Below are 144,179 nucleotides of genomic sequence, written 5' to 3' on the forward strand. Positions count from 1 at the left end.
ATCCTAGCCTCTGTCTCTGAACAGAGAGATCGTAGTTCTCTCTCCACTGAGCTCTCTTGACCACTTTAACTCTGTTACTATCGGTGCTGCTAAAAACCCTGCAGTGACCCGGGATGTGCACCCCACAGCCTGTGTCCCAGCCCTCACTTCCAGGGCCCGCGCGTCTCTGTCCTTTGTGTTTCTAACACCGCCAGCCGCCCCCCGGTTCCCACATGCGCGCTCCCGAGCTCCCTGTTTCGGTATGGTTCGCATGCGCTCTGGAGTACCAGTTTTCAGTCTGGTCACGCGCACTTCCAAGCTCTCAGTTTCAGTCTAGTTTGAGTGTGCGGTCTGGAGCTCCTGTTTTCAGTTTGGACACGTGCATGCTCCCGAGCTCCTGGATTTAATCCAGTTCCAGTGAGCGCTCCGGAGCTCCGGTTTTCAGTCTGGTCGCGTGCATTCGCGGGCTCACGGTCTCAGTCTTCTCTCTCGCGGGTGCCAGTCCACGAGTTCGGCCCGCTTCCCAGCACAAGTGGCTATTGCTTCCCAGCGCCCGAGCGTGGAGGCTCCCCCCCCTTCCGTTTATCTTCCTATATCTGTGGGCAGATTCACAGCTCCCCGTTTCGTACCTCAGTATTCAGCGCTGGAGATGTTCGTTTGTAGAAATCCAGGTGTATCTTCCTGCGTCTCAGGCTGATTCTGTGGGTGTTCAGGATGGTCTGGTAGGTATCCAGCTTGACTCGGGACCAGCTGAGAAAGGATCTCCTACTCCTCTGCCATCTTTTCTCCTCCTTGCAGAAAGTGGTCGCTTTTCTGTTCATAGAGTTTCTGCTACTGTTTTCTTCGTTCTCCAGTTGCATTCATAGGTATTCAGAATGGTTTGGTAGCTCTCTCGCTGAATTCCTGGGACCAGACGAAGTTTAGGTCTCCTGCTCCTCCACCATCTTGGAATGCCGAGCTGGAGCTCAACTCCTGTTTTAAACTGAGTTCCTTGCAGAAAGTGGTCGCTTTTCTGTTCTTAGAGTTGCTGCTATTCTTTTCTTCATTCTCCAGTTGAGTTTGTAGGTGTTCAGAATGGTCTGATAGCTATCTAGCTGAATTCCTAGGACCAGATGAAATTTAAGCCTCCTGTGCCTCTGCCATCTTGGACTCCTTCCTCCAAGATATTTCTTTCAGGAAAAAAAAAACAAAACAAAACAAACAAACAAAAAATCTAATATTAAGAGCACCCCTGAGAACATTAATCTTGTGTCAAATTTTATTCCATAATCTTTTAAATAGTTATTGTGATGTTAAAAAGACTTGTGATGTCCAATCGATGAAGGAAAAAAAAAAAAACCCAAAATGTAATGCTCTGAAAGTCTGTGTCCAATTATTTCCCTAACTCTTCTTCCTACACCATTTCTGCCACGTTATTCACCTCTAGTCCCCACTGTTTCTATGGTAAAGCAGCTTTTCAGGTTCTCATAAAAAATGATCTATAATCTCATTGAAATTGATAAATTAGTGACTTAACATGTAAATCACCACCTTGGAAGAAGAGCAGGAAGAAGCCTAGGTAGTTCTCCATAAGAATTAAATGCTAATGCTGAACTTTTTTGGCATCAATAAGATCAGTTGGTATATTAGTTAGTCTCTTGTTTGCAAGTGGCATAAAATTCAAACCAAACAAGCTTAAAGGGAGAATTATTGGTTGATGTAACTGTAATATTAAGTGCAAGGTTCACTTAAGGAGCAATTAGATGGAAGCACTCCAACAGTGTCTCATTACCACAATATTTTCTTTTTTATTTTTTTTCCTACTCACAGCCTCTCCTTTTTCCTGTTTCACTCCGTATTCAGGGGGATTTTCTATCTTTCCAAGACACTCATAACAGCTTTGGATCTGATATACCTCAGCTTGAATCTGGTGGTAGAATGTAGGTTTCTTTCCCAGAAATTCCATTAACAGTATTAGTATTACCTTGTTTCATTGGTTCTGATTAACTCATAAGTGCCTGTTGTGATGAACAGTGAATGGGATGCTCAGATGAGCCTGGGCCCAGGACATCAGCTGCATTTACCACCTGTGGGTAGAAGTGCCTACAAGTGAGAGAAAATGTGTTTCTGGGGGGAGGAAGGGCTGGTGGTACAACTATCAGGAGAAGAGAACAAATGCCAAGTAAAAACCAAACAACCAAACATACCTAAATTTTAATTGATCCCAGTATGACAGGTGAAAATTATTTTTTTCTATAGAAATTTCATTGTTTTTGCAACAAAATTTGAATGGTGTTTTGTCAAAATCTAAAGTTGATTTTGATTAAAATTTCATGAGTTGTGAATTGTTTGTGCTTTCAATAATAGTGTCAGGTGTGGGCAATTTATGTGGCAATATGAAATATTCCTGAGACTTTTCTCTCAACTAGAAAACTCATATTTTTTTCAGTGTCAAGTGTTAGATTTTACAAAAGACTATACCTGCTGTCCCACTTTATAATTCAGGCTGAGTCACTTTTAATTTATCTTTCCCTTTCACCGTTCCTCTTCAACGGTACTATCAAATGAGGCCAGTTGACTCTGGGTACAAATTCTGGACCCAGATACATCTTTATATATATATATGTCTTTACAAATAGATATATATTAATAATGCACATATTTATATTTGGAAAAATATATATATACAAACAGTTGTACTTTTTGTCCATCTCCTATCTTTCTTCTCCATAACATGAAAAATTTGGTAATTATGTTGAACTCATAAAACATTGTCCCAAATTGATTACTGGCTATAGTCTTCAAAGCTGAAAAAAAGTAAAAAGCATTTCATTTATAAGGGAAATTTCCATTTGTAAGGGCATCTTCCTCTCTGTACCAGGAAGAAGATGACCAACTCTCTATAAACACATATCAGTGGAGAAGGCCCCAACTTGAATCTATATAACGAACAGATCCTTGTTTACTGTGCTTTTCCTGATAACTTCCCATAACTCTCCTTGCCCCACCCCCAACATCTTTCTTTCCTCTTTAGCTGTGTGGTGGTATTTAAGGTGGTGTCTTGGGCCATTTCAGGAAGTTACTCAGTTCTTCTGGCTATCTCATATGTATAACAGGAGGTATGCATGTTATTACATTTCTGTGTTTTTTGTTTTTTTTTTCCTCCTGTTAATCTTTTATTACCAGCAGTGGTACAGGGTAGAAATGGGGAGGTCTCAGCCAAGAACCTAGAAGGGTAAAGGGAAAATTATTTTTCCTCCCTTACACAATCCAACCAGGGACTGAGCTAATTTCAGATGGTGTTTCAGAATTTGTTAGAAGAATTGATCTATGTCTGGATTGTCCATGGTATTTATCAACCACCTCCTTTTTTTTGTGATGTGTTCCAATTGGATGGGGGATGGTGGCTCAGATGATGAAAGAATTCACTCAAGGCAGAACAACAAAGATACAAGTTTTTTGAATACACTGCAAGGGAGCAGTGGGCAGGACAGCAAAGGAGAGATGCTACCACGAGGAGGTGGTGAGAGGCTATAGTAACAGGGTGGAGTGAAGAAGTATGGGAACATATGGAATTTTCCCTTTTGTTGTTGTGAGTAATCCATTGGTTAGGGTTATGTAGGGTGAGTAACCCATTGGTTATGGCCATTTTGAGGTGGGTTAGGAATGTGTTTGTATTCCGCTGGGTGGTCACTGTGCAACCTTTAGCTTTCTCAAGTTTCCATTGCTCAAGCCTATTTCCTAAAAGCAGCCTCTACATTTTTTATAAATATTAAATCCCCTTTTTTTCTTATCTTGACACTGTGTATCTACTGAAATGCATAGTCAGCTTTTTAGCATGATATGTGGGCTTCTCATTCCCCTGTTTGGAGTATTTTATGAATAACAAACAGTTTCAGAAGAAAACTGGTCCAGTGTCAGGTTTATTTACTTAAGCCTTCCTTCTTTTGGGATTTGGGTGTCCTGCTCAATTCCTGGTTTCTTTAGCAGGCTGGAACTCCCCCCCCCCCCAACCTGGTCCCATAAAATTGCCTAAAATTCTGGTGGTTACTTTTCTCTTGGCAGCTACCCTATGGTGATCATCTTAGACTCCCACTGCATATGGCATAAAAATTTGCAAATGCCCTGAAAGGAAAAGGGGCAAATGGAATACTGGATTTGGGTCAGTGACCTTTTCTTCCCAGGATTTTGTCCTCTGCAATTTGACTGGCTTTGAAGCTCATTAATGCTTATACATAGATTTTTTTCTTTCCTATTTCATTCCACTTTGCTAGGTCTTCTCAGCCAGGTATTAGTCTACTAAAATTGATCCCATTATAGCAAGAAGAAGCCCCTTACTCTAAAGTATGTGTTTTTGTTAAATGCGTGTGGTATGTGTACATATGTACCCACTTGTGGTATTAAACCTGTATATTTGTCTTTTTACCATTTCTAATTCAATCTGCTTAGTAAAGGCATCCATAATTTTGGGAAGAAATGCATCTTTTGGATTGCATGGATAAATGAACATTTATCTTTGGAAACATGGGTATATAGATACAAAGTTTAAAAATGTGTTGCAGAGAATATAGTTTGTACCCAACGTGGCACAGACATCCAAATAAATAGTACTTTTCTTTTTCTCTTGGGGGGGAAGGAGAGTGTACAGCTGTAATGATGTAGTAAACATCTTTGCTGCACACCCAATAGCTACCTCCTCCCCCCACCTTCCACCTCCAGTTTGTGTCAGTAGAAGCACAAAACCCCAATTTTGGTCAGTTACTGAGTATCCATGTGTTTCAGCTGGCAGCTCAGAGGGGTGAAGTTTCATGTTTTGTCAATGCACAGTAATGCTATTTCCCTTGCCAATGACTGGATTAGAAATAAGCCTGTAACGCAATCCTGGCTGAGGAGATGCCCTGGAAAGCCTTTGTTGCTTCAGGATAAGTTTATCTTTTAAAGAGTATATGAAGATTAAATGCTATTCTAACCCTCTTCTTGTCTTTGGGTAGTTTTGTTGGGAAATGTAATTTCTGGAGATTTCAGTAGAACTTAAAAGCAGGACCCTCAGGGGCGCGGAAGAAACCAGCACACTGTAGAAGTCAGAATGGTAAATTGGAGAGAAACTACATCCATCAAAATTTAGTTGAGTTACTGAAGTAACTTGCCCTGGAAAGAGTCCATCATTGGGCATCACAGTAAGATAGTGTGGCCAAGTTGCATAAGTCACTTTATGTCAGAGTCAGAAAGTATCCTAACTTCAACAGGGGCATCTAGAGATACCATATTACTATTCTCATATTTAATTTTATTAATTCATTAAAAACCAAAAGCAGTGTCACAAAATGAGACTTTTGCCTTCAGCTGGATTCTCAGCTGCGAATTTCAAACTAATTTCTAAAACTAATTTCTAATCTCAAACTAATTTCTTAGTTTGGGTGTCCATATTGTCTTTCAGCAGGCTTCTATTTCCTTTAACCCTTGGAAGCTGTATCTGTTTCGATTTCTCTGTTGCTTTCTTTCTAGATCCATGACTTACATCCCTGCTAATGCTTCTCTCTCACCTGTAGTTCTCTAACCCTCCCTGTCCCCTCAACCTGCAAAAATGTCACCTTCATTCAGTGTCTTCTCTGAAATGAAACCTTTTTTTTTTTTTTTAACCTCTGCCAATACAAGTACTTTTTCTTCTCCTGGATTTTTCTAGCACATTTCTTTGTATACCTTTCTTATGTCCACTCTTATATTTTGCTTTGTATTTTACTCTGCGTTTACAATATGTAAAGTCAAAGACTACCTCAAGTATCAGGAGATCCTTGAAAGAGGTGGTTTTTCATTCATTGTTTTAGGTATCTAGGTGGTAAGTATCTGATAAGTATTGATATTAGATAGTAATGATATTAGAATACTGCTTTGGAAATAAACAAATTTCTATCTAAGACTCTCAGCTCCTTACCTAGGAATATTCACATTGCAGGTGTCTCTGAGAATAGTTACCCCTTTGGATCCAATTAATGTTTAGCTTTTGCTTGCAAGAACAATTCAGTCCTGAAAGTAGTATCAGCCATAAAAATGAGATACAAAAATTAACTTTTTTTTTTAAACAATTCATTTCCCCCATGGGAAACAAACAGGTAGAAAAGTAAATGAAATTAGCATTCTTATCTTCTCTCGCAGCATAGATCTTAAGGCAGCCTGGATGAGTTTGTAAGATTAACATGCTAGAATTTCACATAAGAATTGTTCACAGCTTCATAGATGAGTTTGAATGTAATTCAGAAATATCATGAAGGAATTTATTTTCCTAAAAATGAGCACAGACATTGCAAGGATTAGAATGCAAAACACCACCAATTTTCAGTAACCATTTGCTGGAATTTACCTTGCCGCATACAAATATTCTGTAATTCAGCATGTACTGGTTATTTTTCTATCAGAGGTAGTACCTAGTTTAATTTTTTGTCTACACACTGAGAATTTGTGGTCTTTTAATTTAGAGAAGAGCGTGCTGCTGGGACCTCCCTCTTTGAATAGCTTTATTCCAAAGGGAACATATTTCCCTTGCTTTGAGATTCACAGTCTTACTTCTACTTGTCAGAAACAGATGAAATCCAAGTCCAGTAAAATCTAAAAGGAAACAAATTTGGGGACTTTGTAGGTTGTTCAGTTTAGTTTTCTAATTCCTTTAATAATCATGATATAGATATGAATAACTAACATTGCTGAGTGCTTGGTATTTCTCAGGTATCATGCTTGGTACTTAGCCTGCGTTATTTCACTGAAGATCAGTAGACATCACCATGTAAAGTAAGCTTTTGTCATTCTTGAAAATGAATAAGAAGAAAAGATCTAGGATCACTCACTCTGCCTCAGGTCATCCTCTAGCTTACACCCTTTACTACTAATTGTTTTGTAACTATAAAAATTAGGGAAAATTAGTCCACAGCATTAATTTTACATTATATTTTAATCAGTGTGCCTAACTGATAGTATTGTCATAAGGACTTGAAATGTGGGTAGAATTTTTGATGGAAGTGCTTTTTTTTCTGATTTATTGTATTCCATATCCCCATATCCATACTAGGTATTTTCATTTATGTTAACCACAGGGTTAGCTAAATTGCTAGCTTTAGGAAAGAAAAGTAGATAAAAGATGAGGGAAATAAGAATAAAACAAGTGAAGACGTTTTCATGAATGACATTATGGGAGTGTAATAAAATGAGTTGAACAGTTTGGTTTAGTCTTTGTGATGAGCTGCATACATAAGTGTGGGTGGCTCTGAGCTTCATCTTCCTCATCTATAAAATGAAGAGGATTGAATTCCATTTTCTTCAATATTCATTAATTTAAAGTATTATGTTGTACTAGGGAACAAAAAAAAGGAGATAATTTTTCCTAAGACTTGAACAAAGTTGAACAAGTCAGTTTGATGTTTCCTAAATATTTTGACACAGGAAAGGGAAAGTAATTTATTTTTGGCTTTTTCCTTCCAGTGTAATATTGATATTTTATACTCTAATCAAAGAAAGTTAGTATACTTGATCTCAGAAATATATTTAAAGTATAAATCCAGAAATATTAAAGAAGCAAACCATTGAATGATATGTAGACTTATGTTGATTCCTGCTACCTATAATTCAAGGTTGATGCTGTAATAAACATTAAAAAGGAAATTCACTGGAGTTTTTGCAGGATTGAGAAAACTTGGCTTTCTGCACAAAACAAGTAAAGTAGACTACTCAGTCACTAAATATTTGAATGTCGGCATCTTGTGAGACTCAAAACCAATACAAGAACCATTCAATTCAAGTATTGGGATATGACAGTGGGGCAGTCTGCTCTTGACTTTCTCTTCTTTCACGGACTTGGCAGAAAATTTCTACTTTCTACAACAACTAAGGGTGTGAAGTTATGCACTGAAAGGAGATGCAAGCCATTCTTTCTTTTGGTTTTGTAAATTCTTTAGTTTAAAAAAAATAAATGAGGGACACCTGGGTGATACAGTCAGTTAAGCGTCTGCTTTCAGCTCAGGTCATGATCCCAGTGTCCTGGGACCAGTCTTGCATTGGGCTCCTTGCTCATGAGGGGAGTTTGTTTCTCCCTCTCCCTCTGCCCCTCCCCTCGCCCCCGCGTTCTCTCTCTCTTTCTCTCTTGCAAATAAATAAAATCTTTTAAAAAATAATGTAAAATAAAATAATAAAATAAAATAATAAAATAGGAGGGGTGCCTGGGTCACTCACTGGGGTAAGTGCCCAAGTCTTGATTTTGGCTCAGATCATGATCTCAGGGTCATGAGATTGAGCCTCACATCAGGTTTTGCACTGGCTGTGGAGGCTGCTTAAGATTTTCTCTCTCTCCCTCTCTGACCCTCCTACCTCCCCTTTAAAAAAATAACAATAAAAAAATAAAAACTATTTCAAAATAAAATGGTATTTTTAAAGACAAAATTCACAAAATATAATGACTTTATAGACTCTGAGCTCACAAATTTGTCATTTTCAGTTACTGAAACACTGTTGGAAAAAAAAAAAAAAACAGCAATAAGCAAAATGTTTTTGAGCCACAAAGAGATAGCATGCAAAATGCATACATTAATACCCAGTCTAACAAAAAAACATGGGTTTTCAGTTCAGACAACATTAAAAATAATAACAGAAATGGCTGCTGGAGACAGGTCGTTTTATAACATCAGTATATAAACACTTATTGAGCGCTTCCTATTTGGCATTTATTACCCCAGGTGTTATATCACCATAATGCAGTAGAATTATTTCATAAACTATTACCATGAATTACTACTTATTTCCACTTCATAGATGATGAACCTCAGGCTCAGAAAGATGATGTAACTTACCCCAAGTCACACAGCTATAAATGATATTGTCAGCATTTAATTTCAGGCAATTATAGTATAGAACTCATACATGAAGTCATGACATTTTATCACTTTTCTAACAATGGAGAAGTGATAATATGTAGCTAAAAAAATAGCTAAAAAAATGTCTGACATAAGGAAATTAAAAAAAAAAAACATTAATTACGGAAGGGACAAATATAAGTATAAACAACGACTCATCTAGGGGCGCCCGGGGGGCTCAGTCCATTAACCATCTGCCTTCCACTCAGGTCATGCTCCCAGGGTTCTGGGATCGAGCCCCATCTCAGGCTCCCTGCTCAGTGGGGAGTCTGCTTCTCCCTCTGCCCCTCCCCCATCTCATGCTCTCTCTGACTTTCTATCAAATAAATAAAATCTTAAAAATAGACTTATCTATTAATATATTTACTACAGTTAGGTGTTAATTGTTCCAGCAAATTATTTTACCCTTAATTTTCTATCATGTGTGTGTGGCAGGACAAATGTACTTAATTTACTGACTGTAATTTTTCTCATACATAAAATTAGGTTGTTCCCATTGTGGGAGATGCTGTGATAATTATATGTTTGTAAAGGGTCTAGTACAATGATCTGGAATATTTTGAACCCTCAATATATGGTCGTCATTAATGACAGTGTCACACAGCATGTGCTCACATTCTGGTATTTAGATTCAGGTGGGTCATACCACATTTTTTTTTTTTTTGCCTGATGCTTATGTCAGTCAAAATGTTTATCATGTATTTTGCAATTGTTTTCTAGATGAAGTACACCAATAGCAATACAAGAAAAAGATGAAAACACTAATCTTTTAGAAAAAGTTTGCAGAAGGTATTTTTAAATTTCCCAATATATTTGAGGATTTAGAAAAATCATAATCTGTTTCCAACACTAAATGATTATTTAAATTCATCAGAAATACAGTCAGTTGTTTAAAGGTCATATTCTAAAATGCTGATGCATTGTAAATGCTCACATTAAACATAAATTGCCCATGTCAGCGACAAACCATGTGTATGGCACATAATCACAGATAGCATTGGTTATTTTACAACCCCTTGGTAAAATGTTATAAATATTGAATCTATCTAGAAAAAGATACTTTTTTTCTATGTCATTTCAACCTGAAAAAATGCCCTTTCTTTAATCTTAAAAGTCTGGACCCTATTAATAAAGGGATAAGCAATTTTTTTTTTCAATAATGGCTGATATTCATCATGGCTACATTTATTTTCATCTATTTGAGAGAAACACCTAAAATGCCGGATAAATATAAAAGCATTTATTTTAACATATGGTTGATCTGTTGAATAGTAAGGAAAATTTGGGGGGACAAGAACAGAAAGAAGTAAGCATCATAGCTGGAGTTTGCCCTAAAAGTATTTGGTGATAGCTTTAGTGGGTTAGGACCTGAATATATTTAACAGTGTTTCTACATAACAGGGACAAAACAGAACCTGGAACTATATCAGAATGGCCTATTAAAAAACAATGTACTTATGTGTAATGTCAGGACCTAAGACTTCCAAGAGACAACACAGTCAGTAAGAGAAATACAAAGACACACCCCCCTGTGAAATCTATAAAGAGAGACTATAAAGATACATAGTCGTCTTAGTCAAGGCTTGCTCTGACAATTTTACCCAGAATATTGCACAAATGAGGGTTAAAGTTACTTACAAGCTCTTCCCAGAATGGTAGTGTTTCCAAGAGTTTGGCAAAGGAATCACAAGCCTCGTATAGAGGAGCTCACTGTAAATCCATATCTCAAAAGCTTTCCACAGAGAAAGTTCCAAAGAACACAGCTTAGATTCAAAACTTACTAGAATCATAAGAAAAACAAGTCATCATGAGTCAGTAGGAAAACGCAGTTTAAAAATCAGGACTGTCAAGCTCATAAATGTTGGAATATCAGGAACAAAGAATACAAAGATTATATGTAAGATATAATTTAGCATCAGAGAAGAAGGTTGAATTAATCAAGCTCCTCAGTTCATGGTATCCCAACATTGGTCTCTGTGAAGTCCTTTTCTTGTTTGATTTATTTCCCTTTAACCACATCCTTGACTCCTTTTTATATTCTTGTAGGCAGTGGTTGAGGTATGTGGATATGTATGCTTGAATTGGTATGTATTATTGTCAATATGTAGGAAGGTTTGGGAATCTGTATTTTTTTTTAATTTACATACATGCTACTTTTGTTTGACATAATTTACTCTGTGCTGTGTTTTTAAAATCTATGTTGCTTGTTTCCATGTAGTTTGTTTTAAGCTTTCCATATTGGAGTTCAAGCTTATAGAACTATTCTCTCTGTTCACACAAGCACTTCATGATGAACATCCTACGTGATCCCTTATAGGACTTTATGAAAATTTGAAAGAGAGAATGAGGGAGAGGGGGAGAATATGAGTCAGGAGAGAAATGCTTCCTCATAGGTACTTACTGAATCTGAGTAAGTTACTATTAAGAATGGCTGCTTATGTCTTCCCTTTCCTCCGTCTGACTTTATTCTAGTAATTGGGATTCTACAGTTCATTGTGTTTGAACAATAAAGGCCAGCTCCCAACTTATTGTTGAAAGTTTGGGGTTTGTTTAAAAGCCTTTAATCAGTTGCCAAAAAGGAAGTTCCATGTTGTCATTATTACACAGTGTTGAGGGAATTGTTCTGTGGCTTTTAAGTGTATAATACTTAAATACTTAATACCTTTCTGGTATTATATACTTAAGAGCCTCAGAATTTGGTTTCTGACCTGAACCTAATCTCTAAGTCTACACCTTTGTAGCTCTGTGACATTGGACAGATACCGTAACTTAGGAGCTTTGATTTTATGATCTGTAGTGGGGATAAATACTTGTTTTTATATAATTATTGTTATGACTAGTAAAAATAACATACATAAAACATCTACCAGAGTAATCCTGAAATGTAAATTCCATTCCCCCTTTCCTCCTTCCATAATGCTCAGGGTGGTGGCTCTTCATAGTTTTGGAGCATTAAGTACTTTGAAAAGTAAATGGAAGTAATCCACCATATTTGTTTAAAAAAATGTATATTAAATACAAAATATTATGCAAAATATCAAGGTGATCATGGACCTCTTTTGGAGACCAAATACGTTTTTAAAAATATTTTCAAAGTTTTACCAGAGCTTCTGGCACTTACCTCTTCCCACGGAGTATAGTCCCAAAATATGAATTAGATTCACAGCCCCCATGATTGGGATGAAGAATTGTTTATTGGGAACTGATACAACTATCCCAGTAGCAGCACTCCAGCCCAGCAGAACTCTTGCTTCTTCATTTCTGTGTCAGGAGATAAGGAATGAGAGCTTTCTGCATACCTTTTACAAATTACCATTTGCTTTATTTAGAACCTTCATTAATGGCTTTTGTTTTCTTGTCCTGAGGCGCACGTCTTTGTCTATGCCTTTGGTTAATGGTTTCATTTTCTGGTGATATTTATTACTTGTACTTGTCAGATTTTTAATTGTATAATTAAGACACCATTGGTCTTTACTAATAAAGAATATCACCAAAGTGTTGTGACAGGGTTGTACCCAATAAATTCTAAGGTCACAGAATATAAAAGGAAATTTAAAGATTCCAAGCAACAAAGTTATGTAACGTATTTCTCTCAGGGGCAAGCTTAATATAGGCATTTACCAGTTTTGCTAATAACAGTTGTAACATGGATAATTATCAGACTCTGTATTAGTCAACGGAATAATTTAGACAACTGACCCAGGTTTGAAATGGAGAATTTTAGGAAAATAAAATTAGGGGCAAGCAAGTAGACATTTTTTTTTTCCCAGTTGCTTTCTGTGAAAACAACAATATTGAAAAATATATAAAACCAATTTAGAACTATGAGGAGCTTTCCTTGAGATAACAAAACTGAAGCCTAGAAAGTTTATGACGTTTGCGCAAGGTCAGGTACTGTTTGGGTTTTCTCCAGCCCATTCTTGTCCCAGTCAACTTTGCAAATAAGTTTTTGTTTTTGTTTTTGGTTTTTTTTCTTTCTTTTTTATTTTCTCTTTTCCCTACACTTCGGGCATGCTACTTCTTGGCCCCACTAGCAACGTTAATAGTTTACAGACATCCATGCTTCTAGGATATGGCGGTTTGGGGAATGTAGATGAAAATATTTATAGCAAATTCCATAGGGCTATATACCTTTTTTAGTGAGGTAGATTTTCTTTCAAATGAATATTGATTTATACAAATTCAAACTGCTTAATTATTTTTAAAAAGAAAATGCATATAGATTATTATCGTCAGTTAAAACATATGCTCATTGGTACTTATACAGATGGAACAATGTACGCTATTTGGCCATGCATTATTTTTATCTTAAAGATAATATTTTTTTCTTTGGGGGAAATTATTTCTGAGTCTTGTCTTTCTTATTCTCATGGTTATGAAATGAGTCTTTTAAAAAAATGCTTTTCTATTTTTTTCTTATACTTGTATTGTACAACCAGCTTTTTGGCCTTTTTCTTCTTTTAATGTGAATAACTCTGAGACAGATGAGTACTGGAACAAAGCACTCCCAATTCTCTCTGTGAGAAATCTGCTGACACCTGAACTGGCTTCTATTGGAATTTGTTTTTGGCTGATCTTTACATGACCTTTGAAATCCTGGCATCTGACCTACCTCAGGCTTGGACTTCCATGGCTCTAAGCCTAGCTGCTCCAGGGACTTTGTCTTCCCAATCTCTAATTTTCTGGACCTCTCCATCTGTCTTAACCCTATGGAAGCCAACATATGAGGAGCTAGCATTTTCTGGACCTCTTTGCCAGCCTTTATCCTATGAAAAATCAGCTATGTAAAGCAAAATACCACACACCATGTTTTTAAAAAGATTTTTATTTATTTGTCAGAAAGAGAGAAAGAGCAAGAGTGAGAGAAAGAGAGAGGGCATAAGCAAGGGGAGCAGCAGGCAGAGGGAGAAGCAGGCTCCCCACTGAGCAAGGAGCTCAATATGGGACTTGATTCCAGGACCCCAGGATCATGATCTGAGCCAAAGGCAGACGCTTAACCCACTGAGCCACCCAGGAGTCCCACCACACACCATTTCTTAGTGGCTGTTATATCCTCAATGAATGTACCAGTGCTGAAAGATATGCTCATTGAGGGGAAACCATGAGCAAAACTGGAAATTGCAAGATACTGAGAAACCTTTGGTATTTTGTAAAAAAATTTTTAAAAAGAGCCTCAGCCAGATAATTCAATATTTTACTTCAAGAGTTCTTCTAGATGAGAGATGGCTAAAGTTAACAGATAGCTAGATTGAAATTTTAGAAAATGTCCAAGACCATGAATCCAAAAATAATATTTTTAATAATACATTCTTTCACACTCTGATGCACTTCTTGGTCCTGGCTTGGGCTATTGACAGATGTGCCAACATTCTCCCGGGGAAAAAATGGAGTCCTCGCAGGGCTTCTGCCCAACTGGAAAAGGGAAATTCCAGCCATCTCTTAATAAAGCATGTGCTCCAGAGATTTGCAACTCAATTTTGTAGACCTAATGAGTTTGAAGATGATTGGAATAAACACTGAAACCTTGGTAGCAGCTTCGCCGAATTCTGGCTAATCTCTACATCCTCTGTGGTTTGCCCTTCACAGATGCAAACTCCTCGCAGCTATTGCTAACCAAGATTATTAGTGCCATACAAAGCCAATTGAAAACAAGTCGAGTGACAATCCTTGTTGTGTATCTTTAATTTACGAAGGGAAATTCTCTGGGCAGTTTTCATTAGCTTCTAGCAAGTTTAATTGGATGAAAACATTGCTTTCATGATCTTTGATACCATGTGTTGGTACAAATTAAAGCATAGCAGCTTCTAGTCACGGAATTTTGCTTCTCAAATGCCTCCAGAGGGTTAGGCTAGACAAAGGAGGGTCCTTAACAGAATTATTACAAACCTCCAAGGGTGCAAATTGATACTTGTGAATATCAAGATTCAGTACCAAACAAAAGAACAAAAGTTCAGATAAACATATGCATAATCAAACATTCATGAGAAACAAATAATGTGTTCAAAACAGATATTACATTTTGGGGTTCTGTAGTACATGAAATGGTGACAGGTACTTTTATGGAAAGATTTATTTTAATATATCACAGTATATGAATCTTGTGTATGTGGTATCATAACACATTGACGATTTTCTGACTGATTTGAATTTGTATAATCACTGATGGGCTATTAACTGAATTTGGTCAATAGGAAGCCTTCAGCCCTGGTTATTTTGTTTATGATTACATTGATTATCCCAATGAAGTAATCTTTTGGCCTGAAAAATTAATTAATCTTCTGCAGTTAGGAAAAGGTAAAGAGAGAAGGCAGCAGACTAAGATTTATTGTATTTGTCTAATAAGATAATCATGGAAATAGTCATGTACAGATCTTCTGGTTGAAAAACACCATTATGTTGATACTTTAAGGTGGTCAGTCCCTGGAAGGCAGACCCTCACTAACCAAAATCACAACTTCCTAAAGCAATGCCAATTACTGACTATGCCTGCTTCACAGACCAGAATACTTCGATTGACTTTTAATGGCATTCACTCCCCCAAAGGAACTCATGCATCTCTTTGTGAATTCCTTAAAAAAGAGCAAAGGGAAATCCTGAGGGAAGTGTCACAGTCATGATAGTATACATTATCCACTTGCCCTAGCTGGGACTATGTCTGCCAGACAGAATGAATGTTGATGTCATCTACTAACTCTTCTTGGTATTGATATATTCAGACTGGTTGTATCTTCCATTGACTAGACTCCAGGGGGTTGGCCTCAGAACATGCCTTCATGGTCTGGAAAAGGTTATCACCTAAAACAAAAACAAACAAACAAAAAAACCCAAAACAAACAAACAAACAAACAAAAAACTCCTTAATGAATTGAGTCCATGGATATATTTTTTAAACCATAATAAATATGTATCATGGATGTCTCCACTCCCTATTCCAGTGGTGATGGCAGACATGACAACGTTGTGATCCAGGCATGTGGAAACCTTCATGAGAATGATTCAGGTGACCACTACCAGCCCATGAGGATGAATACATGAGTAGAAAAATTAGGTTCTACTCTATGTCATGAGTTTGGGAAAGCATTCTGGTCTTATTAGGAAAAACAAATAATCTCTATGGGAAAAATCTCCTTATCAGTGACAAGCCCCTGTCATAATTCTTAGTAATTTGAGATTCTGATGGCAATACTTCCAGGCTTGTGTCTAATTCCAGTGTATGTGTTCTGTTTAGATAATGCAGTTTTGTATTTTATAATAATAGGTTCAACCAGATAATCGTCAAGTTAGCAAAAAAGTTTAAAAGTTTGGAAGCATACAAGTTGATGTCTAGAAATATTTTAACCTTTTTTAATATAAATTATGCATGCAATTAAAATATTACTAATAATTCATTTGCTTGAATAGTCAGAAACTTTAAATATGATATGTAGCTATTTGATTCTACTCCATTTTTTAATTAGAAAAAAATGAAATCATTTTTAGCATTAAAAATCTTTAATAATGTTTTAAACGAAAGATCATGCCAGTGGTTGTAAAGAACTAATTCTAATTTCCGGAATAAATCAGCAAAACACATTTTCGCTGTTTAGAAAATGTTTCCTAAAAGAAAAAAAAAGGAGCATTTGTATGCGAGCACATGCTTCCCCTTCTTATGCAAATCTCAAAAATGTTTTAATTTTCCTGAACACTTAATTGACATTATACATAGCAGCGAAGGATTCATACAGAATCACGTTTATGTGAAAGGCAAGGTGCCTGTTGAGCAGTGCAGACTTGAAAGCCAAACCAGGAAATTACAATAAGCAACTAAGTAAACATTTAAGTAAAACGTGTGCTACAGTGATGGTGGTGTATTGGGGTGATTCTTAACGGATGTGTAGGAGACAGAGGTCAAGAAAAAATGCTGCTTGTACCCTGTGGCTGCGCTGAGTTTCTCTCTCTTATTGTCCCCAGACGTTCACAGGAGATGAAGGAATATTTCTTCCATCTCCTCCTACTCTATGTCTGCCCAAGGGAAGAGAACAATTCTTTATCTCTGATAATGCTTCAGACAACTTGCAGAATGCTCCCCGGATACCTGGGGACCTCAGTGGGCAGAGAATGGGAGGGCAGGCCCCGAGGGGCTCTCGGCTTACGGTGAGCCACACCCGTGGCTCTTCCTCTTCCTGCTTACTGACACTCCTCCACTGAATGACTAGATGCCGCTTCTCCCTCTGAACCAAATGGGTGCAAGCTTAATAGAGTTCAGATTTTGCTCCTATGTGGTTTTAATTCTTTTAACTCACAAAAGGCAAGATTGAATTCTCCCTTTAACTGTAAAATTAAACTGGATTCCCTAGGATCCAGCCAAAAAGCCATTCTAATTATCACACTTTGTGCAGAACCATTAACCTTTCTAATTTATCCTAATCTCATGTTCTCAAATTGGACTCAAAACTCCACAATTCACCTCTGCCTCATAGCCCTTCCTCTCTAGAACACTATCTTCTTCACGGTTCTGGGCAGGCCTATTTGAAGGCCTGAAATCCTTGAGTCTTTTGTAATAGTGCCTGCATCTTCTTTATTGAGACTTCCCGTTATGAGACGGCTCAGACACATAAAAGGTACGGAGGGATCCAGTGAGCATATTTTTACATCACCTTGGTCCCAAGAAGCACAGACTGAGGCAGCAGGTGCAGCAAGGGAAGCTAGATCTAGAACTGGATCCTCTGGGTTTGAATCCTGACTGCCACATACTGGCTAAGCGGCCTTGGCAAATTACTTAACTTCTCTGGGCCTCTAAACTCTCCTCTGCAAAATAAGGGTTAACATTGTAGGGTTACTGGGAGGAATAAATGTATTAATATTTGTAAAACACTTGGCCATGTATGTGCCTGGCATTTAGTAAAACACCGTGTGGGTATTTCCTACTCTTACTTAAAAACTAAAACTTAATGGAAAGCTTAATAGATTTCAGATCTGGCTCCTTTGTGGTTTTAATTCTTTTAATTCACAAAAGGCAAGATTTAATTCTCAACATGAATACAGTTAAATCACCCAATGCTCACTCTATCTGTAGAGAGAAGAATATATGTATTTATATATATTATATATGATACACACACACAGGAAAGGTATGTTATATATATATATACACACATATATATGTGTGTGTAAATTTATATGTATTTAGATACATACATATATATATATATATAAATTTAAGTAGTGCATAATATTGCACAAATTTAAAATCTAACTAAATGTCACCATACTACATATATTCTTTGGTTACTCACTGTTACCCTCAGCATTATACTATAAGATTTACTTATATTGATACTGGTAGCTACAATTAATTCATTTGTAATTAATGCATTCAAGTATGCTAGTATATGAATATGCCACAGTTTTATTATCAATTCTCTTGTTAATAAACATTTATGTTACTTTTAATTTTTCCTGTGGAAACACAGCTGCCATGAATGTTCTTTAGATGTCCCTTTCTTTCCATGCCTCCTGCTTTCTGTCGTGTACATACACAAAGGAATGGAAATGCTGAGTCTTAGAATATGTAGCTGTTTTACTCTCTTAGGTAACAGCAAACTGTTCTTTGAAGTTGTTAAGCTAAATTGCTCTTTGGATACCTATGTTTGAGACTTTCCGTTGCATCACAGATTCACCAAAAAATAATATTTAGTATTTTCAGAATTCAATATTTTGGTGAATGTCATAGTGTGAGTGATTCCTCATTGTGTATGTTTTGAAATACTTTTATTCTTGTCCAGTTCAGCATTTTTTCTTAGGTTTACTGACTATTCAGATTTTCTCTTTTTTGTGAATGTTATTTGCCCACATTCCATGTTCTTTGCCCACATTCCATGTTCTTTTTCTTGATTATGTAGAATATTCCTTATACCAGTAACTTGTTGTTTATATGTTTCAAATAGCTTAAACAATCGCTTATGTTTTCATTAATTTTTTAGTGATAGGACACACACAACTTGACCATTTTAATATAATCACCAATTTCAGTATTTTTTAATAATTTAGGATTTTGGAATTTTGCCTAATAAATACTCAGTTTATGCTAAAGTGAAATAAAATACAGCATGTACATATAACATGATGTTATTTATCTTGAAATTATGCATGGAAAAGGCTTGAAGTAGAAATCTGATATAAATGTTGAAAGTGCTGCTATAGAATGAATGTCTGGGTCTCCCCAAAATTCATATGTTGAAATCCTAACACCTAAGGTGATTTTCTTAGAAGGTAAGGCCTTTGGTAGGTGATTAGACCATGAGGGTGAAACCGTCAGGAGTGGACTAACATTCTTGTAAATGAGACCTCAGGTAGCAAACCTGCCCATTTGAGGACATAGAGAAGGCAGCCATCTATGAATCAGGAAGTGAGCTCTCAGCAGGTGCCTAATCTGCTGGCACCTTGATCTTGTAACTACCAGCCCCCCAGGACTGTGAGAAGTAAATGTTCACTGTTTATAAGCCACCAGTCTCTGGTGCTTTGCTTTTAAATAGACGAAGTCAAGCGGTTTCTACCAAGTCATGTTGTTTTAGGCAACTTTTTTCATCCTTTTTACTTTGCTCTTCACAAACATTCTGTTATTTTATAACTCTTCTGCCAAGAATTCCCTAAGTAATAATAAAAGTTTAAGAGACTGTGAGTTGTTCTACAGGCACAAACACCCATACACACTCACATGGACTCAAGGCAGCAGTCTAATTGTCAAGATGGAAGGCACTGGGAAGAAAACACAATCCATGGAGTGTGACTTCCTCTTCACTTGGAATCCCGTGGGGATCAGACTTACTGAAGATCCTCTGCTGATTAAAATGGCAATCTCTTTAGAATCAGCATGCAAAACACACCCTACAGCCTTCATCCAGATTCTTCAAGTGTTTTGATAAATAACATCCTCTGATTGAGTGTGTTTTGAAAGGGGAGCTAACTGGGGAATGAGAGCAGAATGGTGACTAACCTGGAAAGAAGAGGACAATTATCAAACAGCAAGCAGCCTCCATATAAATACTGTGTGTCTCTCCATGACCCATGCTTTGGCAGCTGGTTGCTGCTTCACTCCAGCAAGCTGAGGTCTCTCCTCCTGATTAGGTCACCTCCCTTGATGATCATAATTCTTAGTGTCACAACAACACAGAAACAACAATAAAGCAATGATAACAACAAAGCCTTCTGGGCATTGACATCGCTCTCATCTCTGCAACTTGCATGGTTTTGTAAATTGTCTCCACTTTGTAAATGTGCAGAGGCAGACTACTGGGTTTCTTTTTAAACTGAAGCTTTTATCTAACAAATGATGCCATCAGAATCAGACAGTAGTAGGGAATCCTTTACCCCTCTCCTGGCAAAGCACTTTTATCATTATTCTCCAACTGAAAAGTTTGAACCCTTTGCTCCCGAGGGATTAGACAGGATATAGTTCATTTTTAAGGATGCTCTGTTGGTGCATTGTGGGGTGTGGAAATTCTCTAGTGAGTCTGGACAGGTAAGTAGTTCATAATGATCATTCAAAGCCTCTCCTTCCTGAAATGAATATGCATTTATCTCAGTTACTCAGTTTGGGATAAAACATGGATGCAATTGCTATGGAGCCTTACAGTGTCCTAAACTTTCCTGCAAGCTCTAACATCCCACCTGCCAACATATTCCTTGTAGGTTCTTCTCCGTATCTAGCTGTGTATGGAGAGCATCTCTCCCGTCCTTCCTTTGATACCTGTGGGAAGCAAACACTCAGTCCATTTCTTTTGCAGGGAAACAGATAGATATATAGGAAATTACAAACTTGGGGATGTTAAAAAATGTTCCAGACATGCTCCTTGGTTAACAGTCCCTGACTCCCTTCTGAGAGGGTAACTAGACACCGTATTGTTTTTATGGCTCCAAGAAGACCAATTCTTCCCCAGTGTAGACTGAGGAGACAATCCAAGGGAGAAATATAAATGTCTATTTTTCTCATTTGGGCAGTTTCCATGTCTAGGGATTTACACTGAGTAATACTCATTTTCTTAAGCCTCTACACTCACTGAAAAACCCTTTGAACATTTCTTACCTATCCAGAGAATCAAGTAGGTTCTTTATGTTTCCCATCTGTTACCTAAATGTTTTACGTGGGGTGAAGTGTGTTATTGGTATCTTGGAAAACTCTTCATTGTTTTTATTTAGGACAAAATAGAATTTGTAACTTAACAAAAACAGGTGCTCCTCTACACTCTACCTCCCCCACACACGCCAGTTCTCTGTGAATGTAGACTTAAACATAGTGCACTATAAAAGCAACAAAAATCTATAGATATCATATCATCATTGTTATAGCTGCTATATACCTCACAATTATTTTTACACAACTTTTGTTTCAAATATTTGAAGTGTATGGAAACAGCTTCTAATTTTATTAATTTCAGTTTAAATATTTCAGGTAACATTTTTTGTTCATCATAAGTTTAGTACATTATCTCTGGTAAGATCTGCTATCATTTATGATAATATTAAAATTAAGTATCATTTTTGAACTATTTAATTATGAAGTTGAAAATTAATCCAGTAACATGCAGGTAGTACATTCATCCTACTCACTCATGTTTGCTTTCTGTTACGCATTAAAATTATTTATTCAGATTGCATGGTGTGTGTTCAAAAGCAAACCTAAGTAAGTACAGAACGTTATGTGTATTGTTTAAATATTGATTTTCCTGAATTCAGAGCCTATTCAGCTTAAACTGGGTCTTAGAGAATTAATGTTCACATTATATGTGAGAAAAACAAGACTTCAAAAGTTTAATGACTTTGTAAAGACCTCTGACAAACACCCTGGTTTCTGAATTGCTAGTCACCAGAACTATAAATCTAGGAATTGATGGTAGCACCATCTCTGTCACTAACAAGTTGGCCAAGTCTTAGAAAATTTTCTACCTTCTCTTGCTATATCTGAATTACAAAATATAGAGGCCAGCTAGGTACTTTCTAAAGTAATACTTGTCTAATATATTGATCCTAGTATTCTGTGATTGCATTAATACCTATTCTACCAGGACTAATTGCCTTCTTAGTTCAGATTTGCATATTAAAATTAAGGGCTTTCACCCCCACCCCAGAAGGAATAGTTTTACAATTAGAATTGGGGATTCTTTAACATTAATGTAGAATAGTTACCATATGAGCTTTCAGATGAAAAATAGTATTCTGACTTATCTGTTTGTACTGCATACGGCACAGATTTCAGGTATAGAAATATAATTCCTCCAGTTTCCTTTCCAGAGTTGAGGAGTAAGCAGTCTTTCTGTGGAATATTAAAAATGCAATATTGATTTTTGGCTAAGTAATTTGATCATTTAGACACATTAATCAATGCAGTTTTCAGTGTGCATTGAATAACTGGTGATCAGTGATATGGCAAGCGTATTCAGTCAATGGTCATGACATGCAGCAAGATGGCAGGCAGAAAGAGTGTCTAGAAATCTTAAAGTGGTTTGATATCCCTAAGATATTCTATTGCCATTGAACCAATATAAGAAATGACCGAGGTGAAAATGGTATACAGGGTGAATGTTCAAACTTTTATACTTTAGGGAAGATAGATCCATATGTGAATACTTAAGAGTTTCAGGAAAGGCGTTCAGAAACTAGTTTATTCCTGTAGTTGACACATATGATAATGACATCAAACAAACCTTTTGTGATGGGCAAAATGAGAGTATTCAGTTGCTACATCCTTTCTACCTAAAGTGAGCTACATTGTAACGCATAAGTATTTGTTAGAAATGCAGAATCCCAAGCACCCCCTTTTCTCCAAAGTACTAAACAAGAATCTGCTTTTAACAAGATGTGTATACAGTTTAAAGTTTGTGAGGCACTTGTTTGGAAACTTTTGAACTTTAAAAATCATATTCCCCAAAGTCAGGCCGTAATAGCTAATAATTAATATCTGTTGGCGGGGGGAGGGGGGAAGGTTATGACAAACTTCTTTAGCATAGAGGACACCTTTCTCCAGAAGAGGTGTTTCTCTCCATCTCATTTCCCCTGGAGGCCACAGGCCAGAGGCCCGCAAGCAAGGTGATGTTGCCACCAAGAGCTGCTGCTCTGATCCCCCTTATCTGGCCTGTTTCCTACTCTGAGGTTTGCATTTGGGAGTTTCTTTTGGGACAGTAACAAAGCTACCAGCTTCATTATTCTTCACCCCAAGAATTTTTATGTCAAGTCCTATCAATAGGCAGCCCCTCCACCACTGAAAATTTCAAATTTTTAAGGAAATAAAAAGTGGTTATTTTCCATGAAGATGGAAACTTGGGGCATTTTGTTTTTGTTTTGTTTTTCTCTTGATTAGGGAAAAAAAAAAAAGATTCTTTACTTCTTGTCAGCATCACTCAATCACAGAGAAGCCTCACTCAATCACAGAAGCTTCTCTTTCCCTGGCCAAAATGCCTTTTTATTTCTGGACTTTAGACAAATTCGTGTCCCTTTGTAAAACACACTAGACCAGATTCATTTTCATTGTTTTTGTTGAATCTCAGAGAACCATGATCCTTTTTATAGCACTCATCTGAATGTATGATACACCCTCACTAGTGACACTGGCTCTTACTGTCTTGCCCCTAGAAAGCAGCAAGTGTGTCTCATTGCTGTGTATTCCTTTTGCTTAGTATAATGCCTGACCCACAAGAAGGATTTAATAGTATTTGCTGATTAAATGAACAAAGGAATATGAGACTCAAAGAAGTTAAGTAATTGCTCAAAATGTCACACAGACATGAGATGTTTCTAACTATAAATTCCGTGCTGCTACTTCTACACCAATGTTTTTTTTTTCCAATCTGGCTGCATCCCAAACCAATTAAATCAGGATCTCTGGATATGGAATCTTTGTATTGGTATTGTTAAGGTTCTCCAAATATTCTAAGTGCAGCTGGGGCTGAGAGCCACATTCTATACTTTGCACTCTTGTCTAATATAATGGTATAAAGTCTTCTAGTATAATAAAGCCCAGTAATTGAGGAAGTCAAAATAAACTCACAAACTGGGAGGGAAACACAAGGAATGAGCAATGTTTAGTTTCAAGTAATGAAATCTCAAAAGGAACTTGCTCCCTGTCTTTAACTATTTGAAAGTTCTGTTTTGTTCTTTTTTAAGTGGGATTATACTTATTCTGTGTATTCTCACGAGGCACAACTCAATCGTATGTGAGCAAATTGCAGGATTGGGGCTCAGTATGAGGAAACCACTTTTTAGAATTGAACGCTGAAAATATATTGGACCACGTTTGGAGGTGATGAGGAATACGTTGTTAGAGATGTTTTGGTAAATCTTGCTGGGTGAGCTGGTAAGGTACAAATGCTGAATTAGGTTAGTTAGAAGCCAGCTGCACGAGACCCTGTGATTGTGTTGTCTCAGAATATCTGTAAGTTTTATTTAAGAAATTCAGTAATAATAATACTAAAAATGATGATAGTGAATATTTGTTGAAAGTTTATTGTGGGCCAAGCACTATCTTAAAGAATTTATATTATCATATTAACTTTGATAAGCCTAAAAACAACTTAATGCTGCTGGTATAATTAATAACCCCATTTTAATGGGGAGGAAACACAGACACAGATTAGTAAACCTGCACAAGGTAATTAGCCAGAAATTATTGAAACAGGAATTCAGACTCAAGCAGTCTAACCTTGAAGCCTGAATTCTAGGTCATTTGGTTCCAATCATCTATACAGATTGTCGGTATTTATCAAACAACTGGATACTACCTACTGTTACTTTTATAGACACGTATAAATTCATTCCACGTGCTTTCAGAAACAAAAAATCATTAGGAAAGAAGAGATTAAATTTAGTACTTGTCTTAAAAATTGAGGGACTATGACTGTATATTTGAAACAGCAAAGAATGAAACTGTTTTGTTGGCTTAAGATATTAAAGAGATGTGCTTGATCTTTCCATGGGATGACTGAAAGACCAGCTCAGGTGCAACTTCTCAAAACCTCAACTCAGAAATTTTGGTAAAATAAAAATGTATTATATTCTTCTAAATAACATCACCAATAATTTTTTAAGGATAATAAAATACTTCCTTTGTCTGGATCTTCCTAGATTTTTTTATTAGATCTGTACTAACCCCACAGTTGAATTACTTTTGGTTCTTAGAAGCTAGTATGGGTTTTCTTATACGTATCATCATATGGTTAAACATGCTGGACGTGTATGTCTCCATGGGAAACGGGTGCTCTGGGGTTCGTATTATGTAATGACCATCCCAAAACCTGTATCCTCCAAGGGTAAATAGTAAGGTAAATATCTTTGCTTTTAGGTTGGAAAAAAAATAGAGTACCTTCCTGATTAACTTTGTGAACTTTTGTAGCTTATCCTTAATACCTCAGTTTACTCCTCTCTGAAGTGGAGAAAATTATGCCAACCTCAACAAATTTGATGAGGGTGAAATGCAGTAATTATCTGAAATCCTTGGCATAGTTCCTTGTTCTCAGCATATGTTAAGCAAGTTTTGATTGCCTTTCTGTTTCCCTCTTTTATTCTTTGTTTCATCATCTTTAAAATGGGGTCAGTATAACTCCACAACTTAATCCATGGTAGGGTCATGAAGATAAAAGTGAATTAATGTATGTTCAAATGCCATGCAAACTATCATTTACTATTTGCACTGACCACTGTTAGTCATGTCCCTTTTAATTATTTAGTTGCCTATCACTTTTGAGTTGCTCTTACATTTTGAGTTGCCAGAAATAAGTAAAAAACATGTCTTGGGGCGGCTAGGTGGCACAGTCCGTTATGCATCTGACTCGTGATTTGGGCTCAGGTCATGATCTCAGGGTTGTGAGACCGAGCCCCACGTCCTGGCTCATTGCTCAGTGGGGAGTCTTCTGGGGATGCTTTCCCTCTCCTTCTGCCCCTCCCCCCCACTTTCTCTCTCTCCCATGTACTCTCTCTCTCAAATAAATAAATAAATGAAAACTAAAATATGTGTCTACTCTGTTGAAGGCACTGTAGAAATATTACTAAAAAAAAACTTGATAAAGTTTAATACATACCAAAGTTTTCTCAGGGAGACAAAATATTAGAAAGTGCTAAAGAATATTGCTGTAGTACTTGTCATCAGTATCCCGTTCAGATCTGTTCTTTCCCGCACAGTTCCAGTAGTAAGTAGCAACAGAGGTCACTGTACAGCCAAAGGAAGTCTGTCTTCTCCTCTGCTTAGTCCTACTTAGGTTTAAGTTGCTGTTGCCGTTGTCTACAGAAGGTGAATATTTCTACTAGTATCAGGGAAATTGACCCATTTCTCCTCTTATTCAAGCTCATTAAGGCCAGGCTCTTTCCATTCTTTTTCTTCATAAACATCCGCTCCTTCTCCAAGCATACATTATTTTGATTCCATTTGAAACTTTTTCTACAACGATGAACTGCTTGTGTTTGCATTTTTCTTTCCTAGAAACACATAAAGAGAAAGGATGCAACTTTGGTGTGAAGTTAGGCCATTGGCTCTTCAGAATAAAAGCATTCCCCCCCCCAAATAAATCATATTTGCATTCACCTGATAGTGACAAAGAGACAGAAGAACTATGGTCGACAAAGCATATTTATTATTATGGAGTTCTCAATAAATAAGACAAAGAACAGACTGTGATGAATAGTTTTATTTAGGAGTACATTTACAAAATTGTTAATAAAAGGAATATTGACTTCAAATAAAAGGCATACTACCTAGTTATTTTTTATATACATCATCAGTAACTACAAACAGGTTTCACCCCGATAGTTTAGGCTAACAAAAATAATAGGCTTAACTTTCCCAGGGAGTAAGAGTGAATTCTCATGTAACCAATTTAATGAAACTGAATAATGCATCATCTCAGATCAAAATAATAGTTTGGCGAATATGTCCTTCCATACATAGAAAAAGTTTTTAAACTTTAAAAAAAAAATCAGCTGGAATATGCAGTTTATAGGAACAAAGGTATCTTTTGTTTACCTGAGAGAAAAAAAGTAGCTACATATTTTCTGGTGGCAAAAATCACTCCCTTGGCTTTAGGAGCAGGAAGAAAGGGGTTTTGTTCTGCAAATTTGGACGGCACACTGTAGAAGTGTAAAACTTCTGCTGAGTGTCCATTTTATATTTTCAACTATCCGGATCCTCATATTGGGAGCCCATTTATACACAGACTGATTTGTTTAGGCCAGAGGAGCCGGCTTACCCGCCAAAAATCATTCAAAATCATCAGGAATTTTAAATCTAGGTAAGAGGAGTAAACTTCAGTTCCACAATATCCACAGTTTAAAACTGATACGGGCTTCTTCAGAAATACTCAGGGATATTTAGGAACAGATTTCATCCAGAAATCATCATGATAATTATATCCCATAAGCAGAATATAAATTGGTGGTGATTTTCTATCTTCCTGATGCTATTTCAAAGGTAGTATTTTTACATCTTTGTTGTAACAGTTGGTGGTTTATACTGAGATTGATCTATGTTTGTTTAGGGGTTTGTTTTATTGTTTTACATTTTTTTTTCCTTTTTCTCTCTCTCTCTTTTTTTTTCTCCAAGTTTTGTTTGTTTTGTAGCAAAGCGATGACATATTGAAAAGGTCAGGGCCTTTTTGCTCAGGTAGAAGTGAGTTCCAGTTATTTTACCAGCTGTGTGATTTTGAACAAGCTTTATAGACTTTCTGAATCTCAACATTCTCATTTATGAAACCAGGGAAAAAAATATATATCTTGCAATACTATAGGTAAAAGTCAGCATAATACCTGACACTTAGCCAGTGCTTTATTATTATTCTCTGAGCAAATGAAGACCAACCCTGATGAGAATCCATCAAGATGTGCTCTTCTGAGGCATAAGGGATGACCGATGAGATGTCTATGTATTGTTCAAATTCAAAAAAATGTTTTCCAGATCCCTAAAATATCTATTGGTGTTTTGGATTAGTACAATAATAGAATAATAGATTTGCAAAAAAAAAAAAAAATGTTTATTCCATGGACTCATACACTTTTCCTTAAGAATTTCGCAAACTGTTCTATTTAAACTTCTCTGAAACTTTTATTCCTTGTCCCACTTTTTTTTTCCCCTTCCGAGCACCCTTATATCAAGCAAGTGAAAGACAATTTATCCAGAATCGTTCTAGCATGTCACAGTTCTGTTTAGCGTTGTGGTGACATAAAATGACAACTCACAAATCCCTGCCCTGTTTTTGGTCAGGATCCTCGGTCCACAGTTCAAATGAAATTTCAGCATTTTCCTTAATGTCCAAAGTAATTTGGCAAACAGAATTTGGAAGAAGAACATTTCTGCTGTTGCTATGCAAGGCCCATATGCTCCATAAATATTATTACCAGCTCCGTGGTGCATTCTCTGTGCACTCTGCTTTATAATCATTGCTATGGCCATTAGCATAAAAATGCTTTTCTCCAGTCTTTTTCTCCATGCTTTAGCTTTGAAATTTTATCCTTATTCATAGTTCAAGAACTTTGCAAACAAATAAGGTGCTGCACGGAATACTTTCGGCAGCTTCGATCACAGGACTAATCTGTACTTTTGTAGCATGAAACGAAAGTTAAGCGAGCATATGGCCCAAGACTGTAGCAAAAAAAATATTATGCCACAAGACATAAGAACAGAAATGTTTATTAAGGTCACTAACTCAAAAATTACTGTTTTCTCTTCTTACAAAATTTAAATCCAATCATAAAAATAAACATATTTGTCCTATTTATGTATCTTATATATAGTAAAATAATATGTATATTGTATTATATATGTCTATATGTGTATATATGCATACTACACATTTGCCTCATTATATATATTTTACTATATATGAATTTAGTTATGTGTATGTATAGATATATATTTAAATATATACACATTATATATATTTACACATTATATACTTGTGTTTCTTTTTTTTACTTTTATATTGATCATCTGTTTTATATAAAATGTTAATAGAAATATCTGAAGGAAACTGCAAAGTAAAGGCAGGGATAGGATTAGTAAGGAGAAATGTAAACAGAGAGTCTTTTGTAGTTTATAAATGTGAGATACACAATTGTTGGGAAACAAAGCAAAGAGGGGTGCCCAGTCCGTCACAGGTACCACAGTGCTCATGGGAGAAAACCAAGTAAATTGCCCAGCCCGGAGTTTTCTGATTCTGAGACTTGAAGGCAGCTTTTTCTGCGAAGTATAAAAAAAAAAGATAAATGATGAAGCAGACACAGAGAATAAGTTTTTTTTTTTAAATAGATTTTGACCATTGAGATTATGCGCAAAATATATAACTCCTAATGTGTAGGCTGCTTTTTCTCCTATGGATCTCTTAGACAATGCAATTCTTTGGTCAAGTTCTCCTCTATAGAGTATTACCACACTCGGAAGTGGCATATATCTTAATAGAGGCATGCTTATTTTACATAACAGACATAATTTTAAAGATTTGAGTTAGAATCAAATTTTGGTAAGAGAGGGTCTCTATTTTAAGGTGTTTTTCTTTGTAATCTCACAATTGGGTCCTTTGATAAACAGAATTTCTCAGTTTTAATGAAGTTTACAGAAAGGAAGCAGGGGAAAAAGACAACCAACCCATTAAAAAAAGAAAAAGAAAAAGAAAAATTTTTACTTTATAAAAAGTGGCAACCACATAACCCATAAACCTGTCAATATGCTCTCAATCTCATCAGTCATCAGGAAATACAAATTATGATAACTATCAGATATAACTACACATCCTTCATAATGACTAAAACAAACAAGAGCTCACATGCATTTATTAAAAGAAATATATACAAGAATATTAATAGCAGCATCTATCATACTGGCTGCAAAATAGAAACCATCCAAATGTCCATCCACAATCTAATAGATAAATGTGTTGTGGTATATTCATTCCATGAAATCCGATACCACAGTCAAATTGCACAAACTCAAGATACCTAAGACAGCCTGGGTTTCCCTCACAAACATGATGTTAAAGAAGACAGACCTACAAAAGGATATACTACATGATTCTTTTTATATGAAGTTCAAAAATAGGTATCACTAAGCAATGGGGAGAAAAGACAGAACAACACTTACATTTAGGTGATGATCGGGACATACTTACGGAGGAAGCGTGAGGGAGGTTTCCAGGGTGCTGGCAGTGTTTGACTCATGGCTGTGCTGATGGGAAATTTCGTCTACTTGTACACTTATTATTTGTGCATTTTTTGGTAATTCAACGGTAGGCTCTTGAAAATTTCAAAATTAAGGGGACTTCCTATATAGGATAAATCAAATTCATTAATAAAGCAAAAATGAAACCTAGAGAATAAAGCCTCAAAAGCGTGTGCATCTTTGCTGTGTGATGCAATTTCTCACAGCTACTCTGATGGCTGTCCTTGATAATCACCTCTCTTATAGCATTGACTCCACTGGGTTGCATTTATCTGTTACATCTTTGTCACTTGGATTAGCCTGGAAATTTCTTTTGGGAAAGGAAAACAAATAAAGGAAACTTAGTTTTCTGTGCTGTGCTCTTTAGAAATGGGAAACCTCCAGGCAATGCCTCTTTCCTGTGATGTGTGCTAGAATGTCTCCACAGCTCCAGCCTCATGGTACGGAGCAGCTCTCACTGAGCCCACACCAGCAAGCAGGTCTGGACTCCATGACTCTGCCTTCAAACCTACCCACTCCTACCACCATCAAGACTGGGCAAGGTGTGGACCTTAAAGCCAATCAGATTATCTCTCTTGGAATTTTGTGCAGTGGGTTCAAGACTAGAAATTAGTGATCTGTTGGTTTGTTTTTTTCTGATAATGAGAAAAATATGTATTTTCTAAGCTAATACAACTTTTCTTCTGCCAGGTGCACAGTGGAACAGAAGGGCTAGTAAGCATATAGAATTAAAAATGAAACAGAGAAATAAAGATGAGACTGTGATACCTTGAGAGCTAGAGAAAAGTAGCTTCCCTTGTTTAGAACTTTCTTTTTTTCCTTCTGGTTCCATGTAAAGCCAAACTACACTTCCTTATCTTACCAATAGATGCATCATTTTAATTTAATGCAGCTCACCATCTTCTATTACTTGCAAAACCGAGCAAACAAACCCCAAATCTTCACCTTAAAAAATATATATGTGTATATATATACACACACATATATATATATGTTGTTTTACATATATATACATATATATATATGTTTTACATATATACACATATACATGTATATATGTTGTTTCAATACTTTTCTGAGGTTTGGAAATTTGATCTGTATATACAAATTTATTTTTAAAATTCATACAGCATTGATTTAGTTCTTCTGAATTTAAGTTAAGTCACATCATGATGTCTCACCTCCTTCAGAGTAACCACAGAATAAAATCTGGTTTACTAAAAGGTGAGGTTCTTTAAAGCAAGGGAATCTTATTTCATCTTTTATTCCCAATATTTAGTGGGCTTGATGGAAGGAAAACTTCCAATAATGTTGACTAGATAAATGAATAAATAATCTTGACATACAGAAAGTCTACCCAACTGGTGTGATGGTGGCATTGGCTCTTATAAGGGAAAAATTTTGGATAAAACCTTGGGGATTTGTTAAAGGGTAAAGTAAACTCTTAACAGGAATGAAGAGGGAGCAGCCTGGGTGATTTTCTTCTGCTGAGAAAATTGCTCCATAGTTTCAAAACTAATGTCTATTTTGCAAAGTTTATTTGATGTCCAAATAGTAGCCAACTTAAAAAAAAAAGAAAAAGAAAAAACTTTTGTGGACTCAGAGAACAAAATGTGTCCGTTAAAGGAGGCTGTTTGGAAGTTTACATTTGAAAAACAAATTTCCTCTCTTATTTCTGCTTACGTTTGTTCCAGAATGCCTAATTTGAAGTCTCATGATTTGCTGAGGTAATGCGGCAGACCGAGCTGTACGTACAGCTGCGTGTTTATGTCTGAACTACAGACAGGAGGATGTGTCCATAAAACATGAGAATATGATTAGCAAAACTTTGGAATGAGCAACACTCTGTAAGCAGGCTCAAGATTGGCTATGCTGGACCTCCCATGGGCCCTGGATATCAAAAATAGTGCAAAGCACTCAATTTCAATTTTAATTTCCAGAGGGCTTAAATGATTTAAAACTAATAAACAGCTGCTATTTATTATTTACTGCACCTTTATGGAGTCCATCATCTTTCACTTAAACCCCATGGTTTCCTTAAGATAAGGAAAGCCTGTGCCCCCCCAAATAAATAAAGGAGACATACACTCTTACATGGCCAAAAAGAGTATCTCCCCTCTATTCTAATCACTTTGTTGTTGTTGTTCTTGTCATTGTATATTGGAAGGAAAAATATAGATGGGTTAAGAGACAGGGAATGAAGGTGATAGAATGGAATAAGACATGGCTCTAAACTGTAGGATCCAAAGTGCACTGAGGCATCATGGTCATTCCTGAGGGACATGATAATGACAGTATTTGAGATAATATTCAACCTCGTGAAAATTTTATATCGTTTCCTTTTTAAAATGAATTCTGTACTTTGTGTGAAGTTGTATTTATGTGATGCTCTTCTAATTAATTTGCATTTTTGAAACCGTCTTTGAGAGAAGCTGAAATTGTGGTTAGGTTACCAGGGAGGGGTCAGGTGCGGGAGCAGTCACATCGTACTGAAAGTGAACTTCATCCTTCATTTATCTGACAAAAGGTAAAACGTTTTAAATAACTGAAATGAAAGGTTTTAGGATATCATTAGTGTCATTCTTCATGGTCAACAAATCCTGGAAGTCCGTTTCAGGTGTCTCTCATTTGCTCTCAAAGGACTTTTGGCTACCTGAAATCAAGTTGACATGTCTAGTGTTTGGGAGAAAAGTAGAATTTGGGAATGACGGGGTTATATACAAATTTCTGATGTAATTTTTTATTAAACTTAGATCCTCTGACAAAATTGCCAAGAGTCTTCAGGAGGGACGCCTGGGTGGCTCAGTCGGCTGGGCAACTGACTTCAGCTCAGGTCATGATCTTAGGGTACTGGGATCCACCCCAACATCCGGCTCTCTGCTCAGTGAGGAGTCTGCTTGTCCCTCTGACCCTCCCCCTGCTCATACTTGTGCGCGCTCTCTCTCTCTCTCTCTCTCTCAAATAAATAAATGAAATATTTAGTTAAAAAGAAAAGGTCTTCAGGAAATGTAGGAACTTCGGAATTTGAAGACATTGCCACTTCAGGATGGGGAATAAGAATGATGAGAATAGAAAGAAGGCTAAAGTTGCCTTTATGAAACTTTATGAATTAGATATAGGTATATATGGCTTATATGGCAGAAGTGATAGGGATATGACACTGTGAAAGTTTTGTGGTCATTTTTGCCTTTATCTTCTGAGTATTCCAAAAATGGTTCATCCCAGTGAAAATGGTTGGTCTTAAGTGATGTCTCTTTCTTCTAGGAGGAGCTATGTATACAGCACAGAGATACTGTAACCCAGAACATGGGTATATAATCTGATAAGAGATTATTGCTGTTCTACTATTGTAGTTCTTTTGCTATATCTTAGTGCAAGAGACAGTTTATGTTAGAAGATAATGTTTAGAAGTTTAGATAATGTTTAGAAGTTCAGATAATGTTTAGAAGTTTAGATGAATTTTCCATTGTTCATGATTTTTGAGGCCAGTACAAAGGAATGGTTTATATTAAAACTGTTCCCCAAATTCAGAACCTCTGGTGTTTAGTAACTACTTTAAATATAGGTATTGCTCAGAAGATGTCAAATTCTTTAAGTGGATGTGGTTAGATTTAAGTGGACTCCCTTTTCTACAGCTAAACATGATGATTGTGTAATTTAACAGTTTTGTTTTTGAATAGAGGTTGCAGTGATTTGTTTTTGGAAGTAAAATGGTATAATGATTATGGAGTCTAGAGTAGATTTTAATCCTATTTACTAAATGGGTCAGGAAATCTTTTAATATTTCAATATCTTGGCCTAAATAAGGATACTATATCTAATTCATAAAGTTTATGATGATAAATAAGCTCTATATAGTGTTTAAATTCCCTGACATATAGTAAGTGATCAATAAATGTTTATTTATATTTTCCTCACAATTAGAAAGATAATACTTACATAATTTCACATATAAATGTGAATGAATGTGCTAATATTAGGTAATAAGTAGTAATAGTAAATAATTATTAACAATTTTTACCCTGAGAAAAGCATTTAGTGGAGACTTCTTATGTGATCCTTATCATAACCTTATGAGAAAAATTCTATTTTTGTCCCCACCTTACAGAAGATTATAATGAGGAAAAATTCATTGTGTACATACCATTTTTTAAAACCATTCCTGGTGTTTTTTTTTTTAATTGTTCCTTTAATATAGTATCATTTTACTTCAGCCAAAATAATATCCTTTAACATTCATTATAGTTCAGCTCTGTTCGTGGCAAATGTGCTCAGGTTTGTTTATCTATAATGTTGTAATAGGATGAATTGTGTCCCCCTACAATTCATAGGTTGGAGTCTTAACCCCTAACACCTCAAAATGTGATCTCATTTGGAAATAGGGCTGTCACAGATGTAATTAGCTGAGATGAAGTCATACTGGAATTGGGTGGGCCTCTGATCCACTAGACGACTTGTGTCCGTATGAAAGAATGACATGTGAAGAGACATACACACATGCAAGAGGAACACCATAGAATCATGAAGGCAGAGATTTGGGTGACTCTTCTATAAGCCAAGAAAGCTGAAAATTGCCAGCAAACCACCAGACCTAAGGTGGCAGGGGGGAGAGGCATAGGACAAAATTTCTTTCATAACACTCAGAAGGAAGTAACCCCACTGACCCCTTGATCTCAAACTTCTAGCCTCCAGAACCATGAGACAGTTAATTCCCGATGCTTAAGTCACCCACTTGGCGGTGTTATGTGATGGCAGCCCTAGCGAGCTAATACACATGGTTTTATTTTGTGGTGTATTCAAGGCTGTCTTCACTGGATGAAGAATTCAGGGGTGACAGTTTTTGTTTTTGTTGTCAGTGCAAGCACTTAAAAGAGGTTCTTCCAGTGTTTTCTGATACAACATTAGTGGCTACTCTCAATTAGTTTCCAGGTATAAGTTATGTGTCCTTTATATCTGTCTGCTTTCAAAATTTTCTCTTTTTATTTGGTATTTGGTAGTTTGGCTATCATGTGTCTGGGTCTGTTCTTCTTGTATTTTGCTTACTTGAGGTTTGCTAATCATGATGAATCTGAAAGTAGATGCTTTTCAGCAAATTTAGAAAAATTTCACCCATTTTTTAGCAAATAATTTTCTGCTAGATTCTTTTTCTTCTCTTTTTGGGACTCCTATTACATATATATATATATATATATCAGGTTATTTGATATTGTCTCACATGTATCTGAATATCTTCATTCTTTTTTCTTGGCATTTTTCAAATTGAATGCTTTGTGTTGATCTTTTTCAAGCTCACTGAAACATCTACCTTTTCACATAGGTCATTAAACCCATTTGGTAAATTTCTCATTGCATTTTCTGTTTTAAAATTTCTATCTTCTTGTAATTCTCTCTCCTCTGCTTAACTTCCCTATCTGATTAGTCAGGAAGACTGTATTTACTTTATTTTTAAAAATATTTTTGGAGTTTACTCAGAACACCTTTATTAAGACAGACTTTATATGCCTTTTAAAGTATATAATGTAATTATATTTTTTAGTAAATTCAGGGTTATACAATCATCACCACAATTTAAATTTAAAACATTTCAAACTCCATCAAAGGAACACCGTATCCATTATCATTCCCTCCCCATTTCCCAACACTATCCCATAGACAACCACAAATTTACTCTTTCTATGGGTTTGCCTGTCATGGGTACTTAATGTAAATGGAATCATATAATATGTGATCTCTTGTGACTGTTTTCGTTCACTTTGTGTAATGTTTTCAAGTTTCATCAGTATTGTCACAATTATCAGTATTTCTTTATTTTTATTGATAGTAGTACTCCCTCGTATGCATGGTTCATATATATCCATTTTTCAGGTAATAGCCAAAAAATAGAACTACTCAAATGCCTATTATAAATAATGTTACTATGAACATTTGTATGCAAGCTTGTGTGTGGAGATATATATATTTCTCTTTTCTTGTGTATATACATAGGGGTGGAATTAGTCATAGTCACCTATTGCTGCAGTAACAAGTTACCACACACATTGGCTTAAGTCAATGCAAATTTATTATCCTACTGTTCTGGGAGTCCTGGGTGTCACCGGAAAAAATTCTAAGTGCCCACAGGGCTGTGTTCCTTTTGGAGGCTCTAAGAGAGAATCTTACCTTTTTTCTGGTTTTGGAGACCATCTGTATTCCTGAGTTCCTGTGCCCTTTTCCCATCTTCAAATCCAGCAAGGTCTCATGGTTAAGTTTCCCTTTGAGTCTTTTGCTTCCGTGCCTCACTTTATAAGTTCCTTTATAAGGTCCTGCCTTTCTAAGGTCCTTATGATTACGTGGGGCCTACCCAGGTAGCCCAGAATAACCATCCCGTCTCAGATCCCTTATCTTCATCACATCTGTGGAGTCCTTTTGCCGTGTAAGATAACATATTCACAGGGTCTGGAGATTGGGACATGTATATGTCTGGAGGACGGGGTATTACGCTGCCTACCACACCATGTCATATGGTAACTCCACGTTTAACTGCATAGGACCTGCCTATTTTCCAAAGTGGTTGTTCCATTTAACATCCGTACCGGCAATATAACGGCTTTAATTTCTCAACATTCTTATCAACGCTTGTTTATTGTCCATCTTTTTGAGAATAGCCATCCTTGTGGGTGTGGAGTCTTATCGTTTTGTGATTTTAATTTACATTTTCCTAATGTCTAATGATGTTGATGATCTATTAATGTGATTTTATGGGCTTTTATTTTTTTTATAGAGAAATGTCTGTTTGTTACTCTCTTCATGTTTTAATCGTGTTGTCTTATTTTTCAACTATGAGAGTGATTCCTAGGGATGCCTGGGTGGCTCAGTCGGTTAAGAGTGATTCATATATTTGGATATAAGGCCCTTATCAGATATATAATTTGCAAACATATCTCCCATTATGCAGTTTGTATTTTCACTTACTTGATTGTATTGTTTGCAGCACTATTTTTTTTAATTTTGATCAAGTGAAATTTTTTTGATTTTCTTTTGTCATATGTTCTTGTAATGTTCTATTTAAGAAACCACAGGGTAACACATACCAACACAAATTTACTCCTGTATTTCCTGCAGTTCTTTGAACATATTTTTCTTTAGTTACTTGAATATATTTCTTATAATTTCTTTAAAATCTTTGTCTTTCCAACCCAACATTTTGCCATCTTGGATCAATTGACCTTTTTTTTTTTTTTTTTTCCTTCTGGAGTATAGGTCACATTTTTCTGTTTGTGTTTTTCTTAAGTTTTGATCGTGCACTAATCCTGCTGATAATTACATTATGGAGGCTCTTGGTTCTGTTATCATCCTGGGAAGATGTTAATTTTAGCTAGTTGCCCTTTTACTGGCTGATCACTTTTTATTTGTGTAGACTGGATGTTTTACTTTAATAAAGTTGTTTCTGAAAAGCCCAAAGAGTTTTTAGGACCTTCTAACTTGGAGGTGCTAAATACCCAAACTTTGGTTTCTATTTGGTAGTTGAGGTTGATTTTAGGTTTTATTTGGGCAGGTCCAAAAGGAGACTTTTTCTACAATATAGTTTTTATTCCCAAAGCCTGGCCTTTCTGTTTTCTCAGATAAATACCCAAGGCCTAACGAAGGTCTAAGTAAAATTTTCCACTTTAACGGAACTGAACCTCTGATGCTGGCCTCTGCTGCTCAAGACCTTGTGTGTCTATTCTATTTTCAATCCTGTAGCAGCTACTTTTGGAAAACTTTGTGTAATCTTATCCTGCATGTGTGTAGCCTAGGTATAATCTGGGGGGATTGCAGGGGACCCGCACATAAACTTCTGGCACCTCTCCATCTACATATCTTTGAGTTCTGCTCAGTCCCTTCAGCTATGTCAAATTCAGAATGCTTCTTCCCCAGCTCAGTAGGAATTCTGGGTTCTGCTTAGATTTGAACTCTCTGGACCATAGTTGGAAAATCATCCCCAAGTAGAGAAAAAATGCAATTATAGAGATCGGTCAAAATTCCTTTCCACTCAGGAATTATATTATTCTAGTCCCTCTTGTTCAACGTTGGAAAACTTTTCGCCTCATGTATTTAACCCAGGTCTAGGGTTATTTACAACTAGAGGACTGGTCCACTATCAGTTACTTTGTCGTAACTGGAAATAAGACAGAAGCTTTTGATAAGTATTTTAAGCGATAGTCATCCCAACATTTTTGAACATTGGAAGTACTATAACATTTTCTAAGATATATAGTATTTTCTGTTGATATAATTTTATTGTCTGATGTGTTTTAGGGAGACGATTTCATGGCAATGCTCATAGTGAATGTAGTGGAACATTTTAAGCACTTTTAAGGGGCAAGTAGGCCTAGATCCAAATCTAAATTAAAATAACCAGGTGTGCTTTTAACAGTGCAAATACAGTATATAATATGGCAAAATCTGTGTGTGTGTGTGTGTGTGTGTGTGAAATTAAATAACAGTTCCCACTGAGCTACAGTCATCATGCAGTTGTACGAAGTCTGGATTTTTTTTTCTTTTTAGCTTTTTTTTTTTTTTTCTCTTCTTGTACCCATACACAATATATCTTTAATTACTCTAATTTTAAAACATATGTTAATATTTGATACAACTACTTCCCCCATTGCTCTTTAGTTTAGAATTTTACTATTATCATGTGTATTTTTTTTCCAGAGAGGATTTAAATAATTTCCTCAAGCTCCAAAAAATATTTTAGAATTTTGTTGAAGCTGCATTTAGTTTATAGATTTGAGGGAAATAATATATTTATGCTATTGAGTTATATGATCTGAGAAAAGGTTTTATCTTTCACTTTTTAGTAGGTTTTTGTTTAGTATTTAATATCCTCTTACTATACATAATAAATATTGCTTCTACATTTCCTCCCAAGTTTTTCACTATTTTTTGCTTGTCAACAAAATTATTATGATATTTTTAAATTATAGCAATAAACTCACTACCATTTTTTCATTAGAAAAAGTATTGTTTTATGTAACTTTCACAGCCAGCCACAATACCCACTTTTTTTACATTGCTTATAATTATCTTTCTTACGGTTTCCAAGTATACAGTCAAATCTTCTATCAGTCACTCTACGTCCTAGTATCCTTTCTTATAAAAATAATATATGGGGGCGCCTGGATGGCTCAGTCATTGAGTCTGCCTTTGGCTCAGGTCATGATCCCAGTGTCCTGGGATCGAGCCCCGCATCAGACTCCCTGCTCAGCGGGAAGCCTACTTCTCCCTCTGCCTGCGGCTCCCCCTGTGTTCCCTCTTTCACTGTATCTCTCTCTGTCAAATAAATAAAAATCTTAATATATATATATATATGTATTTACTTGCAGTTTACTAAGATATTAATAAGGTATAGATGCTTGATTTTATCAAGTAACATGTCAACATTAAACCTATGACCATACATTCCTTTGACCTATTAATTTGATGTATTTTATTAATATATTTCCCAAAATTGGCATAGTTTTAGTCTTTTAAAGGAAACCTGTTTTTCATGTCATTGCTAGATATTGACATAGATATTTCTTGATTCTGTGGTTGATAATACATAGGGACATTCATACCTAATGTGTTTTCTCTCTGGAAATTTGGAGACATTCCGAACCATTTTAATCAACAGTACTTTGAATGTAGAGTCCTTATTCTTCATGTGTATCTCTTCACCTTTCCTTTCTTTTTGGTAGTGACCAGGCAAGGCAGTTGTGCTTTCTTTCTGTTTGTTACTCCTCCTTCAAAGTCCATTCTTTCTATTTCCTTTAGAATTCTCTTTTTTGCTCTGCTCTCCATCTAGCTATGCAGTGTTTCCATTGGACCTTAGTTGAAAAACTGGATTTTGATTGTTCCAAACACCTTTTTCTTGGAGGTTGAGGAATGAGAGGGAATGAACTGGAGTACCCAGAGTCTCCATTTAGATATGTTGTCTCAAGACACCTTTCTGCAAAATACAATGAATTATTTGTTTGTACCTCCCACAGTATTTAATAGTTTCTTCTTGGTTGAAGACAAGTACTAAAGCTTGAAATGAACACCTGTGTCACATAGATCTGTTGTTTGGTTATTTGCTGTTTATTTAAGTCTGCTTTTTATCTCTGCAAAATGGAGTGAAATATGTACTTCTCTCTTTATCCCATATGTTTTGACAAGACTCTAAAATGCTGCCTTAGGTAGCCAGTTGTGGTGGCATAGGGGAAAAGGAGGGAAGGAAAAGAAACAGAAAGGTGAGTTTGCCCCCTCTGGGGTAAGAAAAGAAGGTAGATGACCTAACTTAATCTACTTGTCAACTGGATCTCTTTATATAGTGGGATTTTTAAAAAGTTTTTATTTAAATTCCAGTTAGTTAACATACAGTGTAATATTTTTTTTAAAAGATTTTATTTATTTATTCGACAGAGATAGAGACAGCCAGCGAGAGAGGGAACACAAGCAGGGGGAGTGGGAGAGGAAGAAGCAGGCTCATAGCGGAAGAGCCTGATGTGGGGCTCGATTCCGGATCGCCAGGATCACGCCCTGAGCCGAAGGCAGACGCTTAACCACTGTGCCACCCAGGCGCCCCACATACAGTGTAATATTAGTTTCAGGCATATAATATAGTGATTCAATACTTCCATATATCACCCTGTGGTCATCACAAGTGTACTCCTTAGTCCCCATCATCTATTTAACCCAGCCCCTCTACCCACCTCCCCTTTGGTTACCATCAGTTTGTTCTCTGCAGTTAATAGTCTCTTTCTTGATTTGCTTCTCTCTCTCTTTTTTCCCTATGCTCATTTGTTTTGTTTCTTAAATTCCACATATGAGTGAAATCATACGGCATTTGTCTTTCTCTGACTTATTTTGCTTAGCATAATACTCTCGAGCTTCATCCATGTTGTTGCAAATAGCAGGATTCCATTCTTTTTTATGGCTGAGTAATATTCTGTTGTGTATGTATATACTACATCTTCTTTATCCATTCATCAGTCGGTGGACACAGGCTGGTTCCATAATTTGACTATTGCAGTTAATGCTGCTATGAACATTGCGGTGCATGTATCCCTTTGAATTAGTATTTTTGTATCCTTTGGGTAAATACCTAGAAGTGCAATTGCTGAATTTTAGGGTAGTTCTGTTTTTAACTTTTTGAGGAACCTCCATACTGTTCTCCAGAGTAGATGCACCAGTTTACATTCCAACCAACAGTACAGGAGAGTTCCCCTTTCTCCACTGAGAATTATTTAGTAAACCTGATACTACTTAGAGGATCACTGGTTGTGAAAGTCTAATTTAACAATTGGGTCCTATATGTTAGCTTATCTTCATTTTACTCCTTCCTGGAATCTATAGAAATCTCAAAGATCTCTGGTTCTGTTCAGTGCATGATGATATATGCCTTTCTAAAAATAAAACAAAAATTATCTAGTGCAAATCTGCTATTCTTCATTGGTAATGAGATGGAGCTTAGATTTCTGCTCTTGTCTCCAAATCCCTTTCCTCTCTCTATTACATTCCTAACAAGAGCCATGTTATAATGGAAATGTAATAGACGAAGAAATTAATATGGCATGATTGGCACTTGAGGTATCTGCAGGATACAACAAAAATGTAAATAAGAGAAATGGGAAACCAGAGAGTGAGAGAAAAACTTAGCACTTCAGAAATGTGTAGGGGAATTGCCTGGCAAATAACTTGGACTTGTATTTGAAGTGAAAATACTTATTAAGTGCTTATTCGGTGCCAGAAATTGTGCCAAAGTCACATTTCATAATATCCTTGCGAAGAGAACTTCAGAATATATAATGAAGTAGGCTGACTGAAAGATGTAGGTTAGCTGAGCCAAGCCTTTTCTAATGGCCCAAATTTCTTTTGATGCCAATAAACAATATAACTAAACCAACGCAAGCTAGAATATTCATCCAACTATCCACTCTTTTAGTAATCAAATATTTATTGAGCATCTCTTAAGTGGCAACATGAGATTTATGTATATTGGAGAATCAATAGACATTGCTTATACCTTAAAAAGTTTATACTCTACGAAAAGTTAATGAAACCGAAGCATACAAATAAGTGTATAATTATAAATTGTCATAAATACTCTGAAGAAAGAAAGTGTGGGATTTCAGTTGTTTCTGATGACAGTAGAAGAAAGACATCATTCAAGATGAAACTATGCCTTTATAGTCATACACTGATGAACAGAAAGGACAAGAGCCTCAGGCTTTCAGTAAAAACCAGAGAGAAGGATTCAGTCATGAAAACATCCCTCAATCAAGTTCATCACCAAAAATCATAAAAAGAGAAACTTTCTCACAATATGTTAAAATATTTGGCTATGCTTAGTCAAACTGCTTTTGTGCTTAGGAACTTAGCATTCTATCTCATAGTTCCTTTATACTGGAACTCCTCTGAGAAGTTATAATGCTGATGCAATTCAAAATATTATAACAAATTCAAGTACTGAACAATAGTGCAACATATTCTTTATGACTTTAAAAGAAAGCACTGAGGAGAAATAAAAGAGCTCCATGAATAACCCAAATGTGTGGCAGAGAGAAGGAGCTAACCCCTTCCAATACTTTAGGTGATAGAATGTCCTTGTAACACCAGTTGAAAAAGGAATCAATGAATGCCACAAGATTTAAGTGGCAGGTGCAAGAGTATATATTTTTATTTATTATTTCAACAATGGCAGAAAAACCATATTAAGCTGATGGATATCTTTTCTTTACCAGATATTTGCCAAGGGCCCACAAGTGACATTTCCTGCTCTTTAGTGAAAAAGAAAACTGTGATACTACCTTCCCAATTAGTATATTTAGCTAAGGCAATATTTTTCTAGTTGTATTGATATATAATTGACATATAACATTGTATTAAAGTATACAACATAATGATTTAATGTATGTACATACTGCAAAATGATTACCACAATGACTTTAGAAAACATCCATCACCTTACATAGGTATAAGTTTTTCTTGTGATAAGAACTTCATTAATTTACTCTTAGCATCTCTCAAATATACAATACAGTATTGTTAACTGTCATCACCATCCTGTGCATTACATCTCCAGAACATTTCCCTCACCTCCGACCCCCCCACCTCTGATAACCATCAGTCTGTTCTCTGTTTCTATGAGGTTTGTTTGTTTATTTATTTATTTATTTATTTATTTATTTATTTTTAGATTCCGTATGTAAGTGAGGTCATATAGAATTTGTATTTCTCTGTCTGACATTATTGTTTTTAAATGGCAAAGATATGATTGTGGCACCGAGGGAAGAAAGGAAGGGAAATATCCTGGGAGCCAACTACATGTCCTCAGTAAACATATTAAGAAATAACCAAAGCAATCTTAAGTTTGGTGGCATGTAACTGATGCATTATGCTAATGGGATTAAAAACAAAATAAGACATATTTCAAGGATGCATACAACTTTGGCAACAAAAATGCTGGAAAAGGAATAACCTAAGTATATAATCAAAATGAAAGCAGATACAGCTATATGACACATTGACAGTCTTCCAAGGAATCTTCAGCCTCCCCCCTCAACTCTCTCTCCTGTAGACTTTGAAGCCTATTATGAAATTATTCATGCAAGATAAAGAATGTCTTTATTTTTTCTTACTTTCGAACAGCAGTGAAGGTGTGGCAGGGACACCCATGGAAACATAGCATGACTAGATGTCTTAGTGAAGTTTGTGAATGTTTAAACATTTAAGATTTGAGACCTCCTTGGTATGAGAGTCTAATTCATTTTGGCAGTTGACAGTTTGTTGGCAGTTTATACTCGGTAAGTGCACCTGACTCTGTCAGTCTGTTTTCACGAGCTACCTACCTGTCACATTGTGAGTGGCCTTCCTTCCACTTTCACAAAGGCTGTCTTTTTTATATGCTTCTCCTCATGGAGATTTAAAGTGACTCTGTGGTGAAAGGCCACATAATCAGTCTTTGTGATGACACCGTGCCTGCACTCTAGATATCAAAATATCATAAATATAATAGTAAAAAAACATACTGGTTCAGAAATTGTTGTTTAAGTTACAGTCTGGTACTGAATGGACATAGAATCGAAGGCATATGTTACCAATTTGTGATTTTATGTTTGTTCGTTTTTTAACCTAGAATCTATTATTCAATGATAAAGTAACAAAGCACCATGGAAGAAATAAAAAGATGAAAAGATATAAGGAGAAACAATAATTTATAATCTTAGAAGTAGATATATTATTAACTCCCATCTCAAGCACTCTGTGAAAGGGCATCTGTATGATCCTGAGATCTGTTATGTGATAAAGAGTGATGCACAAGGGGAATCTTGATGTCCTTGTGATGACATTGCTAGCAAAACTGCATGTAGCTTCAGTGACTCCAGATGCAGGCTAGATTATGAAGGCTGATACAACACCATGAAAGAAAAGGTTCAGAGAAGAAAGGCAAAGAGTTAGAAAGCTCTTGGATCATTATAGAAGACTTTTTTTTCCTTGACAATATAGCCTGCAAATCTCTAGAATAATGCTGTAGAGGGCAGCCAGACTGTTTGGGGAGTGGAAGTAAGTACAGGCATGAAAATGGTCAGTATGCGTTACACCCATAAGAGCTGAGAGGTGTAGCAAGAGTGAAGGAGGGAGGTCTCACCTCAGAATTCACCTCAAACAGAATTAATTTTATCTGAACAGAACTTCTCAGCCTTGGTAAATCTAATAAGTCTTCTCTGAAAGCTTTTAAAATGCCTAGCCTAGCATATAATCAAAGAAGTAGGATTGGAAATATGATTTTCATATCACTAGCAAGTACAATTCCTAAGGTTTTTTTTTTTTTTAGTAGAAGTTAAGGTTGTTAGTAGAGAACTTAGAAGCGTAGTGCATTCATATTTTCAGTATTTTCAAAATCATTCAAAATGAAAATTAAAATAAGATGTTTGATGGCTAAAAATTGATGCTCAAACAAGCCATTGTATACAAAATAAATTTGCAATGCTGTAGATCAGAAGTTAATATTAAAATTAGAGAAATATTTAAGTGTTCAACAGACCAGGTCACAGTTACCTGGTAATATCAAGTGACTTCCATGCTATCAACTATATGCCAGGCATGAGAAGAGTTACTTTTAGAGAGACTATTAAAACAAACAAACAAAACTGAAACACATTCAGTATTAATCACATCAGAAATTATTAGGATTAGAAATGTTGAACCTGAGAAGAGAACAGAAAGATAGAGATTTTAGTGTTTTAACAACTGAATTATTAGTCCACAGTTAAGTATTAAAAATAACACTGACATTGACTCTATCAATAAATAATTCATTACTGCCAAGAGAAATTTTATTAAAATTGAAATTGAGGATTATCCAAAGAACAATGATAAGGACTACATATGAAGAAGTGTTTTATTGTAAAGATTAAAAGCCATGGTAAGAGAAGAAATAATTTAGTTTGTTTCAACACACAAAAAAAGGTATTAGAAACAAAAAGCCACTCTCGTTTGAAAAATAAAAGCCTGAAAATTACTTCAAGCAGGCAATAAAAACTGCCAGCAAATTTTTATTAAAAATAAGTAAGAAGATGAAAGGAAAATTAAGAATGCAAACATAAATCACAATACATCAGTTATTTGAATGTGAAGGCTGGCAAGGAGATTGAAGTCTTTCTAGACCCCTATTATTAACAAGATATTAGATATATTCATTTGAAAAGCCTATATCAGAGAGGGTGAAATAAGTCAGAGAGAGAAAGACAAATGCCATGATTTCTCTTATATGTGTAATCTAGGGGAAAAAGAAAAAGTTCACACATACAGATGGGTGGTTGCCAGAGGTGGGATGGGAGAGGGCGGTAAGAGAAATAGGTGAACTGTTTCTTTTATTTATTAGTTTGTTCGTTTAGTTTAATTTCATTTAAATAAACTAATTTTCTTTAAGTGAGCCAAAGGTTGAGTTGCATTTTATGTGAATTATATTTGCTAAAGTCATTTTTTAAAAAGTGAGAAAAAACTTGAAAGACTTCACGAAAGAGAATAATTGGCTAATAAATATATGAAAATGTGCTCAATGTCACTAATCATCAGGGAAATGCAAATTATAACTATAATGAGATACTACCCACCAGAAGGGCTAAAATTAAAAAAAAAAAAAAAAACACACACTGATAATACCAAGTGTTAGTGATATGTAAAACAATTAGATTTCTCATGCTATGCTAGCAGGAGTAGAAAACTGCGAATATTTACCAAAGCTGAGTATACACATCCTATGACCTACCTGTTCCTCTCGTATGAGTAAGTATATACGGTGACCATATAATAAGAATGAGAATACTTATAGCAGTTTTATCAATAACAGCTTCAAATTTAAATAATCTAAATACCTATCATTAGTAGAACAGAGAAACTGTGATATATTCTGTGGTGGGATACTATATAGTATTAAAAAAGAACTAAAAACTGATATACATAGCAACATAGATGAATCAAAATAGTAATGAGCTGAAAAGGCCAAACACAAAAGGGTACATACTATAAGATGTCATTGTTACGAAGTATAAGAACAGGCAAAACCAGGGGCGCCTGGGTGGCACAGCGGTTAAGCGTCTGCCTTCGGCTCAGGGCGTGATCCCGGAGTTATGGGATCGAGCCCCACATCAGGCTCTTCCGCTATGAGCCTGCTTCTTCCTCTCCCACTCCCCCTGCTTGTGTTCCCTCTCTTGCTGGCTGTCTCTATCTCTGTCAAATAAATAAATAAAATCTTAAAAAAAAAAAAAAAAAAAAGAACAGGCAAAACCGATCTAGTAAGGTAGATGTCAGACTAATGGTTACTGTGGGGGAGTACAAATTGGGAAGGGTCATGAGGGTGCTTTTGGGGGTAACATTTAGAGATATATAGTGACTTGAGTGGCCATTACATGAGTAAATCAATCTATTTAAAATTTATATACTTACTGAATGTATGTTCTACCTCAAAAATTTTAGATGTGCAAGTAAATAAAATTATCTCATTGTGCTCCATGATGGCACAAATCATGTCTTATTTACCTATTTGCATCTTGCAGGGCCTAATACAATGCCTGCTCAGTGTTCGTTGAATTCAATTAGATTGGCCAAGTAGTTCCACCTATATGATCTTAACTAGATGATTTTAGTACAGTAGGTCAGAGCTATCAACAGAACAATAGCTGTGCAATTCCTACAGACTCCTTTTAAATTCCTAATGCTTTCATATTTAAAATATCTGCCTTTTTTTTTCCAAAAAGGGAAATAGGAACATTTGCATATTGAAAAATAACTCTATTTTCAGGGTTTAACAAGATTCATATTTTTTAAAAAAGGTAATTTGCATATGCTTTGAAGATTCTGATAGATTGTTTTGTAATATGATAGAGAAAGTCGGAAGTTTCACCCTTGTTTTGTTCTTTCAGATATCCATTTTCTTAAGAACTCCTTAATGGTACATACAGAGTACAAATAGTTATTTGCACATACTGCATCTGCAAACCATGTTGGAATTACAGTAATTCACATCACATATCTTACAGTAGGTAATGGAAAATTAGAGTTACGGAGTATAGAAGAGAAAAGGACAAAGGACCATTTAGGAAAGGAAAATTTAATGGAGAGAGGGAAATTTAAATTTTCTGTAGCCAGGGACATTGGCAGGTCTTTTAAGGAATCTATGTAGTAAACCACCACAATGTCCGGGGCTGTACAGATATTTGGCAAATACTTTAATGAAGGAGAACTTGATACTTTAATGAAGGAGAACAAAATACCTTATATTGAATGGTTAGAGGGGACTGGATCTAAGAAACTTATGATTGGAAGATCCCTTGGTCCCTAAATAACTTCTAATTTCATGTCCAACTTCCTTAATTTCTTATCTTCTCTGATTTCATATCTGACATCTAATAAAAGTAGCAACCCTTCTCATGAGCTTCATAGATGATTGTTCAGTTTCTGGTTAAGCTAATGGTCTTGTCAGCTATTTATGACAAGATTTGAAAATTTTAGCTACTGGCACTTTTAGAAAATTAAGCCTTAATTTGGCTAAAATATATATCTTTTTGGGATGCCTGGGTGGCTCAGTTGGTTAAGCATCTGCCTTCAGCTCAGGTCATGATCTCAGGGTGCTGGGATTGAATCCTGTGTTGGGCTCTTTGCTCAGCGGGGAGCCTGCTTCTCCCTCTGCCTGCCGCTCCCCCTGCTTGTGTTCCCTCTCCCTCTCTGACAAATAAATAAATAAAATCTTAGACGATATATATGTATATGTATCTTCATGTAACTTTTCACACATGCTTTTCTTTTGAGCTGCAAAAATCTGATTGTTCTCACATGCATGCTTTAAAATATTTGAAGGACATTTGTCCTTTTTGCAAATTGATATCTTTGGTTATTTTCTGGAGTTTCTTCAGTAGTTTCTTTATAATTCAGCTTGGATAATACTGAATTACCATATGCAAAGGACATCACATTTTGAATTATATACATTATTTGTATAAACTAAAAATGAAACTATAACAAAAATTTCAAACTGATATTCTACTTCTCCAGCTATTATGAACTAGTTTTATTAGACTAATCCTCGTCCTAAGAGCAAGTAGAAATCTGAATCAATCTCTCTGTCTTTTTTTTCTACACACACATAAGGGTACTAATTCAGGCCAATTATAGTAGTACCCAGAACTTCTTTAATGGACAACTTTGTTTTGAGAACTCCACACCAGATTGGGTGAAATATTCTTGTAACTGTGGTGTAGTCACATCTTTCCTACAAATACTGATCCTTCTCTCTCTCCTTCATAGGAGTTAGACTTAAAAGACTCTCCCCACCTTCTCTAAGACCGCTTTTTTTTCCCACAAGCATTCCAGCAAATAGATGTGTTTTATTTATTTGTTACCTAATCTTGTCGTGTGTCTAATTCTTGGAGGACTCAAACTAAGAGCCTAACGTACTATGTGACATTTCTCCTCTACTTGTAACTGGTGGTCAGAGACTAAGTACAGCTTTCACCAATCCCATAGGGCTAGAAAGGGAAAAAAATTGAGTTAAGTGATTGGATAGGAGAAGCTTCTGAAAACATCCTGGGCTCTTAGTGGGAACCTCTAAAATCCATACACTTCTATACACAGCCCGAAATGAATTTTTCAATCAGCTCAATCTCATGTATTTTTTAAGATAATTTACTCATAGCTCAACTTCTTATCGGAATCAAAGTAAATGCTTTCTTGAGCAGCAAAACATTACTCAGATACTAGGTTTTATTATGGTTTTTCAAGTATAATGCACAGTGCTTAATCAATAAATATCCAGGCATATAACAAAACCCCCGGAGAACAAGAAAAAGGGAAGAAACCCATAGGCAATACATTTGATGGCATTATTAGAGGCAAAATTTAAAATTGTTATGATTGATATGTTAAAGAAATTAAACATTAAGATGAATTATTTTGGCTGAGAAAATGTAAAAAGATCAAATGGATATTATATAAAATAAAATGTAAGAATTAAAATCAAGAAATAAATGGATGGGTTTAATAGCCAGTTAGATAAAGTTAAAGAGAAAATTAATTAGCTTGAAGTTACATTAGTAGAAAATATCCAAATGGAAGCATAATGAGTCAAAAAGGAAAAATAGAGAAATGACTGATCTATAGAACATGGTGAAGAAATCTAACTTATGTGTAATTGGAGTTATTGAACTTTAAGGGAAAGAAATGCAGCAGATACATTACTTAAAAGGATAATAGTTGATATTTTCTAAAAATGATTGACAACATCTAGAAAAGAGTAAAAAAATGTCACAATACTTCTGCTTCTGGTTATAACCAACAGGAACTAGATATATCCCCACATATTAAGTGACTTTTAAAAATAGAATACTAGGGGGCTCAGTGGGTTAATCATCTGCCTTTAGCTCAGGTCATGATCCTGGGGTCCTGGGATGGAGCCCTGCATGGTTAACTACCTGCTCAGCCGAGAGTCTGCTTCTCCCTCTCGCTCTGACCCTCCCCCCTGACTTGTGCTCTCTCTTGCTCTTTGTCTCTCCCAAATAAATAAATAAAATCTTTTTAAAAATTAAAAAAAAAATAGAAATACAGAATGGAAAGAAATCAAAGAGCAAGACAAACCATGAGAGACTCTCAACTATAGGAAACAAACAGGGTTGCTGGAGGGGAGATAAGGGGTATGGGGAAATTGGATGATGGGCATTAAGGAAGGCATGTAATGTGATGAGCACTGAGTATGATATGCAACTGATTAATTATTGAACACTACATCTGAAACTAATAATGTATATATGTTGGCTAATTGAATTTTTTAAAAATATGCTTGTCAAAAAAATATAAAAGACTTTTTGTTATATTTTAAAAAATAGAAATAGAAAACTAGGGATACATGTGGCTCCGCCATTAAACGTCTGCGTGCACCTCAGTTAATGATCCCAGGGTCCTGGGATCAAGCCCCACTTTGGGCTCCCTTCTCCACGGGAAACCTGCTTCTCCCTCTCACACTCCCCTTGCTTGTGCTCCCTCTCTCACTGTCTCTCTCTGTCAAATAAATAAATAAAAATCTTTAAAAAAAGAAAAAGAAATAGAAAAACTATATAAAACAAGTATTTGCAGGCATTGAACCCCAGGCAGCATAAGACAGTGTTTCCTGAAGGAAGGGAAATGAACACCGCGAGTCCAATGATTGCCAAACTGGCTGGATAGAGTTTCCAGAGTGCAGTGCAGGAGGAAACCCAAATGCAGACCAATACTCTTGACTTGAGCAGAGCAGTTTATAATTGGAAAAGCCCAAGAGAGCTAGAATTTGTGAGACAAAGTGCCAGAGAATAGCATTTTATCTTGTTAGGAAATTGAAATTGTTATTACATGTCTCCTTAAGCAACAAAATACACATAAAAAAATAAATAAAACAAAAAAATACAACTATAGGCCCAGATGGCTACACTGGCAAATTGAACCAAAAATTTAAGAAGGAAATAATACCAAATCTATATAAATTCTTCCAGAAAATAGAAGCTGAAGAAATGCTTCTCAGCTCATTCTCATTGGTATGCATTACTCTACACAGTAGCACAAAGACATTAGTGGAGGAGAAAACCAGGGAATAATATTTTTCATGAATACAACTATACACATTTTCATCAAAATGGATCAAGTGGAATCCAGAAATATATAAAAACTGTGATAGTTTGTGACTAAGCAAGGTTTATTCCAAATTCAAGATTATTTTAACATTCTAAAATCAATTTTTTTTAAATGAACCTCAATGGGAGACAGAAAGAAAATTTTTATACTGGATGTGAAGATATATTATTCACTGCATCTTCGAATAGCTACATAGTAGTCTCTCAATATATGCCTATTGCACTGAGTTGAGAATTTAGTCTATGATCCTATTTGCAGGAAAAGAATTCGATATGATGTTCATTTTGGAGCTAGAAAGGTATTACTATTGTATTCTCTGTGGATTGTCCTAAGATTGAAGAGGCAAGGATTTAAGAATAATCCAGAGACTAGCTGAAAGTAGAAAAAGCAAGAAATTGCATGGTCTGGCTAAAAGTTGTAAGAGAAACAAACAAACAAACAAACAAAAACATGCTGAAAACATGGTCAAGATACCGATAGGTAGATTGAAAATGGAGGAGTAGAGAAACTGAAAACACATCTGACTTTGAGTATAGAGTCTAAGCGATGGAAATGAAATTGAATACCAGACAGAGGCCTTTGAAGTAAACTCAGGATAACTGGACAAAACAAGAGAAAAGAAGACTTACCACAGCCACGTGACAAGAATAACAGGAGATAAAAGGCAGAAACAATAATTCCAATAGTGAAGAAATATGCCAGTTTCTGACAGATACTGCTTGTTGCCTCAGAACAATATGTTTATTGCTCTTCCGACAATGAAATGGGGGATGGGGGAACGAAGTGAAACATTGGCTGAAAAGGGCCAGTAAATGCTGTTGTTTGGGCCCAGAACAAAACCGAAAAGAAAAGTAACAATTACATTTTAAATTAGACACACATTATTGTTTCAAGGTTAATATTATTTGAAATGTATAGCTTAAAAATACCTATTCAATTGTCAACATTAGTACATACGATAATTTCTACCAGGAACAGGTAAGAAGTAGTGATCATTAAATATGACAAGTCAATTAATAGGTAGATAGTTTATATTGTGTAAAGAAACAACTATATAATATATAATCTAGAATGTTTATTGTTTTCTGTATTACTGAGCTGTAATTTTTTTAAGGACAGAATCTTAATTTAGTCATCTTTGCTTTCCCTATAGAGCATAGTACAGTGACTTGCACCTGTTACTTTAGTAAAGATCTTTACATACATGCAAATGAAAAGGGAGAGTAATGAACCGCAACCCTTATTTCACACCATATGCAGAAATTAACTTGAAATGGATTATAAACTTGAGAGCCAAAGCTACAAAACTTCCAGGGAAAATATTACCGAAAATCTTAGTTACCTTTAGTTAAACAGAAACAAACAAACAAACAAAAACATGCAACATACCAAAATGAAGACCTGTTGTTCTTCAAAAGACTCAATTAAGAAAACAAAAAGACAAACCACAGACTGGGAGATAATATTTGCAAAATACCTAAGTCACGCAAAAAAATCTTGTATATAAATTGTATAAAGAACTCTTATAACCTAATGAATTTAAAATGTAATAGAACCAAAACACCAACAAACCAATCTTTTAAAATGGTAAGATTTTGACAGACATTTCACCAAAGATATGCAGTTAGCAAATAGGCACATGGAAATATTCTCAGTGTCATTAGTCATTAGGGAATCACAATGGGATACCACTAGAATGATTAAAATTAGCAAGTTTGAGTATATCAAGTGATGCAAGAGGGTGGGGCTAGAATCCTCATCCACTGCTGCTGGATTTTATAAAGAATACAACCACTTCGCTAAAAAAATATTTGGCAGTATTGTGAAAAGCTAAATATGAAGCTAACTTAGGGGTTTTGACGTATAGATACATTCAGCTATTGCTCAAGAGTAATGAAAGAGTATTAAAAGCATCATCCACACAAAAAACTGTATACAGTTGTTCCCAGGACCTTTAATTATAACGTCCTCAACTAGAAACAACTCAATCTCAAATCTCAAAAAAACAGGGGAAGGAATAAACACATTTCAATATATCCATTCAATGCAATATTATTCATTGGCAAAAAGGGACAAATTATCAATGCACATGAAAACAAGGGTGAATTTCAAAATAACTATGCTGAGTAAAAGAAACAGGCAAGAGAGAACTTTATATAGTTCAATTTGATGGAACTTTATAAAATGCAAACTTATCAATAGTGATAGAAAGCAGATCAGTGTTTGCCTGGAGATTGAGGTGGAGGGAGTGGTGAATTACCAAGAGGTTAGGAGACCCTTGTTGGGGAAAGAAATGTCTTTTATTTTGATTGTTACAATGGATGTATCTACATGTCAAAACTCATGAAATTATGCACTCAAATATGTTCAGTTTGTTGTATGCCAATTTTATAACTCTGTAAAGTTATAAAAAAAGAATTGTGAAATTCAAGGGGAATAAGTGCTAGGAAAACCACAACTGGCACATGATAACTAAAATGTAAAAATCAAAGACAAAGAGAAAATTTTCTGTAAAGCACTTCCCCCAGAAAAAGGACATCTTATCTTCAGAGAAGCAACAACAAAACTGCCAACTCATTTCTCAATAAAGACAATGGAAGCAAAAGAACCCCCCCCCCAAAAAAAGCATTTTGAAAGCCATTTTGAGTGGGAATAACTGCCTAGAATAAGTAACCTAGAATTGTATAACCAAAGAAAATGTTCTCAAAAATGAAGACATTTTCAATAATCGAAATCTGAGAAAATTTTACTAGCAGACCTACACTAATGGGATTCTTAAAAGGAGCTTTTCAGGCAGGGGAAAACTGACCCTAGATCCCAGGACAAATATGAAGGAGAAATGATGAGCTATTGAAATAGTAATTATATGGGCAAATGAAAAGTATCTGTATAAAACAAATGTTTGTGGTTATAAATATTATACATTTATGTATACACACAATTAAATATAAAACAATATTCCATCAGTTCAAAGGGAGTTGAATGTGAATAGCATATTGTACCATTTTTCCGTTAAGTACAAGATAAAATTACTTATATTTATTAAATTTTAATGTCATGAATGCATGTCATAATGCCTAGAGTAACCCTTTAGAAAATAGAAAGAGAATGTCTACTTAATAAGCTAATAGATGAGTAAATATAAAATTTAAACAATTGATTAATTATGGGTAAATATAAAATTTAAACAATTGGTTAATTACAAAAGAAGAAAAGAGGAGAAATGTAGAACAAGCAGCACAAAGAGAAAACTAATAGTAATATGGCAATTTGAAACATAGCAGTGAGTACTCCAATTAAAGCAACAACAATCAGATTCAACTTAGCAAAAGAAACAAAACAAAACAAAAACTTCATTTATATGTTGCTTAAAAGATTATACACCTTAAATCATATTTAAAATGGTTTTGTACTTCAGGGTTTAAAATTTCAACCTTTGAATACAATAAAGATCTTTTGAGGATCCAACTCGGGTCAGACCCACAGGTTTCTAACATACAAGGCTAATAAAGACAAGTTATTCCCCAAGAAGCTAAGTTTCTTTTGTGTAAATATATTTAAGATGAAACTATCAGAAAAGAAATATTGATACATGCTTTTAATAATATCAACAAATTAAATGGAGTCTATATCTTTTCAATTTTATTTGCATTTAAACTTATTTGGGAGGTCAATACATATGCCTCAAAATATATTGCTGTGATTCTATTTTTGAGCTCGGCAGGTAAGCGTATTTATGCAGAATTAGCATGAATGAACCAGTTTGTAGCATCTGTTCAGTGCAATGTGGCTTTCCTCCAGGGTGAAAATGTCAACATAGCATAGCAACTTTTTGGAAAAGGGAAAGTGAACTTTTATTGTTTCTAGGCAGACATAAATATCATAGGCAGTGTCATGACAGACTGATTAATGGACTCAGAAAAGAGGGGAAAAAATGGATCACTTGCATCATTTGACCAGTCTTGCACATTCTTTCCTCCTTTTCTGGTTGTGCCAAAACATGTTGGTTTTTTTTTGTTTGTTTGTTTGTTTGTTTGTTTTGTTTGTTTGTTTTTTAGATTGAAGGGTTAATCCAGTTACTCTTTGAGAGCACTGTGCATTAAGAAATGTCATGTTAGGGGCGCCTGGGTAGCGCAGTCCTTAAGCGTCTGCCTTCGGCCCAGGGCGTGATCCTGGCGTTCTGGGATCGAGTCCCACATCGGGCTCCTTGGCTGGGAGCCTGCTTCTTCCTCTCCCACTCCCCTGCTGTGTTCCCTCTCTCGCAGGCTGTCTCTCTGTCACATAAATAAATAAAATCTTTAAAAAAAAAAAAAAAAATGTCATGTTATTATATGGAACTCTAGAGTAGAGGATGCTGAAATGCTTAAGGTATAGGTCAGATATGGTTCCATGTTCAAGAAATAGGTTTCTTATGTAGTTTATATATGTGCTTATAATATTTCATATAAATTCATATATATTATATATTGATATGGAAATAAATGTGTATATATAATCATATATACACATACATAAACACATATGTATGTATATGAATGCACATATAATTAAGCATATAAATGTTAAATATATATAGATATATTAATATATATGAATTTATTAATAGATATATACAAATATAAATACATATACATGCACACACACCTTCACACAATTCCTATCTAACCAGATTTCTGTCACAATACAAAAATCTCTTCTAAATATCAATAGAAATTCAAATCACCATTTATGATAAATGATTGATTACTCTCTGTTTTGGTGTATGGAGATTGAAAGAAACAGTCTTGAATACAGCTTGCCCTTCAATTAACTTAGTTTTTCTTAAAGTCAGTATGAGCTTTATTCAATTCTAATTGTTTTTAGTCTATCTTCTTAAATGTACCTTGCTCGAGTACTATTGTCTGTTTGATGATGTTTTCTTTCCTAATATAAAAATTTGTCTTCTAGAGAAACGTACTTTTAAAAAGTAGAACTTTCAAACCAACTTCCTCAACTCTATCACTTTGCAAATGAAGTATACTTCCGAAACTTAAAAACAACATGATTAGTCATTGAGATTTGGATTTGATAGGCAGAAAAATTACCATCAGTTTAAAACTTTGAGAGACTAACATGAAGGAAAGCAGTCTTTACTACTGCCAAAAAGGAAATGTATTTTTCTGTTTACAACAATATAAATTATTTTCTGCCTGAATTTATTCTGATCTTAATTTCTTATCTAAGCACCTTGTCATCTCAATCTGCTTAACTCCACTGGTAATTACACCTTATTTCAAATGTTGTGAACATTTGTGCGGTGTAGGGCAAAAAAATATATCAACTTTTCAATAGCTTCAACCTGATTGAATGCCTGAAAATTATACATTTTAAGTTGTAACTTGGACTGTAACCTTCTGATGAAATCTTAAAGTGACTTACTGGGGAAAAAAATGCTTCTTAGTTTTGTCAAGTAGAGCAAAAATGAATTTAATTTAAATTAGTTGTAAATAGAAGTTTATGGGTTAAACACAGGTAATTATGTTTTTAATGTCAGGGAAAATTAGAGGGTAACTGAGTTTCAGCTTATTAAAACTCTAACATACTTTGTTATGTTTTGAGATGATAGCCAAACATGAAGTGCTTTTCAGTTCATTTATCAAAATGGAGATAATGAGAAATAAACTAGTTTGAGTCATCAGCATGGATGTTATTTTACTATCATTATCCTCATTTCTGTCACATAATAATGTTATATTGGAGACTACACAGGTCAACATGGCTTTATACCCATAGACTTATTGTGAGAAATGAAAAGGAGAGAGAAAAAATGCTCTTAAGAGAAAGAAAAGTATCAGTGGAGGTGACATAATGAAAAAAAGTTTTGTTATAGGGATCATTCAAGTAAGAGGAAGTCCCTTCAGCCTTCCCTCCCTCCCTCCCCCTTCCTTCCTTCCTTCCTTCCTTCCTTCCTTCCTTCCTTCCTTCTTAAAATTTCCATCCTGATGCTTTGGTACAATGTGGAACATATGGCCTCCATTCCCTTATAATGATTTATTCTTATCCTTACAAGTTAAACTATGTTTGCTTTTCTCTGTATTGTCAATAGAAAAGAAGATACTGTGCTCCTAGTTACTGGTCCTAAGATAGCAGTTGTTGTTCAACAAACTCATAGGAAAAAAAATACTCTCTGCTAAATACTAATAGCAATATTAATGATTATTAACTAATCCCTCAAAAGTCATGTGCCAGTATGCGTTCTTCCCCATTCACAAGTAACATCTGCTCTGCAGTGACTTACGTAAAACAGGAAATTGCACATTAGAGCTGGGCTTCAAGAGTTCTGAGAATCTCATAAAGGCAAGAGTTGGGGGAATAGAGAGCAGACTTAAAGAAGAGCAGAGAGGGATGAATCTTCTTGCCAGAATAAGAAAAACACTTAAAACACAACTACTGATTATGATTCTGAAATTCAAATGTGTCTTCCTTGGCATAGAACCAGAGATGAATGAAGAAAGCAAAATCTTTTGTTTGGCACAATTTCAAAGTGCGCTTCCAAAAAACCAGACATTTGGCAGAAAGAGACCCCAGACATACAAATGAATGTCTGAATTTTTCTCTTTTCACCTGAACTGAGGAATGCCATTTCAGCCTCTGTGTACCTGAAATAATTTATCCATCTGCATCATGTTTCAATCCCCAGGATTGCCACTCTTCCCTCCCTATTTTGATCAGATGGATCAATAGCTTCCATATTTGTTGACAGTTGACAATGTGTGTATGTGTGTGTGTGTTTCCAGAGTCCTAGCCTGGGTAATCACATGATAAAGCACGTAACATGTTGTACTGTCAAATTGTGAAGAAGTGTCAAAGAAAGACCTTTGAAGGAGTTTCCACTGGCCAAATTTGAAACAATTTGAACATTAAAAAAATCATTGTTACCTAGATAGTATATTTTGAAAATTTTCATTACAAGAAAGAAACATTTGTAACTATGTATAGTGATGGATATTAACTAGACTTACTTAATTATTTTGTAATATACACAAATACTAAATCATTATGTTATATAACTGAAACTAATATAATGTAAAAATGATTGTAAACTTTTATAACTTTTTTATTAAAATGCAAATCTATGAGACCGTAGTGAAGTGAAAAAATTAAAAAGTAGGGAAGAATAAAAATTTTCTTAAGATGGAATGATAGTAGATGCAAAAAGATTGATAAAATTAGAAAATCTCCATTTAAAAAACACAATGGTAATAATTCAGGCAAAACTAACCAATAGATATTAAACTTATGGGGTAAGAAGATATTTATTAATGACAAAAGTAAAAGAAATAGTAACTTAACATTTGTAGAAACTAGGCAAATACCACCTTAAGCACGTGACCAAAAGTAAGATCATCAGTAATGAGACAAATTGATATGACATTCTGACATGAAGTACTGAGAATAACATGATATCACTTAAAACAAGAGGGAATATTAGACATCCAAACTGAGATATATCCCACAGAAAACTGCCCTATACTCTTAAAAACTAGCAAGGACATAAAAGACAAAGGAAGAGGGACAAATTGTTCTAAATTAAAAAGGACTAAAAATGTATAACAGCTAAACCTTACATATAATCCTGGGCCAGGCACATTTTATTTTGTTTTTGTTTGACTCAAAGACATGATTAAATTTCTATAAATTTAAATAATGGATTTACTTGCCCCCATTCAGTCTACTTTCAACAAAGCAATCAGTTATTCAGGTGAAGCATAAGACAGATCATATAATTCACCTGTTCAAACCATCCAATGGCAGATTCTATCAGGGTAAAATCCAAACTCCTTCCTATAACTACGCTGACTTATTATTCAAACTGAAACACTTTTGAGAGTGAAAACTGTGTTATTAATAATTACAGTAGAATAGCAGGCATAAACTGGAGTGTACAGTCATGGCGATTACAAATTCTTGTGTGGCCCTTGTTACTTCTCTGATCTTTTCTCATTGCCCTCCCTTAATTAGGCTATCATAGTTACACTGGCCCTTCTACTCTTTTGAGGAAATCGATAAATCCCCCATCACAACAGGGTGTTTGCAAGGATTGTTTCCCCTGCCTGGAATGCTCTTGTCACAAATTTGCTTACGGTGCACTCTTGTATATCTCTGAAATCTGTTCTCCAAAGCCACTTACTTAATGATGCATTCTCTGGCCATCATATCTAAAATTTCATTATCCCCTCCCAACATTTCATGTTTCCCTTCTATGTCTTATCATAGGCATATATATATATATATATATATATATATATATATATATATATATAAAACAGAATATATATTTCAGTGATTTATCTTGTTTGTTTTCTGTACTCCATATTAGATAAGATAACTGAGGACAACTATTTTTGTTTCTTGGATATAGTCATGTAAATCCTACAGCAACCTTCAGCACTTGGTAAGAATCAACCAATATTTATTGAAAGGGTTAAAGAGTGTATTTTATCATTTCAGTGAAAAATATTCAATTTACTGAATTTTATGAAAAATACATGAATTATATGAAGAGTCAGCTCTTTACTACCATGCATACCTTTATCTGTAGCAATAAAAAGAAAGCATTTATCTGAGCATTTGTTAAAAATAATCATTTATTTACTCATGTAAGAATCTTCATAAAATATAAAGAGTGAACTCTGGGCACAATTCAGCAATCTTCATCCTTGGATTGGGTGAAACAGATGCTACTTTATTTTTTGCTTACATTTCACGGATTAATGGTTAAATCAAATATTATATTTTCATTGATTGAATTGAGATATAATCAACATATAACATTATATTACTTTCAGGTGTGCAACACAATAATTCAGTATTTGTATACACTGTGAAATGATCACCACAATAAGTCTAATTATCATCTTTCACCATATAAATTTATAATTTTTTTCTTCTGATGAGAAATTTTAGAAATTACACTCTTGACAACATTCGAGTAAGCACTACAATATTATTGAGTATAGTCTCCATCTCATATGTTGTATCCCCATGACTTACTTATCTTATAATTGTAAATTTGTACCTCTTGACCCCTTCACCTGTTTTACTCAGTCTCCAAACCTCTCCCCTTCTAGCAACCACTGTTCTGTTCTTTGTATCTATGAGTTCTGTTTTGCTTTGTTCCTTCATTTTTTTTTTATTCCACATGTAAGAGAAATCTTATGGTATTTGTCTTTCTCTGTTTTTCATGTTTTCCTACTCAGAGTACTATAAGAATACTGTCTTATAGGTTCTTTTTTTATTTGGTTCTTAGTGGTTAACTTGTTTTCTAAAAAATCATACCTTATTCATTATGGTTTCTCTTAAATCTAACACTTTACTATAAAGAATAGGCAGCAGCATTTTATAAAGTTTAGGAAACAGAAATGTTTAAGGGATTCAGATGCAAGCTTACTATCCTTTTTTTTTTCAATTTTAATTTTTTAAAGGATTTTATTTATTTGAGAGAGGGAGAGAGAGAAGGAGAGAGACCACGAACAGGGGGAGGGCCAAAGGGAGAAGCAGACTCCCCGCTGCGCCTGATGTGGGGCTTGATCCCAGGACCCAGGGATCATGACCTGAGCCGAGGCAGACCCTTAATTGACTGAGCCACCTAGGTGCCCCTAAGCTTACTATCCTAATTTCAATTTGGATTGAAGCGAACAACTTGGGTTTGAATTTCAGAACCATGCTGACATCCTGTATGACTATTAGACATTTGTATAAAGGTTTCAAGCTTTAGGACTTCCTTCACATTGTTATTATAAAATGGAATGAAGTAATGAATTTTAAGCACTTCAAGGTATACTGTTGTTTATTAATTACATAGTAAGCTGTCAGTTACTAGGGTACTCTATTATTATTAGGTTTTATTTTTATTGGTCATCATCTTTGTCTAATAATTTCCATATGCATGCATATTTGCATATTTGCAATGATGGAGTATATTCAATTTTATATCATGTGTTTTACTTATTAGCATATCATCAATAAGTTTAATGTTGCAACATAATATGCATAATTTTAGCTTTAATGAAATGCATATTATTTCATCTAGTGATAGTATCATAACTTATTCAAATCTTAGACTAGTATTGGGCAATTAATTAAAATACAAATCTGGTAGGGAATAGTGAAAGAGGCATGGTCATAAACTCATGATAGGTATACAAATATGTTTATAAAGCCTTTTAGGAAAGCAAGTTTGGAAAGATATCAAAAACTTTAAATATATTCATTCTCTTTGACCCAGCAATTCCATTTCTGGGAATCTCTTCTAAAGAAATTATCAGAAATGAGGACAAAGATTTATGTACAGAGATTTTATCATGCCATTATTTATGGCAGCAACCATCTGGAAGCAATCCAAATGTCCTGCAATAAATGATTAACTATATCATGGTGCAGCCATAAGAATAAAGAGTAGGCAGCTATTGTAAAATATACTTACAAAGAATTTTAAAGATATGGAAAATGCTCATAATATAATGTCAAAAGAAAAACAGAGCAGATTTTATATTTATGAAATCATAGCATGTACATAAAAGTACACATATGTTCAAGGAAATATTAGTATTATCTCTGTGCAGAGGAATTATGGCTGATTTTTTATTTTCATCAATTTTTCACATCTTCTATGATTAGCATATATCACTTTAAAGCTAATTTTTAAAAGAAAGTAAAGCTACTGTTAAATTACTAATGGTGACATGTATGTTTAGGTAGGAAATTACGAATGATTTGGCACGCTGTATTACAGTTCAACACTAATGGCATGACACCTTTGTTGATCAGCATGATACTGCATCCCAAAGGTAATGTAAGGCCATATCCAACTATTTTCAGCTACTCTCAGCTCTATGGAAAGTTTCCAAATTGCAGTGTTGTAAAAGGAGAATAGAGTTAAAGTCTTATGAAGTTACAGACTAATGAACAGTAGCAGCGGGTTCATCCACAATCCAATTACTTGGAAAGTAAATGTACCATATCTAGTTAGTGATATTGTTTAATATTTAATCTTGTGAAACCAAAGCACGGACATTAAAGTTCTATAGCAAACCCTAGAAGCATGAAAATAAAGTATAAAAGTAGCAGATCTTAATATTTCTACAAAAAAGAAAAATCCTATAAAATTGTCTTTATATAGATTGCACATGTGCTGTTACAACAGTATAAATGAAAACTGATTCAGTGCTCATTTTTCTCCTTTTGTCAAAAATAATTAAAACTAGATTAGGTCTGTTGCAGTCCCAACAACTACCTTCTCCGATTCTGTAATGCTTGGTACCCTATTTAAAAATGAGCATTATTTAAGGTCACACAGTTTTGAACTTGAACTTAATAAAAATAAATTTCTAGTAAAAATATAGTAGAAAGAGGACTCTTTAGACTCATTATTACAGGTATTATTGCTCCCTACTTTTCCTGACCCTGCATAGCTGGAGAAACCGAGGCCTCCAAATTATGAGCTCATTCTCATTAAGGGCTTAAGCCAATTAATCTAAACCTTGGAAATAGAGCCCTCTCCCCACCAGTGGTGGGATTTGGAACATCACTTTTATTCTTTCCAGTATGTGGTATGTGTATGGTGAGTCTACCGAGGACAAGCATGTGCACTCAATTGGAATTTAAGCGTACAGGAAGGCCACCTTTGCTTTTTCACTACAACTAGATCCCTGGGTCAAATTCTGATTGTACTGCAGTTTATCTGGAACTCAATTATCTCAAATCTATTATTTTCCTAGAACCCCTCACACCATACCTAGTTGTCTTCCTTTTCCCAATGGAATCTGCAGCCCATTTAATATGTATTCAGATGCTGCCTGTCATGCAAGTATTAAGCCTGATAGATCACAGTGAATTGTGAGTCACCCATAGAGACTAGTATACTTGAATTTTGTGTCCCATTCACTATAATGACCTCCTTTTTTATTGCCCATACAAAATAGATAAAAGCATGTGAATATTATTTTATATGGAGGGAAAAACCATTTTGGAGATATGATTAAATTAAGGCTCTTGAGATGGGGAGATTGTCCTCCATTCTCCAGGTGGGTCCTAAATGAAATCAAACATATTATTTTAAGAGGGAGGCATAGGCGATTGGACTACATAGATGAGAAGAAGCCACAAAGGCAGATATTAGAGTGATTTGGCCAAGATCTGGGGAACTTTGGTACCCACCAGAAACTGGAGGAATCAAGGACAGATTCCCCCACCTAGAGTCTCTGGAAGGAGTGAAGTTCTGCCAACACCTTAAACTGGACTCAGTGATACTGGTTTCAAACTTCGGACCTGCAGAACTGTGAAAGAAAAGATTTCTGTTGTTTACACCACCAAGTTTGTGGTGATTTGTTACAGTAGCCGCAGGAAACTAACACAATCCCCCTGGTGTGTAAACTACATATTTCAGAGACCAGGTATCTAACCCTGCTGGTCCTCTGAGCCATTTTTCTTCCTTTCTGCACCTCTTTTCCTTCTCTAGCTGTTCATCCACTGAAGTCCTAGCCTGAGTCCTGGCTGGATCTCAGGCTGGTCAGACTCAACTGAATTTATATCAAACCAAATGATTTTATAAACAATTTGCATAATGACTAAGTTTACCTAAAATATGACCACATCCCACACTCTTTAGTTTCATTTGTTTACATCTATGTGTCTTGTTTTCTGCTAAATTCTTTATTATTTTAAACGCACTCCAAAACGTCAGTGGGCACACTAAATTTTATATATATGTATATAGATACAAGTTATCCAATCTACTACCTGTAGATTATTCTAACTTTTTTTTTTTTTTAAAGATTTTATTTATTTATTTGACAGAGACAGAGATAGCCAGCGAGAGAGGGAACACAAGCAGGGGGAGTGGGAGAGGAAGAAGCAGGCTCATAGCAGAGGAGCCTGATGTGGGGCTCGATCCCACAACGCCGGATCACGCCCTGAGCTGAAGGCAGACGCTTAACCGCTGTGCCACCCAGGTGCCCCAGATTATTCTAACTTATACATATGAGACAATTAAAGGACTCTTGATACAGTGTTTTTAGGTCCCCTAGCTTCACATAGTAATATAAATACATTGTATTTTACTTTGTCACTTATTTACATGTTTTCATTATAAAGACTCAAATTATATTGATTTTAGGCAAACTGAATATAAGGAATATTGGATTTCAGACCAGTCGCTTTAGGAAAGTGATCTGTTGTATTTTTTGACGCATATTTTTACCCTGGAATTTATCTATACTAAGATGATAATAATGGATAGCAAAAAGGTAACAGTTTCAATGTAGTTTAATCATTTATTAGCTATAAAAGGGTAGAGAATTTGATAAATCTTTCTGAGTCTGTTTCCTCATTGATAAAGTTAATATAATTTCCCCTGACACACAGAGTTTCTACAAGGATTAAATTAATGTATGATGTACTAGTTGAGTGTCACATATAACATTAGTGATACACTAAATATTGTGATACACTAAAATTGAGAAAGGTGTTAAATCAGGGTCTAGCTACTTGACCTCCTCCCACAGCTTATTCATAATAGGAAGATTTGTTATCAGAAAATTTGCATTACATCTCTAATTAGTACTTATTAAAAATTCTTCATGAAGTTGGTGTCATAATAAAGTACACCTTTAAATAATATAGGTAAATTACAAATATTAACAATAAAGAAAAATTGATGAGGCTACATAGTACAGTTTGCACTGATCTCAGGACAAAATTATTTGACTCTTCAATGGAAGTAGAGTTGAAATTTGTAATAGATATATATAGAGATGGTCTTGACCATGGAGTTCATGATTTGCTAGAACATTCTCCATTCCTATAAAAAGCAGAAGTTCCTTTCCACATCCTATCCATTTTGGCACCAGAATCTCAGCCTACCTTTTTGCCACCAAGTAGCAATCCCCCTCATTACTATCTCCATACGCTTACAGACCTTAAAGTATCTTTTCCTAACTATCCTTCCATATTCATGCTCTCAGAGAATTAGAAATTTCATACACTCTTGCCCATTCTGCTCCAATTTCCCTCTTGTTATTTCACTCAGCTAACATACTCATTGATTCAGAGAATTTTGGCAGCATTTCATCTAGTAAACTGTCCCCGATACCCCCTTGTAAATTAAATTCTTCTTTCTGCTTTCTGTTTCATCATTTGAAAATTCCTATTATTGAACTTAGCATGCTATTAAGTGAAAATAGATTAAGACATAGCGCCTAACCAACTTTAGGGGCTCAATAAGTGTGCATTGAATGAATAAATAAGCAAGAGTCAAAACTAATATAAGAGCTGAGTGTATTGCATTTTTTCATAGCAGAAATATTTTGAATAACACTTTCCCTTTTTAGGGAATGTCCCCTAAAATTTAGTTACTACAAAATGCCACTGAACTACAGTTTTGCTAGACTGGAAGTGAAGTAGAATGGGCACACACTCATTTTAATATTTAGGTGTTAGGCTTTTTGCATTTCTTAGCTGGTTGGCTTTAGAAGAGCTCTGTGAAAGTGTTAGAATGGCAGAAAATCCCCAAAACAAAGAGTTTGAGGGATAATACACTTGTCATAATATTCATCTTCTAAAATACAGTGACAAAATTGTTTTTATGGAAGAAAGGCAAAACAAACTTCTATTCTTAGCTCAAAGAACATTCTTACACCTGTACGAAATACATAAATATTCTGGAGCTAAGAATAAAGATATACATACATGTGTATGTAAATATATGTGTGTGTATGTAAAAAATATATATATCATGTAGCCATACAAAGCCATGCATTCATTACCTGTACAAGGTCATAGGGCTCAACACAGATTTAATCTGAGGATTTGTTCTCCCCTATAATACTACAGTAAATAGCTTGTATTGACAGTATAGATCTGACATTTTCTACCCCACTATGAGTTGTTTATTTCATTGAACCTCAATTTATTCATTAATAAGTATAATTAAAATATATATGTCAATATTGGTATGAAGATTAAAAATGAGATAAAACCTCTGACCTGTGATAGAGAGTAAACATTCTTCTTTTATGTAACACAGTAAATATTTTGGCATTAGTTTGGGGGAGGAAGAAAACCTTCAGCAAATTTGGCTGATTCATCAACCTTGGTTTCTGTCAAATTCAGGAGAATTGTGGATGGACACTCATGTTAATATAAAACTGTAAGTCTTCATTCTGCTCCTTAATGTTCATAACCTCCCACCAGCTGTTTAGGCATCTGCGTTGTTAGTTCAGAACTAAATTTAAGCAGATGTCACAGAGTAGACACTTGAATAAAGCCTCCAGATTGAGTCAGCAGTCTGTAGCCTGCAGGCCAAGTCCAGCTTGCTGCCCATTTTGTAAATAAAGTTTTATTGGAACACAGCATGCTCATTTATTCACGTATTTTCTGTGGCTGTTTTTGCATTAAAATAGAAGAGTTGACTAGTTGCAACAGAGACCATATGGCTAACAAATATTTTCTATTTAGCTCTTTACAGAAAATATTTGCTGAGCCCTGCTCTACACAATTCAGGAAAACAAAGCCATACTACAATGGAGAATGGCTTTATGTGATTGAAGGAGATAATTTTGAATGGGGATATGATTTGGAATATACATGCAGGAAGTTCAAGAATAATTCAGTTTCTTAAAACAAAACTTTAGAGACTGGCTGGATTTCAGCAGTAGTAAAATGTGAAAGTTTCCTTGTAGAACACTCAGAGTAAATTTGATTGATTCAGTTTAAAGGACTTCATCAGTCAGGCAACTAAAATCACAGAGTGGTAATCTAATGATTTCAGCATGATCAAATTGGGTTGACTATCCATATTTTCTCCACAAGTTACTATAATCTCATGACTGTCGAAAATTAATTAACTGAACAATCACAGTAAGTTGGTAAGAGTTCTCACACGGGTGTGCTAGGTTTATGGTCAAACTGTAGACATTCCTTTTAAGGGGATGTTATTAAGTTCCCTATTTGTAGTATCAATAGAGAGATAAATAGATAAAAGTAATACATCACTACGTTTTGTGCCCTGATTCCTCTTTCATTAGCTATTCAAGGACTGAAATGCAAAAACCGAGCAATGATTACTGTCTAGAATATTTCATATTCAAAGCAATCAACAAAGTTTGATGATGGCAATACATGAGATTTATTGTATTTGGTCTATGTGGCTAATTCAGGGTAGATTCCCTAACCTTATCTTTTGGGGAATTTTTAAAATATATACACTCGTACATGCATAATCCACTATACCGTGGGCTGACTACTATTAATATTTTTCTCTGAACAAGTCTAATATTCTCTGTCTCTGTGTTTGTCTCTGTGAACACCTATTGTACAAACCACTCTGTATGTGCGCATATGTTTTCAGTTATACTGTATTTTCTATCAATACACTTCTGTACATTATTTTTAGTATTCTAATATGGAAATATGTTATAATTACTTTTCAAATTCCCCATTATTATTTAAACAAATTAATATAGTATTTCAACTATTTGAAAGTGTAAATAAAGCTGGGATATCTGCCAAAGGCTTCTCTCTCCACATCTCTAGCTTCTTTACAGGATAAATTCCTAAGGTGGAAATAGTGGGTCAAAGTGTATTTACTTACTCATTACTTATGTGTGGTTTATGTGATGACCACCACTCTACTTTTTGTATTTGAATATAGCCTTTGCATATTACAAACATATCAAAAAAGTGTGCTGACTTATTATTCTCATTTATAATTCAGAAATCTAGAGGTCAGTATTCACACAAAAACATGCTAGAAAATGTTTGCTTTGTCTGTACTGGTCCTAAAAAGTATTTGCCCAAAAACATAGAACTTATCTAGTGGCATAAAAGTAGGGAGTATATACTATTATCCCACATTTATATCTTTGTGTATATGAGACGAATAATAGCAATATGCAAATACTTACATTATGTCTAATATAATGGGAGCTGATCTACCATAGGAATTAAAATAAGCAGAGAAATGGATTATCATGACTTCCTAAAGGTTATTATATGGAAGAAGGAATGAAATAAATCATAAATATTACTTCACAAAGAATGAATATTTTTAGCCTGATTTAACTGTAATGGTCTTGTGTTTCCTTTAAGGTATTTTTTCCTAAGATTTATAGCATTTATTCTAAAATATTTTCAGCACATCTTTAAAGCAAAAATTGTGCTGATTTTGCACAGGAAGCAAATGAAATTTCTTAATTTTATTTTTAAAATGAGGTATTGTATCACCTATTTAGTAATGTAGCCAATATCCTGATTGCTTTATATAGGCAATAGAGAGACTATTGTGCATTCAGTAAGTCACATAATGAAATTGGCTGTTGTCTAAAACAAGCTATTTTTTTCTTTAATCACTCTGCCTATCTTTATATATTTATAGGTATTGTACACAAGTCTAGATAGATATTCTTTCAAAAATTACATAAGCACAGGGAAAATTTTATTTTTAATATTAATTGCTAAAAATATACATTTAGGTTATTGATCTATTTTCAATTTAGGAAAATATGACCTGAAAATTTACAAATAAGCATTTGTCCACATAAGAATCATAAACTGTAGTAAGAACTGTAGTGAATCGGTCACCTAAATAATGTTGATGTGGTTCTTTCTGGTCCCATTCCCATTTTTCTTCTCTCTCTCATATCCCACTTGTTGCCATATTCTACTTTGAGGCACATTGCCATGGTGGAAAAATTGTGCTCAAGCTATGGAATATATCTAGTGGAACCAAGAGGATTTTATAGAGAAAATAAAGAAAGGCTAAGATGATCAAGGAGTTGCTTTGGGGCCAAAAGACTCAGAGTAGTCAGTAGACCTGGGTGGTTTCTCTGAAAGACAGTCGGGTACAATATGGGAAAGGAAGGAATATGGGTATTTATTTCCCCAACATTTTTTTTTTTTTTTTTTTTTTTTTTTGTTGTTGCTTCCTGCACACTTAGCCCTACAACCTGGAAAACAATTTCTATGTTCCATAACTGAATGTATTAGCTTTGGCTCGTATTTGTCCCAGGGGTTTGAGCAATGGAGAATGTGCCAATTTTTGGAGAACACTGTGTCTAAACCTGCTTAGACACTGAAGATGGAATGGAGTGGTAAATCATATAGTCTCTCACAGTCTTGAATTACAATAATTTCCATTCAGGTAGGAAAATAGTTTGTCTGTTAAGAAGTCTCAACGACCAAGATCTTCACTTATTTACATGCGTCAACTCATTTAAACCTATAACAACCTATGAAATAAGTTGGAGCTACTTTTATCTACATTTTTGTAATGAGACAACAGAGTCGCCAACGGTAAAGTGCCAGAATGTAAATCTATGCTGTGTCACTCCTAAATACTGAATATACACCTAAAATAACAATAGTTACAATAGCAGCTAATATTTAGTTAGTTCTCACTGTGCCTAAGAGATTTTGAAATACATTATATGAATTGACTCAATCCTTACAACAATCTTTTGATGTAGGTACTAATACTACCTACATTTAAAAAAAAGAAGAAGAAGAAGAAAAGAGAGAGAGGCAAACCAAGAAACAGACTCTTAACTATAGAAAACAAACTGATGATTCCCAGAGCAGGAGGTGGGGGAGGGATGGGTGAAATAGGTGATGGAGATTAAGGAGCGCACTTGCTGGAGCACCCTGATGGCTCAGTTGTGTCTGACTCTTGGTTTCAACTCTTGGTTTCGACTCTTAGTTTCGGCTTAGGTCATGATCTCAGGGTCATGAGATTGAGCCCCATGTTGAACTCCATGTTCAGTGGGGAGTCTGTTTAAGACTTTCTCTCCTTCTCCCTCCCCCACATACTCTGTCTCTCTCAAATAAATAATCTTAAAAAAAGGAGTGCACATGTGATGAGATGTTACTTGAAAGAAGGTTTATATTCAGTGTACTTTTGTTTTTCTTTTTCAAGTTTTTATTTAAATTCAGGTTAACATATACTATAATATTAGTTTCAGGAGTAAAATTTAGTGTTTCATCACTTATATCGCCCGGTGCTCATCTCAACAAGTGCACCCCTAATCCCCATCAGCCATTTAACCCATTCCCCCCCCCACCTCCCCTCCAGTAACCATCAGTTTGTTCTCTATAACTAACCGGAATTTAAATAAAAACTTAAAAAAGAAAAAAAAAAACCTGAAACACAGAATTGTCTAGTATCAAGCCTAGGGTCACATATCCATGAATAACAAAGCTAGAAGACACAGGCTTTCCTTTTTCATTGTGCTAGCTAGAAGCAGTTTATTTATTATATCTTGAACTGGAGTAAGCCCCTTTCCCTCAATTTGTTCTCAAATTATTCTTTTTCCTATGGATAAATTTTAGAATCACTTGAACTATATATTTTAAGTCATAAATGTAGTGGAGATTCACCACACTTTAGGGACCATAAATTCACTTTTTATTCAGTTCACATTAAGATTTTATAATCAAAATATTACAGAAATTAAATATTACTAAGGTATTCACTGTGCATTTTTATGTTAAAAGCAGTAACAGTAAGAAGATGCCTGTGTTCCTATTCTGGAAATTATTAGTGGAAGTATCATCTCAGTGTTGTCAAGTAGCGGTAATAGAGTTGCCTTATGTCAGTTTGAACTGTATGAGGTTGTTAAATTTGACCAAAAATTTCCTTTGTTTTAACCTAATACTGTGAATGGGGATTATGCAAGCTAGTGTGAAAAATCCATAGATGTAGATGAAGGACTTGCAACACTATCCAAAACTAAGATTAATTACGCACTATTGTAATCTCTCCAAATCTCTCTACCAGTTGATTAAACTTCAATGTGTGTAGCTACAATGGCAATGAATGCTCTGAAATTTACTGAATGTTTATTACTGGGAATACAAAATATAAAACCATCTGCATTTTACAATATATAAAAAGAAGCACAAACTATTAATGTGAACTTTGCCAACTATGACGAGTCAGGTTTAATGAAGATGTTCAGGGGGAAGATTTATGTAAGAATCTGCACAAAGCCAAGAATGGATGGATCCCACAGACCTCTTAAAGGTATATTATATAACTTAGTGAATGTTTGTTTCTTTTTGAAGACAAAAAAGGTATTAAACTAAAAAATAAAAAATAAAAAACAGAGGCTATTAAGAAGAGTAACAGTGGTAGTTATATTTCACATAGCTTCCATAACCATCCAACACACGACACATATTTCTTTTAATTAAACCATGGTAGAATGCAGGAATTTGGTAATCTGTCTCGTAATGCTCATAAGCTTAGTAGCAATAAACTTTGCTAAATACGAAGTTTGAGAAAATGCTGTGCAGGCAGATGGTGACTATGAGCCTCAAGTCTCTCCCAGAGCTGCAAACAGTACCATCTGCTGCTCTGCAGATTTCTTTTTGTTCATTGGTATCAAATTTAATGGAGGATCACAGTTTACATTCTAATTTCACACTATGGCCACAATGGTGGGAGTCCTTATCTCCCTCAATGTAAACTTGTTCAAGTTAATAAGGAATTTTGTTCTTCCTTAAGAAGGAAAAAAAAAAAAAAATAACAGACTTCCACTCTTCCATTCATGATAGAATAACAGGAACCAGATTTACCCTTCTGTTTGAACAAACTAACACACCACATCAAATATATGAGCAACACTTTTCCAGACACTGGATGTCAGGCAATAAAGGGCAGATCTCTAAGAGATGGAAAAGAGATGATATCTAAAATTACCACCGCTTCCTTCTTGGACAGTTTTCAGGCCAACGCACATGAGGGGAAAGCCTAGATGAAGCCCAGCTGACTTCCCAAGCTAAGGGGAAAGACCTGGGAGTGTGGGAAAACAAGGTAGACATCATGGGGAAGAGTACTAGAGAGGAGAGAACAGTATATAGAACTCAGTATCTTCAAAGGGATCACCTCAAGTATTCAGTAGAGTACTGATCAGCATAGCTGTGTGATAAAATGCTAGTGACCTGGGGAGCAGCGGCAGGGAGGAATCAGAAAATATTTAAAATAACAGTGTCTGGCACTCATATTGGACTAGAAATAATGCCTATTATTTAGGTCAAGCTGGTAAACTGCATGATTTGGATGGCTTTGGGTAAATTATATAGGAATACATTAAAAGTAAGACCAAAAGGATCAAATTTTTCCCAAATAGCTACTTTCCAGATCAAAACTCAAAAATATTCATGGAAATAAATATCCAACTCAAATAGGTAAGGCTTATAATATCTGCTACATAAACAAAAATTAGCAGGAAGACAAAGAAGTAGGAAAATAATGAGAAAATCAAATCAATTGAAACTGGCACAGATATTTAAGTTTGCAGAAGAGAACACTGAAACAGTTACTAAACTGATTTCCCTCTGTTCTAAAAATTAATCAGAGGCTGGACTTTCGGAGAGTAAACTTTTCTCAGTAGCAACTTTGAAACTCAACAAAATTGACAAAGCTAATAACGACACTAAAAATCAAACAAGATATGCAACATTATGAGAATTGTTTGTAAACTGCTAAACATAATGTGAGAGTAGTGAGAATTTGTGGCATTCTTATCTGATGCTACATCCAAAATTTTCCCCATGTGGTAGGCAAGGAGGTTTACTGTGCTAGGACAGGCCATGAAGACTAGCATCCTCTCTGCAAAGATTGAAGGAGATTCACTAAATTTAGAGCAGTAGGTGATACTTATGCTCAGTGGCATTGTCAATGGATTCATAGAATTTATATAATGTGATAATACATATTGAAGTGGGAAAAAAATTAAATGATCAGAGACTCAGAAATCAATGCCATCCAATTGCACCAACATATATGTAATTGGAGCCAAAAGGAAAGGAGCAAGAAAAAAGGTCAGAAAAAAAAATATTTGAAGAAAAATGTCCAATTTTATGAAAAATATTCATCTATACATCCAAAAACTAAAAAAAAAAAAAAAAAAGATTGCATACAAAGTGATCCTCTCATAGATATATCATAAGCAAAGAGTTGAAAGAAAATTTCAAAGAAAAAAATTTGAAATTCTCAAGGAGGAAAAAAAGACTATTCTCAAAGAATACATAATTAGATTAACATCTGATTTCTCATCAGAAACAAGGAGGCCAGAAATGAGTGTGATGACTTATTGAAAGTAGTGTAAGGGGAAAAAAAAAAAACCCCGAAGATTCTATATCCAGCCAAACTATACTTCAGAAGTGAAGATGAAATAAAATGTTCCCAAAACAACAAAGAATGAGAAATTTATTGCTGCTTGACAAGAGCTGCAAGAAAATTCAGAACTGCTTTAACAAGAATTAATAAAGGAAATCCTTAAGACAGAAAGAAATAACAGCAGATGATTACTTGAATCTGCAGGGAAAAAAAGATCACTGGAAATGTTATGTATGTGGCATATTATAAAAGATCAATAGATACACATTTTTTTCTGTCTCTTTAATACACACAAGATTTCACAAAGCAATATTATAACAGTGTGCTGTTTGGATTCTAGTGTATATAAATTTCATATATATAACAGTTATGGCATAAAGGATGTGGGAGGAAATGTAGTCATACTTGAGGAAATTTTCTAAATTTTACCAGAAATAATTATTAATCTGCAGTAGTTTGTGATAAGATGTACCTTCTAATGTCATATCTAAAAAATAAATTTAAAATGTAACAAAAATAAAATCAATAGAATAATTAAGTTGATAAACCAAAAAATTACTTTGAGAATTTTATTAGAGACAAAAAGGAGCACTTTATAACAATAAAGGATCAGTACCACAGAAAGGCAAATGCATATTCACTTGAAATGAGAGACTGGAAGTACAAAAAAATTAAATAAAAAGGAAATTGTGTATACCTCATAAGGGAGCCTAGGAAAACCTGGCATGACATTTAGAGGTGGAAGACTGAATTCCTTTTTCCTAATATCAGGAACAAGGCAAGGTCGTCTGCTTTTATTACTTCTGGTCAGCATTGTACTGAAAATGCAGCTATTTTAATAAAGAGAGAAAAAACTGTCTTTATTTGCAGATGACATGATGTCCTATGTGGAAATCATGAGTGATACACACAGAACAAAGCTATTGGAACTAATGTACAACTTTTGCAAATTCACGGAATACAAGATCAATATACAAAAATCAATCAAATTTCTGTATGCTGAAGGAAAGGAAACTAAAAACAGATTAGAAAACAATTCCATTTATGATAGCATAAAAAAATAAAGTAGTTAAGAACAAACTTAACAAGAAAAAGATTTGTACATTCAAAGATACACTGGGAAATTAAAGAAGATCTAAGTTAATGGAGAGACCTTTCATGTTCAATAGTTGGAAGAAACTGTATTGTGAGGAAGACAATTCATTCCTAGTTGATTAATAAATTCAATATATCCCTATCAAAATCCTGAGAATTTTTGTGGAATTTAACAAGTTGATTCTAAAATGTAACAGACCAAGACTACCCAAAATTGTTTTGAAAAAGAAGAATAATGTTTGAAGATTTATACTACCTGATTAAAAACTCATTATAAAGCTATAATAATAAATATAGTGTGGCACTGATACAAATATAGGCATGTAGTTCACTGAAACAAAATTGAGAGTACAGAATAAATCTTTCCATTGTAATTAATTTAATCAATTAATTAAAAAGTGCTAAGATAATTAAATAGAGAAAATTATCATCTTTTCACCATCTCCTTCTGGGGCAATTGCATATCCACATGCATAAATAAATACACATTTTTATACTTCAAGGAACCATGAAGAAAATTAGAGAAACCATAATGTGATAGAAAATAATTGTAAACCATATATTTCATAAAGGATTTACAATCAGAACATACAAAGAAAAGTCTTACAAGGTTACAATAAGGCAAAAATCCAATTTAAAAATGGGGCAAAGATTTGAGCAGATATTTCACTAAAGAAAATAAATAGGAAGCACATTAAATGATAGTATTAACTGTGAAAAGGGAAACACAAAACCCTAATGAAATCACTACATAGTCGTCAGAATGGCTACAATCAAAAGACACATACTAAGAGTTGAAGAGGATGTGGAGAAAGTAGAACTCTCATGTATTATTGGTGGGAATGTAATGGGTACAACTATTGTGAAAAATAGTTTGGCACTCTCTTATAAATTTAAACATACACATACCATATAATGTAGCTGATCCACTGCTATATACTTACAGAGAAAAGTTAGCGTATGTTCATACAAAAATGTGTATAGCTTTTTACCTATAAATATGTATACCATGTAAACTGGTAATGGAAGCTTTATTCTTCATACCCACTCACACCCCCACACCCTTCCACCCCTATCCATGCTAGGCAGAGAGCCTTCTTAAGATTCTCTCCCTCCCTGTCCTTCTGCCCATCTCCCTTCCTCTCTCCCCTGCTCATGCACACCACACTCTCTCTTAAAAAAAAAAAAAAAAAAAAAAAAAAAAAAAAAAAAGGTATATCCATACAATGGAATACTCACTAATAAAAGTAAATGAATTATTGATACATATAATAATATGGATATATTTAGAAATAATTATGACTGAAAAAAGCCAGTCAACAGAGTACATACTGTATGATTCTGTTTGTCATGAAAGTCTAGAAAATGCAAGCCAATCTATAGTGACAGAAAACATATCAGTGGTTGCTTGAGGACCAGAGGGAAGTGTGGGGGTTGGGATAGGCAGGAGGGATTACAATAGCCACAGGAAAATTTTGGGATTGATGGGCATGTTCATTATATTGATTACTATAATGGTTTCATAGAAATATATATATATATATTTCATAAATATATGCATACATCGATGCATATATATGTCAAAATTTATCAGTTGCTACACTTTAAATAGGTAGAGTTTATCCTATGTCAGTAAAGCTATTAAGGGGCGCCTGGATGGCTCAGTCGGTTAAGCATCTGCCTTCTGCTCAGGTCATGATCTCAGGGTCCTGGGATCAAGCCCCACATTGGACTCCCTGCTCAGCGGGGAGCCTGCTTCTCCTTCTCCCTCTGCCCCTCCCTCATTCATGCGCATGTGCGTGCATGCTCTCTCAAATAAATAATCTTAAAAAAATAAAGCTGTTAAAATACCAAGTCTAGCTATAGTTGCACACTGTACACTGAAGTGTGTCAAAAAGATGAGCTATGTGGCTTGCATTCATAATTTACTTTTCTGTGGCTGCATATTCATTCTTAAGGGATTTCCTTCACTTGGGCTGAGACATACTAATCAAGGATCAGTCTTCTCAGATGAAATTGAGAAATGTCTTATTTCAAAACCTAGTCCAACCTTGATAGAAAATGTAAAATTTTTCACAGCAGTGACTGGAAGTGTGATAAAAAGGAGGAACTGTCTTAACTTTCTTGCCAATATTTTACATATTTCTTAGCAAAATCAAAGGAAGGCCTGACATTCAATGTGTAGTTTGAGGGATAAGAAGACAATCTGGGGCTATGTTTATTGGAACGGAGAAATTTTAAGGAGGCCGTCTTCACATAGCATTAAATTTGGTATGAAATGACAAAAAGATAAAATGTGTTATGTAGAACATTGTCCTAAGTAATTAGAAGTCTGTGGTCTCCTTGGAGCTCTGCTGATAATTATCTTTCTTTGAGCAAAACCACTTAACTTCTTTAATTTTTTTCTCATACATAAAATGAGAAACTTTATCAGATAGTGGCTAGAAATATTGTCTGTCTGTAAAGTACTGTGCTTCTAGAAGGTATGTCAGATATGAAGGTTGCATTTCTATCCCCTTTGTTAATGAACTTTTTTTAGATGAGCAAGGTGTTTTTTTTTTTTTTTCTATTTCTATTAAATTATTTTTCAGAGTTTGTTTAAGCAAGCATTTCATATTTTAGGCCTATTTTTTTAATGAATGAAGAATCGGGGTGTAAAATAGTTGTCAACACCCTATTTTTTTAAAAAACAAAAAACATTTCTAAATATGAGATGACAGCCTTGAACCTTAACATGTTAATTGTCAAGGGGAAAAAGAAAGACACAATGTCACCACCTGGACAAAATCACCTTGATTTTAAAATGAATAAAATGACTCTCAAAATGAACAGTTTTACTATTTTAATTATATATAATACAAAGTTATGTAGACTCTAGTAATCTGATTTTGGTTATAAATATTTTCATGAACATTTTTAAGGAAAGGTTTTAATGGAATTTACATTTTTAAATTTTTTAATTTACATTCAATTTTGTTAACATATAGTGTATTATTAGTTTCTAAGGTAGAATGTAGTGATTCATCAATTACATATAATACCCAGTTCTCATTACATCAAATGCCCTTCTTAATGCCCATCACCCAGTTACCCCAGTCCCCCTACCGCTCTCCCTTTTGTAGCCCTCAGTTTGTTTCCTATAGAGTCTCTTATGATTTGCCCCACTCTCTGCTTTTATCTTATTTTTCTTTCCCTTCCCCATGTTCATCTGTTTTGTTTCTTAAATTCCATATATGAGTGAAGTCATATGGTATTTGTCTTTCTCCAACTGACTTATTTTGCTTAGCATAATACACTCTAGCTCCTTCCATGTCTTTGCAAATGGAGAGAGTTCATTCTTTTTGATGGCTGAGTAATATCCCATTGTATGTATATGTGTGTGTGTGTGCGTGTGTGTGTGTGTGTGTGTGTGTATGTGTGTGTGTATATATACCAAATCTCCTTTATCCATTCATCTGTTGATGGACATCTGGGCTCTTTCCATATTTTGGCTATTGTAGACATTGTTGCTATAAACATTGGGGTGCAGGTGCCACTTAGAACCACTATTTTTGTATCCTTTGGATAAATACCTAGTAGTGCAATTGCTGGGTTGTAGGGTAGTTCTATTTTTAACTTTTTAAGGAAACTCCATATTGATTTTCAGAGTAGCTGCACCAGTTTGCATTCCCACAAACAGTGTAAGAGGGTTCCCGTTTCTCCACATCCTTGCCAACGTTCATTGTTTCTGGAGTTGTTAATTTTCACACCTGTCAAAACAGAACTTACATTTTTTATATTTATTGTGATCCAGTTTGTTTAAGGATATCTATAATATATTGAATAAATATTTTCATGTTGACAATTGAATTGCCTTGTTTTCCAATACTATGGCAAAATAACTTTAAGCAGAAGTTCTTTCTCTGGGATTCTTCCTTCAACACAATCCAAACTGGAAGCAAATAAACTTCATTTGGTGTCCAGGGTGACAAAATCCTATCTATCTCAATTGATTTATTGTGTGTGATGGGAAACTAGACCAGTATGACAATGGGGTGATTGAGGCCCATACTATTTTCCCATGCACCCTATATAGATAATGTAGCCTGATTCCAGCAGGGTTTGAGCTCTCTAGAATGTCACAAAACAGCAATACAATTTTCGACTTTGTTGAGATATTAAATTCATTTTCTATGTCGTGATGCTTAATGTCCAGTACCTGAATAAGAGAAACAATGTCAGAGATTTTATATTCAAGCTCTTCCATTTCTTGGGACTGTCTTTAAACACTATCAGACAATATGTTTGTGAGAAATTGCCATTTTGAGCTTTCATAGTGTGTTGTTATTTTAACACAGTGTAAGCTTTTCTTCAGCACCACAAATGATGCAAAATATCAAGTAGCATGTAGTTACATTTTTCCTAAAATTATTACCACAGTAGATATTTTATATAGGGTATTTAAAGGTAAAGATGATAAAGATACACATAATAGTTCACTCCTTGCCAGCAACCAAAATAAAATAAGATCATGATATTTAAAGACAGCTATGACATTTTGGGGGCCTATTTTATTTTATATTTAATTGAGCATGGAGAAAGTTTTTTAATGTATTTTAAGAAAACACATTACTACACTCTTGATGTTTTTATCTTTCAGGTGCCTTTTATAAAAGAGAGATTATTCTTTTATGATACCTGGGCCATTATGTAGCCAAACGATTAGTCTTGGCCCGTGTAATATATTGTCCTAGTAATCCTAGTAACTATTCCATCTTCTTAGGTTAGCATATTTCAATTTAGTTTGTCATTATTAATTTTCTCTACATTTGGGAATATTAATTCAGGAAACAAATGAAACTGACATCTCGTAAATGGTGATTTGCTGGCTGGTGCTTCTTACCCAGTTGTGGTAGACAACTTCTGCATATTAGTCCACTCCAAGAAAACCTCTGTATTTCATAATTGTCACTTGCTCTCAAAATCTGGGTTTCTCTACTTAGTTTGATATGGCTGTCCCAACTCCACAGACCACAAAAGTTTGGATAAAGAAAGAATAGCTTAGCCAACCTGAAAGAAATTTGAAACTGGATTAGAAATGCTAAATATAAGATCGTGTAAACCTTAGAGTAGAAGACCAGTTGTGAGAATAGAGAAAATAACATAACCTGTCTATAAAGAATGAATCAGACATTAGAGAAACCATGTGATATCTGGGAATTTGTCTTAGGCCCCAGCGATTTTTTTTTTTTTTTTTTTTGGCCTCACCCTTTCTGGATCTTGACTCTTTCTAGTTGATTTAACGAACTAAACTTGTATTTTCATAAGGTAAGGTATTATAAAGTCTTAAGCTAGTTTTTATTAAAAATAAAAATAAGAAAATGATGTACTGCTATTTACTAGGCACTGTCCTAAGAACTTTATGCATATTAATACATTTAAGCTTTGTAACTCCTACGAGGTAGATATTGTTACTGTCCTTATTTATAGATAAGGATATGGAGACGTAAAGAGGTTATACAGTTTACCCATAACTTAAGCCTTTTTCATATAAGGCAGTTGAGCAAAAATGATCAAAAATATAATAAAGTATTTAAATACTTTAAAAATATTTCTCCATGTTCAATTAAACATAGACTTTCTAGGCTTGCAGCTAGAAACAAAAAAATAAAATAAGTTTCTTGATACTAAATAAATTAAACCAACCAAAATAAAACAAATAAAGCAAACAAAATAGAAACAATTTTAAGTAAGAAACCTAATGAAATAAGGTCTGTGAAACTAATGGCATGTTTTTCTGTCCAAAGGCCAGAAAAAGCCAAACAACTCCCTTTGCAGATCTATCACTTTGAACCATGAATTCTCAAAGTGTGTGAGGGGGTGATATTGCCCCCAGGGAAGAAAATTGGTTCTTGTTATGTTTAAATCACAAATATGTGTATAGTACATATCATATGTACATCATATTTATGGCATCAAAATTGCATGTGAGAGACAGTTAGAAAATAAAATGTCCAAAAAGCCTATTTAAGGGGGTGATAATGAAAAGGAAAAAAAAAAGATTGAGAAACATTGCTTCAGATAAACTAAGGTTTTTCCTATGTATGTTGACTGCAGCTTCCACCATTGTACAAAGTATATATATATTTTTTTGTCTTCCAAAAAAAGTCTCTAAGAATTGATAGTTCTAGGATTTGGGAACAGCTTTATATCTACTCTTCTCAAGTTCAAAAACATTATGCAAGCTGTTTTCTGAATTAAAGAGCTGCAAAAAATATTTATGTTTCCTGTCATTAAAAAGCATTTTAAAAACAGCACTTTTTTGCACTCTCATTTGACCAAAAATAGCTTTTCTTTTAAATGATGAAACTTGTCACTGGCTCATTCTTCCATGGGAACAGCTGCTCATTGCATGTTTGAACATATTTGCTTAAGAAATACAAAATTATTAACATTCTAATCCTCTAACCTTTTAAAGAAAGCCAGCTGTGATTATTCACAGCTAGACCATTGCCTTTGGTTTCAGCTTTGTGGAAATTTTTTCCCTTGATTTCTCAGAGAATATTATCTGAACAATTTGATTTTCTGAGTAAGAACTATACTATAAACAAAACATCTTCAACTATTGCCCCAAGAACTAGAGAAAATATTTTTAAAATTATTAATCTGGTATAGCTAATAATAAGAATTTTATTACATATTTTATTTAAAAAGCTTATAGCACCTACTATGTGCTAAGTACTAGGTGCTGTTTTAAAAACTTTAAGATATTAATTACTTTAATCTTAGCGAAGTAGGTATCATCATTAGCCTTGTTCTTCTTATAGTTGAAAAAATTGAGCCAGATGGTTACGCATACTGCCAGGGGCCACACATCTGGTAAGTGCCATTGCCAACTGAAACAGAGATGGTCGGACTCCAAACCCTCGTTACCATTAAACTCCAATATAACAAATACCAAAATAAGTACATCACTTATACTTTCTTATTTATCCTCACAGTTACCCAAAGAAGTAGCATGGTTTTCATCTCCACTTTGATAGAGGGAGACCTTAATAAAGAAGAGAGAGTTTGAGCACTTGGTCAATACTTAGAGATGAAATGTCAATACTTAGAGATGAAAATCAGATTTGAACCCAGACCCTTTCTGACTCCACTGCATTGCCACAGTTCTTCACACCATTTGCTTCACACCATTTGCTTCCCAACATTTCAAGGTAATATGTACATTCAAGGGGAATCACCGTGCTGGCTTATTTGTATCAGCCTATACTTTGTCCTGAATTAAACTGGCAGTCACTAAGTGTTTCTTTCCCACCTGTAATATCATTTTTTACCTAAGGGAATAATTGCTCTATCAACCAGTTGGGGCTGTAGCCAAAGAATCCCTTTGTTGCTCAGAGGAATTGAAGACACCTAGGAGACAGTCTATTTACAGTTTTGAAATATTTCTGAAATAGCCTTATAATTTTGACCTTGTAGATTCCAACCCACATGATGATCACGTCCTCTAGGTTATGGGTATATTGGTGTCTAACCTTTTTGTTTAACATATTTTGAGTCAGATATGAAGACTACCTAGTTACTGAAAAAGTGACTTATCCCAATCCAAAGTGACAACGATTCATACACTAATAATCACAAATTATGTCATACCATGCTTTATATTGTATTGAGTAGCTCGCCTAAAACCTCATATCACATGCCAGTTATGTTGACAGGGCAGATATTTTATTACTATCTTTTAGATGATAAAAATGATGGCCAGATAGTATCTGATAAAGTTAAGGTTGAGACTTTTTATCAACCAAATGAATTCTAATAAATATATATTTGGTGAAAGGGCCAAGGCAAGGATGCTACTTTCCATTGAGCGGGTGGGCAAGCTACTGTTTTTCTATTATTCATTGTGTACTCAGATAGCATCTGTATCTATATCTCCAATGTGAAAAACATAAAAACTGAAAAGTGAATTGGTATGTTGTTTTGTCAACAGATCGATAGGTTCCAAATACTTTATGTACTCTACCTGTATCCTTTATACCCGTCTCTGACCCACCCTTGGCATTACTCATTCCCAGGTTTGTGGTCGCTGGAATAGATATACGCCTCCACATATACATTTGAGGACCTAAGGTAGTTTTAGTTTACCAAGCTTCAAATATCACCTAACAGGTGCTGTCGTTCAATTCACCTACCCTCACAGTTAGAAAGATACATTGTGTTATGCAGATATCTCTATTCACTTTCTAATGCAGGGGACATAAAAAAGACACACAGAAAGGAGCTGCCATAGAGAAATAAAACTACAAGATATTCCACAGAACCAGAGTATTTGACTTTAATGATATCAATGAATTAATTATAAAGTCTTGTCACTAATTCCTTTCTGTTCCTTTTATCCTTATAGAATGTTAAAATGAAGTGTCTATACATTCAACACAGTAAATGCCTTCTTTCTAGAAGGTCATTGAAATGCAACTGGGACCCAAGACAGGAACAAGGAGATAGCTTCTCAGTCCTGAATCCAATCTCAGCTTTAAGGTAGGACAGAAAATGATTTTAACTTTATTTTGCCAACTATAATCATTTGGAACTGATTTTGGAGTGCTCTGTTGCCACATTCTAGCTCATCAAGAAATAATAGTGTTAATGAATACTAATCTCTTTCATAGTTATGTATGAGGAAAGACATAACCCTCATTCTAAAAAGTACTGGCTGTGCTTTAAGGGAATGAGTTTCAAGTAGGTCCCTGAGAATTCCACATGTCTCTGTTTAGCTCACTTGAGCAATACAGACAGCACAGTTGGCCACCTGCGTTGACTGTGCATTTGAGAGGAACATCCATTTCTTCAAGCAATAATTATCTAACTTTAATGTACTTAAGGATTACCTTGGGTATTTAGAAAATGCAAATTCCTTAGTTGTATCCTTAGAATTTATGACTCAGTAGCAGGGAACTACTGTGATCCAATGACAGAACATCAAGAAAAAGTTTTCTAGGGAACCTAAGAATGGTAGTGAGAAATTGAATCGACTACAAAATGAGGTTCATACAAATTATGCCAAATACATTTCTTTCTAAAAAGAATAACTGCTTCACAGAAAGAGAAAAATGGGAAATTAAATTCAAATATTTGTAGACATATTTATTTAACTAAAATAATATATTTTACTCTTGTCACTTTAATAATTAAAAAAACAGATTAACCCAATATACAACCCAGGAAAGAGAATATAATTTACAACTTGGAAATATTCACGTTCTATTGTCCTATGTTATCTGTTTATTTTCACTCCAGAGGGAACAAATATATTGTATTTTGTGTTTGTACTTCCTTTTCTTTTGTTCTTGTTTTTGCTAAAGCAAAACATTTATTTTTAGCATTCATTTTAGCATTCATATACGTAAGCATAAACAGTATATTGTCAATTTTTCCTTTTTGAGAGCTTTATAAAAATGGTATCGAATTATATACGGTTGTCTATTTCCATTTTCCTTCAATATTATGTTTTAAAGGTTTATTTGTCTCTTTGCATGTATGCAGTGGTCCATTTTGACACATCATGATTTCTTTAACCATTCTTTTGTAGATGGTGATTAGGGTGTTTTCTAGTTTTGCTTTGTTTTTAATTTGCAGTGCTGCTATAAATATTTTTAGATTCATCTTTTTTGTATGCATGTAGAATTGCTGGGTCAATGGCTTTGTGAGTATTTAATATTACAGGGTAACACTAACTTTTTTCCCAAAGAAATTATCCAATTCACCTCCATCAGTAAATTCTTGTTGATGTTCATTCTTTCAATATTGGTATTTTTAGACTTCTAAATTATGGCCAATCTAGTAAGTATACAATTATATTTATTTGATGTGCATTTTTGAAAAATAGTTTTTTTAGGTACAAAGTTCTAGGTTGACATTTACCTTTCATAAGAACATGGTAATATTTTTTTCTTTTTTCTGGTATCATTTGTTGATGCTAAAAGATGCTGCCTTTCTAATTGTTACTTTGTAAATGATTTGGATTTTCTCTGTGTTGATTTTTAAGGGTCTTTTACTTTGTGTTTTGAAAGCTTCGGTATAATGAATTTGGGTCTATTTTCTCCTGGTTCTACTTAGAATACAGATTTATAAATTGTTTATTAGGATTACTATTTTTGTCAGTACTGGAAAATTTGTAACAGTTTTCCTTCAGTTCATTTTTTAAAAATTCTTTCCCTCTGCAACACTGATTAAATGTATGTTATACATTTTCATTCTGTCCTTTATATCTCTTCCCCCCCCCCCCTAATTTTCATCTTCTTCTCTGAGAGATGCTTAAATATGGGTCATTTCTTCAGATACATCTTCCAACTTTCTAATTCTTTCTTTAGTTTTTTATTATCTCAAGATTAATACAGCCATTTCTTTTCAAGGACTTTATTTTACATCTAGAAAATCTGTATAAATGTTAGTTTATAGTTTGTTTTCAAATATTCCTCTTCAGACCTCATGCCCTTTTGTTGCAATTTCTCTAATTGCATCTTTTTGTTCTCTAAATATTTCTTACAGAGTTGTTCTGTATTATATATTTGATTAGCCCAATATCCCTCAAGGTCAAAATCAGTTATTTGCTTTCATGCTGCCTTTCATACAGGGTTCTTATCTACTGGTGTGTTTGTTACCCTTGGTTATGAACTGATTGCTGGACCCTAATCTTTATGAATATGGTGGGATTAAATTAAGGGAGCTTTATTCCAGAGGATTTGATTTTACTTCTACCAATATTCAGTGGCCATTACTGAATTGAAAGCAATTCGGGCTCCTTTAAAATTCACGGTTAAGTGATGGCTCCACAGTCAGACTCTCTACTTCTCAGCTGATCCATGACTCTGTATCCTAATGCACTTCTGCTGTTAGCATTTTCCTCTAAGGAAAACCTAACTTTGTTGGCAACCAATTCTCTGCCAACAGAAACTTTTTTGGAAGGCAGAAGGGAAGGAGATTGTCTTTGGAGACCTTCCCTTCCACTTAAGAGACAGCAGTGCTCCACTCTGCATTCTCTATCCATGGTACATTCTGTAGGGTTGTTCAAAGAAAGCCTACTTAACCATAAGGCTGGAAGAGAAGTTTAAAATAGTATCATTGCCAGTGTCAGAAAACGTTACACAGTTCAGTGTTGTACAATTTATAATTATGGTACAGAATTTCAATCATTAACCCTTTTACAGAAAGATAAACGTTTTTCTGAATTAGATTTGTGGTTTGTAGAAATTGACATTTATATTGCTATGTATAGAAAAAAAAACAATTACCTAATTCTTCCCTCTTATCCATCCTACTGGATGTTTGTAGAGGGAATTCATTAAAAGAATGCAAATATTTGAGAATAAAGGTGAATAGACAAAGGTGGCTCAAACAGGATGGCACAAAGGCTAATGAGATAAAAAACTGTGCAAATAAAACCTTGGCTGAATTTGCATGACAGTTTCTTCCTGGTGACGTACACACACTGTAAATTCAATGTTTAAGGGAAACAATAAAATTACCAATCAATTATCCTAGATTTGATAAGAATCTCAAATGGCATCCTGAAGTGTGAGAGGTTAAAACTGACTGAATAGATGAGCTGATAGCCATTTTTTTTTTCATCTTTATATATTTACTTTCAGTAGTTCTTAAATTTTCCTCCTAATTTTGTTTTCCAACTAAGGGGTTGAAAAACATAACTGTCAGTGTTCCCTCAGGGAAGCAGAACCATTTTGAGTTATCAGATAAAGTGTTTATTATAGGAATTGAGCTTTACACAAATGTACAAACAAAGCTAGGAAGGTAAAAGTCTACAGTGGGAGGAGGAAGACCAAAGGAGCCATCAACCAACGAATGTGAGAGGCCAAGTGTGTGTGTGTGTGTGTGTGTGTGTGTGTGTGTGTCTCACATAGAGAGTGACTTTACAAAATGTCCTGAGCGTTGGTGTAACAAAATCATGAATTATTTAATATCAGTATTAATTTTTCCTATTCACCAGACAATGTCATGTAGCAAATAGCACAAGAACTTTCTTGATAGTTCTATAACATTATTACAAAATATCTGTTCCTTCTCTGAAGATATGTAATATGTTCCATTAAATGTAAAAATTTAAGAAACTTGATAGGTTTCAATTTAATGTTCTATCAAAATGCACCAAGGAATTTCCCAGGTGAAATAGAGTAAATATACACTCAGTGTTATTTCTTTGAGCTTTGTTCTCCTCATTCCAATATGAGAACTTACTTAACTTGTGTTATTTCTGCCCCTTGGAAATATGTGCAGATTTTGTGGCAGTACAATCTGATGGTGTTTAAAACATACTGTAACGGGGCACCTGTGTGGCTTAGTCAGTTGAGCATCCAACTCTTGGTTTAGGTTCACGTCATAATCTCAGGGTCATGAGATGAAGCCCCAAGTCAGGTCTGCACTCACTGGGGAGTCTGCTTGGGATTCTCTCTCCCTCTGCCCCCCCCCCCACAAGCATTTTCTCTCTCTCTCTCAAATAAATAAATCTTTTTAAAAAGCATATTATAGTAAATAGCAAATATAGGTAAATTTATATTTAAAGTAAGATAAATAAGCTTATATTTAAATAAGTAAAGATCTGTTCTACATTTTTGACGTACTCAAAATACAATATGTGGAGGAATTTTATATAATGATGAATCAATAAACATGCAACTCTCCTCATGTTATTTCCTCAGTGCATGTTTTAATAGCTATGCATCTCCTTTGCAATGACACACACTCTAGCATGAGCTTCATGTGTTTTGTAATCTGGCTAAGCTATATTTTGGGGCTTATCCTCACACCTTCTCAGAGGCGCACTATCTCCACTATCCTAAAATATTTGTGGTTCTCTAAATGACTCATACATTTCCCCATCTGCCAGGCATACTATCACTCATGCTTTAATAGCCAATTCTTATATGTTCTGAGAATTCTGTGAGTGGCAAGATCAAGTGGTTTAAACCAAGGAAGTTGGTGTCTTCTTGAGGGAAGACTCGTACCCTTATTGGATTTTTTATCCTCTCTTGTTCCTTTTCTTTACTTATAAAGTAAAATACCAGCAGTGACTCCATTATGAAGCAAAGATATAGGTTAATCAATAACTGTGTGTTATATGCCTAGCGCAATGCGGCATATGGTTAACAGTGAATTTTATCTACCACTTATTTTTATCATTCTTATCATTATCATTTTATTATTAGTCTCCTCTCATAGAGAGTTAACCTTCCATGATGTCATAGCCTTTTTTTTTTTAAACCTATTCATTCACATTTTTAAACTCAGCACATTTATTGAGGGTCTTTTAGGTGTCAGGTGCCACTTGATACACAGGAGATTGAGCAATGAGATAAAATGGAAACAGATCTGCTTTTGTGAAACATATTCTAGCAATGGATATATCCAACAAATAACAAATTAATACACATTTTTATTGTTTTTTACATGTCTTGAAGTTATTTTTTAACATTAATATCATTGGCAAATATGGGGTTCTTACAAGGTAGGGGAAATGTTATTCCTCTTTTTCGTCAGTGCTTTTCATAATACCTGGCCCATAGTAAGCATTCAAGAAATAGCTGTTGCATAAATATTGGTGAATGAATAATAGCTAGAGAATTATAGAATTTTCCCTAATTTTTTGGCATATAATTCCTGATATTCCCAAGTGTATTATTAGGTAATCTCTCAACCACATATAAGACATATTTATTTTGTAATAAGTTTGCCTATCCAGGATGATGGAAAGTTTACAAATGCTATATACTTCAGTGTAAATTATCAAACAAAAACATCAGTAATATTAAAATGGATATTTCCAAATCTGCACATCTACATATATTTCTATGCATGTGTGTGGGAACCTATAACTCTAGAAGAATGTAAGCCTCTATGAAATAAAAATGAATATGCAGGTGGGAAAAGCTAAGGGTTGGAATATATGGAGATAAATTAGTACATAGTGGCCATCAGTTCCTATAAGTATAATATTTTATTCTATGCAAGTTTGATTTTCCCCTGACTTTATAGTTTGAAAAGTATTTCACCGTCTAGGGGCATCTGGGTGGCTCAGTGAGTTAAGTGTCTGCCTCTGACTCAGGTCATGATCCTGGAGTCCCTGGATTGAGTCCTGCATTGCGCTCCCTGCTCAGGAGGTCTGCTTCCACCTCTCCCTTTGCTCATGCTGTCTCTCTCTTGCTCACTCACTTGCAAATAAATAAATAAAATATTTAAAAAACAGTTTACCATCTAATGCTCTAATCCTTACTTTGTTAGAGGGGATCACAAAATAAATGTACTTATATTAAAGTATTTTTTTTATTATCATCCTATTCCAGAAAAGAAGACAACAGGGTTAGTAAAGATTCTTTTGTAAGCAAGCAAGTGGTTGTTCTAGTGACGTGATGATGCCACCATTAATTTCTAAACATTTAAAAATTGTTTTTGGCCGGATGAGCTTCTGCTTATTTACCTCTCTTGTCAAGGCTCAATTTATATTTTATGTCAGTGGTGTTTTTCTTTTCTATTTATTTTAAGCAGATCTATAGAAATGAGTTCCTCACCACTTGCAATGGGAGTGTGAATCTTGGTAAACTGGTATTGGATGAACGACTTTAGCTTATCGGGAAGCCTTGGGTATGCTGGATATCCTTCTTCTCCATGTCCGGGTCTCACCAGGATGACCTGTCAATAGATTCCCTAACCTTCTCGCCCTTCATTTAGTTCAGCAAGTGGGGAACACAGTAGTGTTCTAATGAGAGTGAAGAGTGAAGCTTTGAGATTGATTTTTCTCCTGGCCAGGGCTGGTTTTCAGGGTGTGAGACTTGTGTGTTTGCCCAGGGCTCTACACTCAGGAGGGCTCTGTGCTTGGTTTAATGCTCTGAAGTCAATGTCTTCAAATTCTTAATAATAATTTTTAACAAGGGGTCCTTCATTTTCACTACTCATTGTGCCCTGTAAATTATATGTCTTGCTCCTGGTTCCCTCCCTGCAGGATTGCCTTAAGCTGACTGGGTCCTTTGCCCGAAGGCTGCTTCTGTCTGGTTGCTTTCTCTACTTACACCTTTCTGTCTGTAGTTTGTCGAATGATTCCCCTTCTTTTCTTTCTGGCTAAAGATGTAAGCAGGTTTCCACTGTTATCAGCTCTTGGGGACTACACCATTACTAGTGCTTTTGTACTTTTTCCTACTCACATCTTTAAAAACTGCTAACCTGCTTCTGTTAAATGTTAACATACTTTAATTTATTCTAATTTGACTATGGCATCTCTTTATAGCCAGGACCCTAAATGTTAGTAATGGTTAAGAACAGCTCAGCTCTGGTGTATGTAGTGAAATATAACTCTGCAAAAGACAAATAAGAGTGGAAGAGTAAACTATCAACCAAAATTTTCCTTAGAAATTCTGAAGTATGTACATTAAGGTAGAAATCTTTCCAAGGGATGACATTGCCAATGATTTGAATAAAGAGAGAGCTCTGAAAAAGGCGTAAAAAACAGTCTGTTTTCCTTTACTCTTGAGTGCTAAATAGGTAAATGAATATTCTTCTTCAAATAAAGAAAATCATCCATAGCAGAGACAATTAACCTTATCCATTTTGTGGAGTAGCATTCCATTGATATCCATCAAGGAGTAGCATCCGTCCTTTGTGCATTCAAAACACTGGGCAAATGATGTGTGATAAAAGCGAAGGAGATAATACGTACCTAAAAATCACCAAAGTCAAAAGAAGAAGCCCTACAAAATAGAAAAAAAAAATGTATGGAGCTTCAATGTAATTCAAAAGAACATAGAATGGTAGACTTCCTAATGCTTCTAATACTTTGAAGGGTAACTTAGATTTGTGAGTATTGTATGCAAAACTAACAATGAGAAAGTTATAAGCCTAGAGATAGATAGTTGTAGGGTGATAAATTTCAATTCTTACTTGTGAGAATACATCTCAAAAAACAATAGTTAAGCACGTGAAGGGAGCATTATTGTGGCAACATATCATGTTTGCATTAACTTACAAAAATTCTAGTATGTGAGCTTTACCATTCATTTACATATGATAGAAATACTGTATAAAATTATATATTTTACATTAAATACCCTTTAATATATATTTTTAAATACATTGAGAATATACTGTGTGCCAACTGTTATTCTGAATGTTTTATACCCACTTACTCATTTATCTTTACAATAATCTTGAGATAATTATTATTTTATCCCTATTTTACATATGAAAAAATTGAGGAATGAGATGCTTAGCTACTTTCTCAAGGTCAAACAGCATTACTGCATGCTTTATATGCTTACAAAATGTTGGAAGCGTGTGTACTGAAAGCTAAGTGTACATATTTTCAAGGGTATTTTTTTTTTAAAGATTTTATTTATTTATTCGACAGAGATAGAGACAGCCAGCGAGAGAGGGAACACAAGCAGGGGGAGTGGGAGAGGAAGAAGCAGGCTCATAGCGGAGGAGCCTGATGTGGGGCTCGATCCCACAACGCCGGGATCACGCCCTGAGCCGAAGGCAGACGCTTAACCACTGTGCCACCCAGGCGCCCCTCAAGGGTAATTTTTATTCCAGGCTTTTTTTCCCACTTTTTGCTTAGAATATGACCCCAAATAAGATGCAACTCTATCTTTTGCAACCTAAAAATACATACCAATTGGTAAATCATTGACTTTATCATTGAAAAAATTGTAATCTTTGCTTCTTGTCTTAGAAATAATTTCAACACGAAATATCTTCAACAGAAAGTAGCAGAGCCTAGGACTGAGTTTTGAGGAAATGCCTAAAGCTAATGTGGAAGTGTAACAAAAAGAAAGATCAAAGCAACACAGATGGTGTTAGAATGTAAGAACGAACTGTCAGAGAGGAAAGAGTAAGATCCAGAAGTTAACCTGTCAGGTGTTAAACCCATATATGTCATATTTTGTGGTCAGGTCAAGAAAGACCATCTAGAGAACATGGGCCGTTCCCCAAAACTTCTACAAAATGTTATCATTGAGTAATGATGTCATACAAAATCTTAAATGTATGATGCTTGAGAACACAGATTATATATATATGGGCTCTGAGTCCCTAAGTTAAAAAAGATACCAGCAAGAAAATGTGGCTCTGTAATGGATCAAATTAAGATGATTCTGAGTGTCCCCAATGGAATTCACTTATGTCACCCTTAGCCATGAAGAATAATTTTTTCCTTTCAGTCACTGGCTACTCCTTCTGAACCTAATGAAACTTCATTTCCCTTCCACTACTCTGAAAATTCTTCTTTGGGCATGATTAATAATGTTTTCATTGGAAGAACTATACGTTTTTCTAAGTCCTCACATTCTTCAACCTGATAAACCAATGATATGATCTTCCAATTTCTGCTTTAAGTTAACTACTTCTTAGGTTTTAGGGCAATTTTTGGCTCCTTTTCCTATCTTTCAGTGATTTCCTTTTTTTTTTTTTCCTCCAACTGCTCCAGTATGAACTCTACTCAAAACACTGTCATTATTCATTCATTTACTTAGTCATTCATTCTAACTACATATTTCTGTTAACTAGAGGGGAGTATAAAGGTGTGGACATCAATTCAAACAATAACTTTAGGTGGAGAAAGGACACTATATTTTTAAGCAAATGTAAAGTACTTCTATCTCCAATTTTGTTTCACTGAAGAGTAGAATAAAGCTTACTAGAAATAAGAGTTGTGAATCTGTATGACATCAACCATTAACCCCCTCCCCCCCAAAAAGGCATATCTAACAAGCACAAACTGCTTCTAGAGATTTGATAGCTCAGTGGGGCATCTCATCACTAAACAGCAACAAAGTGGCATGTGTCATAATAGTGGAAGTTGTACAGAGTGTTTGAGATATTATACTACCCTAGAGACTGAACTATAATTATTGCTGCTGTTTTAATGGTGTTTTGAATATAAACCACTTATCCAAAGAAGTAACAAACCTCTGATCTAGAGTGTATTCAACTGTGACTGAAAATGACTGGAATTCATTCCTCAATATTGGACTACCGGAAAGATCTAAAGAGTCTTTCTGGCTATACTAAGGTGTTTGGAGTCCACCTTGTCAGCACGGAGTAGGCACTGGCAATCTTTTTTGTTCCCCCTAAGATTTTATTATTTATTTATTTATTTGAGAGAGAGAGAGCAGGAGCAGGGGAGAGGCAAAGGGAGAGGGAGAAACAGACTCCTCGTAGAGCAGGGAGCCCGACGCAGGGCCCGATCCCAGAACCCTGGGATCACGACCCAAACAAAAGTCAGACGCCCAACCAACTAAGCCACCCAGGTGCCCTGGCAATGGCAATTTTTTAATTGAAGGAGAGAAGTGGGGGTACCTGACTGGCTCGGTTGGTTAAGTGACCGACTTTTGGTTTTGGCTCAGGTCATGATCTCAGGGTTGTAGGATCAAGCCCCACATTGGGCTCCACACTCAGCATGGAATCTGCTTGTCCCTCTCCCTCTGCTCCTCCCCCTGCTTGTGCTGTCTCTCTCTCAAATAAATAAATAAATACATTAATTAATTAAATCTTTGGGGGAAAAAGGTGGAGAACTGGATCAATTTATATTATAGGAAAAATAATTCTAATAGATATATGAAGAATAAAATACTAATTCTGGAGAGTTGGAATTTCAGATCTCTGACAGTTTCCATGTCAAATAATGATAAAACAGAGTCCAAACTTTTCACCTAACTTGAGAAATAAAGAAATAAGTGAATAAATGAATGCACAAATACAAGTATTGTCTGGTGTGAACACACTGTATTAGAAAGACAAGCCTACTTCAATTTTTATTCTTTACTTGGGGAAATGTGTATTATGCAATATTTGAAATTTCTCCTTTTCATCCACAATGTAACATTATAACCTCCCCGACTCCATCCATATGTAAGTAAATATAAATATATTTATAAATATATAAACATTTAATATATTTATATTTAATATTTATATAGTATATTTTATATATTTATATAATATTTATTTATAGATATAAATTATATATAATTCAAAAGGTAGCCTGGAAAATGTTTCCAAATGGGTATTATCAGGAATAGGATTTCCAATCAATAAAGTTCTTCACATCCTAGTTTGTTTTCAATTTTTACCTGAACATGCAATTTTTACTTCATTTTGGAAGCACTTTTCCTCAATGCATGTGTCTGAGAGTGACAGCTTTTCTCTTCAAGTAGTTCAACTTCAATCTTGATGCTATTTCATCGACAAAGTACCTCAGAAACTGCTGTTGTTCCATTGATTCCTGGTGGATAGTCACCATCCTTTCTTTCTATGTCCAGTGAACGGACTCTTATCATAATTGTCATAGGATGGTTGACCCAATCTTAACTAGAAAAGAGTAGAGCAATTCTCACTTTAGTTGCTACAGTTGAGATAGTTTTGGAAAGTACATTTTATATAGTCTCTGTAAATTTCAGAACATAGCAATGTGTTTTTATTTTTCTGTTGATAAAATCATTTACATTGCTATGATTTCCTAACTTTCACCATACTGCCATGAGGTATTTACTTTTGTATAAAAATAGCAAGAAACGGGGGCGCCTGGGTGGTGTAGTCGTTAAGCGTCTGCCTTCGGCTCAGGGCGTGATCCTGGCGTTATGGGATCGAGCCCCACATCAGGCTCCTCTGCTATGAGCCTGCTTCTTCCTCTCCCTCTCCTGCTGCTTGTGTTCCCTCTCTCGCTGGCTGTCTCTATCTCTGTCAAATAAATAAATAAAATCTTTAAAAATACAATAGCAAGAAACGAAGAGATATTCACCCTCCATAAATAATGTCTAGTTATATGCAGGTTATGTCTGGGTCCTATAGGAATTTTTATGCATATGATATGTTATTAAAAAATGCAAAAGTACAGTAGTACAATGCAATACCCTTTATTTGAAAGAATTAAATATATAAAATTTGGCAATAGAGAAAAAGAACTTTGCATGGAATAAATATTAGCCAAATATTGAGACAAGCATTGGTTTTCTCTACTGGTGTAACTATGATTCAGATAGTTTGGAGACTTTGTTCATAATACCAGTGATTATATGTGGTTTATTTTTCTTAAAGGCTACCAGTATAAAACATAATAACAAGGAATGAGAAGACTCTAAAGGACTTTTTTGTTATGTACTTTTTTTAGAGTTGATAATTATTTGTGCTTCAGCAGAGAACACAAGAGTATTATAAGGAATAAATTATGTTTTCTTCTCAGGAGCAATTCTTTGAATTAATAATTTCATCTTTTTGAAATAACATATTAGACCTATAATAAAGAGAGCATCACCTTTCTCTTTCAAAGTGTGATCAACTTTGAGTACCTAATATATGTAAAGTGGAAAGAGGAATGCAAGAAATTTATTTGCAAGGAAGGACAGGCTTTCTGGGTAGCAGTGGTGACAGCTAAATTCTTCTCAGCTGTGTTCTCCTTTAAAGAACTTTATTGAAATAAATAATCTCCCAACAAGCAAATAATTTTGCCTTTGTTTTTGAAAGATATTTTCTCAAGAAATTCAATTCTAGTTGATGGATTTTCCCCCCTAGGGCTTTGATGATTGTTTGGTCTGCCCTCTGGCTTTTATTGTGGTTTTTATTTTTTTAAGGATTTTATTTATTTATATGAGAGAGAGCTTGGGAGTGAGTAGAGCACAAGCAGGGGGAGCAGCAGAAAGAGAGGGAGAAACAAGGTCCTCGCTGAGAAGGGAGCCAGCGAGATGTGGGGCTCAATGGATACGGGGCTCCACAGATGTGGAGCTGGATCCCAGGACCCTGAGATCATGACCTGAGCAGAGGTCAGACACTTAACTACTGACCCACCCAGGGCTTCCTGGCTTTTGTTGTTTCAAACAAGAAGTCACCTATCATGTCTGTCTCTGTTTTTCCATGTAAAATGTTTCTTTTACTCTGTATTCCTTTAAGATTTATGCTTTTAAGCAACTTAATTATGTTATAATTTTTGTTATAATTTTTACCCTGTTTCTTTTACTTGGGGTTGGTTGAGATTCAATCTATAAATCTAACATTCCAAGAAATTTGGAAAATTTCAGTTATTCTTTCTTCAATGCTTTTGTTTGTTTTTGTTTAGGGTATGGTTTTTGGGTTTTGGGTTTTGATTGATTGCTCCTGTTTCTGTTCTTCTCTGGGAACTACAATTGCAGGTATATTAGGGACCTTCAACATAGAGTTTCCCAATGCTCTGATAACTTTTTTTTTTTTTTCAGTTTTTTTCTTCTCTCTGTCACTTTAGATTGTATTTATTGCTGGGTCCTCAATTTCACTAACATATGTGCAGTATTTCTTTTGCTATTTATCATACCCATTTTATTTTTTTTATCTCTGACATTATAATCTTCATCACTAGAATTCCTATTAATTCTTCTTAATATGTCATGTCTCGCCTTAACAGACTCATGCTTTTCTCTAATTTAACAAAATATAGAATACATGTATTATAACTATTTTAATATCCTCATCTACTAATTTTATCATGTGTCTCAGTTTTTCATTGGTTTTGCTTGATCGATTTCTCTTCTTTTATCAGTTGTATTTTTCTGCTTCTGTGCATTCCTGGTATTCTTTGGTTGGATGCTAGATATTGTAAATCTCCTTTTTGGTCTCTAAATATCTTTTTATTGCTATAAATGTTATTGAGCTTTGCCCTGTGGCACATTTAAATTAACTGTAAACAGTTTTTTTTTTTTTTTTTTTTTTAATTTTTAAAGCCTAGTTTTAAATTATTGGTAGGTGATACCAGAGCCACCTCTAGTCACGGGCTATGTTGGCTGCACATTGAGGCAGTATACTTCCAACTAGTCTTCCCATCGCCCCTGTATTCTGAGGTTTCTTTTACTCCAGCATTTGGAAAAGTGAACTACTGCCAGCCCTGTATAAGCCGCATATATTGTTTGCTTTGCTCCATTTCTGTCATTCCTTTTTAAACTTCAAATAGTTTTCTCACATACATGCACTTATCTGTATTTAGCTGACAGCTTAAGAGGAATGCTCTGAAGATTTCTGGGGCTGTCACTCTAAGCTGCATGCTCTTCTCAAGTATGCTGCCCTGTGAATTCTAGCCACTTTGGTCTTCCCAAATCCTCAGCTCTGTCTTCTTAACGTAGGAAACCCAGCAAGCTCTGGGCTGTCTCTCATTTCACTGTACCTGGAAACTCTGTACAGACTACAAGCTGAGGCAAATGTCAGGATCATTAGGTGGTTCCCCCGTCTCAGAGGTCACTGCCCTGGACTGCTTGATAGTCAGTGTCCGAGCAGCCATTGTTTCATATATTTTCTGGTTTTTATTTACGTAAGATAGTAATATAAACCTGGTCTCTTTTATCCCAACTTGTTTAAATGTGGAAGTCCACATTCTTTCATTGTTTTTTTTTTTTTAATATGAGAAATTAACCTAGTGTGTCAAGGTAGTAAAATTTTGAAATATCTTTATTGTATCAGCTAATATTTAGTGAACTTACATGTAAGAACTAATCTATGTCAGGAAGTTCTTAGAATATGTCTTGGTGTATATAAGCTATCTACAGGTCTAAATAACATTGAGTTCAACAGGTAGGCCTTAAGTAATTTAAAGTTTTGAAACATTTGTTTAGAACATGAGCTTAAATATTTGTCTTTTATGTTATCCTTCTTGAGTGAAAGTGAACTCACATCTGTTTAAGGAAAAAGTTAAAATTCTCTATTTCCCATATCCAAACAGGCTTAATTTTCAATTTCCAAAACTTTGTTCTCCTAATTTTAAATGCATTTGGATCAAGATGATGCCACAATATTACAAAGCAAAATTGCAACCAAGAGTCCAAATTAACTGTGTGGTTGTCAGAACAAGAATAAAGCCGTTTTGAAAGGGACAAGGATTATGCAGTGATATGTATTATAGTATAATATAAATTACATGCAAAATACAATAATATTTTGTTAATGACATGGGGACAAAGTTAAGGAGAAACCATATCTAAATACCATTCTCAATCCCGAATGGGAGGATTGGAGGAAAACTCTTATGTTTTGTTTTGTTTTATGCCAGGGCATACTGCTTAATTTTGAACATTGATTATTTTTTTATTATAAAATATGTTACTTTAAAGCAATTACATAGACATCATATGGACTGGATTTTTACTGAGACCATGTGTTCATTGGGATTTGTGCGGGGGGAAATGGAGTCACTAAAACTACTATATGTATATTTCACTCACACCCACCTTTGAAAACCCAGACCATTGGTCATGTAATAGTTCAAGGGGCATCAGAAGCAGTTTCAAGTCCAGGACTGCTGAATTTGAAATGTAAAGAGAAATAAGAGGAAGAGAATCAAAGTTATCTAGCTAGCCAGAGCAGACGGTTATAAGGAAATAGACACAAAGGATTTGCTTCCTCATCAGATCTCCACCCACGATTTTAGAACAAGATAACTGGGTTATATTCCAAGATGCATGCTAAAAATAGGGCCTCCATGAGAATTTCTATTGCTGGTCTATTACTAGAGAAACTAGTTTTGGCAGCACTAGGGAAAGAAGGGACTCTGTGTTTCCTCAGGGCCTGTACAGCAGGATTGTTTTTCTCCAAAGTCTGTTGAGCAGCCAACATGACTCCAATGAATTCTGGACTTAGTCCGTGAAAAAATGCCAAGTATGTTAACTAAGCTTCACATTGGGAGCATCTAGGATCGAGTGATCATAACATCATTAGATTTAAAATGCTCGTGAGGCTAACTTCTAAAGGAAGCAACAAAAAGATTATCAGACTTTTAATAAAAATGCCAATGGTGAGAGAGGACAAAGTGATTTAAAGAATGCTTGTCAGAAGCTTGCTTTATGCAGGGCCCATCGTGAGAGAAAACAAAATGGGAAAAACGTATCAAGCAACTAACAAGAAAATAAGAAAGAATATGAATTAATGTAGTTTATTAAAGTCTATCTGTATTTAAAAAAAAAAAAAGAGTCCAATGAGGCTTTAGGGGCCAAATTAAAAACTAAGGAGAGTTGTTAAAATCTACAGAGAATAACAAGGAACTCAGGTAAGCAGCTGTCTTATTGAAGTTAAAAAGATTAGCTAATATCCACCAGTTAAGAACTTAAAAGCGTGGCTTAAATTCTCCCTCTATTACTTCTTTTCTGATTGAGTTTTAAGGAAATCTGTTTTTGTGGATAAAGTCTGATCAGGGTCAGCCCAGGTGGTAGCCCACATGCTGAAACTTAAGAATGATTGGATTAACCTCATTTCCTACAACACCAACAAGGACAAATCCCGTGAGACTAAGTTGTAATCCTCCTTTTAAAAATGCTAACATAACTTGGAGAGTTAATTTCTTAATTCCATCTCTGTTCATTCGTAATTAAGATGAATAGATTTATATTTAGATAGTTTTTCCTTGTTGCTAAAGGAAATCAGCTCTCCAAAGGGAAAGCAAGAGGTGTTTTGATGAAGTTGAGGTATAAACCAGTCAATTATTTTTCAGTATACAAAAATGACCAGAGAGAGTAAGTCTTTGCAGGAGGGAAAGAGTGGAGCCCTTCAGCAAAACAAAAACCAAAAATTAAAGAGCAAAAACATGCAACCTAAGGATGTTAGGTTCCTGAGTGATTGAAGGAAGACCTATGATGTGAAGGTTTGGTCCAAGAGGGGTTTGTTGGAAGAACAGAGTATAGAAAAAAAGAACATAGGAAAGAAAATTCTTACTTACCTCACTTTCTCCTAGGGAAGACAATTGCTGTTTCTCTGTGTAGATATGCAAAAGAAATGCAGAGGTGGTATGGAGATTTAGAGCTTTGCTATTCAAAACACAGTCTGAGAACTTGCAGCTTGGACATCACTTGTGAGCTTGAGAGAAATAGAAAATTCTATGCCATATTCTAGACCTACCAAATCATAAAATCAATAAGATCACTTAGTGATTTGTGAGCATATTTACATTAGAGGAATGCTGATCTTAAGCACAGACTTTGCTTTCAAAAAAACACCTAGGTTTATTTTATTTTATTTTTTAAAATATTTTATTTATTTATTTGACAGAGAGACAGCCAGTGAGAGAGGGAACACAAGCAGGGGGAGTGAAAGAGAAAGACGTAGGCTCCCAGCAGAGCAGGGAGCCGGATGATGCAGGGATCAATCCCAGAACCCTGGGATCAGGCCCTGAGCCAAAGGCAGACGCCAAACGACTGAGCCACCTAGGCGCCCCATAAAAAACACCTGGGTTTAAATCCGTGTTCTACCGTTTAAATATTGTGTGACAAGGTATATAAACTCTCTGATAATTAGTTTCTGCATGAAAAATGGAGATAATACTAGTACCTAACTCATGAGTTTATTGGTTTAGATGAAATATCACATGAAAATCCCTTACCACAGTGCCTATAACATCAAACACATTCAGTACAAGTTGAAAAGCATTACGACTGATTGGATTAACAAAGTTAGAAAATATGTAAAAGATAAAATTAAATCTTTCCATTTCTGTGTTCCATTTACTGATCCTGTATCTGGTGTTAATATGAATTTTTGAAGTGAACCCTTCAGTGGTAACTAATTCATGCTGTGTTCAGGCTATGGCTATAAAGCAAAAGTCGTTTATTTAAAACAGAGTAATATTTGGCCTTTTTATCATCCAAGTCAGATCAGCTGCACATATAACCAAATAATTGGGCAGATGTTGATCATTAAAATAAGTGAAACAGTAGCAATAAAGAGTAACAATAAAGAGAGTAGCAATAAAATTGCTTAAGTGAAAAAAAAAGTCTTATTTTTAAAAATATATATTAAATTTTGAAAAGCATATTTTTCAGTAATTGTTAGGTAATGGAATATTGCATTTGTATTTTTTTTGGGCGGGGGGGTTCATTTCAAGCCAAACTGGAAACACAGAGTAGTAATTCAATAGATACTTAACAAGTACTTATTTAGTTATAAGGGTTACATATTACAAATGTTACACATGTTAGAGTGGTTAACCTGGGATTTGAAAAGTTAAGGTAGAAAGTAATAACTTGTTTATGGGAGATCCTTTCTAAAAGCAAGAACTGGTTGTTGATTTTCCACATTTCTGACTTGCCAGTAACATTTTATCTCCAGCTACTTCATTCTTTGCATTTGTAAAATTGGTAGCATAATTTTGGTACTTCCTTTGAAAGTATCAAGGAAAACTGTTTCAGTAGTCCATAGCTTTACGATTACTCTGATGATGTAGGTCCCAGCCAAGGTTGCAATTGCTACTGAATCTTGGTCAGTCCTTGCTAGCTATGGAAAGTTTTAGAGGGTAACATATCTGCATTTATATATTTTTGTCTAAAGAACCAACTTCATCATCAAAAAAAACAAAACAAAACAAAACAAAACAAAAATCCCCTTGGGGTGCCTGAGTGGCTCAGTCGATTAAGTGTTTGCCTTAGCCTCAGGTCATGATCCCAGGGTCCTGGAATTGAGCCCCATGTCAGGTTCCCTGCTTTTCAGGGAGTCTGCTTCTCCCTCTCCATCTTCTCCCCCAGCTCATGCTCTCTCTCGTGCTCTCTCTCTCAAATAAATAAATAAAATCTTAAAAAAAAAAAAAAAAAAGGAAAGAAAGAAAAAAGAAAACAATCCCCTTTAACTGAATTTAAAGCTTGGGGAGAGTTGCAACACAGAGAGATAAATGTGATATTTCTCAAAAAAATGGAAACCACATTGGTGATCAACTTGGCAATAGATATTATAGCAAGATATTACTAAATCTCTTGGGTCTCCACTTATCTGAAAACACCACTTATCTGAAAACTCAAAACTGATGATTTTATATAAGAGAATTATTATGAGTCTTAAATAAATTAAACGTGAAGTACCTGTCAGGTATTTAAGATGAGAGTCCAGTAGGTGTTAGTTTCCTCCCTTCTTAGTAAACCGGATTCCTTCATACGGACAGGCTGTATAATATACATTGTATTTTGCCTTTTGATCTGGAATGATTGAGTAAAATACACTTGGCAACGCAAGTCGTATGACACACTTGCCTCTGACACACCTGTTTCTCCTTTAATGCCCAAGTACCCATTTTACTCCATAAATGAACCTTGGTGACCAGAAATCTTCTGGCACAATTTGTAAACGAAGTCAACTTATTAATTTTCTAATTTTAAACTAAATTTCAAAGGAAATCCCCTAAGTTTGTCCTATCCACGCATCATGATGAGAATCACTGATGAAACTACCAACTTCTTTCTGTCTGTTCCAGCTATGCAGAGTTTTTTGGCCACCTTCAAAAATTGGATTGCTTAAGAGCAAACAGAAAATTCAGGGAGACTTATTTCACACAAAGATGGTGAACATACGGAAGAAATTGCTAACCTAGACCATTGGAGCAGATAATATAATTTAGTTTAGCAGCAGAAAATTTATTTCTAAAGGAGGGTAAAGATGGCAGTAAAGGGACTGGAGAGAATTGATGCCAGTGGCTTGGAGAATGTCAGAGAAACCCAGATGAAGAAGGTTTTTTAATGCTCACATGGCCTCTCCCCCACCTCTGTGTTGATATTCTTTATGTCCTTAGGATCTTTTAATTTTGTGAAAATGAATGTAACTATGACTAGCTTAGCAAAAATTGCTGCTGTATACAATAGCGCATGCTATAAACCATGCAGGGATCTTAAAGTCATAATCGGGCTGCAGATGGCACTGTTAATTTCTATTACAGACTCTAAAACCACAAGGGAGATAGTGTGTGCCTCACTGCCTCACTGTTCTACAAGAATGATTTTTGATCGTTTCCCTTACTGCACAGCTTTTCTGCAAAGTGTTTGTCTTTTAGAAAGGCCAAAAGGAACTTACTGGCTTTTTAAAAATCTGTGCAAAATTGCCAAGCTGCTCTGGGCCCTGCCCCCTGCAGTCCCCAGTTTGCTAGCCTTATTTAAGAAGGTTCAGGTATCTGTTCACTCGGAATGAAATGAGCCTTCTTGTGGGTTTTGGGAATTTATGAAAACACCAACTACCTGCTTCATAGCAAATGTAGAACCTAGTATGAAATTCTATCCATGAAGATTCTTTTGAGGATAGTTAAGTTAAGAAAGAAGATAAATATTAGAAATACACACACACACACACACACACACACACACACACACACACACATTTTGCTGTGTTGCCACACAGTTCTTTGTTCTTTAATGGAATTTTGCCTGAAATTGTGTCCAACATCTGGTTTCACCCAATGGGCTATACATTATTTAATTCTCTCTTTATTTTTGGATTCTGGATGGTTTGAAACCTCCAAAGGCCTGTCAAATTGAAGAAATCCTTCTAGTCGACTTCTCAAACAAATCAGAGCAGGACAAGGGCTTCGGAATCAGAAGACCGGCTTTGCTTCTTAGAGGTATCAATTAATAATTATAGGGCATATCGTCCCCTTAACCTTTCTATGTCTTTGCTCTCTTATCTAAAATATCTGAGTATAGAGTCATGGATATTAACCAAAAGAATGAATGAAAGTGATAACCGTAATGCACACAATGAGTTTGACTTAGAGTCTGCTTTTATAAGTTTCTTTCACAAGAATGTGGCCACTCATTTCCAAGCAGGTTTAGGCAACCTATAAAAGTTGGTTTGCCTAAAATCAATTTTCTAAGATTGAATGTCCTTATATCATAAGCTCAGTAGAGCCAAGTATTTTAAGTAGGGCTTCATTAAGTACTAATAAAATACCAGGACTTTAGTACCTCAATCTTGGTAATTTAACCTTTTATGATATATCATTAGATGCTACTAATTAGATGATACTAATGTAATTAAGATCATGAGTACTTTTTAAATTTTTCTGTTTTTCCATAAAGTAATTTTGCATAGATCTATAATATGCCTCTTTCCTCAATTTTCCATGCTTAAGTTCAAACAGTCATTACAGTAAAAAACTACTGCTCTTGCTGCTTTCTTGATAACCAGGATCATAATTACAACTTTCAATGAACAATTCACCTTGCTGTACAATAGAGAGTGTAAACTCAATATATTTCAAACTCAATAATAACTTTCCACTAAGGACCTAGTCCACCTCCTTACTTACCTATTGGCTAATGATCTTTTTTAAAGCAGAGTCATCCAAAAAATTCATGAAGCTCGTATTATGCATCAAACATATACTGAATTTTAGAGACATTAAAAATGAACAGGATAGAAATTGTCTCTGCCCTCAAAGACCATACATTCTAAAAGGAAAGACAAGTATTAAAAAAAAATTGCAACGTACAATAATGAAAAATCCAGCCAAATCAAGATATTTCTGACAGCTTTGTTAAAATATAATTAATATACCATCAAGTTCATCTGTCTAAAGTGTGCAAGTCAATAGTGTTTAGTATTAGTGACAGAATAGTGCAAACATAACTATAATTTTAGAACATCTGTATCACTCCCCTTTGACCACCCCTCTTTGTCCTAGGCAACCAATAATCTCTCTGTCTCCATATATGCTCCTGTTTTATACATTCCATATAAATTGGTAATAAAATATGTGGTCTTTTGTGACTGGCTCCTATCAAGTAGCATAATGTTTTCAAGTTCCATTCATGTTTTTGCATTTATTGTTACTTCATCTCTTTTACTGTCAAATTATCTTCCCTTAAATGATATATCAAACATTGTTGCAGCAATTTAGAATTTCCTGAATTAACCCCAAGACTCAAAAGGATATTTACTTTTGATAGTGTAGATACACTGTTTTTCTTTCAATTGTCCAGTAAAGTCCCTTTCTTAAGGTTCAAGATAGTCCAATCACGTCAAGTATGTAAAAGATTAAAAATACACATTGCTATTGGAAGTATAACTTGATACAGCTTTTTGGAAGCAATTTACAGTACAAACCACATTATTAAATGTTTTTGATCATTTAATATACCTTAAAAATCATTTAAAATATGTAAAGTCTACAATAGTATTTCTGGGGGTGCTATTTGGTAGGTTTTAATATTGAAAGCCAACTACTAACAAAATCAGATTGCTTACAGAAGCAAAAATATACAATCAAATGAATGAATATACTTCAGTAATGAAAATTACAGTGTAAGTCTTTATTTGTTGTCATGGAAAGATTCAGATATTATAGTATGTTAAAGATAGATAGATAGATAGATAGATAGATAGATAGATAGATAGATATCTTTAGCTAGCTACCTAGCTATGTTCTTATGTATAAAAGGAAGGTAGTGGGTATGTGTAGGGTTGGGGTGGTTATTGGTGGAGGGGAATAGTAAGATGGGCTTCTGTAAGCTTAATTGGTGATAGACATACAAGGATGAAACGTAGGGTCTTGGGGCTATAGTGGTGAAGTTTGGTGATTATAACTTGGGCACCCTCCCCCCACGCCTCTCACACACATACAAACAGATGAGGCAAACTCCTCATCTGGAAGTTTGCCAGAGAGCATAGACCTTTACTAAAGGACAGAGGAAGAGGAAAAGTAAATTACTGCAGTTTGTGAACTTGTAGTTGACCAGGTTGATAAAGGCTAAGAAGCAAGTGACAAGGATAATTGTGTCCTTACACACTGTTTGGCTAGTGTTGACTCAGATGGTGGGGAACAAGAATGCTTACAGACAACTAGCACAAGATCTCTGTGAGTCTCTGCTAATCCATTCTGCCACAGGAGCAAAAACATAGCAACTCGCAGTGTGTGGGGAAGCAAAGCCCTCTCAAAAGGAGGCTCAGGAAGCAAAAGAGGCATTCCTGCCTCTGTTACCCAGTATGCAAGTCAAATGTGAATGCCTTTTAAATTGGGAAGTTTGAGAAGCAGACCTCCCTGGTAAAAGCCCAGAGGGGACTTTCAAGTATATGTGGCCCCTAGCCCAAGAATGAAAATTGGTTTTGCTAGAAAAGACGAAGATCATCTCCAATAGGAAGATAATTTGTGTTTGAAAAATCACACCTACAAGTTTGAGTCTGGAAGTTAACAATTCACAAGGGCACCTAAGGGGAGAAGCTGCAGACAACAGGGAAATGGGCTTCCTGACCGTTGTCCGTTCTCTTGGAACAAAACTTTTCCTGGACAAGGATGTAGGGTGTGTAAAATGAAGGGAGCTGAAGAGTGCCACTTATTAAGGTTTTGAATGTGAAAGAGATGTTAGAAGAGTTACATTTTAAGATGTTACCATATGTAGAGTGCTTGGCTAGCTCAATCTTCAGAATATATGACTCTTGACCTCAGGATTGCTAAGTTTGAGCCCCATGTTGGGTGTAGCGATGACTTAAAAATAAAAAAAATATATATGCATATTTTTAAAAAGAAAAGAAAAAAAAGAAGATACTATATGTTAGGCAAAATCCCAGGTTCTTTGCATGTATTTATACATGTAACCCTTATACCACCCTACAAAATAGATATTACCATGATTCCCATTTTATAGCTGATGGCTAGGTATGGCGAGGTCAGGTGATTTGTCCAAGGTCACAAAACAGAGGCAGGAGCATGATTCAAAGTACATTTCTTCACCGAACTTGACCAAACAAAAGATGAAGAAGAGAAGACAGGTCTTGAACTGAATTTTTTAAGTGTGTGTGTTCAACTTACCTCTAGTAAGTTCATCTGCCCTTTATCATCATTTTTCCTTGATTGTACAAATGCATTTTAAAACTAAAATTTAAGATAAATTCAGTGTTAGTGCATTTCAGAGGTTAAACATACACACAATATTTCCACTTGGAAATTGGTAAACAGATTCTTTTTGAAACATATTCTTGAAACTGAGATGGATGTAATAGATGGGGTGCTATAAACTGACCAATGACCAATGTTCAGAATAATTTTCTCAACCTTCTACTTAAATTACACCCCTGCCCTCCTCTTCACTATGTCTCGATTTAGTGTAGGACTAAGAGTTAAAGTGTCATTTCTGAATATATGCCTTTAAGCTGTTTACAGTATACTCACAGCCCGAGAAAACTGCACTCCTGGCTCCCCTTCTCAAGCAATTCCTACCACTTTACCTTCCAACTTACCACTCCACTCATGAGCATCCCATGATTTGAAGCATATGGCTTTGCATCTTGACTTGTCCTTTACAAGACCTATTTAGGTTTTGTTCACTTACTAACATTCTTCCTAAGCCCTAATCATTATGTCTGCAACTCCTCTTATATGCAGATCAATTTTTCTATCGTAACATCTGCATTATAATGTCTGCATTCAGACCTTCCCAATGTTTCCAAATATTCCATCTTTTTTTCTTCCTTCCTCCTGCCTTCCTTCCTTCTTGTGTTTCTTCCTCCCTTGCTCCTTTCCTTCCTTCCCTTCTTTTTCCCAACTTTCTCTCTCTCTCTCTCCCTCATCAACATATAACATTTTATGTTATAGTTACAAGTTCTTCTGTTAAGCATTTCCTACCCTACTTCTCTTTCTGGAAAACTTACATACATCTTTTATATCTCAGTTGCTCTCTAAAGTTGATTTCAATCTCTCCAATATTTAATAAAAAATGCAATAACATTTAAAAATAATAATTACATTAAATGTATGTATTTTTGTAGGTGCTACCCTCCATTATATAAATTCCCCTTGCTCTTAATCTATGAAGAGCAGTATTTAATATCTTACACATTTTCATATTCAATATACTGTATAGAAAAATCTGTGAGGGGCGCCTGGGTGGCACAGCGGTTAAGCGTCTGCCTTCGGCTCAGGGCGTGATCGTGGCGTTATGGGATCGAACCCCACATCAGGCTCCTCTGCTATGAGCCTGCTTCTTCCTCTCCCACTCCCCCTGCTTGTGTTCCCTCTCTCGCTGGCTGTCTCTATCTCTGTCAAATAAATAAATAAAATCTTTAAAAAAAAAAAAGAAAAGAAAAATCTGTGATACATAACAACTATCCATTAAACTTTTTTTTAAAGATTATTTATTTATTTATTTATTAGAGAGAGAATGAGAGCATGGGTGAGGTGAAGGGCACAGGTAAAAGCAGGCTCCCGCTGAGCAGGGAGCCTGATGTGAGACTTGATCCCGGGACCCTGGGATCATGACCTGAGCTGCAGGCAGATGCTTAACTGACTGGGCCACCCAGGTGCCCCTCCAATAAACTTTCTTAGTGAATGAATGAATGTAAGTCAATCATGAGAAATTATGGTTATTGATATCACCCAAAATGCTGGCTCAAACATGATCTTTTTTATTTCCAAAACATGAATCTCTATTCTCAATAATACTGGCTTAAATATTTATATCACAAAACTCCAGGCAGGACTTGTATTTGCAATCCAGAGTATACTGATGTATGCTTAAGGATGTACAAAAGGAGAATGTGACCTTAAAAAAAAGAATAGAATACCCCTCACCATGTAGCCATTATGCAAAATATTATGAATTAGAACTCTAGAGGAGTACCATATTTCCTACATAAATGACAAAATGTTTATGGTTGACTTTGATCCCCAAATGAGATATATGGAGTTTACTATTAAAAATTATAACTTTTAATTTCACAATTATATGAGTAGCAATTATGCTTTGTACACATAATACTTGATGAGTAATTTATATTTTTCTGAGTGTTTTTCATAGATGGTTCTTAAATAAGATGGTCTTTCTGAGGAAGATAAACAGCAACCAACAATTGTCCTAATCAGGATAATAACAAGAACAAGTACAAAAATCACGCTGGCCAGAGCTTTTAAGAGCACCCTGAAGTCCACGGGTTGCCGAAATGTTTGCTTCTGGTAGGAACGGAAGCATATTTAATCACTGCACTCAATTATTTATTAGGGCCATATGATCTTCACCATTATGCGTGTGGAAAAAGCAAAGGGCAGTGACAAGATGGAGAACTAGCCTAGCTGGCTCCCTTCCTGCAAATAGAAACTAGATAAGCTATAAATGCAAACATGAGCATGAATTTGAGAAAGGAACATAAAAAATAAAAAGCCACTGGGACCATCAAAGGCTATTAGGAGCTGGTATTGGTGGCATTGATTGTGAGAGAGGCAGAGAGTGTATTAGTATGGCTCATAATATGACTCACACCACCATCACAAAATACCACAGACTAAGTGGCTTAAACAACAGAAATTTATTTCTCATATTTCCCGAGGCTGAGAAATCCCATATTAAGGTTCCAGTCAAGGTGCTAGGAGTCCAAAGTTCCTGGTGAGAGACCTCTTCCTGGCTTGCAGACAGCTGCCTTCTGGTATATCTTCCACAACCTCCTCTTTGTGCATGTGCAAAGAAAGAGAGATCAGGCTCTTGGAGTCTCTCTTTAGAAGGACACTAATCAAATTGGATTGGGACCCTACCCTTTATGACTTGTTTCACCTGAATTACTTTCATAAAGGCCCTCTTTCCAAATATAGTCACACGGGGGTGGGGAGTTAGGGTTTCACCATATGCATCTTGTTCATTGAGAGATACAAACATTCAGTCCATAATAGAAGGAACTTCTGAGTTCTGTTCTTATCTCTTCCCGTATTGCCTTGGAAAGGTGGAAGCCTGCCCCCTTGCAGCAGAAACAGGCAGAAGTTCAAACTGGACTTAAAAGTAGTTCAAAGTTTAAGTTCAGTTTTTTCAAGGCTAGGTGTATCGTGTTGATATAGGTGATAGAGTGATATGTGTAGGTGATAACAGTGTACTTTCTATTCTGATATATCAGGAGGCATAAAGGACTTGGTTTTCCTTTTTTTTTTATAAGATTATATTTATTTATTTATTTATTTATTTATTTATTTATTTATTTATCAGAGAGAGAGAGAGAGCACACACACAAGCAGGGGGATCCACAGGCAGAGGGAGAAGCAAGCTCCCTGCTGAGCAAGGAGCCCGATGTGGTACTCTATCCCAGGACCCTGGGATCATGACCTGAGCTGAAGGCAGATGCTTAATGGATTGAGCCACCCAGGCATCCCTGGTTTTCCTAATTTTAGTGATACCAAGATTGTTTGGTGCTTTGGACATTGTCAGCCTAATCAATTCATTATTAATTCTCTCCATCAACTCAATCATTAGGTTGTGGTCTTAGCAGCTATTGATGATTATTGTCTACATGAATTATTTCAACAGGAAAACCATAAGAATCTTACAAAAAGAGAGAGACATAGAAAGAAAGAGAGTGAGAATGTCAGTCTTCAAATCACATTTGAAATAGGTCCATGCCAGGTTACAACTGCAGCTGTAGGACCATTTCCACCTCTACCTTACCCCTTTCTTCAAGACCACCCCTTTCCAGTTACAAACAAACCATTGATAGCATCCCATATATGGAATGAACACTGGAACAATGAAGTGGTAAAATAATGTGTTAATTTATTTTTTAAGATTTTATTTATTTGAGAGAGAGAGAGAGAAGGAAGAAGGAGAGGCAGAGGGGAAGGGAGAGAGAATTCCAAGCTGACCACCAGATGAACACAGAGCCCAGCACAGGGCTTAGTCTCATTATCCTGAGATCATGACCTGAGCCAAAATCAAGAGTTGGATGCTTAATTGACTGAGCCATCCAGGCATACCCGAAGTGGTGAAATAATTTTTTTTAAAAAAAAAGAAAACAGTCATACGTTTCTTCTATTCACAATTGGAGTCATTTTTTGACAGGACAAAAGTTTTTTTTTTTTTTTTTTTTAATGTTTTTTTATTATATTATGTTAGTCACCATTCAGTACATCCCTGGTTTCTGATGTAAAGTTCGATGATTCATTAGTTGCGTATAACACCCAGTGCACCATGCAATACATGCCCTCCTTACTACCCATCACCAGCCTATCCCATTCCCCCAACCCCTCTCCTCTGAGGCCCTCAGTTTGTTTCTCATAGTCCATACATAGTCTCACATGCTTCATTCCCCCTTCTGATTACCCCCCCTTTCTTTATCCCTTTCTTCCCCTACCGATCTTCCTAGTTCTTATGTTCCATAGATGAGAGAAATCATATGATAATTGTCTTTCTCTGCTTGACTTATTTCACTTGCATTATCTCCTCCAGTGCCGTCCATGTTGCAGCAAATGTTGAGAACTCGTTCTTTCTGATAGCTGAGTAATATTCCATCGTATATATGGACCACAACTTCTTAATCCAGTCATCTGTTGAAGGGCATCTTGGTTCCTTCCACGATTTAGCTATTGTGGACAGTGCTGCTATGAATATTGGGGTGCATATGGCCCTTCTCTTCACTACATCAGTATCTTTGCGGTAAATACCCAGTAGTGCAATGGCAGGGTCATATGGTAGCTCAATTTTTAACTTTTTAAGGGACCTCCACACTGTTTTCCAGAGTGGCTGCACCAACCTGCATTCCCACCAACAATGTAGGAGGGATCCCCTTTCTCCACATCCTCTCCAGCAACTGTTGTTTCTTGCCTTGTCAATTTTTGCCATTCTAACTGGCATAAGGTGGTATCTTAGTGTGGTTTTGATTTGAGTTTCCCTGATGGCTAATGATTTTGAACATTTTTTCATGTGTCTGTTAGCCATTTGTATGTCATCATTGGAAAAGTGTCTGTTCATATCTTCTGCCCATTTTATGATTTGTTTATTTGTTTCTCGTGTATTGAGTTTGAGAAATTTTTTGTAGATCTTGGATACAAGTCTTTTATCTGTAGTGTCATTTGCAAATATCTTCTCCCATTCCGTGGGCTGCCTCTTAGTTTTTTTGACTGTTTCCTTGGCTGTGCAGAAGCTCTTTATCTTGATGAAGTCCCACAAGTTCATTTTATCTTTTGTTTCTCTTGCCTTTGGAGATGTGTCATGAAAAAGGTTGCTTTGGCCGATGTCGTAGAGGTTGTTGCCTATGTTCTCCTCTAGGATTTTGATGGATTCCTGTCTCACATCGAGGTCTTTCGTCCATTTGGAGTTTACCTTTGTGTATGGTGTGAGAGAGTGGTCAAGTTTCATTCTTTTGCATGTAGCTGTCCAGCACCATTTATTGAAGAGACTGTCTTTTTTCCACCGGATGTTTTTTCCTGCTTTATCAAAGATTAGTTGCCCAAAGAGCCGAGGGTCCATTTCTGGGTTCTCTATTCTGTTCCATTGGTCAGTGTGTCTGGTTTTGTGCCAGTACCATGCTGTCTTTGTGATCAGAGCTTTGTAGTACAGCTCGAAATCTGGCACTGTGATGCCCCCAGCTTTGTTTTTCCTTTTCAACAGTTCCTTGGAGATTCGGGGCCTTTTCTGGTTCCATACAAATTTAAGGACCATTTGTTCCAGTTCTTTGAAAAATGTCATCGGTATTTTGATCGAGGTAGCATTGAAAGTGTAGATTGTTCTGGGTAGCATGTCATTCTGAGAGTGATAATACTATGAGTATTATACTATGAGTGACACTCTCCTATGTTGAATCAGAAATAAAGATGTAAGCAAGGGAAGGTTAGTAATGTAGGTTGAATTGTGCCCCTCAAAAATATATGTGCAAGTCCTACTCCTCTATAGTTGTGAATATGACCTTAAGTGGAAATAGGTCTTTGTAGATGTAATGGATGTAAGATATGTAAGGTGAAGCCATACCAGATGAGGATGAGCTCTAGAATATCCAGAACTATAAGACAATAAATTTTGATTGTTTTAAGCCACCCACTATGAGATACTGGGTTTGCTGTGGCAACCATAGGAAATGAAAACAGAACAGTCATATATTGAGTAAGTAATAGAGATGGCCTTTGAATAGATAATGGAACAGAAGAAAATGAAGAAAGCAAACTAATTATTTACTGAATATGTAGTATAACCTTTGCACTAACAACTTTTTTTTTTAGCTTTTATTTATTCATTTCAGAGAGAGAGAGAGAAAGAGCACAAGCGGGGGGAGGGACAGAGGCAGAGAGAGAAAGAAAAATCTCAAGCAGACTCCATGCTTAGCATGGAGCCCAATGCAAGGCTTAATTCAATGACCCTGAAATCGTGACTTGAGTCTAAATCAAGAGTCAGACACTTAACCAACTGGGCCAGCCACCCAGGCGCCCCTGCACTAACGACTTTGAAGTGTATCTCACTAAGTTAAGATTTATACAAATGTTGTAAAATAGATATGATTGCCATTTTTAAAATATTATAATGAAGGCTTATAAAAGTTTAATAACTTGCTCTCTTATAAGAACATATATAGTCTTAAGTATTCCAAGGTTTACACTGATAAAGTTCTTTTTGTTTTTTATTTGTTTTTGGATAAATACTGAGGAGCACCAGTACTCTCAGGCACTGTTCTAGACACTGTAGATATAGCAGTTGTCAAAATAGACAAAAAAATATCTTCCCTGGAGGAGCTTCAATATAATGGAAGCAGAAAGATAATAAACAAGAAAAATGTATAGTATGTATATGAATGATGGAGAAATTTTAAAAAGACAGGGATTTCCAGAAGTGAGTTTCAATTTTCACTAAAGTTTTACTGAACAGGTGCTATTTGAATAAAGGCATGGAAGACAAGAGAGAGAGAATTGTGCATTGAGCAAAGCCATTTTGGCAAATACTTGAGTGAGAGATTGTATGGCATGAGTAATGGTCTAGACAATATTTTAGCTGGAGAAGAGTGAGAAGAGAAGCCAGAAAAAATTAAATGGACCCAATTTGGGTAGGGCATGTAGGTAATTGCAAGGATGTCACCTTTATTGGAAATGAGTGGGATATTTTTAGAGAATTTTAAGCAGATGGGGAGTGTGAAGTTATTTATTTAGTGATACATAACTTATCTAGAGTGGGTATGGTTAATAAGGTATACTCATTTTTAGTTGATAAATCAAACCTAGACCCTTAACTCAGGTTTTCATTTTAATAATTTTAAAGAAAAATTTCTGACCTGGAGTTCAAGTCACATACAACCATTACATTCTGCAGTAGAAATGAATAATTGGTACTAAATCTTTTGAATCTGTATCTATTATCAAGGGGATAGAGAAATTGATAAGAAGCACACATATTTCCTTTTATCAGTTAAGCATTTAGATTGGAAAGAAATAGGTTGGTCTTGTTACTTTTTGTTTTGTTTTGTTTTGTTTTTAACTGCTCAGCATTTATTTCACCTTTTCTCTTTCTTTTTCTGCCAGTGGATACTGGATGTAACGGGAGTGATAAATTGGTTCATTTAGACAGGGAGGCACTCTATCCAGTTCCCTTGAAGAGGAGTATATATTCCATAAAGATCCAAGATTTTAAGCTGAATATAGTAACAGAATAATATGTGGAATTTTTCTTTGTTTGGAAGAGAGGTTATTGTATTTTCAGTGGCGTCCAGGTTGCCTATATCTTCTAAAGGTGTTTGTAAATAAAAAAATGTAAGAATATTGGGTTGGATTACAATGGAACTCTTTTTTGCTATTCATAGTACATTATATTCACTCTTACTTTCATCAGTGTAATCACCCTCTCTTTCCATTCTCAGTTCATGTGTTTCTGACAGGTAATCCAGACCCAGTTAATTCTGAATGTAGATTTTCTCTGCCTGCTATGATTAGTTCAGGGATACACACATCAATGATACACATTCAGAATCCGTAAAAAATAAAGAGCCCATTCTCTGGGATTGTTGGAAGATGTTGCAGGCACTTTTTTTAACAAAGAGGAATGTGAGACTAGAACTGATGGAACACACCACATGCAGAAGATAAAAAGACAAAGAAGGAATGTAGAGAGATAAGTGAACTCCTGGATAAGCCTGTAGTAAGTTTGATCTATCTATAGATTTCTTAGTTGCCTAGCAAATAAATTCATTTTCTATTTGTTGTATTGCCCAATTGGAGTTGGATTTGAGTCCTATGCAGTTAAGATAAAAATATCTTAACTGATCCATTACACAATTCAGAAAGACTCTGTTGTAAATTCAAATCAATATATTTACACTGAATCCCCTTTATTTGATCATTATACCCTCTTCTGCCTTTATACGCTGAACAGTTAAATATCCTAAAAAGGTATATAAGATTTTTATAGAAAATGTATAGCAAATCATATCTCTAAAAAGTTTTGCATAAAAATAATATTACAATCAACCCATCATAAATATTATATATTATATGTATATATAATATATATTTATTTCTTTATTTTCTCTGCAGCAATACTCATGCTTTGGCTTTAAATTAACCACATGATTGTCTCTAACATCCTCTGCAAATACAAAGGAATTGAAGGAAGAAAAAGTACATGATACTGTCTTTCTATCAGGCACATTTATTAGTTACATTACTTAGCATGTATAAAATCTTCCCACTATCCCACCCAAGAAAAGTAAAAAGACCGTGAGTATCACAGGTCCACCTTAGGTCCATCTGTTGAGCCAATTCTACTATTTAAATTCCTTCTGCTTTCTCCATTTTTCTTTCATAGTATATTTTTTCCTGTCATGTTGCTATTTGTTGTTCATAAATTCCAAGGCATAACCAGTGCATGCAAATCACAATGTTTTTATGAGAAGAGGAGTTAGTGCCAGTACAAAGATTTATGACACCATATATTTTTTTACTTGCTATTAGTCACACAGGCATTTTAATGTAGAGATTAATTTTTAATAACTCTTCTATTTGCATCTCTGGACTTATTGATTTGAAACATGGTGGTGGTAGTGATCAGGATGTCTTTTTATAGTCAAAGGAACTTTAAATAAGCCTTTCCCATAAGTCTGCCCATTTCTTACAGTCATATTCACTGAGCTGAAAAATGCTTTGTTGTTGGAAAATGATCATAGTGGACATATTATGTGACTGATCAAAACTCTATTTAATTTTGAAGGGACTACATAATATATTCATTTGACAATGAGAAGAAAGAAACTCACCCTATCTTTTTTCTATTTAAAAACATATTCAAAATAAATTCAAAGGACCATAGCTTAGTAAAACCTAATCTACTTGAGGGTGAAGATGCCATGGTGTACCTTCTTTCATTTTACTCAATCAAAAACTTACTCCTATTGTTCTGTAAAGTTATAATCATAACACATGGGTCAATAAAATAATCAAGATCCTACAAGCAATATATTATTAAATTTAGTTCGCAGTGGAATTAAACTAGCAAAAGTCTTACTTAAAGAAAAAAATATGAATCAATTAGAAATCAGCACACACACACAATTGTAACAGACACTTTTTTAAAAGCTCTAAATGTCTAAATATTTAACAACTGGGATTGATTAATGTTGCATTCACAAAGTGACATATTTTATAGTTATTCCAATATAGATTATAGGATAATATTGATGACATGAAAAAGAAGTCGTGATATTTGAAGGTAAATAGCATCCATGATTAAAAACCCATACCTGAAAGGAGGGATGTGTATACAAATGTGCAGAAAATGCTATCATAATAAATTATAGTGTACTAATAATTGTTATCACTTGGCAGTATGACTGAAAGTTTTTTTTTCACTTTTATCCATATTTTCCATCATAAAATTTGTTATTTTAACGTTGGCTAGATTACCTTAAAAGATATATACATATAGGCATCTTGAGGGATGTACAAATAAGTCATTCCATATTTACACTTAAGAAGCATGAAAAAAAATGATGTTCTATATGAAACTCTCTTGAGAGTAGACTGACTGACTTTCTTTTTTGTAGTAATAATAGTCTTGGTTATTTGGACCAACCTTCATGATCCATAAAGCATGATGACGAGGAACACTTAAGAAAATATAAACACATCTTCCTAGAAGCATGATTTTTACAAAGTGTTTTGGAGGGGGATGGGGGAATGGGATAGACCAGTGATGGGTAGTAAGGAGGGCATGTATTGCATGGTGCACTGGGTGTTATATGCAACTAATGAATCATCGAGCCTTACATCGGAAACCAGGGATGTACTGTATGGTGACTAACATAATATAATAAAAAATCATTAAAAAAAAAAAGTTGTAGTAAGAAAAATAAATAAATAAATAAATTTTGTCTCCCCTCCCCCCAAATTCATATATTGAAACCCTAGTCCTGAATGTGACAGTATCTAGAGATAGGGTCTTTGGGAAGTGATTACTTTTAGATGAGATCCTAAATCCAGAGCCCTCAGGATGGGATTTATAAGAAGACACATGGGAGAGTGAGCTGTCTACTATGTGAGGATGCAAAAGCAACGGTCTAGAAATTAGGAAGAGGGCCCTTATTAGACAGTTAATCTGCCAACATGTGATCCTGGACTGTCCAAGCTTCAGAACTGTGAGAAATAAATTTCTGTGGTTTAAGCCACCACTCTCTGGTGTTTTGTTACAACAATTTGAGGTAACAAACTAGGAGCGAGGGTGAAAATTGTGCCGTTGTCTGGGAGAAGGAAGTACAAAGGGTCAAGACAGCCATTAAAATTATTCCTGGGAAAGAAGATTTTCTGATTAAAAAAAAAAAAGTAGCTAAGAGACTGAGAAAGTCTCTGGGAGTCTTCTGAAAATTGTCTCGAGCTTACAAATGATGGGGGCCCTAGTATTGGGAACTTGAAATGCTATAGAAGTTACTGTCCATTGAAAATAAATCGGCTTTTACATGAACTGTGATTGATCTTTGATTCACTTAGGTGGCCTAGAAAAATCCCAGGACTTCACATTTACACGATTCCAGATTGTTAGTGCTCCTAGTTGTGTGTAGAATAAAACAAAACTCCATTTATATAAAATAGCATCTCCTAGGCTTCACATTACTTTTTTCTTAAGTACATTTTCTTTTAACTTCAAGTATATCTAGGCCTATGAAGAGACAAAACAATAGAAATAGGAACCAGCACTGACAACAGATAAAACAGACCTTCACGTACTACAAATGGTGGAATTACTATTATAGATGGTAAAGCAGGTTAGTTAATATGTTCATAGAAATCATAGCTGACATTAAAAATTTTAGAACTGGAAATTTAAAAACATTATTAAGATTTGAAAAAATAATCAGAAATTCTAAAAAATTAAAAATATAATAAACTGAATTTAGATCCCAATGAATAGATTTCACAGATTAGACTAAAGAAACTGTCCCATATGAAGTCTGGGGAAATAATATAGAAGAGAGAATATAAAAAATACATTAATACAGTCTAAGATTTATTTCATTGAGTCTCAAAAGGACAAGAGAGAGAGAAAGGGACAGAAATAATATATAAAGAGACAGGAGATGAAAATTTCCCCAAATTGATGGATATCATTCACAGATTCAAAAGGCCCAAGAAAGATAAGTAAGAAAAAATTTCATCTATAAACATTATAGTGAAAGTAGTATAAACTAAAGACATTTTGAGGTGCAGGTAGATGGAGGGACCCTTAAAATAAGCCAGAAAAAATAAAAAAGGTCATGTTCAAGGATAATCAGGTTATTTTTATAAATTACTTCTCAGTTGTAACCATGAAAGCTAAAGAAAATACCTGCCAACCTAGAATTACATACTAAATGAAAATATCTTTTAAGAATGAGAGTAAAATATAAATACAATTCAGTGAAACAAATAGAAACTTACATAAAAATAAATACTAAAAGCTGAGCTTTAGTCTTAAGGAAAATGAATTCAAATGGAAAACATACATACAGGAAGAAATAAATAGGAATGCAAAGGTAATTATATGCATAACTTTAGAACATAGATTGCTTAAAATAGTAATCACATCTTATGTCTTCTATTCATCATAACTTATTTTATGTATTGAGAACAGTTAAATAAAATTAGAATTTTCTAATTTTTGTGCATTTTCCTTGGGGAGGAGGGCAAAATTGTGTTAACACAAGAATTTGATAAATCAAGGATTTTTTAATCTCTAGAACTGAAGTAGTCTTCAACAAACTAATACAGAAATCAAAATCTATAAAAGATCATGGATCACAAATCAGGAAAGGAAGGAAAGAGGAACCTAGGATAGGCATAACAAAGAGGGTCTTAAAGTGGACGATTTAAACCACAAAATAACTGCAGTTAAATAAAATGTAAATGGACTAAGTGTTCCCATTAAAAAGTGAGCAGATTCAGAAACAAAAGCTCACTTTATGGTCTTACAAGAAATATAACAACAATTAAAGAATTAAAAAAATAAAAGGCTAGAAGATAGTTATAAGATAAGCCCGGTAAACCCTTACCAAATCAAACTTACATAATTGTATCACTAGCACACAAAATAGATGCTAAAGAAAAATTGTAACTCTAATTCATAATGTTAAATGTCTCAATCAGGAAGATATCAAATTTTAAATATATTTGTTAAAATAACCTCAAAAATATATAAATAAATTGACAGAGACAAAGGAGGAAATACACAATATAATCCAGAATTATAGTGAGAAATATCTTTAAACTCTTCTCAGTAATTTTAGAATCAATAGACAAAAATCAGTAAGTATAAACAAGATTTAAGCAACATGTTAATAAATGCCCTAATTGACATATGGACACTATCATACACAATCAACACAATACACAGTAAAGCATACATAGACTGTTCACAACAACAGAAATTACTATATGCTAAATCATAAATCCAACCTCTGGAAATTCCAAAGATTTGAAATAGACCATATTCCTGATGACAGTGCAACCGAGGTAGAAACCAAACATACAAAATGCCCATAGGTTTAGAAATTTAGAAACATTTCCCAAAATCCTCAATAAATTAATGACTATATGACAATAGGCATTTAAGAATAATTTGAAATTTAAAATAAAAATACAATGTACGAACATTTGGGGTTTGCAGCTAATGTGATATATATTTATATATAAAGGAATTTATGGCGTTATACTTGAACTAATGAAAAAAAGTTTTTCCTCTTAAAATATGGATATAATTATAATTAGATTTACCTTGTTTGTTTAGATCTTGATTTCACTGCTTTTCATTATTCGTCTTACATGGAGCACTTTAACTTTATTTTCAGTAGGTTTTTCTCTTCAATATGGTTTAAAACATGTATTAACACATTTTTCACTGGAAAATCTGGTTAGACTGTTTCTAATAGAAAATAAGTCTGATATAGCTGATGTTTTGACAATAGGATTGATTGTGCCAGTTGGGATAAATGAGTATAATCTTCAGCTCTAGGATTTAGAAAACCAATTTAAGCATAATATGAGTTAAGGTATTAAATTAAAAAAATAATTTTATGGGAAAATATATTTATTATTTTTAACCCTTTCTGAACAGTTTATGCTTGAAAAAGAGGCCCCTAATAATAAGAACAGGCTGATTAATCTTTTTTACAATATTTCTGCCAAATTAAGAAAGTGAGTGAACTTAATGGCTAACATTTTTTTTTGTACAAGTAAGGTGGTTTCCAACCCATTGTTTCCAAAAATTTTGAGTTGTCTCTTAACCTAGTCAGGTGAAAGGTTATTAAAAATTATTTTTATGACAGTCTCATGCAATTAAGATTGTTTTCAAAATCAGAGCAACCCAGCAATTATTTTAAAAAGTCTATCTCCATGTGCTTTTAATATTCCTATCTAATTTTTATGAAAATAAAATCAATGCTTTTATTAAAATGAGAAGGTAGAATAGAACTGATTCCATTCAAACCCTATTTCATTCTACCAATAAGTAATATTCATAAATTGATAAATAATGAAGTTATATAAAGTTCAATATATCTTATTAAAAAGTCACTTTTCTACAAATTACCTTTTTATAATTGATAATTAGCAAAATGTGTAGTATATTCTTTGGATTCATTGGTTATGGTTTGTAAATGAAATTTAAGCTACAAGAATTTTAATAGTATCTTGCAGCATAGAAAATTGAAAAAAATATTGTACCTATTATTTCAAAAAATTGGGATTGGGTTATAGATACTGTGACAGAGCCTTAATTAATTTTATCAATGTAATTAGTATGTCCAGCCTATACATGGGGAAAAAATTCTGTGTGAAGATCTGAAGCTCTGTCTTACTTTTATAAACCTTCCCCCAAGAGTAATTTATTCTTTGACAATAAGTGATGTCATCACCCAATTTACAATAAATTTAAAACCATTAAGAAACCATTAAAGGAGCCTCCCTAAACCAAAATACATATCTCAATGTATGTGTACTGGAATTGGGGGGTATGTTCAATTTTGGCAGTACATGGATTCATGGTATTTGAGGGGTTTTGTCTTTCTTCTGAAAAACGGGCAAAAGAATGTTTTGAAAGAAAAAAACGGGACCATCTTGTGCCCATTTTTAGACAAATCAAATTTAGAAAAGCTGAAAAGCTGAGGATCTGAACATTGATCCCCTAAACATTCACATGGTAATAGTCCCATGATACAATCACCCCAGTGTGAAGACTTGCTCTGAAAGTTGAGAAATACTCAGGGTTGTTTGTACCTGCAATTTATGTTAAGAGAGAATGTGTAGCAGTCATACATTAGGCCAGTGTTTTTCAAACTATGGGCCTTTACTAGGTCATTACATTTATTTAGTGGGTCTCAGTAAATATATTATAATTAATTATGATAATAGGAATAGAAAATAACAAATTATCGAAGTTTATCATAGTAAGAGTGAGCATCGTTTTGGGAAATTTATTCCTGATTTTATATATAGATATATAGATGACATATAGATAGGTATATATATATATATATATATATATATATATATATATATATATATATATATATATATATATATATATATATATATATATATATATATATATAATGTACGCATGTTGGATTATGTTGTAAAATGTATTTCTTAATATATGTAAAATTCAAAAACCATAAAGGCTAGTGCCTAGTGCCTTTGACAATGGAATATAGACTAATGTTTAGTTTTCATCATATGGCTGTGGAATTCCTCTCAAAATATATCTCTTCTATCTCTTTCTCTCTTTATATACCAAATGGCACAAAACTAAGATTTAAATGAACTGATTTTATTGCTCATACACAGAAAGGGCTATCAGAATTTCATTTCTCAAGAGCCAACATACCTATTTAATGCTTTTAAGGATGATCTTAGTGGCAAGAACAATGGATTGAGAAAATCAAATGAGGTACCTGAGCCAGGTCGAAATTTTATAAACTGCAGAGTAAGTGCAGCAAACCTTATAATACGAGATCACTTGGTTTCGTGTTGTGTGCCATTTAAACAACTTCTTCATATGTATATGTTTACAGGACTTTTCAATACTGATGGCTGACAATAACTAATTTGCCTGCCTCTAATGCCCACTCATATAAACAGAAAAGAATTTTAAAAATTTAAATATCTTGGAACGGTGAAAAACTATACAACACCAGAAGGAATTCTCACTATCCAAAGAAAGGAATTAGATCCCCTGAGGTGGGAGTAGAGGATTAAAAGGATAAGTAACAAACTGCCCGTTACAGGTATGTCTACACACTGTACCACATTGCTTCCTATTATTCCAATGTAACCATCAGATTTGTTTACTCCTGACCCACAACTATATATATATATATATACACATATATATATGATATATATATATCAAGTCAATAGATATCAAAATACACCCTTCTAAGCTTCAATATAGTTTATATATCAAGACAATTTGCCAGTAAAATAAAATTAAGAAAAGGACCATAATGTAGTGTGGGAACACAAAAGGAAAAAAGATATTCTGTTGTTTAATAAGCTAGGCTCATCAATGAACCAACCCTCTTTTTTTCTCAGCTTAAAGCATGGAGACTAAAAGTTACAGAGTATATAAACATAACATGAAAATGTACAATGCATGTTTCATCCTGATAGAGGTCTTCAGTGTACAAAGACAACTTCTTTCAATAATCCTTTTCAACTGTTAATTCCTTGATGATTAGAAATACCTAATCCCTAGAGCAAGAGCAATGTGGGGAGGGGCAGAAGGACAGAGTGAGAGGGAGAAGTAGACTCCCTGCTGAGTGTGGAGCCCAACACAGGGCTTGACCCTATGACCCTGAGATCATGACCTTAGCTGAAGACCAGAGTAGGAAGCTTAACTGACTGAGTCACCCAGGTGTCCCCTTTTTTTAAAGATTAATTTATTATTTTGGTGGGGAAAGAGAGAGAGAGTCTTAAGCAGACTCCCTGCTAAGTGCAGAGCCCAAGGTGGGGCTCGATCTCATGACCCTGAGATCAGGACCTGAGCAGAAACCAAGAGTCCCACACTTAACTGACTGCACCACCCAGGTGCCCCAGTGCCAACAGTTTTCTAATTATTCTTTATTGGAATTACACTGAAAGCAGTTTCTCTTGAACCACCCATAGGTTTTTCTTCTCCATCTTTATACCCATAGGGCTAATAAGCACATTGCACTGGCACATAATATCCATTAAAAATGTATTTGTTAGATGTATGGAGAGATGAATTAACAAATGACTAGCTAGCTGGATGCCTGGCAATGTTTTAGAACGATATATTCTTAATAGAAGAATATAGAAATAACTTAGAAATGGGCTTCTAGAATAGAGACCAAGGATGGATACATTAAAAGGGTTGATCAAGAATGAGTATCTTATGGGGCACCTGGGTAGCTTAGTTAGTTAAGCTTGTGTGTCTTGATTTCGACTCAGGTCATGATTTCAGAGTCCTGAGATTGAGCACCTCATCGGGCTCTGTGCTGTGGGTATAGAGCCTGCTTAAGATTTGCTCTCTCTCCTTCTCCCCTTTGCACCCTCCCCAGCAGCCCCCCCCCAAGGAAAAAAAAAAAAGAAAGAAAGAAAAAGAATGACTATCTTATGGAAATAATAGCCTATTTTGTTTAAGAAGAAAATAGTCATGATAAAAAAAATCTGTCATTCACATACTTCCTCTAGTCAAGAATTAGATTGTCAAGAGAGTTTCAGTGAAAGTGTCCATAAAGACCTGGAAGTTTTTCCTATATTTTTTACTGTATGTTTTTATATGCCACAGAAGTAACGCTTTGGATAATATCCTTATTCATGAAAGGTCATTACTCTGTCTCCAGAAAATCTGAGTATACTAAATACATTGGTTTCACATCTCTTAGATTTTATAAATGTGATTCAATTTTTTAACTTATTTATTTTTCATGAACATTTGGTTTCTCAGTCTTTGCTAAAGATAAAAATGAACTAGTTATATACTGTAATTTGCCTATGAGGCAATATCAAAGGGCAATCCTATTTTATATAGCTAAGTGGATCATTAATACACACATAAACAGCAATCATTTTTCAGTGTCAGTGGTCCTATTGTAAATGCAATTATTCTTATTGCATTCCTAATATATAAGACCATATTTTCTAAATTTCTGTAACTTTTTTTTTTTTTTTTTTTAAGATTTTTTTTGTAAAGTAATCTTTATATCCAATGTGAGACTCAAACTTCCAACCCCAAGATCAGGAGTCACATGCTGTACCAACTGAGCCAGCCAGGTGCCACTAAGTTTCTGTGACATTTTTAAAGTTTGTAATTTATCCTGTTTTCTGTATTTTGGAAGAATCACAATAACTACAGTGCTTCTTCTAGTATTAAAATAAAAGCAGCGTTAGTATCTCTGAATATCAAATATATTTTTTACATTGTTTCTGGGCATATTTCCAGTATCTTATAGCTTTATTAAAATTACTAATTTCAAAATTTCCCATGTATTTGTATGCTTGAACCCTTTGTACCACATGGAAGTGTTATTTTTTCATTAAAATATTTTGCAAAAACATTATACACACACACATACACATACCATTTTTCAGTTTTATAAAGTAAGGCAAATAGTTGCAAACAATTAGCTGGCCTTTGCAAAACTTTAACATTTAAACTCACATCAAAAACAATCAGAGGGGCGCCTGGGTGGCACAGCGGTTAAGCGCCTGCCTTCAGCTCAGGGCGTGATCCCAGCGTTATGGGATCGAGCCCCACATCAGGCTCCTCTGCTGTGAGCCTGCTTCTTCCTCTCCCACTCTCCCTGCTTGTGTTCCCTCTCTCGCTGGCTGTTTCTATCTCTGTCAAATAAATAAATAAAATCTTAAAAAAAAAAATCAAAAAATGATCTTTGCATTTCATAAGAGAAAATGCATGCTACAATCTCCGGTTTTAAATATATGTAAAACATTGAAGGAAACATACAGATGCTTTCTATCTACTGAGACAGGGGTAGAGATCAGAGGTAAAAAATGGATGAAGTCAGAGCAGACTTTAGAAGGTTCATCTTTGTGTGGTTGTTAGCCTTGTGGACATCTAATGCCCTAGCTGTATCTAAATACATTGTTGGGGTTTTTTTTAATGGAATTTAGTAGTGAATATAGCTTTATTTATTAGTGTATCAACAAGAGAAGATCAAGGATGCTTTTTTCACCTCATTCTACCTTTTTAAATCACTAAATATAAGAGAATAAGAATTTCAAAGATCTGAAAATACAGTTGGAAAGAATTTTTACCCTTTTCAAAAATAGATACGCACACCAATATTCAACACCTTCATAAAAAATCCATCCTATTTACAGCTCTAATAAACCCCCATTAAATCACAGTAATCATGTGCTAGAGAACAGGTGTTTTAAATCACTAAATTTGGAAGTGGAATGAAGTTGAAGGAGCATGTTGGAAGCTTTTCATTGGCTGAGTGTGGCTGCAGTTTCCATGGCAATTCCACCCTGGTTCCCAAATCTTCTTCTCACTCTTTCAAAATGCAGTGGAAAATACTATTTAGTATGAGGACAAAAAATTGGGTCAAATTATCATCACTTATTTAGCTAGAAACAGCAATAGGAATAGTGAGAACCACGTGTGGACTCTCCTTTACAATTTGCTCACATTTTATGTCATCTATGTTCATTTATGTATATTTTCTACGCCCTCTGCTGTTAATGAACATATGTTGCAAAAGAAAAATACCCATAGGGCAACAGCTTGTTACAATAATCATCATTTATGGAGAGAAAATGCCAGTCATACAGAACACAATCACACTTGGTGTTTATACTTAAAGTGTTATATATTTGGATGCATTAAAATCATTATCAAGTAACATTAACTCAATACTCCAAGGCCCTATGACATTTCCAAATTGGGTTGCACATGGCCCCTATTTTGTAGAGCTGGCATTACCTTTAGAGTTAGAGCAGCAGAGGGACGTAGACCAAGAGCTATTACTAAGTAGCTCAGTTGAGAAAGGAAGGGACAATATACAGAACATACACACAGTATGGGAATCCTCTTAACTAGGACTCTGCTCATGCAGGCCAAGAAGCAAGGCCCTTCTAGACTTTTAACTTGGTAAGACTACACATGCATAGGGGTCACTGTATGAAAGCTGAATATGTCTGAAAAAAGCTTATGGCTACAATCTAATACAGTTTAAGCAGTCTTGTAGTATTTCCTATTTATGACATAAATTACAATTTCAGCTGATAACCTAAGAAGAGAAATAGTCATGCTGTGGCTCTGAGATTTTAGTGAATCTGTGAAGACAGAAAAGAGTAAAGACACTGTAGGAGCAAAGATAACAAAGGGCTAATGAGAAAGATTAAGAGTTTCCACTTGTGATTACTTCACTGACGAACTTAGAAAAACAGCCCTCATATGGAACATACGACTTTAAAGTGAGAGTGCCTGCAGAAGACAAGACGGGATAATAATCCCCATGTTTAGACTATTTGGGCCTTAAAAGAGGCACCAAATTGGAGATGAAACTACAGGGACCTGGCAAAAACAGGCAGTAATGTAAATCAGGATAAATTAGGTAAAGTAAGATCTGTACCTCAAATTATACTTTTCAAGAGCTTGTCCCTTAAAAATCTTTCTTCCTAAAATTGCTTAGGTATTTTGAATATCTCAGAGAGCTGTAAAATAAATTCACAATCTTTGAAGTCAGAATCCAGGTTTTGAATTTTGACTGAGTCAGCTAAAGTTACTTCTTTCTTATCTCTGAGTTTCAGTTTTCTCTTTTGTAAAGTGGGAACGAGTATATAAATCTTGCATGTTTGCTGTGAAGACTAAAGGCAATACATGTATAGTCGCAGGTACAGAGTAAATACAAAGTAAGTATGTTTCCCTCCAGTCTCTTCCCTTCCTCTGACCCCTTATCTGATGGTATAGGAAATGAATACCCCATAAGCAGAAAGAAAAAGCCATGAAACCTAATGGTGAATTACTTTGCGATATCCCCGCCCGCCCCGCCACTGGGAGTAAATGCTGCATTAGAAAAAGAAGGGGGGGGGGGGCGCCTGGGTGGCACAGCGGTTAAGCGCCTGCCTTCGGCTCAGGGTGTGATCCCGGCGTTATGGGATCGAGCCCCACATCAGGCTCCTCCGCTGTGAGCCTGCTTCTTCCTCTCCCACTCCCCCTGCTTGTGTTCCCTCTCTCGCTGGCTGTCTCTATCTCTGTCGAATAAATAAATAAAATCTTTAAAAAAAAAAAAAAAGAAAAGAAAAAGAAGGGGGAATTATTGAAGTGGAATATTGGCTCGTGGAGGTCTTCTATCTGGGACTGCTCCCTTCCATCAGCATGGCTAATAACACTTGTTTCTTTTTGGCATTAAACACCTCATTCCTCAGAAAGGCTGAATGTTTCTGTCTTAGGAAGTGGGGGACTGTGAGCACAGAGAATCCAAAGTTCTGATTATCTCTTGCCACCTGAGAAGTTTCTGGTGATGGCTCTAAAAACAGAGGTAAAAGCAAGCTGTAACTTCCCTTACTTCAGCCAAATAGTTTCCCCATCAAGTCCAATATCCACACTATGATCTTTGAAGCTAAATGAGATACAACAGCAAAATTTACATTTCAAATTCCTAATGAAGTTACAATCCTGAATCTCTGTTAACTTCTCTAGCCTTCATTATTCTAAGCCTAGAACCATTTAACCTTTTTACATCCTTTATCATTCTGTTTTCCCTAGGCCATGTCCTTCTTTTTGGTATTTTCCAGGAACTTCAGCCCTTAGAAGCCTATGTCTTACCAGATCCCAAGTCTTACCACCTCATAACAATTATTCCAGAAAGGGAAATGTATAAAAAAGTACTGGAGGAAGAAGTCTATTTAAAGCTACTTCTCTCCTGATGCTAAAATTGTTTTATAGTCTAACCCTAAAGAAGAGAATGTGTTATTTCCCATTTTAAGGAGGCCCTGTTGTGTTTCCTCTAAAAAGATGGTTGAGAAATTCAGGGAGGATGTTTATAAAGAATACAGTGGATCTTCCACTCTTAGCATATTTCTCTTCCTTTGAGTAGAGGAAGATGATCCAAAGAGAGGAGTTAACTCTTCCTACCTCTGGTTTCTTACCGAATTTCATTTTTATGAGAATATGACTGATGCACATGGCCTTCCCAGTACACTTAACCTGAGGGGTCATGGAGAAGTACAAGGGGCGCAGTGGACATAGGAGAGCCTGGGTGGGATTCTTATACCCCTCCTCTCCACAATTACCACGGAATCACACTTTGATTCATAGTTTGTCCTTGTAAGAATACCAAGGCTTCATGAACCTATTCAGATGCCTGAAGGACCCTTCGCCATTCTGCATACATCGTAGCATGGGAAATTCCAACTGAAGCATTATTGCAAATGTGATTTATTATAATCTTGTACGTGCCTGTGTTTTATAGCACTTTAATGCATGCTTCTATTATATTGTCCATGTTTCTGTATTGAAGTTATTTTATTGTGTATATTTCTTTCACCTTCTTTACTATAAAGTGCAGGAAAGTAAGGCATTTGCTTATGTTTTTGTTTGTTTTAAATTTTCAACCTGTGCCCTTATCCATTCAACATTCATTTAACAAGTTCTACGGGACAACTATTGAGCTAAAATATAAATAAAACATGATCCCTTCCCTCTAGAATCTCATACTAGTGAGCTGTTTTGAGTACTTACTATGTGCCAGAGGCATTGTTGCTTTTCATTTAAACATTAACCTTAAGGAAAAAATATTTTATCCCATTTTATGTAGATAGACACCAAGAATCAAAAAGAATTCCAACGAAGGGCTTTCTGGAAGAAATCCCAGAGAGTTGAGAATGAACTGCTTATAAAGAGAAATCTAAAAATATATAGAAAAGGAGAAAGTAAATTCAAAAAAGTTGAAAAAAAGACCAAACACACGCGCACACACACACACACACACACACACACACACGAGAAAAAAATGAGCCTACTAAATGGGTTATCTGAAGTTTTTGCTTTATTTAGCACGCTGTCAAAGTGGTAAGTTGGCAGATAGAAAGCTTTTTCAGAGAAACACCTTTCCAGAAATTAAACAAGAACCTTGGTGTATAGGTCTGTTTTACCCAAAACTACAGTGTAATTGCCAGTTCCAAAGTTGTGAGATTAAGGAGGAGATATTTCTCATATCTTTATGCTGATCTTTAGATAATGTTTTCACATCATATAAATAAGTAGCCAAAAGAGTATCTATATCACTAACTGACATGCATTTGAGCAAATAAGTCTATTTATTTTATAACGTAGTATAGTAATAAGGCAAGAAGTCAGAAATGTCAAATCACTTATTCCATTTCCACTATTCAGCTAATGCTATCATACCAAAAATGTATGTATTTTTTTTTCCAATTTCTAGATCTTCAAAGCATGAACTCTTTGCAATTTGGAGAGATTTTAGATTAAAGACCATTTAAATGTCCCTTTATTTGGAAGGTCAATACTAATGACACTGATTCATCCCAAACTATGAGGGACTGTATGACTATGACGTCTTTGTTGTTTCTGAGCTGGTATATCTGAAGACTGAGGATAATGCTTTTATATATTTATTTTTATTTTTGTTTTATACAACTGTGAAATTGTTAGATTCTTTACAACTAACTGCTTCTGTCATTGATCTTTTTTCTGTCATTTCCCCCATAATTGCTCGCATTTATTGATATGTTCCTATATTGAAAGCAGAAATCTAAGTCTGCAAGTTCTATCTCCTCATATCATATATGAGAACAATTAACAAAGTGTCTCTGCCCATTATCAGGAAGGCACTAAGATGAAGTAAAAAAAAAAAAAAGAAAGAAAGAAAGAAAGAAAAAGAAAGAAAAAGAAGAAGCACCATCTTTGGATTTAGTTCTTCTAAGTCCAAATCCATTTTGGCATTTTTTATCTTTAAGGCTTTGTGAAAGTTATTTAAACTTATGAGCCTCAGATTTTTTAAAAATGTCACTGTTCTCTGTTTTGTGAGAGATATATAAAATATATGCAGAGTTCCTGGCCTACCATCAGACCCAAGTAGTTGTTAAGTGAATGCTAAGTCCCACCTTTTCCTCAGACCTCATTTCTGAGCCGTTGTATCTGCTTTTTAAAGAGCCGTTACATAGGCGCATCCCCTCTTGCATTTGGAGAATGCTGAGGACATTTGGACTACTCAGGGAGTTAGGACTTGTGCATTCAGCTTTTGCCTACTCTGTGCTCTTTTAAGTACAAAGTGGACCCTGACCTTGGATGTAAGACAGCGTATTTAAAAGCACCAGATAACCTGGCCCTGAAGATTTATCAGCTGAATCTTAAATAACAACCACTGGGTTCCTTAGAAAGAGGGTTCTGCCAGCTCCCTGACTTTAGGCAAGATGCATGGTTGATCTGTATGGTTTCCTAACTCAGTAAAATGAAGTATTAGGTTAATATCAAGCAGGGCATGTTAGGCACTGCTCCTTCTTCCAGAGCATCTAACAGAAATATTTGATTCATTACAAAGCTCCTTCCTTCTGAGATGGGGACTCAAAATTCTGTTCAACTCTGCATTTGTGTTGGAGATGTAAGTTGATTGTTATTTGTCACTGCTTAGGTTATATATTTCTTTAACGCCCTTCCAATTTTTAATCACACATTCTATGATTATTATTATAATGAGACCCATTTGTTATACTGCGTTAGAGTTACATCCTCAAGGGTCAATCGAGTGCATATGGCATTTTGTCCCAGCCTACTGTGCTTTTTTATTCTTCTGTTTGCTCTATAAATATAAAGATTATTAGCCATAAAGCAGTCAAAATTTGGGGAATGGCTGCCAAAAATCATGATTAGTTTTATAATCAATGATCTATAGTCCTTATTCTGGCAGTAATTAGACAAAATAATTCACGCTTGTGAAAATAATAAAACCATGTCTTATAAAGAGGAAAAAATGCTTATCTTTTTTCTCCATAGCAGAATAACATTCAAGTAACTGAAACAGTGGTATGAAATCACTGGGATATAAAATTTAACGAGGATAAGGACTTCTCAGAATTCATTCTTGTTGTATACCCACTATAGTTTATAACCGTATCATTTAAGTTATCATTCTGTAGAGTCTTTAAGTTCTAGGTTTTGGATCAGAATCATCAGGAGGGGTCAATATTGGGTTCCCAGAGATTAGTCTGCCTTTCTATCCAGTGTACAGTTCTGTGGATCCTAACAACTACCTCGTGTGTCTATCATCACAGTACCATTAAAAATACTTCCACTGCCCTATTTTCCATGTTTCAACTATTTATCCCCCCAATTCCTGGGCATCACTGATATTTTACTGTTTCTATAGTTCTGCCTTTTCCAGAATACCAAATATTTGGAATCACATAGTATATAGCCTTTTCAGACTATCTTTTTTTCCCTTAGGAATATGCATTGGAAGTTCTTCTAGATCTTTTTGTGACTTGATATATCATTTTTTATCAGACTTGATATATCAAATGTATCATGTTCAACTATATGAATGCACCATAGTTGATTTATGTGTTCACCGACTGAAGGACATCTTGGTTGCTTCAATTTAAGCAATTGTGATTAAATCTGCTATAGAAAATGTAATCAGGTTTTTGTGTGTGTATAACTTTTGAAGTAAATCAGATAAACACCTCAGATCATAACTGCTGGATCATATGATAGTCTAGTTTTGTAGGAAACTGCCAAACTGTCTTCCAAAGTGATGGCACCATTTTGCATTTTCATTAGCAATGAATGAAAGTTCCTGCTGTTTCACATTCATGTCAACATTTAGTATAGTCAGGATTTGGATTTTAGCCACTCTATTCAGTATGTAGTGGTCCTCATTTTCTTTCAATTCACAACTCTCTAATAAAAAATGATGCTGAGCATTTTTTCATAGGCTTATTTGGGATCTATGTATCTTCTTTACTGAAGTGTGTTCATATTTTTTTTTGCTCTTTTTGTAAGTTGGATTGTATTGAGTTTTAAGAGTCCTTTGTGTATATTAGATGCAAAGTCTTTATCAGATATATGTTTTCAAATATTCTGTCTAGTGCCTGTCTTTTCATTGTCTTAACAGCACCTTTGCAGCGCAGATTATTTTAATTTTAATGGAGTCCAACTTATTTTCTCTTTCATGGATTTTGCTTTTATGTTGTATCGGAAAACGAATCATCTAGAGCTAAAGATTACCTAGATATTTTCCTGTATTATTTTATAGAAGTTGTATTGGTTTGCATTTTAAATTTAGGAGATGATGTATCTCTAGCTAACTTTTATAAAAGGTATAAAATCTATGCCTTGATTCTTTTATTTTAATAGTATTAGTTTTTTTCTTCCTTGACTAGTCTAGATAGATGTGATCAATTTTATTTATCTTTTCGAAGAACATGATTTTGGTTTTATTGACTTTCTCTATAGTTTTCATATTTTCAACTTGATTTTTTTCTCCCCTTGTATTTTTTCTTCTGTTTGCTTTAAGCTTCATTTTTTTTTTCTCTTCTGTTCTAAGATAGTAGTTTATTGGTTTTGGATCTTTTATCTTCTCTAGCAAATGAATTTATTGCTAAAATTTCCCTCTAATAACTGTTTTTGCTATATGCTACAACTTTTGATGCATTTTGTTTCCATTTTCATTTAATTCAATCTTTAAAACATTTATCTTGTCACTGCCTTGACTCATGTTATTTATAAGTGTGTTGTTTAATCTCAAACTATGTGGGGATTTTTCTCACTATCTTTCTGTTTCCAATTTCTAGGTTAAGTCCACTGTAGCTAGAGAAAATATGTTGTATGATTTTTGTGTTTTTAAATATGTTATGATATGCTTTCTTTACCCGGAACGTGGTCTGTCTTGGAGGATACTCCATGTGAACTTCAGAGGAATGTGTATTTCACTGTTATTGGATCGGGTATTCTATAAACATCAATTAACTCAAGTTGATTGATAGTGATTTTGGGGTCAAGTGTGTCCTTTTACATTTTCTGCTTGCTGGATCTATCAACCACTGAAAGGGGTGTGGGAGTATCTAATTATAATAGTGCATTGTCAGTTTCTCCTTAGGGTTCTATCACTTTGTCTCTTGTATTTTGGCACCCTGTTGTTAGGTACATACATGTTAAGAATTTTTGTGTCTTCTTGGAGAACAGAGCCCTTTATCATTATGTGATACCCCTCTTAATTTCTGGTAATTTTCCTTGTTCTGAAGTGTGGCTTGTCTGAGATTAATATAGCTTCCCCCAATCTCTTCTGATTGGTATTAGCATGGTATTTCTTTTTTCTTCCTTTTGCTTTGACCTAAATGTGTCTTTACATATTTTTTTCACTTTGACAAACTCTGTCCTTTAATTGGTATGTTTAGGTTATTCACATTTAAAGTGATTATTTATATGCCTGAATTAAAATACAGATGTTTATATCAGTTTTTTCATCCTTGTGATTGTTTTTTGTTTATTTTTATATTTTCCTCTCTTTTTCTGCCTTCTGTGATTCTAATTGGGCACTTACATATGATTTCATTTTCTTTCCTCTCTTAGCATGAGGATTATACTTCTTTTAAAAAGTTTTTAGTGGTGTCCAGAGGGTTTGCAATATATATTTTCAACTCTTCCTAGTCCATTTTCAGATAACATTATATAATTTCATGGGTAGTGCAGGTACTTATAATAGAGTATTGTTCCCAATCCCTCCTTCTGCCCCTTATAATATTGCTATAATTTATTTCACTTATCCATGTACTCAAAGCATGCAATACATCTTTGGTATTATTTGAAAAAAAAATTATTTTGAAAAATCTCTTCGATGAATTAAGAATAAGAGAAATAAAAGATTTTATTTTAGCCTTTATTTATTCCTTCTCTGAACCCTTCCTTCTTTGATATAGATATGTTTCTGACTATATCATCTTTCTTCTTCTTGGAAAACTTCTTTTAACATTTTCATAGATCATGTGTGTTGAATTCACTCAATTTTTGTTTGTCTGAAGATGCCTTTATTTCTCAGGCACTTTTGAAGGATGATTTCACTGTGTATAGAAGTCGAACTGGTGTTTGTTATTGTTGTTGTTTTTCTTTCCACACATTAACATTCCAACTTCTTGCTTCTGTGGTTTCTTATGAGTCCGCTATTATTTCCCCTGTTCCTTTGTAGGTAAAGTGTTTTATTCTTCTGGCTTCATTCAAGATTTTCTCTTTGTCTTTGTTTTTCTGTTGTTTTATTTTGATTTACCTGAATGCAGTTTTTTTGGTATTTATTCCATTTGAATTTTATTTGTAAAAACCAAACAAGACATGATATATTGAGTAATAGGATTTATCGGGTAAAAATAGACCTTGAGTGTAAGATTTTATGTTAATCTCACTAGGAGTTGGGCTCTGTTTCTTCTGAGAACTCTCAGGGCATATTTCAAATGGTTACTTTTCTCTTACCCTGTCAGAAATGCAAGTCGATTTTTCTGGACTCTTCATAGTGATAACCTGCTAGAACTCCTTGATTTAAAGCCCATAAAAGTGTGAGGTTTCTTCTTAGACTGGGCCTTAGGAGTTTCTTACCCTCAAGCCAATCCACACTCAACCTCCAGCAATTGGTGAAAATTACCATTTAAAAGTTTCTATTAGTTTATAGTCCCAGAGGCTTCTGCTTCAGGTATGCTGATCTTAGCTATGTTTCTCTGTATTTTCCTGTCTCTCCAGATGTCTCAATGTCTGTTTGCCCTGTGACCACAATTTCTGATGAATCAAGAAAATCTTTGATTTTCAGTTCAGCTTTTTTCTTATGTTAAGGATGGAGGTGTGGTGATTTTTAAGCTTTTTAAATGTCACTGTTGAAAACATAAATCTGCTGGATTCATTTTTTAATAGAATGTCTAGTATTTTGATGGCTGGTTCTATACTTTATGGACTAATGTCCATCATTAGAAGTTTGGTTATAGTATGTTTATTATGTATTTCCACCTCATGAAATACTACATGGTTATTAAAGAAAGAGGATATTTCTAATTATTGGTATCAGGAAAAGAAAAGTGATCTTCAGGATAAATTGTTTTATGAAAAGTAATTTCTAGAAAATTTTGTAGTAAATGACGATTTATGTAAAATAAGGGGGAAATAAGAATTCATCTTCATGTTTGCTTATATAAACATAAGTAATCTTGAGAAGATATCCAAGAAAATATTAAAAGTACTTACTTATAGGAAGCAAGGGTTAAGATGATGAGAGAGATGAACAAGGAATCAGGTGGGAATTAGATAATTCAACATTTTAGACAATATCTGTTTTTGGACGTTGTGATTGTATTATGTTCTCTCTCATACACACACACACACACACACACACAGACACACTCCCTCAAGTGTTTCTTTTTCGTTTATAAACTTTGGGAAAGTTAACATTAGTTTATAAAGTTAATTATAATAATGAACGTGTCCTACAGAAGAATATGAGGCTTTTGACATTCCTTATCAACTCTCATCTCTGGTATCTAGTGTCCCACAATCTGTTTGGCAAGGCTTGAATCAGAGACACAAAATAAAGTCTACTTGCCTGAATACTGTAGCTTGTTTAAAGATGCGAGGATACTTTTTGTTTTAGTATAGATGAATTTGAAATAGCCACTTCCACTTAGCATTTTGGATCCTACTTCATACATCAGAGTTTCTTTGTTTTATGTTGTTTACCAAATACCAGTATTTTCCAGGCCAGGAACTACCTTACGATTGGTAGCTCCATATTTACCATAATGCCATAGGAGTAGTTCCCTTTTATCTTAATTGCATTCTCTTGGTAGATAGTGAGAAAAGTCATCTCCTCCAGATAATCAGAACAAAGGGTATTGTCACAAGTTATCAGAATAATCTGAGTACCCATTAGTCTATTTTACTCTACTCCAAACTTGAGGTTCTTAGTTCAATCATGAATAAATTTGGTTCTGGATCTCTTAGGTCAAAGGTGAAAAGGAGAAGGAAATATTCACTTTTTAAATAGTCCACAAGAGTAATTGTGAGAATTTTTTTTAAAGCACAATTTCCTAAAACTGTTGATAGAGTTTCAGATAGGAAAATGTTAGTGACATGGTGGACGGGCTTCCATCACCAAATCCCCTGCCACCAGAGCTTGCCACATCACCTGAAAGAGTCTATTTACAACTTAAAGTGAGAACAGCAAGTAATTTCTGTCTCATGTATTAAATTAGATCCATTGTGAGTGGCTACAACTAGCAGTGCTGAGAAAGATATCGATACAACATCTTGACTTTAACAATCATACTTAAAGTCAAAGTGCTGTGATCCATTAGTGATACCACTTCTAGGTGAAAGGAAGCACTGTGGAAGAAAAGCCAGGCATCTACCAGCTCCAGTAGAGTTGACGACTCTAAGAAGCTCAGCTTTGTCAACTTTATACATATTAGCAATTGTGGCTAAAATATAAACAATATAAAATGTATTAAAAACTAACCGTTATTTATTGAGTACTAAATGTATTCCAGGCACTGTGCTAAGAAATTAAAAGGCATTTAGCTAATCTAATCATTACCAGAACCCTATGAGATATTGTCCTAATCTAATTTATCCACAATGAAATTATTTTCTCTTTAAAATGCCAGTCTCAGGCCACCTGGGTGGTGTAGTCAGTTAAGCATCTGACTCCTGATTTCAGCGTAGACATGATCTCAGAGTCATGAGATCAAGCTGTGTCAGTCTCCTGCTCAGCACGGAGTCTGCTTAAGACTCTTTATCCCTCTCCCCCCCCAATCAATCAATCAATCAATGTATTTTTTAATGTTACTCTCAGCAATCATTTGCTTTTAAAGCTTTTTTTTTTTTTTTTTACAGAAAAGAACTGTAAATGTTAATCCTGTTTATATGTAAACAACTAGTCTAGGTTTCAATAATTTCACTAAGTGTGTTTTATAATGTGTGCAGAGTATTTGAGTTACCCAACCTACTTTTCAGGGTTGAAAAAATTTTCATGATTTTTACAAATTCTAAAGCAGTATTGTGTTGAAAGAAATTTACAATATTTTCTAAGTAATTTTAATAAGAAATTTGAAATTAAATCTTTTTAACTACAATATTTAAATAATATTTGTTCTGATGAAAACAACATACTAAATAAGTAAAAAGAAACAAAAAAAAAGAGAAAGGGGAAGCAAAAAGCTAACTATGCAGGAAAAGTGTCTCAAAATCTGCAATATAATATGCACATCTCCCCTTGGTCATTTAAAAGAACTCCCACTATAACCTTTATTCCATTAAAAAGGGTAAGTATTATGACATAGGACAGGTGGTGTGTTAACGTCTTTGATCATACAATAAACTAAATTTCCATTGCAGAAGAAACTATTGGAAATGTAATGAAAACATAATGAAGTCAACATTCTTGCTTACCAAGTGGGACTTTGCAGCACAGTTAATTGAATGTCAGTGCAAAATGTTGACAGACAGAGAACAGAATGGAGGGAGAGACTTAAAGGGAGAATGATTTTATCTAAGCATTTATATTTTCAAAAGTGGCTTTCACCATCTGGATATTTGCAGTCATGTAGATAAAACATATAGTTGGATGAGATTTGGTTTTCATCTAGATTTTCCTGTATCCTCTACAGCACTTAAATAGACTTGGACACTCAGCAGACACTCAATAAATACTCTCTGATTAATATTTACTATCCTGTACAAAGAATCACAGGTTCTCTCTGAAATTGAATCTGTGTTGAAAATTGGGGCATAAAATGTCAGCCAGCTTTCCTCTTTTCATTTCTTTTACATGCTTGAAAATAGAGGGGTTTCACCAGTTTTAAGTTTTATTTAGATATAAGTCATATATGTAAAATTCATCATTTTAAATATACAACTAAATGTTTTCTTATTCCATTCACGACCATTCCTGCAAACATCAACTTTTGAGTATTTTGTTGCCCTTGAAAAAGACACCATATCCAGTAGCAGTCAATCCTGATTCCTCCCTATGCTCCACCACCGTCAGTCCTAGGCAACTATCAATCTTTCTGTGTGTGTAAATTTTCCTATTTTTGATATTTCATATGAATGGAATCATAAAGACTGTGGCCTTTGTGACGGTCTTTTTTCACTTAGCATAATATTTCATTGTCCATCCATGTTGTAGCTTGTATCATGTATTTATATTGCCAAATAGCATCCCACTGTATGGATACACCATATTTTATTTGTTCATCAGCTGATAGACATTTTGGTTGTTCCCACTTTTTGACTATTATGAATTTGCTGCTATAAACATTGGCATGCAAGTTTTTATGTGAATGTATGTTTTAACTTTTCTTGGATATATACTCTGGAGCACAACTGCCGAATCTTATGGTAATGGTGTTAAACCTTTTGAGAAACTACTAGACTGTTTTCCAAAGGAGCTACACTATTTTAAAATCCCACCAGTTGTGTATGAGGGTTCCAGTTTCTGCAATAGTATTGGCCTGCTGTGCCTAGAGACCTTTTTTTTTTTACAAGTAGAGGCTGAGTGTGGGAAGAGAGACCCAATCTTCTAGGCCTGCTCTGCTTGTCTGGAATTAAAGCTTCTGTCAGTTGGGACTGGCAAAGGATGAGAAAGGCCAGCAGCCTACCCTTTTTGGGGTGAACCATAGCCCCACACTGGGAGCTGCAAAAAAAGGGAACTCCTATCTTCTTGGCTGTACACATTGGAAGCAGTGTTTCTATAACATGGAGGGGTGAAGGCAAAGAGTGGCCCAAATGCCATAGAGTCTCCCTATTCTTACCAACATTAAATACACTTTTTTGAATAGATGTGTCCATTCTCTATGTGTCTTTAGGCCAACTTCCAGCGACTTTGAATGAATTTTTTCTGTATAGTTTCAACTGTTAAATTGTTCTACCAATGAAGAACATCTGTGGAAGTCTTGACTCCTTTACTTTAGAAGTTACCCAACCTACTTTTCAGGGTTTAAGAAATGATTGACTTGACTCCTCTACTTTATAAGTTCTCCCCACCTTCATTCTTTTAAACCACTGTTTCCTCTTCTGATGCTTTCGACTGGAAGTAGTTTCTCTGAACTTAGTGTCTGGTACTTAAGTAGCTACCATATATACTGCTTATAGCTCACTGACTTCTCATCAAAAACAGTAGAGACTAGTAAAGAGTCAATATAGCATTATATATCAAGTTGAAATACTCTTCAAAAGGAAGGTAAATAAAGACATGTTCAGAAAAAAAGAAAAGTTAAAGATTTTTATTTATTTATTTTTTTGCCAACATATCTGCACTTCAGTAAGTGATAAGTTTTTCAGACTGAAGGGAAATAAAAGCAGATGGAAATTCAGATCTTTTGTAATAAATGAAGACCATTGGAAATAGGAAATACATGGCAAATGGTAAGAATATATCTTCGTTTCTTTAGAATACATGTGACTGTTTTAAGAAAACTTACAGCATTATCTTGAGAGACTTAGAATGTATGTAGATGTGACGCATATGACCACAATAGCATGAAGTATGTCGTGGAGGTAAATGTACCTACGATATTGCAAGATTTTTACATTTTATGTGAGGTTCTATAGTAGTAACTCTAAAGGGACTATGAGGAGTTCACAAGGAACAGTGCAATTCCTAGCAAAACGCTAAAATATTCATGCAAAGAAATGTAACTAAAAAGCCAACTGGTAAATACAAATCCAAAAACTTCCAATAATAAAAAAAGATAAGAGGAAGGAGAAACAATAAACAAAGGGGACAGAAAACAAAAGTTTATAAACCTAAATCACATGTTAATATTACATTATATATTAATGGAAAGAACACACAAATAAGAGGTAGAGAATATCAGAATGGTTAAAATACAAGTTCCAACTATAAACTGTCTATAGGATTGCACTTTCAATGTAAAGACATTAAGAGGTTGAAAATAACTGGATGGAAAATGGTAATGTAGAAATCACATAAGCATAAGAAGATTAGAATGGCTATATTAATATTAATTAAAATAGACTTCAAGACCAAATAAATTATATGATTAAAGCAAAAGAGGGATGTTTCATAACAATTAAATAGTCAGTTTGTCAGAAAGACAAGACAGCATGTATCTGCCTAATAAGAGAATTTCAAAATGGATGAAAAAATGTTTGACAGAAATAAATGAAGAAATAGATTATCCAAGAACCATGCTAGAAAAATACCTTCTTTCTGCAACTAAGAGAACTTCTAGGTAAAAAGACCAGTAAGATACAAAGGATCTAAACAACTCCGTCAACCACCAGGAATCAATATGCGTAGAATACCATATCGAACAATTGCACATACACACTTTTTGAGGCACACAGTGCAAATTCGAAAGATAGACACTGTATGCTGAGCCACAAAACAAATCTGAATCAATTTTTAAAAATTGACATCAAAGTATGTTTTCTAACCATAATACCATTAAATCTAAATTTTATAACAACATATTTCTAAAACCCCAAATATTTGGATATTAAACTATACACTTCTAAATAACCCACAGGTCAAATAAAAATTCACACAGGAAATTTAAAAAGTATTTTTGACTTAATGAGAATGAAAAACACAACATCAAAATTTACAGAATGCAGCTAAAAATACTTCACAGAAAATGTATAGCTTAAAGTACTTATATTTAAAAAAAAGATTTATGTTCTAACATTCCACTATAAAAGATAGGGGGAAAGAAAGAACAAAGAACAAAGAAATCTAAAATGGTAAAAGAAAATAAGGACAGAAACCAATATAGAAAACAACAATAATGGCCGGTATAATTTTAATACCATAAACCAACAAAGACATTTTTTAAAAAAAGAAAATTACAGAATGAAATTTCTCATGTATATCAAAGCAAAATTCCTTAACAACATATTAGCAATAAAGGCATTAAGATCACACAATAAAGGAAGACATGAATATCAAGAATACATGTCATTAAGGAACAGACAGTGATTTAAAGATGACTCCATTGTCCTCTGTTCTTATGGATCTGAGGCTGTGGAGAGTATTTTTGGTAGAAAGTGTGATGGGGTTTTACAAACTGTTAAGATGGTGATTGTGGAAACTGAAATATTGGATATATTATTAATGGGAAGTATTTACTGTGGGAGACTGAAAATGCCTTTCCAGAAAATTTGAGATTCTAGAGAAAAGCCTAGAGGAGAATTAGGGCAATGATGGTAGGATTGTCATGATTAAATAAAAAAAGTTTCTAAATGTCCTTCTACCTTCTAAATGCCCAGCTTACCTGAAGTCAGTTATTTAAGAAACTAATTCTGAAGCTTTCTTATGGACAGGATATATGTTTTCACCTTAGCACACAAACTCACATGAAGGAAGCATTCAAATAGATGTGTGATAGACAGATGAACATTAATAGATAGTAATACTTTGTTAAAAATTTTCCCGCATCATGACTTTCGGGGACCTGAGCATGTGAAGGAATGTAAGATAAGGTAGATACCCTCAAAGTCTCCTGGTGAAATTTATCTGAAAAGCAGAGAGTAAATGAATACCTACCTGTAGGGAGTTTGGAATTTTAAATTAAATCCCCATTTCTTTAAAATCTCTGGTTTGGGGGCACCTGGGTGGCTCCATCAGTTAAGCTTAAGCATCTGACTTTCAGTTTTGGCTCAGGTCATGATCTCAGGGTCTTGGCGTTGAGATCTGCTTCAGGCTCCTCACTCTGCAGAGTTTGCTTGTCCCTCTTCTTCTCCTTCTGGTCCTCCTCCCACACTCACTCACTCTCTCTCTCTTTCTCTCTCAAATAAATTAATAAAATCTCTGCAAATAAATACATAAAAATTTTTTAAAAATGAAATCTCTGGTTTTATTCTAAAAGACTTTACTTTCTAACCAATATTTTCTATTAGTATATAAAGAGTAATGTTTTGAATTTATTTACCAATTAAATTATTTAATTCTCTCACCGAATCTTCAAGTAAAGTGCAATTTCAGGATGCTGTGCATTTTCATCTGGTGACATACCTGGACAGCTGCTACTCTCCCACATGCTTCTAGGAGTGTTTATGCTTTGTCTAAGAAACACCAGAAACAATGCCCAGATATTTTAGGAAAGCAGAATAAAGGGAAGACATTATAAATTTGGGCTATGCAGTGCTTTAATGAGCTGCTATGAAAATAAAGACCATGTATTCTAGTGTTTTTTTCATCCTCAGTATTAGACAGACATGGGTTCTCAATATGTATATTTAACAGTTTTTCTACTAACACTAGTCCCAGTGGCTCATTGACATTTTGTACAAAGTGCACTTTAAGGTTAAACTTTACCTTCAACCCAAGCTTTTAATTTAGTGAGTCTAGAAAACATCCAGCAGGTACATATTTGGAAATGAAGCCTCTATTTACATCACGTACATATGACATGCAATATATCTACCCTTAAGGAAAAGAAGCCGAAGCAATGTTTTACTATACTTTTTATTTTGTATTATAGTGAAATGTATCGTTCTTAGAGCAAATTATTGTGAAAATACAGATATTTCCATAACTCCACTGTAGTTTATTCATATTTACAATTATAATAAATCTTTCCAAACCCAGCTATAATAACCTGATTGAGGCAAAAAGATTTGCAGAAGAATGGCATCTTCAGAGTTGCCACAATTTTATTGCAACATGTATAAGCAAAGAATAATTATGCAGTAAAAATAAACTTAAAGAATTATGAGCCAGGTTTACAGATTAAGACATTAATGCCTTCGATATATGAGCAGTTCGGGGTAGTTTTAGTTATGTAAGGCAGTCCCTCAGTTCCCGAATAAGAATTGTAAGTCATTGGTTACAATGAATTCACTAAATAAAGCTCAAACATTTAGCTTTCATTAAAGTCTATCCAGTTAAAAGGAATGCTGTACTAATTATTTAAGACACAACGGCAAGACCTTTTTTCTTTGTTGATGGGCTATTTTGCAGTGCTGGGAAGGCTTGGGGGTCATCCCTCCAGAATCACTCTGACAACCTCCTGACTTCAGTTAGTTCTCCTCTTTGGCCTCACCAGATCCCTGTGATTACCTTTATCACAGAATTTATCCCACTTGGTTGTAATTTTCTTACTAGAAGCCTGGCTGCTCCACCAGCCAGAGTACAAATCTGCAGCGCTCTTTTATGTGGCACTACCGCAGTGCCAGCAAATTAGGAAATGTATACAGTAAGGATGGAGCAAGCTTTATGTCAATGTAGAAAATATGTATTTGTTCTAGATACATCACCAGGGAGATTTTGGCATTCATGGTGTTTTTAGACAGTTTCAGTCCGTTTACTTAGCCAGGGACTGTATCTCCCATTTCCTTCTTCTAGTGTTGCTTTCTGTCCTCCAGACCCTATTCCCCACCCCATTCCCAGCTGAAGGAGTAAGCCCCTGGTAGCCGTAACAATGAGCCCTACAGCTCCACCAACCCTAGCTGATTAAATGTCCATACCCTGATGGCTGGCTCAAAATGCTCTGGTCATTCTCTTCTGGGAATTTGAAATTGAGACTCAGCACTAACTAGAGAGTATCTGTGTGTATCTGGAGTTTTAATGTATAGAGTTGAAACTGCAGACCAGCAATATGCTGGAGAATGCTGAGAATATGAAGAACAGGAAAAGCCAGAGCCTGGAGGGAGGGAAGTGAGATGGCCAGAATGAAGAGGAGAGACAGGCAGAGATTATTTGCTTAGATCTTTAAAAATCTATTTTAGTCCTTATATTAGGATCCTCCAGAGAAATATAAGTGTATATAGCCAATTTCCCACAAAAGAGAGATTTGTTATGAGAAATCAGCTCACATGATTATGGAGGCTGAGAAGTCCTGTCATCTGCCATCTGTAAGCTAGAGACCCAGGAAAGCTGGTGGTAACAGGTCCAGTTTACATTTGAAGAGCTGATGGTGTCAGTTCATGTCCAAAGGCCGGAGAAGGTAAGATGAGATGTCCCTGTTTAAGCAGGCAGGCAGGAAGGAGACAGATCTTTTCTTCTTCCACTTTTTGTTCTATTAGTCCCTCAATGAGATGTTGCCCACACACACTGGGAAGGGCTGTCTACTCTACTGCACCTACTAATTGCTGATCGCTGATCTCATCCAGAAATGGCTCACAGATACACCTTTAAATAATGTTGAATCTGGGCACTCCGTGACCCAGTATATTGACATCTAAAATAAACCAACATAGTCCTACCTTGAGGTCGTATGTGTTTCTTCTCTTAGGTTCAATGAAACATTCTCTCTTATGTTGATTGGCTGTATGGCTTAATCAAAATTGGTTTTATTACCAATAATGAAATATTTTAACTAACATACCATCACTTATTACTTTTAGTTTCCTGTGTCAAAAATTAAGGAGCTGTAATTCTCAACCAAATGATTTTTTCTCATTATTCTGTGCTGCCACCAGGTCAAAATAGGTAGTTTTAACACAGGCATGATGATGGCACAGTTTAAATCTTAGTCATGCAAAGGAAAGGGGCATGGGGTTGTCTGTTTAGCATATTTTTAATCTTTGTGTTATTTATATGAAAATCAAATTGTTTGCTTAAATAACTGAACTTAAACTGGTAAAACACACTTTTCAGAGCAGGAGCTTTAAAAAATTATCTGCCTATAGAGGCAAAGTCAGTATCTTAATCACTGAGCATGTTTCAACATTTATGGTGATCTCCCAAACCACATATTAAGTTTTCACTTTTCACTGCTGACATCTGTGATAAGGGGGAGTACCAGGAAAAAGAAGGAAGTGGCAATATCAAAGGATTTTAAAATAAACTGAGGCTTTCACATGTAAATCCTACCCCTTATCAGCCCCTACCCTTG

The sequence above is a fragment of the Ursus maritimus genome, unplaced genomic scaffold, assembly GCF_017311325.1.
Source record: "Ursus maritimus isolate PB19 unplaced genomic scaffold, ASM1731132v1 scaffold_17, whole genome shotgun sequence".
In the NCBI taxonomy this organism is placed as follows: domain Eukaryota; kingdom Metazoa; phylum Chordata; class Mammalia; order Carnivora; family Ursidae; genus Ursus; species Ursus maritimus.